General features: G+C 37.4%; 9 protein-coding genes across 9 annotated transcripts; 4 read left to right on the top strand and 5 right to left on the bottom strand.

Moving 5' to 3' along the window:
• Positions 1 to 50074: 50074 nt before the first annotated feature.
• On the bottom strand, positions 50075 to 54777 carry LOC104216490 (uncharacterized). The gene is made up of 7 exons (XM_009766544.2): positions 54592 to 54777; positions 54370 to 54478; positions 52786 to 52869; positions 52142 to 52181; positions 51387 to 51455; positions 50973 to 51082; positions 50075 to 50420 (listed from the first exon to the last, which is right to left on the bottom strand). The coding sequence occupies exons 1-7, from the start codon at positions 54713 to 54715 to the stop codon at positions 50285 to 50287; spliced, it is 672 nt and encodes a 223-aa protein (XP_009764846.1). The 5' UTR covers positions 54716 to 54777; the 3' UTR covers positions 50075 to 50284.
• A 15214-nt stretch (positions 54778 to 69991) lies between these two features.
• Positions 69992 to 72552, bottom strand: LOC138869544 (uncharacterized). The gene is made up of 6 exons (XM_070147169.1): positions 72390 to 72552; positions 71990 to 72275; positions 71548 to 71831; positions 71021 to 71388; positions 70538 to 70936; positions 69992 to 70390 (listed from the first exon to the last, which is right to left on the bottom strand). Exons 1-6 carry the CDS (start codon positions 72550 to 72552, stop codon positions 69992 to 69994), a joined length of 1899 nt encoding a protein of 632 aa, XP_070003270.1.
• A 4406-nt stretch (positions 72553 to 76958) lies between these two features.
• Positions 76959 to 87456, bottom strand: LOC104211360 (exocyst complex component EXO70A1-like). Its single transcript, XM_009760402.2, has 12 exons — positions 87024 to 87456; positions 85970 to 86065; positions 84239 to 84444; positions 83032 to 83280; positions 82187 to 82325; positions 81908 to 82120; positions 80554 to 80759; positions 79005 to 79202; positions 78826 to 78925; positions 78005 to 78114; positions 77770 to 77916; positions 76959 to 77510 (listed from the first exon to the last, which is right to left on the bottom strand). Exons 1-12 carry the CDS (start codon positions 87210 to 87212, stop codon positions 77393 to 77395), a joined length of 1971 nt encoding a protein of 656 aa, XP_009758704.1. The 5' UTR covers positions 87213 to 87456; the 3' UTR covers positions 76959 to 77392.
• Positions 87457 to 90659: 3203 nt separating this feature from the next.
• On the bottom strand, positions 90660 to 91112 carry LOC138869543 (uncharacterized mitochondrial protein AtMg00240-like). The gene has a single exon (XM_070147168.1). The coding sequence runs from the start codon at positions 91110 to 91112 to the stop codon at positions 90660 to 90662; it is 453 nt and encodes a 150-aa protein (XP_070003269.1).
• Positions 91113 to 103616: 12504 nt separating this feature from the next.
• LOC104211359 (nudix hydrolase 26, chloroplastic) lies at positions 103617 to 110910 on the top strand. Its single transcript, XM_009760401.2, has 7 exons — positions 103617 to 103924; positions 104018 to 104068; positions 106890 to 106982; positions 107191 to 107285; positions 108478 to 108592; positions 108687 to 108787; positions 110494 to 110910. The coding sequence occupies exons 1-6, from the start codon at positions 103673 to 103675 to the stop codon at positions 108750 to 108752; spliced, it is 672 nt and encodes a 223-aa protein (XP_009758703.1). The 5' UTR covers positions 103617 to 103672; the 3' UTR covers positions 108753 to 108787; positions 110494 to 110910.
• Positions 110911 to 112301: 1391 nt separating this feature from the next.
• Positions 112302 to 115685, top strand: LOC104211358 (inositol oxygenase 2-like). The gene is made up of 11 exons (XM_009760400.2): positions 112302 to 112489; positions 112916 to 113051; positions 113150 to 113231; positions 113326 to 113530; positions 114309 to 114368; positions 114472 to 114524; positions 114618 to 114740; positions 114830 to 114899; positions 115157 to 115235; positions 115359 to 115440; positions 115540 to 115685. Exons 1-11 carry the CDS (start codon positions 112459 to 112461, stop codon positions 115564 to 115566), a joined length of 948 nt encoding a protein of 315 aa, XP_009758702.1. The 5' UTR covers positions 112302 to 112458; the 3' UTR covers positions 115567 to 115685.
• A 1043-nt stretch (positions 115686 to 116728) lies between these two features.
• LOC104211357 (uncharacterized) lies at positions 116729 to 118985 on the bottom strand. Its single transcript, XM_009760399.2, has one exon. The coding sequence runs from the start codon at positions 118920 to 118922 to the stop codon at positions 117420 to 117422; it is 1503 nt and encodes a 500-aa protein (XP_009758701.1). The 5' UTR covers positions 118923 to 118985; the 3' UTR covers positions 116729 to 117419.
• Positions 118986 to 125002: 6017 nt separating this feature from the next.
• Positions 125003 to 131173, top strand: LOC104211356 (uricase-2 isozyme 1). The gene is made up of 8 exons (XM_009760398.2): positions 125003 to 125396; positions 125800 to 125892; positions 126254 to 126329; positions 128195 to 128304; positions 128871 to 128962; positions 129103 to 129276; positions 129426 to 129519; positions 130777 to 131173. Exons 1-8 carry the CDS (start codon positions 125196 to 125198, stop codon positions 130858 to 130860), a joined length of 924 nt encoding a protein of 307 aa, XP_009758700.1. The 5' UTR covers positions 125003 to 125195; the 3' UTR covers positions 130861 to 131173.
• Positions 131174 to 136749: 5576 nt separating this feature from the next.
• LOC104234842 (uncharacterized) lies at positions 136750 to 140492 on the top strand. Its single transcript, XM_009788478.2, has 4 exons — positions 136750 to 137397; positions 137734 to 137990; positions 138941 to 139386; positions 140086 to 140492. The coding sequence occupies exons 1-4, from the start codon at positions 137282 to 137284 to the stop codon at positions 140353 to 140355; spliced, it is 1089 nt and encodes a 362-aa protein (XP_009786780.1). The 5' UTR covers positions 136750 to 137281; the 3' UTR covers positions 140356 to 140492.
• Positions 140493 to 144179: the final 3687 nt, after the last annotated feature.

Here is a 144179-nt window from a genome sequence, read left to right as displayed (position 1 = left end):
TTTTTAATGAAAATTTAAAAAGTTTGAAAATTTAAGAATTGATTAATGTTTGGCTTTGTTGATACCGCATCCGTATTTTGGTTTCAGAGCCCGGTACAGGTCCAATATAATATTTATAACTTGTATGTAAAATTTGGTGAGAAACGGAATTGATTTGACATGATTCGGACGTCCGGTTGAGAAAATAAAAGTTTTAAAATTTTCTTGAAAATTTCATTCGATTTGGTGTTCAATTCGTAGTTCTAGGTATTATTTTGGTGATTTGATCACGTGGGCAAGTTCGTATGATATTTTTAGACTTGTGTGCATAATTGGTTTGGGGCCCTGAGGGCTCGGGTGAGTTTCAGATAGGCTACGGAGAGAAATGAACTTAGAAATCATAGCTGGTGTGTATCAGACCTACAGATCTCGCATTTGCGAAGTTGGTCTAGGGGAAGGGTTCTTTGCATTTGCAAAGAAAGGGGTCGCATTTGCGATCCTCCAGTTCCGCATTTGCGAAGGTAGTAGAAATGTGACAGGTTCGCATTTGCGATACTTTTCTCGCATTTGCGAAGCCCAGATCGCAAATGCGACATCTGCAGCTGGGTAAATATAACTTAGATGAGATTTTTCTCCCATTCTTTAAATTTTCAAAACCTAAAACCTTGAGGCAATTTTCCAAAGAACTTTTCTTCCCCAAATCATTGGTAAGTGATTCTAAACTAGTTTCTTTTAAACTTTCACTACACTTTACAAGATTTCAACCTACAATATGAGGTTTTCATGGTGGAATTGGGGATTTTTGGGTAGAAACTAGAGATTTCATAAATTGGGGATTTAGACCTCAAATTGAGGTCGGATTCCAAAACCAATTATATAACTAGGCTCGGGGGTGAATAGGTAATCGAGTTTTGGTCTAAATTTTCGATTTGGACCAAGCGGGTCCGGATGTTGACCTTTTGTAGACTTTTTTGATAATGGCCTAAGTTAAATCCTTTATGATCGTGGGTAGTTCCTAAGGCTTAGTTTGAATCGTTTGGCTGGTAATATGCTAGATTCTATTGGTTCGGAGGCTCGTTTTAGAGGAAAAGCTGTGATTGAGCTTTGAGTTTAGCCGTTGGAGCGAGGTAAGTATCGTGGTTAAACTTGGCTTGAGAGATTAGGTCTTATTTTCCTATTTGCTACCTGTTTGTATGTTGGATACAGCGTATAGGTGAGGTGACAAGTACTTATGCGTTGTTGTTGAGTCATAGCATGCGAGTGGGTCTTATTCTTGTATTTGTTGCGTTCCTTGATCATATTATCCATGCTTAGACTAGTGAATCGTTATGTTGATCATTCTTATCATCTTTACGGGTTTTGGTATTGATGGAGTATTGACTCAAAGTTGAGGTTGGCATTATGGAACCAAATGTTGAAGTAAGATTTGTTCTTGTTATTTCTATATCTCTGTTGTTATTGTAAGATTTGTTCTTGTTATTTCTATCTCTCTGTTGTTATTGTTCATTGTTTTGGTGAGGGAGAGTATTAATGCACGAAGGGTGATGCCGTGCCATATTTTGTGAGTGTTATTACAAGAAGGATGATGTCATGCCATATTGTGAGAGTAAAAGCATGAAGGGTAATGTCGTACCATGTTACGAGAGAGCTAATACACAAAGGGTGATGTCGTTCAGTTTCTGTTGATTTATATGGTGAGGTTGAGAGTAAAAGCACAAAGGGTGATGTCAGTTAATCAAGTGCTTATTACTAATGTGATCCTTTATCTTGTGATCCCCTCAGTATGTGCCCCTCCCAATATTACTTGTCTTGTTTCTTTTATTGCTGTTATTGGTATATAGATTGTTATACTGCACAAGTTTAGTTGTAGTTATGTTGTCTTAGCCTCATCACTACTTCACCGAGGCTAGACTCGACACTTACCAATACATGGGGTCGATTGCACTCATGCTACACTCTGCACTTTCTATGCAAATTTTGATACTGGCTCGAGCTAATTGTGAGGTTAGCTGCTGGATCCATCCTCTAGGATACCCAGGGTAGATCTGCCGGCGTCCACAGATCCTAGAGTCCCCTTCTAGACATTTCATGTTACTGTTTCTTTCATTTTGAAAATAGTTGTATTTCTTTCAGATAATTACTTGTAGTGAAATCTTAGAAGTTCGTGAATTGTGACTCCTGATCCGGGTATTAGAATATATATTGAGACTGTTATGAATTTATGCTTTCATTTTAACTCGTTATAGCTTATGTTTAGTTAATTATTGGAATGTATAAGAATTGGCTTAATGAATCTCTAACATTGGCTTGCCTAGCAAGTGAAATATTAGGCACCATCACGGTCTCGACAGTAGAAATTCCGAGTCGTGACAAGTTGGTATCAGAGCACTAGGTTGCCTAGGTCTCACAATTCACGAGCGAGTTTAGTAGAGTCTGGGGGATCGGTACGGAGACGTCTGTACTTATTTCCCAGAGGCTACAGAGTTTAGGAACAATGTCACTTATATTCTTCTCTGTCGTGCGATTTTGTTCTCTCATTGGTATTGAACTCTTCTACTCTTATTCTCTCGCAGATGACAAGAACATGTACCGTATTCTCAACTGAGCAGCAGCCAGAGCCCCCAACGGTATCTCCTATGAGGGGCAGAGGTCGAGGCCGAGGCCGTGACAAAGGTCAAGGCAGGGGCAGGGCTCAGCCCAAGTCCCGAGTAGAAGTACCAGCGGCGAAGCCTCAGGTGGGAGTTTGATGAGGAGACTCCAGCCCAAACTCTTCCAGCAGGACCAGCTTAGGTCCCTGAGGGATTCATCGCCACCCCAATGCTTCAGGATGTTTTGGTCCATTTGGTGGGCCTTATGGAGAGTGTAGCCCACGCTGTCATTTTTCCCATGGCACAAGCCGTTTCTTAGGCTGGAAGAGGAGCACATACTCCTGTTACTCACACTCTGGAGCAGGTGGCTCCCTAGTATTAGACTCTAGCAGCTCAGCCAGCTGGAGTAGTTCAGCCAGTTGTTGCGGCACAGGACGGTGATGATCATGCTATGACTCCCGAGGGTCTACTGAGATTGGACAAGTTCACCAAGCTCTTCCTAGTTCACTATAGTGGTGCACCTTCTAAGGAGCCCTAGGATTATCTTAATTGCTGCCATAAGGTGCTGCGGAACATGGGGATTGTGGAGACCAATGGGGTCGATTTTGCTGTGTTTCATATGACTTGTTCCGCCAAGAGATGGTGGAATTACTTTATATTGACCAGACCATCCAGGTCGCCTGCTTTTACTTAGGACTAGTTCTCTCAGATATTTCATGAGAAGTTCCTTCCTATCACCCTTGTCGTGACCCATTGTCTCGCGAAAGCGGGATTCGATGTCGTAACAACTCTTTTTTTTAAATGAGAAGGTATTAAAAGAGAAGAGTCGCCACCTAACAATTTTATGGTGTGTTAGGGCACCTATTTGTGAATAACTCGGTTTGACTAGTCTATGCCTCCAAAGATCGGGTAGGGGCTCAAATTACCTCAAAGAGAAGGTGTTAGGCACTTAAGATTATGTGGATTACAATTAAGCTAGGTGATCAAATAAACAAAAGGAATCTAGAAGTGAAAGAACTTTATTACAACATGATTAATAAAATCTTAGTACGAATATAGGGGTACAACTATTTAGATCTAATAGCAGCGTATAAAGATAAGGGGGTCCTAAGTTTTTTAGCCTAAAGGATCACCTCGTGCAACATAAATAATACTTCGCTATTCCTTTGAGGTAGGGATTTATTCATATTATTCAGTGGGCATAGACTATCATCTCCTGCAACCAGATTACTATGTTAAAGTTGTTTACCTAAAAGCACTCTAGTTCAATTCTAAGTCGTGCTCTATGTGTGCACTACCCGTCCCATACTTATGGCCCAAGAGGTATTGAAACTCTATTTGGGTGGTTCTAGACCTTACTTAGGCTGCTCAGAAATGTCAAAACTAGGCGAAATACAAAACATACTGGACTTCAAATATGAGCAGTTAAGGGCTCAAGTTTCCTCCACACTTAAGCAACAAATGCACGCAAGACAAGTTTTCATGTTAGGCAATTCAGAATTAAGAACCTTAAGTCCTATAGACATTATTCTATGTGACAACGCATCAAAGCACACAAGCAGTTTCAGAGGCCAGGCGATGCTTAGACAGGATTATACACGCTGATTATTGAGAATACAGGTTTCTAGTTATTAAACATGTTGTGTCTAGGTGACTTGCGCAATAAGGAGTAATGAAGACCATTGGGAGGAGCCCAGAATTACTCATGCTTTTTAACAGTGGCCTAAGTGAACAATAGATAATATTTAGAGGTGCAACATTAATAATTATTTAAGGCGAATAGTGGTATCCTATAGACATGAACTATAACGATTAGCACTTGGAATCGATTTTATTGTTATACTTAGTCCTATAGACATGATTTCTAGTGAATAGTATGATACACTAGCAAATGAAGTGATCAAAATCCTATAGGCATGATCTTTAGTGATCAGTGTGACATAGTAGCAAATGAAGTTGTCAAAATCCTATAGGTATGTTTCTAGTGATCAATACGATATAGTAGCAGATGAAGTGATCAAAATCCTATAGGCATGATTTGGAGCAAAGTGAAAGAAAGTTCATGGACATTTGTTCCTATAGGCAGGTTTTCTAATAACACGTAGCAGTAATAATAATTGCGGCATTTGAATTCATGTTTGCTAGTAGACACTTTGTGTGTGTGCGCGCGCGGTTCTCCTAATGACATGATTTCTACAGTGCACACAAAGACTGAATGGCATATATAGCAAGTAAACCATTGAGTCCTACAGGCATGTTGTCTACCCTTTCTATGCAGACAATAAGTATACGTATTTCCCGTTTTACTAACACCTCATTGTTCATTACAAAATTATTACAGTACAAATAATTACAGTAGAGCCACAGCAGGCCCAAAAGAAATACCCAACACTGTCTCGACCTTCAGCAATTCTTATGCAGCATACCCAGACTTCCAACAAGGAGCCACATTCGTAAACACAACCCAGAATCCATAGAATAGATCAAAGCCAAATCACACAACCATCTTGTCAAGCATTGAATCACTTACCAACCAGCTTAGATATTCAGCATATAATAGGAGGAAAGGGTTGAGTGGGATAGTTCAAGTTTCAGGGAGTGACTAAAGACCCAAATCCTAGTATGTTAGAGTTCACAAGGGTCTCAAATGGACCCCGAGTAGTGCTCACACTAGGGAGGTTAGTAGTAATAGCCTTAGTAGCCTTGGCTTTCAGCCGATTAAGAATGAGAAGTTCAGGATAACATAGGTAACAAATGAGGGAGAATGGACAATGGTCGAGGGACAGAAGTTGGGGGGGGGGGTACACTTATAACCTAAAGTAGACATAGCCAAGTTGAGCATACAGAGCTAATCAAGCAGGTCATAGGACTTAGAAGCAGGTTTAGCGGGATTCCAACACTTAGCAAAGTAACACATAGACAACCACATATGGGAAGGATTAGGGAAGAACAAGTTTGCAAGATTTGACAGAAATTATCATGCACAGATACACAATACTAAACAAGTTGAAACCTAAGAAGACCAAATTATGCTAAGTGTACATCCTAGTGTCATAAAACAGACATGTTGGCTCTCATTAGGAAGCAAGACTGCATTGAGATATTATAGGGAGCACACATTATGACAAACCAAGTAATCACTGAAGGAACAGGGAATTAGTTGAGCCAAAGACATACTGAGGGACATATTAGCAGGGAAACAAGATCATAGTTGATAGAAAAGGTCTTATCACATATTAGAACACATTATATATGCAAGACAAATATTACAGAGATTTAGAATAGAGTGGAAAAGTAAGCTCATGTCAAATAGCACATGTAGGCATTCTAGCATTGACACAGTAGACTAATTAACTAAAGAAGGTCCAGATTATGCCAGAGATTTACCCTAATATCATGAAGCAATTCAAACAAATTGAGATGGTTGTTCTAAACCTCAAACAATCACTAAAAGGTATGAGATCGAGTGAGCATGCTGAGTGATAAAATAGCAGAGAAACAAGGGTGCAACTTTCATTACGAAGATTCAGGGCAAAGTAAATAAGCCTATTTATGAAAATTCAGGCACCAATACATTAGTTAAACGAGCTTAGAAGGGTCAGATTATCCTAGTTACAGTTAGACAATCTCAGAACTACTAGCATTAGGAGGAGTTAAATGCTAAAGAGATTTAAACAAGTGTAAAGTTAAAAGAGTCGTGCATAAAGTAACCCAAAAACACATTAAGCCATGGATTTGAGAAGTGAGAAATACATGCAAATCAGAAACACATAAGGATGAAATTGCAAAAGTCAAGTGGCTTACCAGTTAAAGGCACAACAATAAAGAACAAAAGACCCACAAGAACCCAGAACATTAATGCGTCAAAGTTCCCAAGAACTTCAAAAGAACCCCGGGCAATGCTCGCACCAAGAGAAAGTTCAAATAGTAGACCCTTAGTGTCCTTGGCTTTCAGCCGGCCAAAACAAAGTACAGAACAAGATAATGAAGGAACAATAGAACAAAGCTTCAAATGTTAGTGAGATTATATCGATTCAAGTTTGTCTTAAAGGGGAAAGGGGATGGGTTTATATAGTGACAGAAATCGAAATGGTAAACAAGGAAAATTGTAAAATCAAACATAAATAAAAAAGTATTAATATGAAAAATCAATAAAAATCATATTAGGGAAAAAAATAGGTAAACCCTAGTTGACAGAAATCGAAGATTGACCGGAAATCTTGGCTAATCGGACCCATATAGCCATGGTCATGATATATATGGACTCAATATTGTCCAGATTCAAGCGGTTGAGGCCGGATTCTGAGAGATAGCACTTTCCATGTTTAGGCAAGTACTAGGTGATACCATAGATCTATATAAAATAACAAAACAACAAACAAAAGTCAAGGAAATCATGGAAAGAATCCATGGTTGAGACGGATTTGGAGAGATTTGAGAGGGCGACTAGGGTTTTTATAGAGAGGAAAAGAGAGGATACAGAGGCGATGTCTCAGGGGAAACGAGGTTAGGATTTCTGGGTTTGGGTTAATTAAAAGAGGAGAATGAACAAGGGTCATTGATCTTGAGAGATCAACGGCCAGGATTAAAAAATGAATGGGGTGGGTCAATTAGAACGGGTACCGACCGGGTTTTAGGTTAAGGGGTTGTTTGGTTTGGGATGAGGTTATTGGGCTAAGGTACTGGGCCAATTTGGTTTAAAAAATCACTCAAAATTGGGCCAGCCTTTTAAACACATACTCCATCCGTTTCAATTTATGTGAATCTATTTCCTTTTTGGTCTGTACCAAAAAGAATGACCCCTTTCCTTATTTGGAAATAATTTACCTTTATGCAATGATTTATAGCCACACAAAATATATGTGCATCATTTTACACCACAAGTTCAAAAGTCTTCTCTCTTTTCTTAAACTTCGTGCCCAGTCAAATGGATTCACATAAATTGAAACGGAGGGAGTATAATTTAGCAAAATAATTTATAAAAATAATTAGTAAATGAGTAAAAAATATTTTTATGCACTAAAATGATTAAAAATAATGATTTAGCATTATAAAAATATAAAATGATATTTTTGACACAAATAGTATAAATAAGGAGCATTTGTATATGAATATAGGCTATTATTGTAAAATAAGATAAATAGCTTTAAAATGCTAATGTAATTATATGAAATGAAGTAAAACATTTGAAACATATATTATAGGTGCAAATAATAATATTAGGTAACTAAGTCATCACAAAATAATTTGAAGGAGTAATTAATAATTATTCAAGTAATTTAAATGTAGGAAAATTAATTTAAAAGTTTTAAAAATTATAAAAAATGCTTGTATAGATTTGTAAACTAAATAATGGTGCAAAACTAATGTTTTGAAAGTATATATATTTGTTGAGAAAATATAAGAGCAAAATTGGGTGTCAACAGCTGCCCCTCTTTACACGGGAATGATAAAAGAGTTATCGGGTAAAGAAACTGATGACCAATTTTGGCCGAATTAAGTGAGGAATGATGTGATTTTAAAAAATGGGGTTCGAAACTTGGTTCCTGAGTTTCCTACATATCCCTGGTATTACGAAAATCAGGTCGTATGTAGTTCTAGATCCAACGGTGAATGAAACTGATAGAGTTGTTTAAGAATAATCGTATGTTTCGGAAAGGTTCTTTTGGGTAGGATAGTATCGGATAAATTTATGCGGAGTCATGAATGTGAATTTGAAGTGTTGCGGATATATCACTGAACAAATATCTGAACGATCGTAAATGAAAGGCGGGGATTGATGGTGGTTGGTTACGTTTGACACAATTGAAGGATGTGAACGTTATGAATGGAATCCGGAGCGAAGATTTCTCCCCGTTTGAAAAACGGTTACTTCTTGGATCACCTACAAAACTTAAAAAATGATGTACAAATATATATGGATTATTGCGATAATTTAAACATGATGCAAATTCCCTTTGGACCATGCAGGTTGTCTTTCGACAGTGAGGATGATGTCCTTAGACCATGATGTCCTGGACCATGAATTATGTGATAAGTGATTTGCAAGCCATGAAATGATGTCCTCGGGCCATGAGGATGGTGCCTCAGTACTATGATGCCTTTGAATAATGATGTTCACTTTGAGAGATCCTCAGGCCATGGAATGGTGTCTTCCGGCTATGAGGATGATGTCTTCGGACTATGACGCCTTTGAAAAAAATGACGACGTTTCAGACCATGAAATGCAAAGATGTGATACTCGGTCATATGCAAAATGAAACAAGATAAAGCTTAGTCTTGTGTAAGACTAGGGCAGTGCTTAGCCCCAGGCGAATAGAGGATAGTGCTAAGTCTTAGATAGCGTAATAGAGATTGTATTTAATCCTGAGGAAAAGGAAGTGCCTAGCCTTATGCAACTAGGGAGGTAGTGCTCAGCCTCATGCAGGAATAGGAGACAATGCTTAGTCTCGATGCAAGAAAAGGCAGTGCTTAGTCTTATGCAATTAGGGAGGCAGTGCTTAGCCTCATGCAAGAAGAGGAGACAGTGCTTAGTCTCGATGCAAGGAAAGACAATGCTTAGCCTTATACAATTAGGGAGGCAGTGCTTAGCCTCATGCAAAAAGAGGAGACAGTGCTTAGTCTCATGCAGGGAAAGGCAGTGCTTAGCCTTATGCAATTAGAGAGGCAATGTTTAGCCTCATGTAAGGAAGAGATAATGCTTAGTCTCATGCAGGGAAAGGCAGTGCTTAGCCTTATATAATTAGTATGGCAATGCTTAGCCTCATGTAAAGAAGAGACAATGCTTAGTCTCATGCAGGGAAAGACAGTGCTTAGCCTTATGCAATTAGGGAGGCAATGCTTAGCCTCATGCAAGGAGGAGACAATGCTTAGTCTCATGCAAGGAAAGGTTGTGCTTAGCCTTATGCAATTGGGGAGGCAATGCTTAGCCTCATGCAAGAAAACGATGAGTGATAGTGAGAAAGTAAAGTATTTCTTAGCCGGAGACATTTGTGCTAGATAATTTGTTGTCTTGAAGGCAGTGACTTGATGTATCTGTGGATATCATTGTCTTATTGTGCCTGCATCCAAGAAAAAATTGTGAGTTATGTGGGGAAGGTTGGTCCGCACTTTCGTTTTCTTGCTCTATCTTTGCTTTTGCTTTGAGATCCTATTTGCGTTACCCTAGGTAACATATGGCTATCATAGAAATAAGTTTTCAAAAAATATACATGCATTTGATAAAATAGAGTTATTTGAAACGTAGTAGTATGCGATATCAAGTAATTTAGATGAACCAGTGACTATAACATATTTTAGAGACATTGCAACCTCCTTGCCTTAGATTTTTTAGGGTTTCTCTCAAAATTCTGCCCTAGTTTAAATGCCATACTTCTGATATTACTTTGGCTAATTTGCATATGACGAAGTTGGCTGAACTTGCTTTAGAATTTTAAGGGTCCTCCTCAAAATTTTGCCTTATTTCTGATCATGGAAAAATAAAGATTTTATTAAGATGTGACTGAACCCACAGGGCTGCCTATGTATCTCCTCTTAAACGGAAATCATGTCAAGCGTAGTTCAGTTACATCAAATAAAGAAATGTAAGCAATCCTAAACATAGTATCTCTTGGCTGCGTCTGAGTTGATAGGTTTTGGCCAAATCTTCCCATCCATTTCTGCAAGTATAAGTGCTCCTCCTATTAGTACTTGGTGAACCATGTAGGGACCTTGCCAATTGGGTGAAAACTTCCCCTTGGCTTCATCCTGATGTGGGAAGATCCGCTTTAGCACCAAGTGCCTCGGTGTGAATTTCCTTGGCCTGACCTTTTTGTTGAAAGCTCTTGCCATTCTGTTCTGGTGGAGTTGACCATGACATACTGAATTTATTCTCTTTTCATCAATGAGGGCCAGTTATTCATAGTGGCTTTGTACCCACTCTGCATCGTTGAGCTCAGCTTCTTGTATGATTCTTAGAGAAGGGATTTCTACTTCGGCAGGGATGATCGCTTAAGTACCATAGACCAATAAGTAGGGAGTTGCCCCAGTTGATGTGCGAACTATGGTACAATATCCAAGAAAAGCAAATGGCAGTTTCTCATGCCATTGTTTGTAATTATCTACCATTTTCCTCAATATCTTCTTGATGTTCTTGTTAGCGGCTTCTACAGCTCCATTCATTTATGGCATGTATGTTGTAGAATTCTTATGCTCGATCTTGAAAGTTTCACTCATAGCCTTCATCAGATCATTGTTAAGGTTAGCGGCGTTGTCGGTGATGATTGACTCTGGTACTCCGAATCGAAAAACAAAGCAATCCCGAACAAAATCTGCAACAACCTTCTTAGTTACAGCTTTGTAAGATGCGACTTCAACCCATTTTGTGAAATAGTCTATGGCCATTAGAATGAATCTATGCCCATTTGAAGAAGCGGGTTTGATCGGACCGATGACATCCATGCCCCAAGCGAAGAAAGGCCAGGGTGCGCTTGTTGCATTGAGTTTATTAGGTGGCACTCATATAATATCAGCATGTATCTGGCATTGGTGACACTTCTGGACGTATTTGATGCAGTCTCTTTCCATAGTCATCCAGAAATATCCTGCTCTTAGTATTTTCTTGGCTAAGACAAAGCCATTCATGTGTGGTCCACAAGTTTCGGCATGTATTTCTTTGAGTAATCTGGATGCCTCCTTGGTATCAACACACTGTAGTAACCCCAGGTCAGGAGTCCTTCTATACAAAATTCCTCCACTTTGAAAGAAATGATTGGCTAACCTTCGGAGTGTGCATTTTTTAGTATGAGTTGCATGCTCTGGATAGTCTCCCTTTGCCAAGTATTCTTTGATGTCATGGAACCACAGATTTCCGTCACTTTCTTCTTCAACATGAGCATAATAAGCCAGTTGTTTATGGCCAATGTATCTGCAAACTCATTCTAAATCCTTAGAACATGTTTGAATTCTATCTTTATGAACCTCTTGATCAGCTCTTGCACACAGTACAGATATGGTAATATCTTGGTGTTGTTGTAGCCCATTCTCCTAAAACCTTATGTACCAAAAGATCAAAATCTCCAATCACCAGCAATTCCTGAACATTCATGTCAATGGCCAACCTGAGTCCCAATATGCAAGCCTCATATTCTACCATATTGTTGGTACATGGATACTTGATTTTTGTGGATACCGGATAGTGTTAGCCGGTTTCTGATACTAAGACAGCTCCAACACCCACTCATTTGAAGTTTGCAGCTCTATCAAAGAACACCATCCAACCATCATATGCTTTAGTGATGTCTTCTCCCACAAATGATACCTCCTCGTCGGGAAAATACGTTTTCAATGGTTCGTATTCTCCGTCTACAGGATTTTCTGCCAAATGATCCGCCAATGCTTGCCCTTTGATTGCCTTCTGAGTTACATAGATGATGTCGAACTCACTCAGAAATATCTGCCATTTTTCTAACTTTCCGATAGGCATGGGTTTCTAAAAGATGTATTTCAGCGGGCCCATCCTTGATATGAGATATGTGGTGTAGGCACAGAAATAATGCCTTAGTTTTTTAGCAATCCACGTCAAAGCGCAATAGGTGCGCTCTAGCAAAGAGTACCGAGCTTCGTAAGGCATGAATTTCTTACTCAAGTAGTATATTGCCCGCTCCTTTCTCCCAGTCTCATCATGTTGTCCCGGAACGCAATCAAGAGCCCCATCTAGTACGGACGAATAAGCAACAAAGGTCTCCCTGGTTCCAGTGGGACCAGAACAGGCGGTTTAGATAAATACTCTTTGATTTTGTCAAAGGATTTCTGGCATTCTTCAGTCGAACTTGTCGCAACATCTTTTTTCATCATTTTGAAAATCAGCTCACAGATCACGGTTGATTGTGCTATGAAACGGCTGATGTTGTTGAGACGTCCTAAAAAGCTCATCACATCTTTCTTATTTTTTAGAGGTAGCAAGTCCTGGATAGCTTTAACCTTTGATGGGTCCAATTCATCCCTCGGCGGCTGACGATGAATCCTAGCAATTTTCCAGCGGGCACTCTGAAGGCACCCTTTGTAGGGTTCAATTTTAGATTGTACTTTCGAAGCTAATCAAAGAATTTCCTCAAATATGCTATATGATATGTGCTTCTTCTATACTTGATGATGATGTCATCCACGTACACCTCTATTTCCTTGTGTATCATATCGTGAAAAATGGTTGTCATGGCTCTCATGTAAGTGGCTCCAGCATTCTTCAAACCGAACTACATCATTTTGTAGCAGTACATTCCCCGTGGTGTGATAAAAGTTGTCTTTTTAGCATCCTCTTCATCCATCCAGATCTGATGATACCCCTCGAAGCAATCCACAAAAGCTCTTTGGGACTTACCCTATTTAAGTCTCAGTAATCAACACACACTCTGACTTTTCCATCTTTCTTCAAAAACGGAACAATGTTGGCCAACCAAGTCGGATATTCAACCACTTTGAGAACCTTGGCTTTGATTTGCTTAGTGACTTCCTCTTTTATTTTCAAACTCATATCTGGCTTGAACTTTCTGAGCTTCTATTTTACCGGTGGACACATGGGATCGGTAGGTAGCTTTTGAGCCACTATGGATATGCTAGACTGGTCATATCATCGTAGGATCATGCAAACATGTCCACATACTTCTTCAGGAATTAGATGTACTCTTCCTTATCTGATGGTGATAGGTGAATGCTTATACGGGTTTCCTTGACTGTTTTGGAATCCCCTAAGTTAACCATCTCGGTCTCGTCCAAATTAGACTTAGGCTTGTTTTCAAAATTTTCCACGTCTCTAACAATTTCCTCAGGTATTATATCATCTTCCAGATCTTCTGAATCACTACCTTATGTTGCGTTGTCTCATTTTATGTCACAATCATAGGTTTATCGAGACAAGTAATAATAATGTTGTAGAGAGAAAATGTAAAAGATAATAATAAATACTAAAAATAGCAATGCATTAAATAAATCTTGAAAACATCAAACAAGTACGGCTCGATGACTCGAGCAATTATTTCAAAACAAAATACTGAAAATGTCTTAGATGCTCAAAAATTGCCTTTAAAACAAATTATGCTAATTATCAGGCTACCCAGGAACTCGACGGGCCCGGGATGGTGCAGCAGTCCAGTTCTTGAGAACAACTTCTTTCTCCACGATCTGAATGGTAAGGTCTTCCTCCTCCTCAACTATCACACTGCAGTCCATGTCTTCATCATCTAGAAATAGCTTCTTTGTGCCAGCTAGAGCCTCATCTTCTTCAGACCCCCACATCATGTCAGCTTGATGAAATATCTAGTGCAAATGCGTTACTGGTTGTTCCAGCAGATAATAAGGACCACGCCATGGCGGTGACCAATCCTGGTAGTCTTTCCAAGTTTATTCATACCCATGCCCAAAAGTTGTACCATGACTCTTCAGCTGTACCGGTTTGGTGATCCCTTGCCAGGCTCATACCTTGTCCATAGTAATATGCTTTCTATATTGTTGCTCCACCATTTGTCCTTTTCAATTGCGTTGACACGCTCAAAGCGATGGTATGTTTCTCCACCCACTTCCTCATATTCTCAATGATTAGAACAGTCTGATTGGTATAGATAAGATTACTCTCCTCTCCATAGATGATCACTTTCTGATGAATCTATTAAAACTTCACAACATGATGCAAAGTAGAAGCTATGGCCCCAGCGGTATGTATACAGGGTCGTCCCAATAGTAGATTGTAGGTAGCGGATATATCCAGCACTTGAAACTCAACATTGAACCAAGTTGGACCCATCTGTAAGCTGAGGTTGATTTCTCTGATTGTGGTCCTTTGAGATCGGTCAAACGCCTTCATATTTATACTTCTTGCTCGTATCTCGTGCAGGCCTTTACTCAACCCCTTTAGAGTAGTTAGCGGACATATGTTGATACTTGAACCCCTATCTATCAGGACCCTGGCAATGAATTTATCCTCAAATTGCACTATGATATGTAGTGCCCTATTATGACTAAGTCCTTCGGTGGCAGCTCGTCTTCATGAAAAGTGATTTTGTGGCTTTCCAATACCTTCCCGACCATGATGTTAGTGGGTACATAAGCTTCACACAGCACTTTAATTAAGGCATTCCTGTGTGTCTCGGAGTTTTGCAGCAGTGATAAAATGGATATCTGAGTAGGAATTTTGTTCAAATGGTCAACCATAGAGTATTCTCTTGCTTGCACTTTTCTCCAAAGGTCGTCAGGCCAGTTTCAATGATAGACGGCTTAGATGCAACTTCCTTTCTTGTTCCTCCCAAATGCTTGGGTGTATAAACCCTACCAGTTCTAGTCATGCCCTGTGATGCACCTATTTCTTCCATTTTCGTTTTTCCTTTCCTTCTTGCTTCCGCAACATAATCGCATGGTATATCATCAGACTTATAAGATGGCGTAGGTGCTGCAATCACGGTGAAGGGTGTGGTTACCTCAACTTCAAATGGCGCTGGTGTGACTACTTCAACTTCAATCGGTGCTTGGGTTTGTACTACAATGGATAAGAGGGTGAATGGAGATGTTTTAGGATCATCCCTCTCCCGGATGAGTCCAATTGACCCTTCCAGATCCCATTCTTCATTGGTCTCTATCACATTTACTCACTCACATCTCTGATCCGGGAGAGGATTGTTATGAACATTGTGTGCAACCTCCTTTGCCTGTATGACCTTAGTGTCGATTAATGTCTGGATCTTGTCCTTCAGAGTGCGACATTCATCAATGGTATGGCCCTTCATGTCTGAGTGATAGGCACATGTCTTGTTTGAGTTAATCCATTGAAAAGAGTTTTCCATAGCAACAGCAGGAATTGGAGTGATGTAACCGGCAACCTTTAGCCTCTCGTATAGATGGTCTATGGGTTTAGAGATCTGAGTATATTGTCTGGGTGGTCTGCGATCGAAATTTGGTCTTGATTTTTGATAATTTTGGCGGGCTGGTGGTGGTGAGTGGTAATATGTGGTTGGGTGTTATAAGTGTGGTAGGTGACAGCAGGTCGTTGGTATCTAAGGGGTTACTGCTGGTATGTAGGTGGAGGTGTTTGGTATGTGAGAGGAGACTTTGGACCTTGGCTACCATTACTGTACTCACTTCTTTCTTCTTTGAGATACCTCCTAACTGTAAAACTCTATTTGTGGCCTGGAGTGCTTCGAAATTTGTCACCATTCCGCTCTTGATCCTTTCTTCTATTCTTTATCCCAATTTGATGATGTAAGAGAATTTATAGTTTTCAACAACCATCAGCCTCTCGTAGTATTGCGGGTCTTGAGCTTTGACAAAGAACTTATTCATATGTTCTTCTTCAAGTGTCATTCTTACTTTCGCAGCTTCAGACCTCCATCGAGTAGCATACTCGTGGAAGGTTTCGTTTGGTTTTTCTTGAGATTTTGAATGTAGAAAATGTTTGGTGCATTTTCTATGTTGAGACTGAATTGATCCATGAGATCTGATGCAATGCTCACCCAATTAACCCACTTCTTTGGGTTCTGACTTATGTACCAAGACAAAGCATCTCCAGTGAGGCTCCTTATGAACAGCTTCATACGAATTCGTTCATATTTGCCAACCCCTACAAGTTTGTCACAGTATGTTCTTAGATGCACTTTCAGATCACTAGTTCCGTCAAACATTTTAAACTTGGGAGGTTTGTAACCCTCCGGCAGTTCTATATCTGGTTGAATGCACAAGTCCTCATAATTCAAACCCTCAATACCCTTGCCACCTTCGACACTCTAAACTGTTCCAGTGAGCTTCTTGAGTTCTTTCACCATGTTGCTGATGAGCAATTCCTTCTCGGTGGATTCTGGTATATATAAGGTTTGTTATGGGGTGTGGGGTAAAGTTTCCACATATATGGGATTACTTTGGTAGACTCCAGGAATCTGGGCATAATGGTGGTTATTGGTTGAGTTTTGGGGATCAAGAATAGGTTGTGGTACATTCTGAGGAGTGTGGTAAGTGGTGGTTTGTGGGTATTGAGTTAGATGGTGAGAGTGTTGTTGAGGAGTAAGTACCGGTATAGGGTAATGGTTCTGAGGAGGTGTGGTGTATTGATGTGGTGTGAGAGGGTTTGGTGGCGGATTTTGATTCTGCGTGTTTTAGGGAGGTGTCGAGTTTTGGACGTTTTGTTGGTTGATATCGGGGACGTTTAGGGTGAGGGAAAGGTTTTCCAAGTTCCGGACATGCTCAAGTTCTCCTTGTACCTTCAGTATTTTCTGTTCCAGGCATAGGACCAATTCATTCTGTGTTGGAGTGCTCCAACCATCCGAAGTTTCAACATTTTTGGCATTGTCTTTTCTGATACCACTTAAATCGTCCATCTTCTCTTTCCCTTTGCTTCTGCCTTTAGGATCACTTGGGAAAGAGAAGGTGGAGGACATTTGGATCTAGTGTGATATGTGGATGATGCCAGTATGCACGAACCAACCTTGGGGAATGGAAATAATCAAAAGAAAGAAAAATAAAGGGTAACCAAGTCAGTAAGGGATATTGAAAGAATGCTTGCAATATTGAACATGCTTTGTAGAATCATGTAATAAATTCACGTCCAAATTTGGGAGACCTCTTTGTGCCCGAGGTAGGCCTAAGCGACACATAGGCTCGGAGAAAATTGATGCCAATAATTGCGTCATTTCATTAATGTGAAAATGAATCAAATCCTTACTAAATCAACAATAATAAGAAAGTTACTAATGGCATTTTCCTTATTACAATCGAAATCTAAACTAAGCTAGCAAGCAGTAAAACAACATTTTCCTAAACTACTTGGTCCTAGAATGACCTTCCCCGTGCTTGGCTCTCTTGACTCCATCGATCATATTCCCAGTTCGCACATATCCAGCAATAAGTAAGACTTTGCTAGGTGTCCTCCTTCATCACCATCCGTGTTTTGACAGTCTGAGATCCTCTTTCTCATTTTTCCTTCAAGTTCCATCAACCCTTGCTCCAGATATTCCAATCTCTCTGTTGATTTAGTGGTGATTTCCCTCCACTCGTTGATCGCTTCCATATCCACTTTGTGTTGTTCCAGATGCCTAGCTTCAGACTTGAAAACCCTCTTGTGTAACCTCGTGTACTTGACCTGTGCTTCAGCAGCGTCATCTATGATCCCATTTTTCAAATTAATTCTCAGCTTGACGTCTCCTACTATATCATCCACTAGACATGATGGGTAGAAGTACACATGACCGGCATGATATCTGTCTGGCTCAATAATATCCTTTTCCACAATGACCTTCTGATTCCACATATGTTGTGCCTCGAACTTGAATGGAACAACATCCCCTTTAAAATCTGCTTTGTACTGGACCATGTTGGAAACCCGATGTACAACCTATTTTCTTCCCGCTTGTCTCATTACCCTTACAGGAGCATAAGGATAGATTCCCCTCAACCCGATCAGTACTAGATGATTAGTCTCTCTTGACTTGACGATGAACTCACTGCTAGGAAACCATTCAAACATCCAATGTACCTGCTCGTCCATCATATTGCTGAAGAAACACACCCAACTCACAGCATTTCCGGGCTGTATAAACCTGTCTAGGATAAACATCATTCTATTTGGGTGATGGTAAGCTATGTAGTCATTCAATAGTCGACGCAGAGGCTCTTGGCGATATTTTCCTCTTTGGAAATGTTCTAATAACCAAACTTGTAGTAGAAGATTGAAATCCTCGAAGTGCTTGAACCCCTACTCGCACCGATCTATAACATGGTACATTTCAGCCAAGATCATGGGGACGATAGTATAGGTTTGTCCCTCAATGTGTTCCATTAGAGTCCTGGCGGCCATGGCTAGATGAGTGTGGATCCTTCCCCCTTTTATCGAAAATATCAGCAACCCCAAGAAGTAGACAATGGACACATAAACTCGACGGTGCGTCCAACCTAAGGAAGTAATAGCAAGTTCATCATGATGAAGGTGATATGACTTTCTGTACCCATAACTCTCATAAAGGAATTCAAATGGGATGTATGAATTCTTCAAACAAAGTAGCTCATCATTCTTTTTACACCCAGTATTTTTAGAAAATCGCGAGGGGTGCGATTCTCGGGCACTAATAACCCTGGACTATCCCATGGCAGCTTAGCAAAATCTCCTATTTCCTCTAAGAGAGGAGTCATTTCTATGTCACCAAAGCGGAAATGGCCCTCTTCTCATCCCAAAACATAGTAGTAGCCTCAATCAATGCTCTATTCAGTCAGATGTCTAATAAGGATGGCAAATTACCAAGGACCCTTCTCATATGATTCTTGTCGCTAGGCGCGAGATTTTTCCACCAATCAAGCAGTAGAGGTGGGATGTTTTGGAGCATGTCGAACCTGGGGACTTCGTGCTTCATTTTCCGCAAACAAATAGAGTTAGCCCTCTACCCCTCCATTCGACTATTTACATACTAATGATCAACATATTGGCATATTTTCTCCAAGTAATGCACATAACGTGACGGTGTCCATTGGGATTGTGGAAATCCCATCGGACTTTGAACAAGGCTTATCTTAGTGGGATATTACGTTAACAATGTTCTAACCCGTACTAGGTTTAACATGATGCATGTACATTTGATATTGGAATAAGGTTTCTAGACTGGTACTCTCAAGTGGACAACTTGAGAGGAAAAGGCACGGGACCATCGACTGCACCGCTGATCGACTAGTCTACCGCAAATAAGCCTTTCTGATTTAAAGGGTAATTCTGGAAGAGTGTGGACACTCATCAAGCGCCGCTATATTAATAATTGGCACGAGTGGAGTATGATGTGGAGCATACTTTTACGTAGAGATAATAGCACATTGCCAAGTATTTGCATGATAGATATATAAAAAGCGGTAAATATAGTATTAATGTAAAACATGAAAAACATAAAAGAAGGACAAAGGAAGAAGTTAGTTCGTGGAATATACGCGAAAAATGTAATAAGCATGTATGGGAGTAGGGAAGGGAGAGGCATGATACAACAGTCTTTAAGCAAAATGAAGAGCAATCATAGTAGATAATGGTGAACGGGGAAGGGATGTGCATGCCATAACAAATAAAGGTAGATGGGAAAGGGGTGTGAATGTTATAACAGATTTAAACAAATAAAAGGTAAGAGGGAAAAAATGTGCACGTAATAACATATTTAGACTAATAAGGGTGGATGGGGAAAAGGGTGTGCGTGTAATAGCAAAATTTAATAAATAAATATGAAAAGGGATAAGCATTTTATAACAAAGAAAATAATCCACATAAGACAAGTTCATCATGGTAAGAGCTTAAAAATAAAATCCCCAGCAGAGTCGACATGCTGTCACGCCCCAATTTCTCACGAAAGCGGGATTCAACGTCATGACACCTCTTTTAAATGAGGAGGTATTAAAAGAGAAGAGTCTCCACCTAACGATTTTATGGTGTGTTAGGGCACCTATTTGTGAATAACTTAGTTTGACTAGTCTATGTCACCAAAGATCAGGTAAGGGCTCAAATTACCTCAAAGAGAAGGTGTTAGGCACTCTTCGAGGTCCACAATTGTGGGTCCCAGCCGAACTTAAGATTATGTGGATTATAATTAAGCTAGGTTATCAAAAAAATAAAGGGCATTTAGAAGTCAAAGAACTTTATTAAAACATGATTAATACAAATCTTAGTACGAATATAGGGGTACAACTATTTAGATCTAATAACAGTGTATAAAGAAAAGGGGGTCCTATATTTTTTAGCCTAAAGGATCACCCTGTGCAACATAAATAATACTTCGCAACTCCCTTGAGGTAGGGAGTTACTCATATTATTCAGCGGGCACAGACTATCATCTCCTGGTACCCGATTACTATGTTAAAGTTGTTTGCCTAAAAGTGCTCTAATTCAATTCTAAGTTGTGCTCTATGCGTGCGCTACCTGTCCCATACCTATGGCCCAAGAGATATTGGACCTCTATTTGGGACCTTACTTAGGCTGCTTAGAAATGTCAAAACTAGGTGACATAAAAAACACATTGGACTTCAAATATGAGCAATTAAGGGCTCAAGTTTCCTCCACACTTAAGCAACAAATGCACGCAAGACAAGTTTTCATGTTAGGCAATTCAGAATTAAGAACATTAAGTCATCTAGACATGATTTCTATATGACAGGGCATCAAAGCACACAAGCAGTTTCAGAGGCCAGGCGTTGCTCATAGACAGGATTATACACGCTGATTATTGAGATTACAGGTTTCGAGTTATTAAACTTGTTGTGTGTAGGTGACTTGCGCGGTAAGGAGTAATGAAAACCATTGGGAGGAGCCCAGAATTACTCATGCTTTTTGACAGTGGCCTAAGTGAACAATAGATAATGTTGAGAGGTGCAGCATTAACAATTATTAAGGTGAATAGTGGTATCCTATAGACAGGAACTATAATGATTAGCACTTGGAATCAATTTTATTGTTATACTTAGTCCTATAGGCATGATTTCTAGTGAATAGTGTTATACAATAGCAAATGAAGTGATAAAGATCATATAGGCATGATCTCTACTGATCAAAAACCCTATAGGCATGATTTCTAGTGATCAGTGCGATATAGTAGCAAATGATGTGATCAAAATCCTATAAGCATGATTTGGAGTGAATTGAAAGAAAGTTCATGGACATTTGTTCCAATAGGCAGGTTTTCTACTAACACGTAGCAGTAAGAAAAATTGCAGCATTTGATTCATTTTTGCTAGTAGACTCGGTATGTGTGTGTGCGTGCTTCTCCTAATGACATGATTTCTACAGTGCACACAGAGATTGAATGGCATATATAGCAAGTAAACCATTGAGTCCTATTGGCATGTTGTCTACCCTTTTAATGCCAACAATAAGTATACTCGTTTCCCATTTTACTAACACCCCATTGTCCATTACAAAATTATTACATGCCTAATAATAAAGTAATTACAAACGCAGTACAAATAATGACAGCAGGCCCAAAAGAAATACCCAGCACTGTCTAGGCCTTCAACAATTCTTATGCAGCATATCCAGACTTCCAACAAAGAGTCACATTCGTCAACACAACCCAGAATCCATAGAAGAGCTCAAAGCCAATTCACACAACCATCTTGCCAAGCATTGAATCACTTACCAACCAGTTTAGATATTTAGCAGATAATAGGAGGAAAGGGTTCAGTGGGATAGTTCAAGATTCAAGGAGTGACTAAAGATCCAAATCCTAGTGTGTCAGAGTTCACAAGGGTGTCAAATGGACCCCGAGTAGTGCTCACACTAGGGAGGTCAGTAGTGATAACCTTAGTAGCCTTGACTTTCAGCCGGCTAAAAATGGGAAGTTCAGGATAGCATAGGTAACAAATGAGGGAGGATGGACAATGGTTGACGGACAGAAGTTGGGGGATACACTTATAACCTAAAGTAGACATAGCCAAGTTGAGCATACAGAGCAGCTAATCAAGCAGGTCACATGACTTAGAAGCAGGTTCAGCGGGATTCCAACACTTAGTAAAGTAACACATAGACAACCACATATGGGAAGGATTAGGGGAGAACAAGTTTGCAAGATTTGACAAAAGTTATCATGCACATATACTCAATACTAAACAAGTTGAAACCTAAGAAGTCCAAATTATGCTAAGTGTACATCATAGTGTCATATAAAACAGACATGTTAACTCTCATCAGGAAGTAAGAATGCATTGAGACATGATAGGGAACACACATTGTGACAAACCAAGTAATCACTGAAGGAACAGGTAATTAGGTGAGCCAAAGACATACTTAGGGACATATTAGCAAGGAATCAAGATCATAGTTGATACAAAATGCCTTATCATATATTAGAACACATTATATATGCAAGACAAATATTATAGAGATTCAGAACAGAGTTGAATAGTAAGCTCGTGTAGCACATGTAGGTATTCTAGCATTGACACAGCAGACTAATCAACTAAAGAAGGTTTAGATTATGCCAGAGATTCACCCTAATATCATGAAGCAATTCAAACAAATTGAGATAATTGTTCTAAACCTTAAACACTCACTAAAGGGTATGAGATCGAGTGAGCATGTTGAGTGTTAAAATAGCAGAGAAACAAGTGTGAAGCATTTATTACAAAGATTCAGGACAAAGCAAATAAGCCTATTTATGAACATTTAGGCACCCATACATTAGTTAAACAAGCTTAGGATGGTCAGATTATCCCATTTAGACTTAGACAATCTCAGAACTAGCAGCATTAGGAGGAGTTAAATGCTAAAGAGACATAAAACAAGTGTAAAGCTGAAAGAGACGTGCATAAAGTAACCAGAAACACATTAAGCCATGGATTTCAGAAGTGAGAAACACATGCAAATCAGAAACACATAAGGATGAAATTGCAAAAGTCAGGTGGCTTACCAGTTAAATGGACAACAATAAAGAACAAAAGATCCACAAGAACCCAGAACCTCAATGTGACAAAGTTCCCAAGAGCTTCAAAAGAACCCCGGGCAATGCTCGCACCAAGAGAAAGTTCAAACAATAGACCCTTAGTGGCCTTGGCTTTCAACCGGCCAAAATAAAGTACAGAATAAGATAATGAAGGAACAACAGTACAAAGCTTCAAATTTTAGTGAGATTATATCTATTCAAGTCTGTCTCAAAGGAGAATGGGGAGGTGATTATATAGTAACAGAAATCGAAGAGGTAAACAAGGAAAACTTTAAAATCAAACATAAATAAGTAAGTATTAACATGCAGAATCAATAAAAAAATTAGATTAGGGAAAGAATCGGACCCATATAGCCATGGTCATGATGTATATGGACTAAATATTGTCCAAATTCAAGCGGTTGAAGTGAAATGGTCGGATTCTTATAAAATAACGAAATAACACATAAAAGGCAAGGAAATCATGGAAAGAATTCATGGTTGAGACGGATTTGGAAAGATTTAAGAGTGCGGCTAGGGTTTCTGTGGAGAGGAGGATAGAGGATACAAAGGCGGTGTCTCAGGGGAAACGAGATTAGGGTTTCTGGTTTGGGGTTAATAACAAGAGGAGAATGAATGAGGGTCGTTGATCTTGAGAGATCGACGACCAAGATTAAAAAATGAATGGGGCAGGTCAATTAGAACGGGTACCGATCGGGTTTTAGGTTAAGGGGTTGTTTTGCTTGGGCTAAGGTACTAGGCCACTTTGGTCCGAAAAATCACTCAAAATTGGGCCAGCTTTTTAAACACATATAATTTAGCAACATAATTTATAAAAATAACTATTAAATGAGTAAAAAATATTTTTATGCACTAAATTGATTAAAAATAATGATTTAGCATTATAAACTATAAAATGCTATTTCTGACACAAATAGTATAAATAAGGAGCATTTGTATATGAATATAGGCTATTATTACAAAATCAGATAAATAGCTTAAAAATGCTAATGTAATTATATGAAATGAAGTAAAATATTTGAAACATATATTATAGGTGCAAATAATAATTTTAGGTAACTAATTCATCACAAAATAATTTGAAGGAGTAATTAATAATTATTCAAGTAATTTAAATGCAGGAAAATCAATTTAAAAGTTCTAAAACAATTATAGAAAATGCTTGTATAGATTTGTAAACTAAATAATGATGCAAAACTGATGTTTTGAAAGTATATATATTTTTTGAGAAAATATGAGGGCAAAATTGGGTACCAACAACCCTGAGATAGGACTATCGCAGGCAGTTCGAGCATCTCCAGCAGGGCAGTATGATCGTCACTCAGTATGAGACCCGTTTTGTAAATTTGGCCCGTCATGCTATTCTTCTGCTTCCCACCGAGAGAGAGAGAGAGAGAGAGAGAGAGAGAGAGAGAGAGAGGGTGAGGAGGTTTATTGAGGTACTTGCAGATCGGGTTCAATCCTACACCACTAGAGAGTGGCAAGAGCGGTCGATGCAGCTTTTACCCGAGAAGGTCGGGATCGAATCCATAGGGAGCTAATACAATGTTTGGAGTTGGATTCCTATCTAATATAGCAGTGTGTAGTGCTTTTGATTACACTCCCAATCATTCTTGTTTGTTTGTTACTTTTAATTGTATACTAATGATGCACGAAATTAAGCTAAGTTGATATGTTTGTAGGGTTTTCTAAATGGGTAAAGAGGCACCAGGGAAGTGACTTACTTCTAGGTGAGTATCTAACGGGATCTAGAACTTAGGAAAATAATGTTATAGTTGGGATCGTGATATAGCCAATGCACAAAGCTACTCACTTTACACCTCTCAGTAGTAAAAGTGACTTTGTCCTAATTGGCTTTCTCAAGCCCAATTGGGTATTCAATTTGTTCAAGCAATGTTGGCTCAAGTCGGGTATTACTATCTCTAGGTTTAACCAATTAATTGGGGCTATCAATCTCTTGTATACACCTCAATTCCTTGTTGGCCTGAATTTCCCAGACTTAGTCTCTCTTTCTCAAGAAGAGCTTAAGTCAAAAAGGCACAAATTAGTGTTTGCAGCCACTAATTCAACATAAAAAGCATAAATCAGGCCAAATAACAATCACCCATAAACATCTAAGCCCTAAAATAAAAGACCCATTAAATACCCACACTAGGGTTGAGCCACAACCCTAGATAATGGGTTTAGATACTCATAATTGAAGAAGAAATCGTAGATTGAAATGAAGAATAATTCATAAATTGTAATTACAAGATAAAAAACTAAGTTTAATTGCTAAACTAGCTACAAAATTACTCAAAACAGGTAAAAGTCGTCGTTCATGTGCTCACTATTGATAAGATGACCTAAAAATCTGAAAAAGTAGTATTTATACACAGCCAAATTTTTCGGACAAAAATGCCCCTGATGGAGGTATCGTTGCAGTGGCGAGGTTACCGTGACCTCGGAAAATCAACCGCGGCCCGCGATCTTCAGCTTTAGCTCAGACTCCAGGCTCTCTGAATCTCTTCTTCGCGAACCGCAGTAAAAGGACCGTTGTCGTGGTAGGGGTACCGCTGTGGCATAAAATCACCGCGGACTGTGGTTACTTGCAATTCCTCAAATTGTATCTCTCTGAACCTTGCCACCGTAGACCGCAATAAAAGGATCACAGTCGCGATGGGTCTTCTGCGGCCGTGGTGGATTTTTCGTTGTAGCACAGCTTTGACTTGGCTTTGAACTTGTGCATGTTTCACTCCTTTTTGAGCTGGTTATGACATCCTTATCTCCTTTTGACAAACACTCTAAACAAGCACAATAAGTTAGCTTTTGGAAATACTTATACACATTTTAGTCCAAAACTCAAGCAAAAAGGAGCATAAAATAGACTAGAATCCCTAATTATCACTTGTTCAGCCTATCAGATTGCAGATGGCTAAGGAGACTATGAGTGAGATTTCTTTTCAGATGGCTGCCAATGTTGCCAGGCGAGTCGAGATGATTCTACCTTAGGGGAGTGGTCAAGGGTCTATCAAGAGGCCGCATCACTCCGTGGATGCAGTGGAGCCTCATCTAGAGGTCGGGGTACTTTCGGTAGAGGCCATCCTCCCAGGCCATTTCATTCAGCATTCCAAGCATCCCGTGGTGCTTCAGGTGGTCATGGCCCTCATATGCATTATTCTGATCAGCTAGCCTACAGTGCACACAAGCTCGTATTAGTGTACCTCTACTCCAGATTTTTAAGGATGGTTACTCCAGTCGAAATGGTAAGTTTCAGGGTCAGCAGTCACAAAAGTCGAGATCCTGTTATACTTGTGGTGATCCGAGGCACATTTCTAGAATTTGCCCTCATGCATCGAGCAGTACTCAGCATCAGGGTTCTCGTGAAATGGTCCCGGCACCGGTTGCTTCACCGCCCCCTCAGCCAGCCAGAGGTAGGGGTCAGGTAGCCAGAGGTGGTGGTTAGGCCATTAGAGGTGGAGGTCAGGCTCCTAGAGGTGGAGGCCAGCCAGCTAGGGCACGTCCTAGAGATGCAGTCCAGAGTGGTGGGGCTCAGCCCCGATGTTATGCTTTTCTAGCCAGGCCTGAGGTTGAGTCTTCTAACGTCGTCATCACAGGTACGGTTTGAGTTTGCAGTAGAGATGCTTCAGTTATATTTGATCCGGGTTCTACTTATTCGTATGTGTCCTCCTATTTTACTTCATATTTGGTTGTGCCCCGTGATTCCTTGAGTGCCCCCGTGTATGTGTCCACATCTGTGGGGGATGCTATTGTAGTAAACCATGTTTATCATTTGTGTGTGGTTACCATTGGGAGTCTTGAGGCTATTGTGAACCTTCTGCTTATTGATATGGTATATTTTGATGTTATATTGGGTATGGATTGGTTGTCACCTTACCACGCTATATTGGATTGTCATGCCAAGACGGTAACCTTAGCCTTGCCGTGGTTGCCTCGATTAGAGTGGAGAGGGACTCCTGATCATTCTACTAGTAGGATTATCTTTTATATGAAGGCTTGGTGTATGGTCGAGAAGGGGTGCCTAGCTTATTTGGCTTATGTCCGCGATTCTAGTGCGGAGGTTTCGTCCATGGATTCTCTACCAGTTGTCCGAGAGTTTCCAGAGATATTTCCTATAGACCTGTCGCGGATACCACCCGACATGGATATTGACTTCTGTATTGACTTGGTTCCGGGAACTCAGCCCATTTCTATTCCGCCATACCGTATGGCCCCGTCAGAGTTGAAAGAATTGAAAGAACAGTTGCAAGATAGTATGATGTATAAAGTATATTAAAATGAGTAGTATTTTCAGGTAATTTGAGATAATTCTTAATTATGTGGGTAATTAATTAATTATCGGATAGCGGGATATTACCTAATTAATTGATTGAATTATTAGATAATACTAAAGAACCCCCCCCCCCCAAACATGGCAATAGGCTACTATTAATGCATATGACTAAGTAGTCACATAATCTTAGGTGAGAAATATAATGTGTAGTACCAAGACACTTCATTTCTAATTATTTTACTACACAAAAAGGATCCAAAAACATTAGCCTTGCATTTGCAGATGTGAGCTTCATTCAAATGTAAGCTTCTTGCTTTACCTTAACAACGAAAATTCCTTAGAAAAGTCTTACAAAATTTCTAAAAGTTGGAGTACAATCTGTAGCTTCTCACTTCTCAATTGAGAACAATTTCTACAAGCATATTCAAGGTGAGGTTGATGCAATAATCAATCATGATTGTCTCTTCGACAATTTCACGACAATAACATTGGTTTTTCTCCGTATTTGAGCAAATTGGAGATTACTTCGTATTAAATTAAGATATGTTAAGGCTATCCCTTCTTTCTTTTTGGCATGATCCAAATTATACAGAAGAAACGAGCAAACGCGCAATTTTCATAAACGACTCTATTCGTAGAAATACTCGGGGTCTCTGTGTTCTTAATTCCCCATGTGACATATTATTATATCTTTTGTTCATAGGTCTCAGAATAATACGCAGTTGATAAACTTTATCCGAAAGGAATATTGAGATTTTTAACATATTTTCATGTATTTTATTTATTTATACATGTACATTGACCCATGACCCGACGGCGTTATATACGCGTATTTATATGTGTATATTTATGTATATGGGATATGGGAAAAAGGTTATGGCGTTATATACGAACCACCACCTGATCAGTTGGTATATGTTGATGATGTTGCCCACAGTGGCCGAGACGATATGATGGGATGCCCTCAGAGGCTTGATAATATTATGTACACCTATACCTTTGCATGACACGACATTTATATGCACGTGCATGACATTATAAATGTTTCAGAATTTACAAAGTTATTCAGATTGACAGATGGATTTCTTTATTCCATATTTCATATATGTCTTTATGTACTGATTTTCATGCCTTACATATTCAGTACATATTTCGTACTGACACCCTATTTCACGGGGCCTGCATTCATGCCCGCAGGTGCAGGTAGGCAAGCTGACGGTCCCCCTTCTTATGATCCTTGATCAGCGAGAATTGGCGTGCTCCACTTGATCCAGAGCTGCTTTTGATTTTGGTACGATATGCTTGTGTGTATGTGTGTGTATATATATATGGGTATGTGATCGAGGCCAACCCTGCACTACTATTGAGTAGTGATAGAGGGTCGAAAGAGCTTTTACCCGATTAAGGTCGGGATTGATTTCCACAGGGAGCTAGAAGTTGGAGTGGAGTTTCTATCTAATTGAGAGTTATGTATATGTTCCAAATTACACTTCTAAACATTTTTTGGTTTTTGTTTTACTTCTAATGTTATCAAACTACAATGCTAAATTAAACTAGAATAAGCTAAGAGTAAACTATTGTGAGTTGTTCAAATGGTTAAAAGGCACTAGGGTAGTCACTTTCGCCTAGGTGGTCAATTGACAAATACTTGACTCTAAGGCATGATTAACATATTTGGGGAGTATGATATAACCATTTCACGATTTTACCCACTCTACACCTCTCGGTGGTTCGAGTGATTTTGCCTGAATTGACTTTCTCAAGGCTAATTGGGTATGCAAATTTGCAAAAGCAATCAAGGTTCAAGTCGGGTATTACTATCTCTAGGTTTAACCCTTTAATTGGGGTTATCAATCTCTTGAGTACGCCCCAATTCCTTGTTGGACCAATTTCAAAGACTTAGGCTCTCTTTCTCAAGAAGAGTCAAAGTCAACTAAACACAAACTAGTATTTGCAACCACCAATTCAGCAATTAAACATGAAATTAGTCCAAATAGCAAACACCCATAGTCAATCTAGCCCTAAAATACAAGACCCATCAATTACCCACACTAGGGTTGAGCCACAACCCTAGCTTATGGGTCTAGATACTCATAATTAGAGAAGAAAATAAAGAAATAGATGAAGAAAAACTCATATTAATTAATTGCTAAGATAAACTAGAAGATTCAACGTTGAAATGAAGCTAAAATTACTCAAAATAGCTAAAATATTCGAAGTCACGAGCACAGCCCAGTACCAAAACTATATGATAACCTAAAAATGGGAAAAGAAGTTATTTATATTAAGCTGAAATATCTGGACAAAAATACCCCTACGGGGCTATGCGGACCGCACAAAATCACGTGCGGCCGCACTAAGGCTCTTGACTTAAAATTCAGCTCTCTGAACTCGGGCAATGCGGACCACACAAAATCGAGTGCAGCCGCGGTGGCTTCTAGTGCGGTTCGCATGAAATGGAGCGCAGACCGTATTGGGCTTCAAACACCAAACTGGCACTTCTCTGATTCTTGGCTCTCCGGACCGCACTAAATCGAATGCGGCCGTAGTGACTCCAATGCAGACCGCATTAAATCTCATGCAGCCGAATTGCCTGTTGGCCTGGAAATCAACCTCTCTAAACCTCACTTGTGCGGACCGCACAGAATAGTGTGCGGTCGCCTTGGGCCTGTTTTGCCTTAGCTTTGTCTTGTCTTGGTACTTGTGCAAGTTTCACTCTTTTTTGAGCTGATCTTTGACATCTTGTTACTTTGTTGATCAAACCTGCAATCAAGCACAACTTGTGAGCCTTTTTGTACTATTTTGTACAAATTTCTAATCAAAACATAAGCAAGAAGGAGTGTAAAATGTACCAAAATCCCTAGTTATCAACTCCCCCAAACATAAGCTTTTGCTTGTCCTCAAGCAAACAAAATAAGACTCGCCCCTTAAGGAAAATTCCAAGAAAATTCAGATGTTCTAAAGTCCCTTCATCTAGCATCAATTGGGACTAATAATTGCCCTCAATACAAATGAATCATTAACAACATTTACTCTTTTAAACACCATGGATTAAGTGCGACACAAGAGCATCAAGAGTTGACTTAACACATCAAAGAATTCTTTCTATTACTTTGGTCATTGTGGAACCCAAACTCACACATCCTCAACTCTCCCTAAGCAAACCTCACCTTTAGAATAGTAGCACTTAGAACGAGGTTATTGGAAAATCACTCATCTCTCTCAAGGAAAAGTCACGAGCTCGGCTCTAAGTATCATATGCTTGCCCCTTATGTGATTCACCACTAATGTAAGTTTCATTCAACTCAAGATCATATAGGGTTTTCGTGGAGACATAGTGAAGGCTTTTGGTTTTAGGGTAGGTAATGTTTGGTCTAAGTAGGTTCCATCTTCCCTTAAGCACTTCTTTTGTTTCATTTTGGCTCAAATTCATTTGACTTTTTGAGTCTTTTCACTTCTTTCTAAGGGGTTAGAGAGACACACTGTCACTCTTTCTTGTACATTTCAAATCTTTTCTCCTTTCTCAACTCTCCACACTTTCATTCTTTTCTTTTCTTGAATCCCTTTTTTATTCAATTCTACTTCGAGCTTTTTGTCTTTTGCTTTTCTTTCTTTTTCATTACCTTTCCTTTTCTTTATTTTGTACTTTTTTACCACTTTGTTGCCATCGTCGTCTCTCCCCCCAAACTTATATTTTTGTCATGTGCTAAAGGAAAGATCGGGTGCCAAGAGAGGGCTTGTATCATGGTCCTTTGAAGGAAAATGGTTTAAGGCTCAAAAGGGTTGACTAGGGATCTTATCATTGGTAGGTTATGGAAGTGTTCAAGTTTTCATTTGGATCAAGGAGAGTCTATAATCATGTCTCAAGTCAAAATTCACTTAGGATTTCGCCTCAACAAACATTAAGGCAAAGTTCTAGACCAATGGCTCAGGACTTGGACTTGCAATGTAATTTCTCACCACACAAGCTATGGGAGTGCTAAAGACACAGAGTCGGGGGCCCAAAAAGACCTTAGATAAGATTTGAGCTCACAATTGTCCCAAAAAACCACTTGATGATTATCGGTCAACACAAGAGTCTCAAGGTCACGACTTTCACCATCCTAAATACAATAATTTGTTTTTGACCATAAGATCAAAGGAAAATGTATGTGCTAGGCCCAAGTGAAATTTTGCTTGAGGTACCCTTACCACTAACTACTAAAAAGCAAAAAGAAAAACGGACTCAAACCCATAAGAAGGTTGTCACTCCATCCACCATTGGGAAGAGCCACCCAGTTCATACAAACTCCACCTTTGGAAAGAACCGTGGCATTAAGAAAACCAAAGGCTTATTGCAAACGTTCAGAATAAGAATGTATGAACATAAATAAGAAACTAAGAAAGAAAAATTGCGGAAAGTAAAATGAATATATACAAGAGGGGATTTAATCGAATATACAATAGATGGGATGAATATGTACAATGTAACATAACTTTATATACAGACCTAAAGTAAAATAAAAGTACGATAAATGTAACGAAATGTTAAATTATATACTAACCAAAGATGAAAAAATAAAGAAAGCATAAAAATTGTCAAATATATACAATAATCCAAATCCATAAAAGTAGGGCCTACCCCCTCAAATGAAAGCTGGCATTGTCCCCAATGCCAACTAAACCAAATAAGCACCAAAAAGAAAATGGGAAAAGGATACAGAGACTCCCTATGGCCCGTCTATCTACATGGGCTCCTGAGTGGTCTCTGGGTCCTCAATATGCTCGGGAACCTCAGATCGGTTCCTTATAGCCTGCTTCTTTATTGCTGGGACCTGGACCTGGACGAGCTCCTAGGTTGCATTATGTGGCTGACTGGAGGAGGTCTCCGGTGGGTCTGCCAACTGGATGACTGCATCATCTGCTCGGGGAATCATCCTCTTCCTCTTGGGAGGCCTCTAGGATTGCTCTGGCTGGGAATGAGTTGCTGGTACCGGGTCTTGTAGCAATAAGTCCACAGGTAGATGATCTGCCTTCATCTTGTCAACCTTAACCCTCAGCTTCTTTACGGACTCCATGGAAGCCTGTGTCTTTCTCACCTTCTTAGCCTCCTTCGCAAGCTCCTTGAAAGCTCTCCCATGAGACTCTACAGCATCTGTAAGAACCTTCTGTGTGTCAAGGATTTTCTTCTGGTTGTCCAGAATATCCTTGAGGGCATCCTCGATAGACTGCGAGACCTGCGGAGGCGGAGGTGCCGACTGAACTTCCACTATAGTAGTGAGGATAGACAACTTGGATGAAGCTGTCTGAATCCAGTTGTTGATGCTGAGAAGAGCCTAGCTTAGTCGGTGTGCAGTCACTGGGTAGGCTCGGGAAGAGGGTATCTCGAGATCTATTGTAGAGGATGGACCAGGAGGAATGTTTGCGGAGGTGGAGGCAGGCTGAGTAGAAGCCACTACCACAACTGGCTCTTCAGACTGGCCAGTTGGAGCAGTAGTTGTTCCCTTGATGTTCTTGCTCTTTGGGTTGTCATCACCCTGCATACTATACCATGAGAACGGGGCCTTCGCTTTTACCTTTATATCAAATGGCCTCTTTTCAACTTTGAGGTCCCTGAAGTACATGGTCAAGAAGCTGGGGAAGGGGTAGTTTCTGTCACCCTCACTAACTACCTATGTAATTACCCGAGACATTACCTTCCCGACATTAATTGGGTACCCCACCATGATCGATGCCACCAAAATGCCTGATGATAAGGGAGGGAGTTGTCATGAGTAGTGGGGTCCAATCTACTGCACACAAATGTTTCCCACCCTTGGCTTCGAAATTTAGACTTCTTCTCAAAATTTTCACTCCCGCATTTAGCCAGTCGGGGGTGGTACCTGGGATTACCAGATACTGTGCCAACCAAGGACGGACCTCCTCACCCAATTCCATCTTTTCCATATACAGTTCCTCATCCTCCTCATCAAAGCCGAGGTAATCATTTATTATTTTCTCGTCAAAAAGCACCTTCAAATTTCGCACCTTGGTAACTTTTGTGCCCTTTTTGATGTGGGAAACATTAGTATAGAATTCCTTGACCAGGTGCTCATTTGCATCCTCACAGTTGTTCAAGAAATACTCCTAGCCAACTCTCTCCCTAAACTGCCTTCTCACATTGGGATTGTGAGGTAATAAGTCTCTATCAACAAAGATCCTCTCCGGGATCAACTTCCTCACTTGTCACCATTCCCTAAATTTGTGATAAGCTACCTCGCTCACAAACCGGTCTTGCCACACCTCCGGGTTTCTAGTTCATTCTACCTTACCAACCTGGGGCTCACCCCCTTCTCCTACTGCACCCTCTCTGGATAATGAAATTGTGGGAGAGGTGGAGTATTCATCCCCACAGCCTTCAGCTGAACCCTCAGACGACCCAGAAGATATATTTACTGACGTTTGGGCAGTGGGGGAAGTGGGAGGAGTGTCTCTTAGTCTGTTTCTCTCCAGCCAGTCAAGGATGTACTCTAGGATTGAGTCTGAATATATCTCCCGGGAGGGCTCATACTCACTCCCAGACATGTCAATGGCCCTATCAGCAGCTTTAATCATCTTCCTCATGTTTTTAATGTTTTGCTGGGCTTGAGCAGTCAATCTTACCATTTTCTGTTTCCCTCCCCGAGAGGATTCACCTCGACTAGCTTGTTTAAAACCCTTGCCTCTTTGTTTCACCATTATCTGCAAACATCATCCATTAGCTTGTTAGTATCAGTAAAAACAATTAAAATCAGAGTTGCAGAAAAGAAAAAATTGCAGACAGTTGCAGAGGTGACACAAAGCGGACCGCACAAAATAGAGTGCGGCCACACAGAGGCCAATGCGGACCACACGAAATGGCAATGTAGTCTGCACAGATGTGGGGTTCAGACTACCCACTCTCTTTATCCAGGCAATGCGGACCGCACAAAATCGAGTGCGGCCGCGGTGACTCCAATGCAGATCGCACAAAATGTAACGCGGCCGCAGTCCCTGAAGATTAGATTACAGACACTCATCAATGCGGTCCGCACAAAATGCCATTGTGGACCGCAGTAAAGCACCGCAGACCGCACAGAAACGATTGTGGTCCGCACTGAGTACCGAGAAGCAACACTAACTTAGGGTTCAATGTATTTTGATTTTAAGTCCAATTTTACGCATAATAAAGCTCCCTAAGTGTTTTTCCAATGATTTTAACTACCTAATTCTACTTTAATCAAGAAGTCAACTACCCTAACCTAACCAATTGAAGAAAATACGGGAAGAACAAAATAATAGACAAGAAAAAAAAGTAAAGGAGAATAACAAATTAAAGCAATTAAAAAAAAGATAAGTTACCATATGTGAGATTTAGTGATGATTAATGATTCCTAGCAGCTAGTTAGGAGCAAAAGGGATGATGAATAGTGTTTTTAGGTGTTCTGAGAGTAAAGAGATCGAAAAGTGTAACAGGAGGGCCTCAGGCCCTATTTATAGAAAAGGACCTGGGGCCCAGCTTACCAACCCAGTGCGTACCGCACAAAATGGACTGTGGTCCGCACCACACAGCATGTTTCAAGTTTGAGAAGGTAACCTACTGCGGTCACACAAAATGTAATGCGGTCGTGGTGACAAACTTCAGAGAGTTGGACATGTCACCCTTCATCAGTGCGGTCCGCACTAAATGTAGTGCATCCGAATTGAAAACTTCAGAGACCGGAATACTTTTTCCACTATGTCCTGCACTGCATCAATACAATCCTGTAGCATCTCACAACCAGTTAGTCAAAAATAAATCCTATACTACCATGAAAATCAAAGAAAAAACAAGAAGAAAAACACATGGGTTGCCTCCCAAGAAGCGCCTGATTTAACGTCACGGCACGATGCAGGTTACCATCAAATCATTTGAGATGAAGAAGTGTCACCACGTGGTTGTCATCAATTTTTCCCAAGTAGTGCTTGACCCTATGCCCATTCACTCTAAAAACTTCCCCATTTTTGTTCTTTAAATCAAGAGCACCAAACGGGGTCACACACACCACTTCAAAAGGTCCACTCCAGTTTGATTTAAGCTTTTCCGGAAACAGACGTAACTGAGAGTTGAACAAGAGAACCAAATCACCAACTTTGAACTCCTTGCTACGAGCATATTTATCATGGAGGTACTTCATCTTGTCCTTGTACAAGGACGAACTGGAGTAGGCATGGAATCGGAATTCATCAAGTTCATTAAGCTGCTCTACATAAAGATTTGTTGCAACATCCCATTCAAGATTTAGCTTCCTCAAATCCCATATGGCCTTGTGCTCTAATTCAACCGGTAGATGGAAAGCTTTCCCAAACACCAACCGATACGGAGACATACCAATCGGAGTCTTGTAAGCATTCCTATAAGCCCATAGATAGCCATCCAACTTCTTTGACCAATCGGTCCTATTTGCAGTGACCATCTTTGACAATATGCTTTTTGATTTCCCTGTTGGAGACTTCAACTTGACCACTTGCTTGAGGATGATAGGGAGTAGAAACTTTGTGATTGACACCATACCTTGAAAGCAAAGTGTCAAAAGCTTTATTGCAAAAATGATACCCCCTATCACTTATGATTGCACGAGGAGTACCAAACCTTGTAAAGATGCTCTTCTTGAGAAATGCAACAACACTCCGGTCCTCATTGTTGGGTAAAGCCACAGCTTCAACCCGCTTTGAAATATAGTCCACCACCACAAGAATGTATGTGTTCCCACATGAGCTAACAAACGGGCCCATAAAATCAATGCCCCATACATCAAAAAAATCAACCTCAAGAATGGTATTGAGAGGCATCTCATCTTTCTTCGAAATTCCACCCGCTCTTTGACATTCATCACACCTCTACACTAGTTCGCTTGCATCTTTGTACAAATTTGGCCAATAAAACCCACAACTAAGAACTTTGGAAGCCGTCCTTGCCTTGCCATGATGGTCACCATAGGGAGAGGAATGACAAGCCTTCAAGATACTCACTTGCTCTTCCTTCGGGAACACCTTCGGATCACACCATCCGTGCAAATCCTGAACAAGTATGCCTCATCCCAATAGAAATCCAAACTATCCCGCTTGAGCTTCTTCCTTTGGTTAGAAGAGAGCTCACACGGGATTATACCAGTCACAAGGAAATTAGCAACATCGGCAAACCATGGCATCTCATTCATTGACATCGAGAGGAGTTGTTCGTCGGTTGATGAATCATTGATCTCTAGGCCATCACGAGGCCTGCCCTCCTCCTCCAAGCGGGATAAGTGGTCCGCCACTTGGTTTTCACTACCCTTCCGATCCACTATCTCCAAATCAAACTCTTTAAGTAATAAGACTCATCGCATCAGTCTAGCTTTGGAATCATTCTTCGTCATCAAGTACCGAAGTGTGGCATGGTCGGTATGGATTATAACCTTGGCACCCATGAGATATGGCCAAAATTTCTCCATTGCAAACACAACAGCCGAAAGTTCTTTCTCGGTAACCGTGTAGTTTACTTGAGCATCATTCATTATCTTGCTCGCATAGTACACCGGATGAAACATTTTGTTCACTCTTTGACCCAAAACCGCCCCAACCACAACATCGCTCGCATCACACATGAGCTCAAAGGGCAAGCTCCAATTAGGTGTGGTAATGATAGGAGTGGTGGTCAACTTATGCTTGAGAAGTTCAAAGGCTTGCATACATTTTTCATCAAACATGAACTTGGCATCTTTTTCCAACAACTTGCACAAGGGATTCACTACCTTCGAAAAGGCTTTGATAAATCTCCGATAGAACCCTGCATGCCCAAGAAAACTTCGAACTCCCTTGACAGATGTAGGGGGAGCCTTGAAATCACATTAATTTTTGCTTTGTCTACCTCAATACCATGCTTCGAAATTTTATTCCCAAGAACTATGCCCTCTTCCACCATAAAGTGGCATTTCTCCCAATTGAGAACAAGATTGGTTTCTTTACAACGGGCCAAAACTCTATCAAGATTCTTTAAGCATTCATCAAATGAGTCTCCCACAACACTAAAGTCGTCCATGAACACCTCCAAAATATCTTCCACCATATCAGTGAAAATGGCCATCATACACCGTTAAAATGTAGCCGGTGCATTACACAACCCAAAAGGTATCCTCAAAAAGGCAAAGGTTCCATATGGACAAGTGAATGTGGTCTTCTCCTAATCTTCCGGAGCAATCAAGATTTGGTTGTACCCAGAATACTCATCCAAGAAACAATAGAAGGCACGCCCAGCAAGTCGGTCTAACATCTGATCAAGAAAAGGCAAAGGGAAGTGATCCTTACGGGTCACTTTATTCAACTTGCGGTAATCCATGCATACCCTCCAACCGGTGACGGTTCTGGTAGGAATCAACTCATTTTGTGAATTTGCAACCACGGTCATGCCACCCTTCTTCGGTACACATTGCACCGATGAAGTCTAAGAGCTATCAGAGATGGGGTACACAACCCCGGCATCCAACCACTTGATCACCTCCTTTTTTACAACTTCTTGCATTTCCTCGTTCAACCTCCTTTGATGCTCCAAGAAGGGCTTTGCATCATCTTCTAGAATAATCTTGTGCATACAGAATGTGGGGCTTATCCCTCGAATATCAGCTAAGGTCCATCTAATTGCCTTTTTCCACTTTTGAAGTACCGCCAATGTGGCATCAACCTGCATGTTAGTAACGCAAGAAGAAAGAATAACTGGCAAAGTAGAATTTGAGCCTAAGAACGCATACCTGAGGTGTGGAGGCAGTGGTTTCAACTCCAACACCGGAGGCTCCTCAATTAAAGGTTTAGTTGGTGGAGTTTTTCTATTCTCGAGGTCCAAAGATAATTTCCTAGGCTCATAAGAGTAAGAGCCCATTCCATGTAAAGCATTCACGCACTCCATTTGGCCCTCATCATCATTGACATCAAGATTCAACAATACGGACTCCAAAGGGTCCTCCACATTGATCATTGCACTGGTGTCATCAACTATCACTGCTATGACAAGGTCCACAAAAGAGCACACCTCGGTACTGTTAGGCTGCTTCATTGATTTGCAAACACGAAAGACCACTTTTTCATCACCCACCCGGAAGGTGAGTTCCCCTGTTTCCACATCAACTAAGGCCTTCCATGTAACAAGGAAAGGTCTCCCCAAAATGATAGACACTTCATAATCCACCTCACAATCCAAGATCACAAAGTCAGCTGGCAAGATAAATTTGTCCACCCGGACAAGCACATCATCAATAATACCCAATGGTCTCTTCATCGTTCTATCTGCCATTTGTAATCTCATGGAAGTCGGCCTAGGTTGCCCAATACTCAAAGTATTGAAAATGGAATAGGACATCAAATTGATACTAGCCCCCAAATCACATAGAGCTCTAGCAAACTCTGCACTTCTAATGGTGCAAGGAATGGTGAAAGCACCGGGATCTTCAAGCTTCGGGGTCATTGAATGCACTATTGCACTAACTTGGTAAGTCATCTTTATAGTTTCACAATCCATAGACCGCTTCTTGGTTACCAAGTTCTTCATGAATTTAGCATAGCTCGGTATTTGTTCAAGAGCCTCCACTAAAGGCACATTGATGGATAAGCACTTCATCATGTCAATGAACTTTTTGAACTGATTCTCATTTTTCAACTTCGCAAGCCTTTGAGGATAAGGTGGAGCTGGCCTTGGCAAATGAGCCTTGGCTTTAGGCACAACCAGCTCTAGCATGTCTATTATGTTTTCCCTAGATGGGTTCACATCATTTTGGGTTTCCACCTCGACATCTTGAATATCAATCCTCACTTCTTCATTCACATTTTCAACCACCAAAGGAACTTCATCTTCTTGCAACTCAACATCATCATCCACAATTTGCTTTTGTTTGGAGGCATGCACATCACCGCCTCTCCCACTTCTTGTTGTTACCACCATAACATGATTGTTCCCACCCTTCGGGTTCACTACCGTATCACTTAGTAGAGCACCCTTAGGGTGGGTATTTAAAGCTTGTGAGATTTGGCCTAACTTCACCTCCAAGTTTCTGATAGAGGTATTGTGGGAAGTCAACTGAGCATTTGAGTCCGCATTCTTCTTCATCATCTGTTCGAACATCATTTTGATTCTACCCATATCATTGCTAGAAGAACTAGGACCTTGAGATGGAAATGGGGGTGGATTGTTCAGTTGTTGGTACATTGGGAACCTTTGGAAGCCTTGGCCCCAGTTTCCTTGGTTTCCATTGTTCTATCCACCTTGATTGTTATTACCACCCCAATTGTTGTTATTACCATTCCAATTTCCTTGGTTGTTTTGATTGTTGTTCTGATTGCCCCAGTTGTTGTTTTGGTTGTTGTTCCCCCAGTTACCATTGCCTTGTTGTTGATTGCCCCAATTACCTTGGGGTCTTCATTGTTGTTGGTTGGAAGAATTGCCTATTTGGCCTTGAAAATTATTCACGTATTGCACCTCTTCACTTTGTTCATCATAACCATTATTTTGAAATCCACCACAATCATTGTCAAATTGCTCCAAATTCCCTTGGTTCTGTTGACCTCTTTGTCTTTATTTGTTGATAAGCATGTTAACACCTCCATGGCATTCACTTGGCGAGGATTTTGAACTTGTTGCAACTGTGCATTTGCTAGTTGGTTCATTGTAGTTGTCAACTCAGCTATAGCCTGCCCATAATCATGTAATTCCTTGTGCAAATGAATAACCGTGGGGTCACCCTGGGGCACATTGGCTCTACTTTTCCAAGCGGAAGAAGTGTCAGCCATATTGTCAAGAATGTCCCAAGCCTCATCATACGACGGCTTCATGAAGTTGCCCCCAGCAAGTTGGTTCACTATGCATTGGTTTGTGGTGTTAATACCCCGGTAGAAAGTCTGTTGGATCATCGCCTCGGTCATATTGTTGGGGCATTCCTTAACCATTGTTCTATAACGCTCCCAAATCTCATGCAAAGGTTCCGTGGGCTCTTGCTTAAACGCCAAGATCTCATATCTCAATGTAGCCATATGCCCTGGTGAGAAAAATTTTGCAATGAACTTGTCTTCTAACTTATCCCAAGTAGTGATGGAATAGTTGGGAAGTCGCTCGAGCCAATCCAATGCCTTCCCTCTAAGTGAGAATGGGAAGAGTCTTAACCGGAGAGCATCCTCGGACACATTAGTTTGCTTGCTCCCCCAACATGTATCCACGAACCCCTTGAGATGTTTGTAAGCATTTTGATTTGCAGCGCCCGTAAAATACCCACATTGCTCTAATAAGGTCAACATCACATTGGTTATTTGAAAATTGCCCGCCCGGATTCGGGGTGAGACAATAGCACTTGCATAGCCTTGGTTCGGAAGCACTCTAGGAGCCACTCTTGGAGGAGGAGGGTCTGGAATATTGTTATTAACATTAGAATTAGTCTGGCAGCCTCTACGTTGTCCTTGAGGTACAAGAGGAACCTCATCATCTCCGATATCATCTACCTCCTCCCCCGCAATCACATTTCCAAGAGGGTCATTGGCGCTGTTCGCTGCCATTTGGTACCTGAATTGTGACACAAACAAATTAGTAACAAGGAAGGAAAGAAGAATAATACAAAAAACTATTTAGATAGATAGCCAAAACCGTTAGTTCCCCGGCAACGGCGCCAAAAAGTGATCGAGGCCAACCTTGCACTACTATTGATTAGTGAGAGAGGGCCGAAGGAGCTTTTACCCGATTAAGGTCGGGATCGATTTCCACAGGGAGCTAGAAGTTGGAGTGGAGTTTCTATCTAATTGAGAGTTGTGAATGTGTTCCAAATTACACTTCTAGACATTTTTGGATTTTTTTTTATTTCTAATGTTATCAAACTACAATGCTAAATTAAACTAGAATAAGCTAAGAGTAAACTATTGCAAGTTGTTCAAATGGTTAAAAGGCACTAGGGTAGTGACTTTCGCCTAGGTGGTCAATTGACGGATACTTGAGTCTAAGGCATGATTAACATATTTGGGGAGTATGATATAACCATTGCATGATTTTACCCACTCTACACCTCTCGGTGGTTCGAGTGATTTTGCCCGAATTGACTTTCTCAAGACCAATTGGGTATACAAATTTGCACAAGCAATCAAGGTTCAAGTCGGGTATTACTATCTCTAGGTTTAACCCTTTAATTGGGGCTATCAATCTCTTGAGTACGCCCTAATTCCTTGTTGGACCAATTTCAGAGACTTAGGCTCTCTTTCTCAAGAAGAGTCAAAGTCAACTAAACACAAACTAGTGTTTGCAACTACCAATTCAGCAATTAAACATGAAATTAGCCCAAATAGCAAATACTCATAGTCAATCTAGCCCTAAAACACAAGACTCATCAATTACCCACACTAGGGTTGAGCCACAACCCTAGCTTATGGGTCTAGCTACTCATAATTAGAGAAGAAAACAAAAAAATAGATGAAGAAAAACTCATATTAATTAATTGTTAAGATAAACTAGAAGATTCAGTATTGAAATGAAGCTAAAATTACTCAAAATAACTAAAATATTTGAAGTCACGAGCACAGCCCAGTACCAAAACTATATGATAACCTAAAAATGGGAAAAGAAGCTATTTATACTAAGCTAAAAAATCTGGACAAAAATACCCCTGCGAGGCTAGTGCGGACCGCACAAAATCACGTGCAGCCGCACTAAGGCTCTTGACTTAAAATTCAGCTCTCTAAACTCGGGCAATGCAGACCACACAAAATTGAGTGCGGCCGCGGTGGCTTCTAGTGCGGTCCGCATGAAATGGAACACGGACCGCATTGGGCTTCAAACTCCAAACTGGCATTTCTCTGATTCTTGGCTCTGCGGACCATACTAAATCGAGTGCGACCGCAGTGATTCCAATGCGGACCACATTAAATCTCTTGCGGTCGCATTGCCTGTTCGCCTGGAAATCAACCTCTCTGAACCTCACTTGTGCGGACCGCACAGAATGGTGTGCAGCCGCATTGGGCCTGTTTTGCCTGAGCTTTGTCTTGTCTTGGTACTTGTGCAAGTTTTTCCTTTTTGAGCTGATCTTTGACATCTTGTCACTTTGTTGATCAAACCTGTAATCAAGCACAACTTGTGAGCCTTTTGGGACTATTTTGTACAAATTTCTAATCAAAACATAAGCAAGAAGGAGTGTAAAATGTATCAAAATCCCTAGTTATCAGTATGATGTGGCTCAGTCTCGTCTTTGTACAGTTGTATTTCTATTAGAGGTTTGTAGACAGTTATGTACAGTTGGATAGTATGTGGCCTTGTCGGCTTTCAGTTTTGGGTATATAGTTGTCCATCGCGGCCTTGTCGGCTCGCCGATTGTAATCCGCACGTACATGTATATATGTCTTTTGGATAGGTTTTCCTCGTGCATGTTACTCTCGTAATTCAGTAGATATTATTCATGTTTATATCATAGTCGCATGCTTAAGGGTGTTCGACAAGTAGGACTCAATCACACGTCGCGGCCCATCGGCCTGGGTCATGATAAAAGATGGGTCGATGAGGTGTGCATAGACTATCGGCATTTGAACAAAGTCACTATCAAGAACAAGTATCCATTGCCGAGGATTAATGACTTATTTGATCAGCTTCAGGGTGCCAAGGTTCTTTTAAAGATCGATTTAAGGTTTGGCTACCAACAGTTGAGGATTAGGGCATCTGATGTCCCTAAGACAGCTTTTCGGACTCGATATGGGCATTACGAGTTTCTAGTGATGTCATTTTGCTTTATAAATGCCCCAATAGCATTTATGGATCTGATAAATCGGGTGTTCAAGCCTTATCTAGATTCCTTTGTGATTTTGTTCATTGATGATATCTTGATCTACTCCCGTAGCCGAGATGAGCACGAGCAGCATCTTCGGATCGTACTTCAGACTCTGAGAGACAGCCAGTTATATGCTAAGTTTTTAAAGTGTGAGTTTTGGTTGGATTTCGTTGCCTTCTTAGGGCATATTGTATTAGCATTGGGTATTCAAGTGGATCCTAAAAAGATTTAGGCAGCTCAGAACTAGCCTAGACCTACTTCAGCCACATAGATCCGTAGTTTCTTGGGATTGGCGGGTTATTACCATCGATTTGTGGAGGGGTTCTCATATATAGCAACCTCGTTGACCAGGTTGACCTAGAAGGGTGCCCCGTTCAGATGGTCAGACGAGTGTGAGTCGAACTTTCATAAGCTTAAGTCTGCTTTGACTATGGCGTCGGTGTTGGTGTTGGTGTTGCCCACAGATTCAGGATCTTATACGATATATTGTGATGCATCTCGTATTTGATTGGACGCAGTATTGATGAAGGGTGGCAAGGTAATCGCATATGATTCGCAGCAGTTGAAGGTTCACGAGAAGAATTACCTTGTTCATGACCTATAGTTGGCAGCCATTGTTCATGCACTGAAGATTTGGAGGCACTATCTTTACGGTGTGCCATGTGAGGTATTCACGGATCATCGGAGCTTGTAGTATTTATTCAAGCAGAAGGAGCTCAATTTGAGGCAGATAAGGTGGTTGGAGCTATTTAAGGACTATGATATCACCATCCTGTATCATCCCGGGAAGGAAAATGTGGTGGTCGATGCTTTAAGTAGGAAGTCAGCTAGTATGGGTAGCCTTGCGTACATTCCAGTTGGTGAAAGACCGCTTGCATTAGATGTTCAGGCCTTGGCCAATCAGTTTGTGAGGTTGGATGTTTTTGAGCCCAGCCATGTGCTAGCTTGTACAGTCGCTCGGTCTTCTTTGTTTGAGCGTATAAGAGATAGGCAGTATGATGATCCTTATTTGCTTGTCCTCAGGGACACAGTGCGGCACGGTGGTACCAAGCAGGTTACCGTTGGAGATGATGGAGTTTTGAGGAAGCAGGGTCGTGTTTGTGTGCCTAATATGGACGGACTTCATGAGTTGATTCTTGAGGAGGCCCACAGTTCCCGATATTCTATCTATCTGGGCGCCGCTAAGATGTATCAGGACTTGCGGCAGCATTATTGGTGGAGGATAATTAATAAAGATATAGTTTCATATGTGTCTCGGTCTAAATTTTCAGCAGGTAAAGTGTGAGCATCAGAGACCCGGTGGTTTACTTCAGAAGTTGGAGATTCCTGAGTGGAAGTGGGAGCATATCACTATTGATTTCGTTGTTGGACTCCCACGGACTTAGAAGAAGTTCGATGCAGTTTGGGTCATTATGGGCAGACTGACCAAGTCAGCGCATTTCATTCCTGTGGCAGTTACTTATTCTTTAGAGCGGTGGCAGAGATTTATATCCGCAAAATCATCCATCTTCACGGTGTGCCCGTGTTTATCATCTCTGATCGAGGTATGCCATTCACCTCGCACTTCTTGAGGGTAGTACAGTGTGAGTTGGAAATGCCGGTTGAGCTGAGCACAGCATTTCATCCTCAGACGGACGGGCAGTCCTAGCGCACTATTCAGATATTAGAAGATATGCTTCAGGCTTGTGTTATAGACTTCAGAGGTTCGTGGGACCAGTTCTTGCCGCTAGCGGAGTTTGCCTACAATAACAATTATCAGTTGAGCATTCGGATGGCTCCCTACATTATATGGTAGGGGGTGCCGATCGCTAGTCGGATGGTTTGAGCTGGGGAAGGCTCGGTTGTTGGGTACAGAGTTAGTACAGGATGCTTTGGATAAGGTAAAGATTATTCAGGATCGACTTCACACAGCTCAGTCTAGGCAGAAGAGTTATGCCGACCGTAAGATTCGTGATGTTGCATTCATGGTCGAAGAGAGAGTATTTCTCCGAGTATCACCCATGAAGGGTGTAATGAGGTTCAAAAATAAGGGTAAGTTGAGCCCTAGGTATATCGGACCTTTTGAGATTCTTGAGCGAGTCGGAGAGGTGGCCTACATGCTCGCGTTGCCACCTGGTTTATCAGCAGTTCATCCGGTGTTCCATATGTCCATGCTCTGGAAGTATCACGATGATCCATCCCACGTGTTAGACTTCAGCACTATCCAGTTGGATAAGGATTTAACCTACGAGGAGGAGTCGGTAGCTATTCTAGCCCGACAGGTTCGTCAGTTGAGATCAAAGAGTTATCCTTCAGTTCGAGTGCAGTAGAGAGGTCAGCCCGTTGAGGCAGCTACCTGGGAGTTTGAGTCGGACATGAGGAGTAGATATCCCCACCTTTTCACCAATCCAGGTACTTTTCTATGCATGTTCAAGGACGAATGATTATTTTAGATGTGGAGAATATGATGACCTGAAAGGCCATCATATGTATTAGAACCAAATTCTATATTTTGAGGCCTTTAGAACCTCATTTTAGCCTTCCTCGATCTGCATTCCAGTCCGAATATTGACCCGGAAGGCTTATATGCTAAACATTAATAAAAATAAGAATTTTTGCCTTAAAAGTTAATTTTAGTTGACTTCAGTCAACGTTTTGAGTAAACAGACCCGGACCCGTATTTTGACGATCCCGGTGGGTCCATATTGAAATATGGGACCTGGGTGTATGCCCAGAATCGAATTCGGAGGTCTCTAGCTCGAGTTATAAATTTTTGTTGAAAATTAAAAAGTCTGAAAATTTAATGGTTTTTAAGAATTGATTAATATTTGTCTTTATTGATACTGGGTCCGTATTTTGGTTTCGGATCCCGGTACATGTCCAATATAATATTTATGACTTGTCTATGAAATTTGGTGAGAAACGAAATTGGTTTGATGTGATTCGGACATCTAGTTGAGAAAACAGAATTTTAAAGCTTTCTTAAAAAATTCATTCGATTTGGTGTTCAATTCGTAGTTCTAGGTATTATTTTGGCGATTTGATCGCACGAGCAAGTTTGTATAATGTTTTTAGACTTGTGTGCATATTTGGTTTGGGGACCCGAGGGCTCAGGTGAGTTTTGAATAGGCTACGGTGTGAAATGAACTTAGAAATCATAGATGGTGTGCACCAGACCTGCAGATCTCGCATCTGGCTCGCAAATGCGAGCCCCGCCTTTGCGAAGAAACCTTCGCATTTGTGAAGTTGGTTTGGGAGAAGGGTCTTCGCATTTGCGAAGAAAGGGGTCACATTTTCGATCCTCCAATTTCGCATTGGCGAACATAATGTTCGTATTTGCGAAGGCAGCAGAAATGTGACAGGTTCGCATTTGCGGGCTTCCCATTTGGGAATCCCATGTCGCAAATGCGACATCTGTAGCTGGGTAAATATGACTTAGTCGGGATTTTTTTCCCATTCTTCAAATTTTCAAAACCTAAAACCTTAGAGGCGATTTTTCAAAGAACTTTTCTTCCCCAAATAAATGGTAAGACTCTAAACTAGTTTCTTTCACTACACTTTACAAGATTTCAACCTAAAATCTACGGTTTTCATAGTGGAATTGGGGATTTTTGGGTAGAAACTAGAGATTTGATAAATTGGGGATTTAGATCTCAAATTGAGGTCGGATTCCAAAACCAATTATATAACCAGGCTCGGGGGTGAATAGGTAATCGGGTTTTAGTCCGAATTTTCTGGGTCCGGATGTTGACCTTTGTAGACTTTTTCAATAATGGCCTAAGTTAAATTCTTTATGATCGTGGGTAGTTCCTAAGGCTTAATTTGAATCGTTTGTTTGGTAATATGCTAGATTCTATCGGTTCGGAGGCTCATTTGAGAGGAAAAGCTGTGGTTGAGCTTTGAGTTTGTCCGTTGGAGCGAGGTAAGTATCGTGGTTAATCTTGGCTTGAGGGATTAGGTCTTATTTGCCTATTTGCTACGTGTTTGTATGTTGGATACAACGTATAGGTGAGGCGACGAGTACCTATGCATTGTTGTCGAGTCATAGCATGTGAGTGGGTCTTATTCTTGTATTTGTTGCTTTCCTTGATCATATTATCCATGCTTAAACTAGTGAATCGTTATGTTGATCATTTTTATCATGTTTATGGATTTTGGTATTGATGGAGTATATCCTCAAAGTTGAGGTTGGCATTGTAGAACCAAATGTTGAAGTAAGATTTGTTCTTGTTATCTCTATCTCTCTATCGTTATTGTTCATTGTTTTGGTGAGGGAGAGTGTTAATGCACGAAGGGTGATCTCGTGCCACGTTTTGTGAGTGTTAATGCATGAAAGATGATGTCGTGCCATATTCTGAGAGTAAAAGCACGAAGGGTGATGTTGTGCCATGTTACGAAAGAGCTAATGCACGAAGGCTGATGCCGTGTCGTTTCTGTGATGAGGTTGAGAGTAAAAGCACGAAGGGTGATACTTGTCTCTATCTGTTCAAATTACATCGGTTAATCAAGTGTTTATTACTACTGTGATCCTTTATCTTGTGATCTCCTCAGCATGTCCCCCTCCCAATATTACTTGTCTTGTTTCTTTTATTGTTGTTATTGGTATATAGATTTTTATACTGCACAGGTTTAGTTGTAAGTGGCTTGTCTTAACCTCGTCACTACTTCGTTGAGGTTAGACTCGACACTTACAGTACATGGGGTCGGTTGTATTGATATTGCACTCTGCATTTCCTGTGCAGATTTTGGTACTGACCTGAGTTGATCATGAGGTTAGCTGCTGGATCCATCCTTTAGGAAACCCAAGGTAGATCTGCCGATGTCAGCAGATCCTGGAGTCCCCTTCTAGACATTTTATTTTACTGTTTTCATTTCGAAAACAGTTGTATTTCTTTCAGATAATTACTTGTAGTGTAATCTTAGAAGTTCGTGAATTATGACTCCAAATCCGAGTAGTAGAATATATACTGAGGCTGTTATGAATTTCTGCACTTTTTTAACTCGTTATAGCTTATTTGCAGTTAATTATTTAGATGTATAAGAATTGGCTTAATGAATCTCTAACGTTGGCTTGCCTAGCAAGTGAAATGTTAGGTGCCATCACGATCCCGACGGTGGAAATTTCAGGTCGTGACAAAACCTCCGCTAACTAAGCAGGCGCTCTAACCAACTCCGCTAATCTCTTATTGCTCTCTATTTTAATTCAAAACAATTAATCTCTTATTTCATGGCTTTGCTATAAAATTCAAATATAACTACGAATGATCAATCTGCTGAAAATATAGCTACGAATGATAAATACATTGTAAATATTTGATATGTCGCGTAATTTTTCCTTATTTTTACTATTGTTTTATCTGCTTTCAATAAGAATTGTTGGGAAAGTCTAACAGCAAGAACAATCTAAAATAATAATTACTCTTTTAACACTCCTTCCGTTTAAGTATTAATATAAATATACGAATTAGCAAAGAAAAAAATAACAATGTCACAAACTAATTTTGTCTAATTAGATCTTCTTCTTTTTTTAACATAAAAGTACGATACTTATATTACTTAAAACACTCCCTCCGTTTCAATTTATGTGAACCCATTTGACTGGGCACGAAATTTAAGAAAAGAGAGAAGAGTTTTGATCTTATGGTGTAAAATGAGGCACATATATTTTGTGTGGCTATAAAACATTCTGTAAAGGTAAATTGTTTCCAAATAAGGAAATGGGTCATTCTTTTTGGCACAGACTAAAAAAAAAATAGGTTCACATAAATTGAAACGGAGAGAATATTACAATAAGAGGACATAGTATTTAGGGCATTAATTAGATCTTTAATATTACTGCTTTTATGTAAGAACTGACTAGTAAGATTTTGAAAATTCAAATATATTGATGGCCCCTAAAGCGTAGTATTATTTTTCGGCCAAATAACACGGGCTAGCCAGTTTTCAGACTGGTCATTCAAAAATAAGCAGTATTTACCAAGTCATTGAAAAATAGCCATTATTTTGCTGCAACAGAGACCGGTCCAGCATAATATACTGGAGTTCGGTGCACATGTATATGAACTTCCAGCATATTATGCTGGAACTCCAACCCCCGGAAAGTTCCAGCATAATATACTGGAGATTCGAGCACCTGTGTATGAACTTCCAGCATATTATATTGGACCGGTATGCTTTGCTGGAACTCTAGTATATTATGCTAGAGTTCTAGTATCCTTATGCTGGAACTCCATTATATTATGCTGGAGTTCCAGTATACTTATGCTGGAACTCCAGTATAATATACTGGAGTATTTTCCGGATTTTGAACAGTATTTTCGTTCAGATTTATTTTTACATGAAAAGTGACTAAATTTCGATTACTTTTGAAAGTGTGGCTATTTTTGAATGATCACTTGTAAATCTGACTTTTTTTGAATTTCTCCCTTATTTTTCGCCTACATATCTTATCTTGACATGGTTGGGCTCCTTTTCAATTCGGAGTAAGGAAAATAAGATTATGGAAAAACATTACCGACAAATTTAACACATGAAATTAGTAAAAATAGCACGGGCTAGCCAGTTTTCGGACTAGTCATTCAAAAATAGTCAGCATTTGTCAAGTCATTGAAAAATAGCCACTAATTTGCTGCAATAAAGACTGGTCCAGCATAATATACTGGAGTTTGGTGCATCTGTATATGAACTTCCAGCATATTATGCTGGAGATTCGAGCACCTGTGTATGAACTTTCAGCTTATTATATTGGACCGGTATACTTTGTTGGAACTCCAGTATATTATGCTGGAACTCCATTATAATATGTTGGAATTCCAGTATACTTATGCTAGAACTTCAGTATAATATACTAGAGTATTTTCCGGATTTTGAACAGTGTTTTCATTCAGATTTATCTTTACATAAAAAGTGGCTAAATTTCGATTACTTTTGAAAGTGTGACTATTTTTGAATGATCACTTGTAAATCTAGCTATTTTTGAATTTCTCCCGTGAAATTAAGATCAACTCATGATCTTAAAAGGGAAAAAAGAGAAAGGAATAAAGAAAGAAATCAGGAAAAAGAAGAAAAAAAATATAGAGCAAATCGCAAAAAGGAGAATATCTACATCAGAAGCACATCACAAGAGGTTTTCAAAATAATACAAACAATTGTGGTTCAACCTAAATAGCAACAGAGCCCAAACGGATCACATATTCTCAAGAAAACATATATATAATGTTACATAATTATAAAAGCTGCAGCTAGGCAAAACTAATTGAGATCATTAAAACAGTTAACAGCAATTTACATGGTGGGATCTTTTCCAAACCCCATTAGAGCATGAGTTAAAAACATCGAAGCTCTGCGAGATGTCTCCAACATACGCCCAACGAGTGGTACCTTCACTGTCTCCCTATCACGTAAAGGTTTCTTATCCCAGCTGCAAACGTTGTACATAAACATTAACAATAGGGAACAACTATATAAGTAACATTATATAGAACATGTTTGGCAGGACAAGTGAGGGTTGCTCAGTTGGTTAAATGCTCTAACTTTAGCCAATTGGTCAGTCACATTGTAGCAATGGGGGAGCCACAACTTAGCAAGCCTCGCTCATTTTGGTAAAATTCTAGAAAATAGAAAGCCGAGCTATAACTAAAAGAGAGATTAGCCGAGCCTGCATATCTAGGCCAACTAAGATGAATTCGTGCCACTTTGTTGATTAAGTATGAGTAATGCATCTTATTTTAGGATTCAGTTTATCAACCAAGTGGAATTGCAGGGAACTTGATCATGCTTAAACAATTTCACTTATTAATAAGTAAAACATAGTTTTACAAATTGTATTTCACATCCATAAATACTGACAAAATAATGTTATGCTCTCGCGGCAAGGAAACAAAAGAATGTGCTCAACAACATCCTTATTGAACTGTAAATTCAGAGACGTCTTGTGAAGTTCAAGTACAAGGGGTGTGAAATATATACATACCAATCTTCATGGCGAACAACCTTTCCTCCTTCCGTGTACAACTTGATCAGTGATATCATATGAATGTCTTTCCCCAAGAATTTGTAATATTGTTTGCTGTCAATTAATATCTGAAGCCACCAACCATAATGTCAGAGTCCTAATGCAGAGGAATCAACAAAGACGAAAGTTGGACTCAATAGGACTCAACAACAACAACAAAGCAAACCCAGTGTAATCCAACAAGTGGGATATAGGGAGAGCAATGTGTACGCAGACCTTACCCCTACCTAGTGAAGTTAGAGAGGTTGTTTCCGATTGACCATCGGCTCAAGAAAAGGTGAAAAAAGGAAGCAGTAACAACAAACAATAATAACAACATGAAAATAAGATAACTGAAGCAATTGAAACAGCATGTAGTAGTAGAGATCTAACCTCAGTATTTCCTGGAGAAATTTCTTTCTCTGTGATGCTGTATTCCACGATTCTAGATTCACTGAAGACCTGAAATGTACAAAAGTAACAGTTTGAATTATTCATATACAACAATTGCAAGCCCTTCAGAGAGAAATCATAATATGATGATCAATTAATTAATTCAAAGAACTATTGACTGTAAACTAAAGTAGTTACAGTCACTCAGTGAAGATGTTCGTTTTGCTTGGATAGAAGATAAGTGAACAGGCTCAGGAGCCGGACCTGACAAAATTCGGGGAAAACATGGAATTGACCAAAAAATGAAGGCCATGACAGTAGGTTATCATAGAACGGATCCAACAAACTTAACTAGTAGTGCTGCAAGGTTTTCCACAACATTTTCAGCACTTGACAGTAAACTTATCGCTATGTTGTAGCAATGTGGATAATGCACATTAATGGCAACACGGACAGGAGTAAGCAATTTTCATGTTTCTTGAATACCACCTAGTAAGCACATGTCTCAATATGCGGGGAATCCTCAAAATATTAATAATGTATTTTTTTTCTTTGAGAAATGAGTTTCAAGAACAATATTGCCATCTTTTAGAAGCAAAAACAGATTGTTAAAACTGCATCAGGCAATTGATTTCCTAAAATAGTTCTCTTGTAATCCTTATTGTTTTTCTTTCCACCAAGAAGTGTATCAATGTAGCATAAACAGGAGGTTAATATGAAATAGGACAGAGAGAAAAAAGTGAAATTAGTTAGACCTTGTTAAGCGAATAAAATGACGACTTTATCTGCTTTACCCTGCAATCGACAGTAAAATTCATAATCAGACTTACTAATAAAGAGATATTTGAAAAGTGGTTTAGAGATGGAAATGAAATTAAAAGGATCAAGCTAGTTACTAGATGCATGAAAGGCAGACAACAGAAAGAATGTGTTGAAGACCAATTTAGGATCCACTTCTTTAAGGCTATATATCATCATTAAACATGGAAAAAAGCGGGATATAATCTTATTCAGGTACTAAATCCCACTTATTCAAAGGATAAATCTACTTTTGATTATGATTTTCCTTGTAAACTTGTACATCTGCATAAAAGGGCAGGACTCAAGTTACTTCTGATTCTGAAAGACATGAATGCTTGATTTACAAAATTACTAATCACTAGGTGTGAATATTGAACTATGACCAAGATTGCTTGTCAAGTTGCAACTTTGAGGAGAATACATAGTCTCCCGTTATCTCCTTTACCGCGTAAAATGATTATAAAGGGAAAAATTCTGCTACTTTAACTACGTTGACAATGTTTAATTCTTGCTCTTATACACCATGAATTAAAGTCACTGGTCTAAATGGACACATTTTTCTACTAGTAAACAAGGCAACTAAGATAGTCAAGCATACCCGTGTGCACGCATAAGGGGATCTTCAAACGTTGCATTTGGAGCATATATCTCAAAGTCTTGCCTTGTGGCACGTGACGCATATCTGAATCCAGAAAGTGAGCATTGTGATTAATTAAAATGATTCATTAGCATAGGAGAACATAATTAATAACTCTCTTAAAGAAAGACGGTATGAATGATATATCCCCTTATGAAATAGATAAACCAGAATATGGTTGAAGTTGAACATCGAGCCACAAGACAAAATGGTGCTCCTATAAGGAAAGGATCTAACAAGCAACTCTTATACTCTGTGTTTCCAACATGAGAAGTTCATTAAAAAGGTGTATGACATCAAAAGGAAACACAAATCTACCAAGAAAAAGTATCCCCTAATGTAGGGATGACAATTGGGACGGGCAGGGTAGGGGAACAAGTAAATAGGGTGGGGCAGGCGGGTCAAAATCTTAGTTGGTCAAAGCTTGCCCTGCCCCACCCGCCCCAATTGCCATCCCTACGTCTTATGAAGGCAGAAATAGATTTGGATTCAGAATTTGCAATTCTCATTTCACGAATATATGAAATGTCATCACAAGCTGGACAAGTTGCTTATAAAGAAACCATCCAAATTATGCATCCATCATATTAACAGAATTACGGAAGACATCAATATTGTGCATAATTAGTGGTAACATGGTGCCCAAAACCTGCTGAGATAAGGCTTTTCTGCACCTAAAAACTTAGTATTGCTGCCCATATGCTACAAGTTGTGCCAGACCAGGTCTTTTTAACCATCAACATTGCCCAAAAAAAGAAGAGAAATAAAATAGTTGAAAAAGGAAAAATTTAGCAGTTGATACTACGACAATAACTACGCCTCTATTCTAAACAAGTGGAGTCGGCTATATGAATTCTCATCTATGTCACTCCACTTAAGCATGTCTCAGCCCAATATTATAAAATTGAGGATCCTCAGTGCTAGAAGTTCTCAAGATTCTAGCAAACGTCTTAACTTATATATAAAACATTGACAGTGTTTGAATTAGCTTTTAAACTGGTCAAATAAGCTTTTAAGCTCTTTTTAGTTTTTTCCAGTGTTTGGCAAAACTATATAAAGTGATTAAAATAAGTTTAGAAGTGCTTAAAATAAGCCAAAAGTAATTAAGATGGGACAACCCAACTTATTACTTTTTAGCTTAAAAGTTATTTCTGCGAAAAAAGTCACTTTTTTTAAGCCAAGCGAAACGGGCTCTAAAGACTTGTAGCAAACATTGAACCTAAAGTACATGTGCTAACATGACTAAAACTTAATCCCAACATTTGCGAAAATCCATTACAAAACAATGAAGGGGTTAAGTGCTCAAATTCTTCTAAGCCTAAAGGGGTTCAGGTGATAATCACCAAATACATTGGCTTTATACCCAGGACCCAAAATATAAAAATAAAAACTGATGTGGAAATATAGAGTAAAACATAAGGAGAGCAATTTCAAACTTTTTTTGGTATAACCACAAGACCATATAGTACAACTTCAGAAAAACTCAGTCCAGCATGATCATAAATGAAAACCCAAAATTAAACATTGAAATGGAATCAGACATACAAATTGAGAAGATGGGGAAGTATATAGTCAGAAGCACGCTTTGAGGAATTATAATCACCAGCCGCCGCTTCCTTGCAGTACCCTTTTCTCTGCTGATCATCCTTCATATCTTGGCAATTACCAAAAACAGTTCCAACACAAAATAAGAAACACACACATATTAACAGCCATATATAACAAAAGGAGTACTATAGGACAAGGGAGTAATATATATATATATACCTTTGGAGTTACTATTATTTTCCATAGGGAGTTGGAATATATTAATGTTCTTGTTGACAAAAGAAAAGTAATCGGTGTATGGTGTAGGTCGAGAAAGAGAGGGTGATGTTAAAGAGCGAAGCATGCAGAAGAAAAAATACAGAGAGAAGATGAAGGGAAAAAGAGCAAGAAAATGATGGGAGGGAATGGAACTATCAAAGTCGTATTTGGGACATGAGAGGTTAGTTAGTGTTTTACGTGGAGCTACAACGTCCATTTGTGGACATGACATGGAGTCGTCTCATTTGCTTCTCGTGTTTTTGTTTGACTGCTCTTAATTTCAGAGTCAAGCCAATTAATTCAGGAAGGGACCAAAATGACTTAAAGAACCAAAAATATATAGAAAAAAATATGATAACCAATTATATATAACATCTTTTAAAAATACGTTATACCTTAACGGCCGTTTGCCCAGTTAAGTATAGCGTCCTTTTAAAAGACGCTATATTTAAACTAAATAAAACGGGAAAGTATAGCGCTCTAGTGTCTTAATAAAGGACGCTATACATATATAAAGGTTGTCTTTTTCCCCTTCCCCACAGGATCAACAGAATCGGCCCCTCCTATGATTGTTCCCCCTCCCCCCTCCAAATTGAATAACTGTATATGGTAAAATATATTTATATTAAATGATCGCATGAGAAGCTCGAGTGGATCCCACCGGTCCCATAAAAAGTGTAGATTCTCGGTCCCGCGTCGTAGCTAAGGCGTTATCTCGGAGTGGATTGCTTGTTTCGGCTCCAAATCACCAAATTTTTCATTTTTCACAAATTTTAAATTAAGGTATTCCGAATTAGTTTTTGTTAAAACTCGTATAAAAAAACGCATATTAGTTATTTTTTATGTGCTCTATGGTATTTTGTGAATGTTTTGTGATTTAACTAATTTGTTGTTTTTTATCCGGATTATAGTATTAATGTGCTAAAAAATAGTAAAATAGAGAAATTGTTATTAGTTGTTAAAAAAATATTAATTAGTTACTTTTTACTGTGGTATATGTATTTTCGTGATTGTTTTGTGATTAAATTTATTTGTTATTTTTATCCGATTTAGATTATTTATTTGCTAAAAGACTAGTAAACTAGATAAATTGTTACTTTAATTCCCGGTAATGGTATCTTGTGGTCTAATGTAATGCTCGTATTTGTAATATAGTGCCCTTTTAGCGTAGTAAAACGTAGTGCCCTTTAGCGTAGTATCCTTGTAGTTATAGAAATAATCATTTAAATACTCTTATACCCAAAAATACGTCAAAAAGTTGATAGTTCAAATACAAACTATCTCCAATTATAGTCAACAATCGTAAGAAAATAACATGAGGAAACGACAATATTTGTCAAACTAAGTATTGTTATATGAATATTTAATAATTAAATCGTGTATAGTTATAAGAAAATAATTATTTAATTTTTTTATAGTGAAAAATAAGTGAGTAACAAACAAACGTATAAAATAAAAAACTAACATATAAAATAATAAACTAACATATACAATAATAAACTAATATATAAAATAACAGACCTGTTGAGTGATAAATCGGGGAAATTTTCTCATCATGAACATAAGAATTCAGGATACATTAGTGCTACTGGGCCTCAAATATTGTGTCCGGAACCAAAATGTAAATATTTAATAATTAAATCTTGTATAGTTATGAAAATTAATTATTTAACTTTATTATAGTCAAAAATAGGTGAATAACAAATAAACATATAAAATAATAAAACTAACATATAAAATAATAAAGGCGAAATACATAAATTACCCATTGACATTACACTCAAATCCTTGTTACACACTTCTCCTCCACATGTATTCTTTTACACACTCAACTTTTGTAGAGTGTGTCTAAGACACACCACTTTGCCCACGTGATCAGTGCGTATCTTTACCATCAAATGAAGCGCGTGAACGGAGAATTTTTGTATCAGATGTCAATTTTTTAGGTTTTTTAAAATTTTTAAATTGGGTCATCTTCTTCCTTGTTTAAAAAATTACCAAATCTACCATGGATGCTTCTTGACACTTAATTAGACTCACTTCTCTCCACCCGAACTACTCTTCTCAAATAGATCTACTAAGATTTTTCATATCTCTTCTTGTTGATCATTAGTCTTTAGTTTCGAAGATTTTTTTGTTAAGAAATTACAATAAGAATTCAACAATTAAACTCTTTGTAGCTCCACCAACCATTAAAGCTTGGGTTAAGTGTATGTACAGAAAACTTTTTTCTTTTCTAGAAAAGCTTAGTTTGAGCTTTGTCATAGCTAAGTTAAATTTTTCGAAAGGGTGAATTTTTCGAAAATATCTCCAGCCATTAAAGCTTACCTAAAGCTTTTGCAAATAAGCATATTCTTTAAATTTGTTAATGGATAAATTTACAAATAATTAAATTGTAAAATTCTTAATTTTCTTCGCTAAAAAATGCATATTCCTCTTTATTATTACGACCTTGCTGCTTTAGTTGTGGAAATCAAAAGAGCAAGAAATTGAAAGCATGGTGATGGCAGTTATGATGGACAGGATGAAGAAGATATAGATATAATTGTAATTTTATGTGCTATCTTTTTATTATTAGTCAGTGACACGTGTTACGACTTTATTGGCGCGTGACAATACTTTGAAAATCTGGTGAAGAAAAAAGTGGTGTGTCTTAGACAAACTCAAAAAAGGTTGGGTGTGTAAAAGGTTGTCCGTGGTGGAGAGGTGTGTAACAGGAATTTGGATGCAAGGCCAATGGGTAAACTATGTATTTGCCAATAATAAAACTAACATATTAAAGTAACATATAAAATATAAAATTATAATATTGAAAATGTATCAACCTAATTAACAATATAATAAAAATATCGAATAATATTTAATATTAAAGGTATTGCAATATATTTAAGCAATGAAAAATAATAATGTAATTAATTTTGTTCAATTTACAGTAGTCGTCATGGAGGTTCCGCCTTTGCATCCCGGACCTGCCTCACTAGAGCTATTATTGCTACAGGGCGAGCATAGGTCTTTCTACAAATGGGAGGGGCAGTTATTGGCCCGGACTTTCCGTGCTAGAAGAGTAGAAAATAGTGTGACTTTCTTAAGACCCGCCATCTCCATCCCCGTATAGTCAGACGCCTGCAGGATACGGGTTACTATAAAATTATTGAAATCGGCCTATTGCAGCTAGATTGGTCGTTGATTACGGCTTTGATAGAGCGGTGGCGACCAGAGATGCACACATTCCATTTGCCCATAGGCGAGGCCACTATCACGCTGCAGGACGTGGAGGTTCTGTATGGGTTGCCGGTTGATGGACTTCCTATTGCTTTGTCGCATGCCATGAGAGAGTATACAGGAGATCAGTACCTGGAGAGGTTGCAGCGGCTCACCGGTTTCTGGCCAGCGGATAAGGGTGTATTGGTTGGGGCTAGTCGTCTGCAGTTGACGCCCGTCCGGCTGCATCTAGAGGCGATGCATGCTGACATTATGGATGATACACCGGATCTTCATATTAACCAGTACACGAGGTTGTTGTTCCTGCTTATGTTTGGAGGGGTATTGTTCCCGAACACTTCGGAAAATCTAGTCAGCTTGAGATTTCTTCATCGTCTTGAGCGGCTAGATGATTTATATGATTACAACTGGGGTGTTGTTGTTCTTGATTACTTGTACAAGCAGATGTGTCGGGTGAGCATGGGCACCCAGTGAGACGTTGCAGGATTTTTGCTGTTGCTGCAGGTGAAAACATAGTCAAATACTCTCTTCATTATAACATACATCATAAAAATATACCTTAAATTTTACGTCCAAATTATATATTAGGTTGGGGCCTAGGAGCAGTTCCTACAGTTGCAGCCACCTCTGCCATAGCTCAGGATGCACCACCTCAACCGTTTCTCCCTTTAGCTAGGAGATGGGTTGATAGGCAAGGATACGGACGGGAGTACGAGGCTCGACATAATCTCCCCTATTGCAGGAATTTGTTGGATTTGTTGGAGGCCGCGCAGGTAATTCTATACTTAAGTTTACTTAGCCTGGATTTATATGTGTTGTGTATACTCACGGTTCCTGTTTTTACATAATAGTTCATTTGAAGGCCATACAGCGATGAGCTAATAGCTGGTTTGCCCGATTATTGCTCGACCGGACGACTTATGTGGAGCGCTTCCATCCCGTTGATGTGTCTCGATATTGTCGAGCATCATACCACCGAGCAAGTCCTTCTCCAGTTTGGTCGACCGCAGCTTGTACCTCCACCGCCCGTTTGGCTTAGAATACATTACCAACGGGATGATCGTTCGAGGGTTGACCAGGCATATGAGGCATGGCTAGAGTTGCAAATAGAGATTTGAGACCAGCAGCGTGACCTGATTCCGCCACCTCCTCCACCCAAGCGTATGGATGGTAAGCATAAGTATATCGGTTGGTACCCAGCATTACCTGACTTTTTGTCGGGAATCCCGTTCATTACGCTGGCGTTCGGTTCGTTCCATATGCTGGGAGGAATAAGACGCTGGTATGTTATTTGGTATACTTAGTTATAACGTTAACTTTAACGTTCCGTAATTACTGTTTTGCATGTTGTGCAGGCTATTGCCTACATTTGTTCTACCAGTTGAGACTACAGATGGAGCAGCATACCAGCGAAGGAGCGACCGCTTTGCACGAGTATGGCCGGCAGGTTACAGATTTGGCTGTCCGGACATTGCAGCGAGCCTAAGATGATGAGTGCTTAGGACACGAGGCTGATTATATGGCGCCAGAGCAGTACCATCGTGGGCTAGAAGTGCAGCCTGAACGTGGTTGACGTGGCAGGCATGCCCAAAGAGGTAGGGGTGTCCCACAATGTCATGGGGGTCGGCGAGGAGGTGGTCCCCAGCAAGGGGCGTTGAGGCACCTGTTGAGGATGTTGGAGTTGATCAGCCGGGTGACCACCCTGAGCCACACCATGCTCCTAGTGATATGCCGTCATTTAGCCTGGGGCTTACTCCAGGGACTTCGTAGGTGACCCTGTCAGCTCCATTACTGATCGCGGGCACGACCATTACCTCACATGACTGGGATGCATATTTTCCTGACCCTCCAGAGGCATCGACGGTTGCTGATGATTGTTCGGTACGAGATGTGGATAGTGAGTGCCAACTGAGTTATGGATCATCACTGGGGGATGTTGAGGATCTTTCACGGGATTTGGTTAGTCTGTATTACTATTATTTATATTTGTATTTAACTCATTGATTAGTCATAAAATATCTAAAGCGTAATTTTTTTTGAAGCCATCATCCTCGCCCGTCACGGCGGCCAATTTGTGCGACACTGACATGCTTGAGACGGTGATTTTATTAAGGAACTCGCTGAGACCATGGTAAGACATTTTAATTTCTTTTTGTAGCTACCACGTACATTACTAATATATATCTCATATACTAAAATATCTTATTATTCTTTAGGTTATTGTTGGACTAACGGCCCCTTCTACTGAGCCTATCAGCCTTACTAACGATCATGATGCAGCACATCCTTCGATAAAAAGGCGACGCGATGAGGATGATCCTGAAAGTCTATCCGGGCGGGATGGGATGCGTCTCAGGCCAACGGCTGCTTTAAAGCATAAAGGTTGTGGGACACATTGATTTTTATTTTATTTTATGTACATATGACATTCAGTAAATAACAGCAACTTTATTTATGGTTTATATTATATGCGCATTATGTTTTTATTTCTCTGTTTCTTTGTTATTTTAATACTATAACATATCAAAACAAACATAGCAACTTAACATAATTAAAATTCGGTACAACTAATGAAAATACATGATACGAAAAACATAAAGATAAAATACTACACTCAACACATACATGTGTTTGTTTAGTCACTATCGCTCATTATTCTCTGCTTTAACCACTTAAATTGCTATTCCAACCTATTTTTTTCTTCTTCCGCCTCTTTTAGTTTCTCGTTCATAGCCGCAAGTTGTCGTTGCATCTGAAAGGTCTGGAGTTCGTATTCACCAGTCATATTTCAAACATATTGCAAACAATGTTTGTAGTATTCCTGATAAATGGGTTCATCATGCTATTCTTCAAATCTACATTGATTTTCGTCCTACAAATGGGGATTATAACACACCACTATTAATTAACATGTTATATAAAAATATTAACAAATATTTTTTACAAAACAATAACTTACAGGTTGTTGACATATCCAACGTCTGTGCTCCACATTACCATTTGACCAACATGGCTTCAAAATCGCAAGTTTGCCACAATAACAAACACGTACGTCATTGCGTCCAGACATTTTTTAATGTAAGATAAATGCAAAATTAATGAAAAGTTTTTTCTACTTATTGCAAATAATAACTAAATGCGCTAGGCTTTTATAGGCAAGAAAAAAATACATAACGTGGTATTTCACCGCACTATGCTTCGCGTGACAATGATCCTTTAGGGTACAATACAGCTTTTCCAGAACGGCAGCTTTTTCAGGTTGACAAGACAATACACATAACGTGGTATTTAATCGCGCTAATGGCGAATGACAATTGTTTTTTTTCTTGGGGTGTATGTTAATTTATTGTACTGAAGTATTAATGCTAAATATCAATAAAACTTAATACCAATAGAAACATAACTTTATTTCATACATTCTGTAAGATTAACATGTACATACACTCAAATTACTGGAAAAAATACTATGGGTATCCTTGATAATTGGGCACATTGGATGAACTTCCACCGGGAGCTGAATAACCATCACTACCCAAACCAGCTGAAGGACATTTACAACGGTCTTGTCCTATTTGCGAGCATATGCCACATTTACGCGCATAAACGGCATCACTAACATCCATTTGATTTCGTATACGTGTTCTTTTTTTCACTTGTAGCTTATGCAAATACTCCTTGTTACACACCATTTTAAATAATTCTGGTGGCCAATAATGCTCAGCACCCACTAGCTGCAACTGTCCACTATAGGTGTTTAAGTATGCAGTAATATTATATTCCTTATCAATGTAGCTGGTTGTCGCGAAACCTGTATGATGAGCACTTCATGGCATGTGAGCACGACATGTTTTAGATGGACCATTTCCCACAAGAACACAACCTTCTGGCTTCATTTACGGTATGTGTATTATTTACCCAATTTTGATGGATAGTAGTGCGAACTTCAAAAATATTTTGCTCGTTGCAATACTTTAAATATGAATGCCAATGTGCTCGCCTCCTGTATTTATCAAATCTTTTCATTGGTATTGGCATAAATTCAACACCTCTCTCCATTAATGAAGATTCACCTCTAGCCCTTTCAACAAACTTCTCAACCATCTGTTTGAATAACATCGGAACCATGGCAGTAAAAGGCAATCCACGTATAGACTTCAATAACCCGTTGAAAGACTCTAACATATTTGTAATCAGAATTCCCTATCGTCCGCCACCATCCGCATGCAATGTCCACTTGTCACGCTCATGTCTCATTAACCAACGATAGGCTCCTTCATCTTCCTGCTTGATCGATTCCATGCGTCTCCTGAATTTACACTCTTGGTGATCAGTTGCAGCCATCCACATTAAATCATGCAAGTCCTTATAGGGATATGCCTTCTGAAAATTGGCCTTCAAGTGCTTCACACGGTAACGGTAGTATGCATACGGTTCCTGCCATGCAAGCAAATACTGTACATAACTTAAAATACTACCATGTTGATCAGATATTAGACAAATACTTGAACGTTGTCTGACAACGTGCTCCTTCAAGTGGTTCAAAAATAGCGTACACGTCTCTTGGTTTTCATTGGCATAAAATAGAAAAAGCTAAGGGAAATATACCTCCATTACCATCTACTACAACGGCGATCACCAACTTAATATCATACTTTCCATAGACATGGGTGCTGTCTGTGGATATTACCGGCCGGCAATGCACAAAACCATCAATTGTCGGTTTGAAGGCCCAGAACACATATATGAATATATGTTCTGGTATTCCAAGACTCTGCTCAAGCTTCCATTCAACAACAGTCATGGGGTTAAAGTATTGCAACGCGGCCATGAACCTGGGTAGAGATGCAAATGACTTATCCCAGTTACCATAAACAATTTCAAACACACATTTGTGCCCGAGAAATGCCATTCTTTTGGTAATGGTACACCCATATTCCTGGTGGACAGATGTAATATACTTTTTGATCTTGTACCTTATGAAGGCTTCAATGTGTGGAATCAATACAAGAGAAACCAAGTTAACATCCAAGTTAAAGTGATTCCCACTGAATGTGTCCATTTCATAATTGTGGGTGCCAATGTATTTACCCACAACCCACATATTTGTTTTTTTCTTCCTCGCACGCAGTATCCAATTACAACCCGTAAACCATATACGGTAAATAACCTTGTATACATCTGTAGATGACTCTATACCATCATCTCACGGCACTCTTTTACGCTGTACATTTTCATCGCCCTGCTTAGGTGCGCTTTATCAGGAAAAAAAAGCATGCCCTTTGACAGCATCGTTGGTCTAGATTCATCCCACATTATTGTCCAAATTTCGTCAATATCCCTTGTGAGGGCATCCGCATCCGGCATACTTGGAAAATGATCAAGGTAGGGAATCTCCCTTGAATGAAACGGCACGTGGGACTCGTACACTCTTGGTCTAACGGGAGGTGGAGCATGCTCCCTCGTCAAATCAGGTTCAGTATTATCTTCCTCCTCATCATCACCCTCGTCAGGGAAGGGTGTGTCATCTCCAGACTTATCAGCATTGTTGTCATAATCACTATTCTCTTCCTGACTCTGCGCATATACTAGATCCCAATTAAATATGTCGTCTTCGAGCAATTGAGTAAGGACAGGACCATCGAGTTGCTCGTTTTCACTATACAACCAAAGAAATGAGTTACTCAAATTGGTCCAAACATTACATATAACTTTATATATTCACTTACAAATCATAATCTGTTGATATTCCATTGTGCACATTATCTTGTTGATGCTAACTTCCGGATGGACCACCATGATCTAACATACCAAAATTAGGCATATTCCAACTGGCCGTTGGTTCATAATTTGTAAAATTGATATCTGGTTGGTACCCCCTATGAAATATATGAGTGTTAATACAAATTCAATACACAGAAATATCCATCGTAATACAAAGGAAAATTGAATTTTACCGCTCGGCTTGTGAATTATGTAAACTAGGGGAGAAATTATTTCTTCGCTCCTCATTCGCCCGTGAAAATAAGTTTAGATCCAGCCAAACTCTTTCAGTCCGAACCTGTTCGGCTAAAACTGCTCCAAAATAAACACCCGATGATTGAGGGATATCCCTACTTTGCGCAACTTCATTATTGTGAATGTCTTCAGCCTTGACATACATTTCCAACAGCTTTATCATAATAAATTTCCGGTATTAATCCGGAGTCCTTCTAAAATCTCTTAGAGTTTCATTGTCTTCGATGTTAAACTCAGCATAACAAGCAACCCCTTGCGGAGTAACAAAATACGGATATTTTTTAGTTACTTTAATATTCATCGAACGTTTGCTCACACTCAATTTTTTTTACATAACAACGATATCAATATATCGTACTCCATTGTAAGCGGCAACTTAACATGACACTGTGGAAATAAACTATAGCTTACTAAGTTATTCGCCACCACAACCTCAACCCCCTTCCCACAAATATAATGAAACCCTAATTCTTCGTTCTTCAGACATTATGACAAAATGCAAAACAACTTAATGAAGAAAAATTTTACAAGACTTGAGAATATTTTTTGAATGGATTTTTACAAAATCCTTTACGTCTTTAAATAAGGCAAAAAACAGTCTAGGGGTTCAATTATTTGAGGTATAGCATCTTAGCTTAATGCGTTATACCCAGTTGAATTTATTATTATGTAAGTTAAGCCCAGAAAAATAATTTTTGGGCCCATATAATATATATATATATATATAGTCTTAATAAATAACGATATATGTATAGCGTCTTTAAAAGGACGTTATACTTAATTGGACAAACGGCCGTTAAGGTATAGCGTCCTTTTAAAAGACGTTAAATAAATTGGTCACCATATTTTTTTTCTACACATTTCAGTTCTTTGAGTCCAAAAGAATCATATTTTGTTTCCGGACTCATTAATTCAGTGGTGTCCTTTTCCCTTAAATCTCAACTACTTTAAACCAAGACACTTTCGGATTTAGGTTCGGGATTTTTACATACCTATACACTATTTCAAACCTTATTACGAAAAATGTCCATGTTTTGGTATTTACTCGACCTAAACACATTTTAGTTACAAAATATATACAATCCACCTGAAAAGGCTCCCAAATTCATTATTTGTGTCTTCCATCAAGGGATTTAGTTACACCATTTTTCTTTTTTTTTTCTCCTCTGCTCTTTCCTTATTTTTCTTCCGCCTTAATATACGGTAATCATTGATCTCTAAGCTATTTTCGTTCCAAACACGTAGGGGCATTCAAGAAAATAGAAAAATCAAAGCAAATCAAATTGACGAAAAACTTGATATATCTTTTGATTTGATGTTCATTTTTAAAAAATTAATAATGCTGGGATACCTCAAAGACCTCGATTGGTTAATTTACCTTAGAGATTATAGAAAATAGCCTTTAATGAGAAAAATAAATAGCCTTTATAGAACAAAAATCAATAAGTCATATTGAAGTTACTGAGTCCATAACCTTTTAGCTACATCCACCTCTATGTATTTGTTTAATTTCAAAAAGATTTTAATACACCTCTTAAGAATGACGTGGGATAGCCTTAATTTAAAAGTATTTGTTTAAACTAGCCTTTATCTCTTTTCTAATTATCTCTTTTCTATGATCTCGAGATTTTTCTAGCTATTTCCTATTAGGCACACTCAATACTTACAGTATACACTTATTTACAACTAATCTATAACTTATCTACAACTTTCATATATTATTTCTACACAGTAAAATACAACTACGATATCATACAACTTAAATATAATTTTTATACAAAATTTATACAATATGTCTTTTGTATCTAATTTATACATAGTAAAAATTAATTTTATACAACTAATTATATTATTGTCACGGCCCAATTAAGGATCGAGACCGGCGCTTAGGAGCAAGTGCTCCCAAGTAAGCCTTATCAGTATTTTATAGAAAATCAGACAGAGTTTTCCCTATTTTTGGACTATCCCAAAAAATATTTCATGTCTCAAATCAGCAACCAAACACCCTAATAGCAATTCAAACAATCGACAACTTATTAATTAACCAAAATAGTCTTCACCATTACTAATCAACCCACTAACAACCAGAAATACTAATTTATCTCCGACTTTGATAATAAAGAACGATACTCGACATAAGACTAATAGAAAAATAATACTCATGACACTAAAAGAATGACTATGGAGCGACTCTAAGAATTCAAAGAAAAGACCATAACAATTGATAAAAATCTTTGCCCACGCGAACAAGTGCGAGGCTCACCAAGAATTCTCAACCTGTGCGCTCCAACTAACGAAATCCTTGCCTGCATCAACTATTGTCTCTGTAAAAAAAATTAGCGGGGAATGAGTCGCTAGCTCAGTGAGTAATAACACTTAACCACAACCGCTTTTATTGGGGACAAGTGAGAAAACATGCTAGTATATCAAACAAAAAATAACATAAAAATGCCCTTTCAGAAACAATAAATAATTTTCAGTCTCGTCATGCTTTTCTTGTAGTATAATACAATTAACAGTTCGGTAATAAGCTCGGTAACCACTGTCTAATATCAATATTCACATTTGGGAGGTTTCAATGAACGGATCATGTAATCGGTATAACTGTGGACTTCTTCGCATGAAGTCAAATATAACGGTAGTCCCTACTCGAGGTAAATCGGTAATGGTATGCTACTTCTACCTTCCCACTAGCGAGGGCTATAACGGTAATCTGTAATTACAAGGTGCACCAGGTCTAACGAACCCGCCGTTAGCTACGGGATCCTTCAATGTCTACTCCCATTTATACTTGTCTCTGTAATCCGTATGTACTCATAGAAAATATTTTTAAACAATATAGGGTATTTCAGTTCTTATCAAATCATATAATTTCTTTTCGATAACATTAAATTCAGGTAACGGTAAAACAGATCTAGTGACAACAAAAATATTTAAAACAACGTAATCTTCTCAAATAACTATTTCGGTATCATATCGCGTAAAAGACTTGTCCCACATGCAAATTAAAATAATCGGTAACATATCCATGTTAAAAATCATGTGTAAATCATGCAATTTATGAAAACACAAATTGCGGTAAGATTACTACTCACAGTACTCGTGTCGAAATACCAAATGTTTCACCTCGAGCAATTCGTACAAATTCCTCCAATCAATCTATAATTACATAATATCAATCTCATGTTAATTTCCTTGTTTGGGCTAGTTCATAGCTAATTTAGAATACCCGGCCTTCGAGGTTTCATATTTGACTCTTAATTCACCGAATTATATTTACCCACCTATGAGTAATTACTAATCTATCAAGTCCAACATATTCATATATTTTATTAATCCAATTTCATAAAGTTCTATTGATTCTTTAGGAAGAAAATTCTCAAGTGTGAATGAACTAGTGTAATTTCTATTTCTCTGTAGAATCTCCCAATCATGAGAATCAAAATTAAAATCTACCAGAAAGAGAAGCTCAAGCTATACCCGTAAGACACAATTCGTGCTTAAGATTCCTCAACAGATTGCCAGAGATTAACAAAAATTTATACATATCATTCCTTGTTTCACTAACTTTTGCCAATCTCCTTATTTAACTCTAACCATTAAAATATATTCTCAAATTTGTGGAATAAGTACCTGAAGATTTGAACAAATAATGGATGGAAGTGGCTTCTTTTGCGGTACCAAGCTTTTTTCCCAACTCACCTTCTGTATTTGTTTTTTATTTTTCGCTTTAATTTTGGCCCGTTCCTTTTTTTTTTGCTTCTGTTTGGTTTTACGCAGCAAAATTAATTTTTGTTGCAAGAGAAAGGGACTTCGGCCCTTTCTTCCTTTTTTGTTTCTGTTAGCTAGCGTAGGGCTTGCCCTATTTAATCTTATTTGTAATTTTTTTTGGTAAATTACGTAATTACCCTCTTTCTTTTAATGAGTATTACATTCTCCCCACCTTATGAAATTCGGTCTCCGAATTTAGCTCAGGTACGTACCTGTAGACTGAAATAAATGAGGATACTTGACTTGCATAACATCTTCTATTTCGCATGTAGCTTCTTCAACAGTATGATTTCTCCATAAGACTTTAACGAGCACAATTTTTTTTTACCGTAGCTTTCTTACTTGCCTATCAACAATAGCCATCGGCTCCTCCTCGTAGGACAACTTCTCATCTAGCGGTATAGTCGGTGCTTCAATCACCTGAGATGAGTCTGATATACATTTTCTTAGCATTGAGACAAGAAACACTCGGTGAATAAAGGATAACTCAGGAGGAAGTGCCAAACGATAAGCCACCGCTCTCACTCGGTCTAGTATCTCATACGGTCCTATAAACCTGGGGCTCATCTTGCCTCTTTTCCCAAACCGCATTACACCTTTCATAGGGGAGACTCGTAGGAACACTTTGTCTCCAATTGTGAACACTAAATCTCTTCTTCTCTTATCAGCATAAGACTTTTGTCTGCTTTGAGCTGCAAGCAATCTCTGTCTGATCAACTGAACCTTGTCCATAGCTTCTTGTACTAGGTCGGGTCCCAATAAGTTAGTCTCACCAGTTTCAAACCATCCGATAGGAGAACGACACCTTCTATCATAAAATGCTTCGTACGATGCCATTTGAATACTGGACTAGAAGTTATTGTTGTAAGCAAATTCAGCTAATGGTAGATAAGTGTCCCAACTACCTCCAAACTCAAGAATGCAAGCTCTCAACATATCCTCCAAGATCTGAATAATACGTTCAGACTGCCCGTCTGTTTGTGGATGAAATGCAGTACTAAGATCTACTTGTGTACCCAATGCTTCTTGAAAAGATTTTCAAAAGTGTGAAGTGAAATGTGATCCTCTAACAGATATGATGGATACTGGAACTCCGTGAAGTCGAACAATTTCGTTCATAAATATTTGTGCATACCTGAGTCCACCATATGTAGTCTTCACCAGCAAAAAGTGTGCTGATTTCATCAGTCGATCTACAATCACCCATAGCGAGTCATAACCTCTAAGGGTTCGTGGTAGCCTGGTGACAAAATCCATAGTAATTCTTTCCCATTTCCACTCTAGAATCTCAATTTGTTGTAGTAGTCTTGCGGGTCGCTGATGCTCGGCCTTGACCTGCTGACAAGTTAAACAACTAGAAACAAAGTTAGCAACATCTTTCTTCATATCTTTCCACCAATAAAATTGCTTCAGGTTATGGTACATTTTTGTGGATCCAGGATGTATAGTGTATTTAGTGTTGTGAGCTTCTTTAAGAATAGCATGTCTCAACCCATCTACGTCTGCTACACATAACCTATCACCCATTCGAAGAACACCATCACTTTCAACAATCATATCCTTACTTTTACCAGTTAAGGCCTCATCTTTATATTTGCATAATCGTTCATCCTTATATCGGGTGGCCTTAATGCGCTCAACTAATGAAGACTTAGCCTGAGCACAAGCCAACAATGCCTCTGAATTTCCGACACTAAATCTGATACCTGTATCTTCTAGTCTCTGAATATCTCTGGCCAAAAGTCTCTTTGCAGGGGCTATATGTGCCAAACTCCTCATAGATTTTCTACTCAATGCATCAGCCACCATATTGGCTTTTCCAGGATGATACAAAAATAGAACAATCATAGTCTTTGAGTAGTTCCATCCAACGACGCTGCCGAAGATTTAGATCTCTCTGCTGAAAGATATACTTCAGACTTTTATGGTCAGTATAAATCTCACAAGTTTCACCGTATAGATAATGTCTCCAAATTTGTAGAGCAAATACCACTACAACCATCTCCAAATCATGTGTAGGATAGTTTTTCTCGTGATTTTTCAATTGTATCGAAGCATAAGCAATAACACGACCATTTTGCATGAGAACACATCCTAATCCCACCCTCGAGGCGTCACAGAATACTGTAAATCCTCCAGAACCTGATGGTTAGGCTAATATTGGTGTAGTGGTCAAACATGTTTTGAGTTTTTAAAAGCTCTGCTTACATTCCTCCATCCACTGAAACTTTGCATTTTTCTGCATTAGCTTGGTCAGCGGCGCTGCTTTTCTGGAGAAATCCTGCATAAAACGCCTGTAATAGCCTGCTAAGCCTAAAAAGTTGTGAATCTATGTAGGAGAAGTAGTTCTGGGTCATTTCTGCACAACTTCAGTCTTCTTAGGATCTACCATAATTCCATCTTTGGATACAACATGCCCCAAAAATGCTACCGAGTCTAGCCAGAATTCACACTTCGAGAACTTAGCATAAAGCCGATGTTCTCGCAATGTCTGCAACACAGTCCTGAGATGATTCTCGTGTTCTCTTTGGCTACGAGAATATATCATGATATCATCAATAAATACTATTACAAATCTATCCAGAAACGGCTTGAACACCCTATTCATTAAATCCATGAATGTCGTTGGAGCATTAGTCAGTCCGAAAGGCATCACAAGAAACTCATAGTGTCCGTATCGAGCCCTGAAAGCAGTCTTGAAAATATCTTTATCTTTGATTCTAAGTTGATGATAACCAGAATGAAGATCAATCTTTGAAAAGTGGGAAGCTCATTGTAACTGATCAAACATGTCATCTATATGAGGCAAAGGATATTTATTACGTATTGTTATCTTGTTCAACTGCCTGTAGTTAATGCACATTCTCAGGGATCCGTCTTTCTTCTTTACGAACAGTACTGGTGCACCCCATGGTGATACACTAGGTCTAATAAAACCCTTATCTAACAAATCTTGTAACTGTTGCTTTAGCTCCCTCAACTCTGCTGGTGCCATTCGATATGGGGGTATCGATATGGGTTGTGTGTCAGGTAGCAAATCAATACCAAAGTCTATTTCTCGTATTGAAGGCAATCCTGGTAAATCCTCAGGAAATACATCAGAAACTTCTCTCCCTACTGGTACATTTTCTATACTAACTGTTTCCTTTCTTGTATCATTTAGAATAGCTAAGAGACCCAAGCAACCTTTCTTCAGAAGTCGTTGAGCCTTCAAAAAAGATACAATTTTGCAAGTCTCTGGAACCTGACTCCCTCTTAGAATAAAACTGGGTTCATTTGGTATCTCAAACTTAACTATCTATGCATGACAATCGACTATAGCATAGCAACAATATAACCAATCCATTCTCATCAGCATGTCAAAGTTAATCATATCAAGTACAATAAGGTCAGCTAGAGTATCTCTACCCTCAACCCGAATCTGACAAGCACGATACACGTATTTAGCTAATAGAGACTCTCTAACAGGAGTAGCAACTAGAAAAGAATCATTCAATAGACCGGGTTGTCTACTAAATCTCAAAGCAAAGTACGAGGACACATAGGAGTGGGTAGATCTCGGATCAATCAACGCAAGTGCATCAAATGAACAGACAGAAAGAATACATGTAACCACTGCATTTGAGGCCTGAGCATCCTGTCTAGTAAATGCAAAAACTCTCGCCTGACCTCTACCAGCATTGCCTTGTCCTTGATTCATAGTAGCACGGTCTCCAGCACCTTGACCTCTATTTCCTGTACCTGTAGCACCTGAAGTATTACGAGTAGTCTGAGTCGGTGCAGCTGACTAACTAGAAGTTTGGTTGAAATTTCTCGGAGGCTGAGGGCAATCCCTCAAGTGATGTCCCAATTGGCCATAACGAAAGCACTCTCCAGTTAGAACATGACATTGGCCCAAATATGATCTACCACAAGTCTGGCAGACTGGAGTAGTGGCATATATCTGCCCAGAATTACGATGTCCAGAAGATGATGGTCCCCTATTACCTTGTCTGTAATGTGGTCTGTATGTGGACTGTGAAGACATGTGTGTCCCTGTCTGAGAACCCTGTTGTTGTTGTTGTCCTTGATTTCCTGCTCTTCTATTTTCACTAAAACCACCACTGAAAGCCCCTCCCGTCTTGGCCTTCTTACGTAAATCATTAGCTGCACACTCCTCACGTCCCTTGTTTTCAATCTTTCTAGCAAGTCGACTACATCATAGTAGGATAAAGTCTTCATCTGTGGAGCTACTGCAGTGTATAGACAATCAACCAATCCATCAACAAACCTCTGAATTCGAGCTTCTTCGGTAGGCACTAAGTGAGGAGCATATATAGCCTACTTACAGAAATTAGTGTTATATGTTGACAAATCCATATCTGGAGTCTGAACCAATCTCTCAAAGTCTCTAGCATATTGTTGCATCAGACTGTCTGGAAGAAAATGATTCTTGAACAACTTAGTGAACTCGTCCCATGTCAGTGGTGCTGCTCCTGCTGGCCTTCCTAGCAATACTGTTTCATACCATGTGTTGGCCATATCCTCTAGTTTGTATGTTGCGAGCTCCACGCCTCTCTCACTAGAACATCCAAGAGCACGTAATGCCTTGAGTGTCCCATCCAAGAAACTTTGAGGATCTGCTGAATTATCAGAACCTGTGAATTTTGGTGATTTCAATTTCAGGAACTCGTGTAGGGACACTTCCTTATTCTCGAAAGGCTGAGTCTGTGTAGGTGCTTATGTCTGTAAAGTAGCCTGAGGAGCTGAACTTCCGCCCTGAGTAGGCATCAATGCCTCTAACATATTCAATAACCTTGCCACTGCATCTGCAGGTAAGGCAACAGTAGGTACAACGGTTGGCACTGGTGGTGGAGCGTTCTGAACTCCATGCTCTTGTACTTGATTTGGCATAACAGCTTGGGTTTGACCCATGTTCCCAACTTGAGGTTGAGGGGCAGTCTGTCTTCTAGTTTGATGAACCCCAACTTGACCCCCCCCTCCTCCCGGGTAGCACCACGTCCAGTAGATGAGGGTGTGTGTGTCCTAACCATCTGCAAAAGAAATATTCCAAAGTCAATCTCAAGTTATCTCAATGCACGATCAAAGAATGAAAGAAGGCAAAACATTCCTAGATATTCAGTAGCCTCAAGATCATAAGTATGGGCGCCTACATACCCATGAACAAGACTCTACTAAACATTGCTCTATGTCTCGGGACTTAAAGCCTAAGCTCTGATACCAACTTTATCACGACCCAATTAAGGATCGAGACCGGCGCTTAGGAGCAAGTGCTCGCAAGTAAGCCTCATCAGTATTTTACAGAAAATCGGACAGAGTTTCCCCTATTTTTGGACTATCCCAAAAAACAATTCTGTCTCAAATCAACAACCAAACACCCTAATAGCAATTCAAACAATCGACAACTTATTAATTAACCAAAATAGTCTTCACCATTACTAATCAACCCACTAACAACCAGAAATACTAATTTATCTCCGACTTTGATAATAAAGAACGATACTCGACATAAGACTAATAGCAAAATAATACTCATGACACTAAAAGAATGACTATGGAGCGACTCTAAGAATTCAAAGAAAAGACCATAACAATTGATAAAAATCTTTGCCCACGCGAACAAGTGCGAGGCTCACCAAGAATTCTCAACATGTGCGCTCTAATTAACGAAATCCCCGCATGCGTCAACTTTTGTCTCTATAAAAAAAATTAGCGGGGAATGAGTCGCTAGCTCAGTGAGTAATAACACTTAACCACAACTGTTTTTATTGGGGACAAGTGAGAAAACATGCTAGTATATCAAACAAAAAATAACATAAAAATGCCCTTTCAGAAACAATAACTAATTTTCAGTCTCGTCATGCTTTTCTTGTAGTATAATACAATTAACAGTTCGGTAATAAGCTCGGTAACCACTGTCTAATATCAATATTCATATTTGGGAGGTTTCAATAAATGAATCATGTAATCGGTATAACTGTGGACTTCTACACAAGAAGTCAAATATAACAGTAGTCCCTACTCGAGGAAAATCGGTAATGGTATGTTAGTTCTACCTTCCCACTAGCGAGGGTTATAACGGTAATCTGTAATTACAAGGTGCACCAGGTCTAACGAACCCGCCGTTATCTACGGGATCCTTCAATGTCTACTCCCATTTATACTTGTCTCTGTAATCCGTATATACTCATAGAAAATATTTTAAAACAATATAAGGCATTTCAGTTCTTATCAAATCATATAATTTCTTTTCGATAACAGTAAATTCAGGTAACGGTAAAACAGATCTAGTGACAACGAAAATATTTAAAACAACGGTAATCTTCTCAAATAACTATTTCGGTATGATATCGAGTAAAAGACTTGTCCCACATGCAACTTAAAATAATCGGTAACATATTCATGTTAAAAATCATGTGTAAATCATGCAAGTTATGAAAATACAAATTGCGGTAAGATTACTACTCACAGTACTCGTGCCGAAATATCAAATGGTTCACCTCGAGCAATTCGTACAAATTCCTCCAATCAATCTATAATTACATAATATCAATTTTATGTTAATCTCCTTATTTAGGCTAGTTCATAGCTAATTTAGAATACCCGACCCTCGAGGTTTCATATTTGACTCTTAATTCGCCGAATTATATTTACCCACCTATGAGTAATTACTAATCTATCAAGTCCAACATATTCATATATTTTATTAATCCAATTCATAAAGTTCTATTGATTCTTTAGGAAGAAAATTCTCAAGTGTGAATGAACTAGTGTAATTTCTATTTCTCTGTAGAATCTCCCAATCATGAGAATCAAAATTAAAATCTACCAGAAAGAGAAGCTCAAGCTATACCCGTAAGACACAATTCGTGCTTAAGATTCCTCAACAGATTGCCAAAGATTAACAAAAATTTATACATATCTTTCCTGGTTTCACTGACTTTTGCCAATCTCCTTATTTAACTCTAACCATTAAAATATATTCTCAAATTTATGGAATAAGTTCCTGAAGATTTGAACAAATAATGGATGGAAATGGCTTCTTTTACGGTATCAAGCTTTTTTCCCAACTCACCTTCTGTATTTGTTTTTGATTTTTCGCTTTAATTCTGACTCGTTCCTTTCTTCTTCTTTTTTGCTTCTGTTTGGTTTTACGCAGCAGAATTGATTTTTGTTGCAAGAGAGAGGGGCTTCGGCCCTTTCTTCCTTTTTCGTTTCTGTTAGCTAGCGTAGGGCTTGCCCTATTTAATCTTATTTGTATTTTTTGGTAAATTACGTAATTACCCTCTTTCTTTTAATGAGTATTACAATTATACAACTTATCTACAACTTTCATACATTATTTCTACCCAGTTATATACAACTTAAATATAATTTTTATATAACATTTATACAATATTGTTCAACTTTCATATAATATTTAAATAAAATATATATATATATATATAACTACAGCAGAATATAATTTTTCTACAACTTTACTGCAATTTCGTAAGTATAATGTATGTCATGTCGTCGTCTTCTTCTTCTTCTTCTTTCAATCTGAAATTCAGCCAAAATCAAGTCTAGTCTTTACCAAAATACCCTCAAAATTGAGATATAAACTCCAAATAATATTCTCAATTGTTTGCAACAACACCCAATCCAAACAAATAATGGTTTTTGAAAATCCAAATTCGAATTCAAAGCTTCAAAGCTTTTTAATGGTTGTCAATGGTGGAATTGCTGCTCTCTTTTTCTTTGCTTTACATTACTGGAATTAGGGATTGGGAGATAGAGAGAGACGTTGAGAGAATTCTCAATTGTTTGCAACAATACCCAATTCAAACAGATAATATTTTTCGAAAACCCAAATTCGAATTCAAAGCTTTTTAATGGCTGTCAATGGTGGAATTGTTGCTCTCTTTTCCTTTGCTCTATATTACTGGAATTAGGGATTGAGAGAGAGAGAGAGAGAGAGAGAGAGAGAGAGAGAGAGAGAGAGAGAGAGGGGAAGAGAGAATAAGGATGGGAAATAATTGATTCCTAATATAAAGGGATACTCATTTAATTCCTAAAGTGTATATAATTGGTAAATTTGTATATAGAATATAATTAAATTGAAACTTGAATGGGGAGAATAATAAAATTCCAATAGCGTATAGGTATGTAAAAATCCCTTTAGGTTCTCTTACTTATACTTCTTCCGTCACAATTTGTTTGAATCTTTATCATGTTGATTAATGTTCGATGTAAATTTGAACATAAGTTCTTAAAGTTTTTAAAAATAAAATTTATACATTTAAAATTTACATAAAAAATATTATAAGTCATAATAGTTAATAATTTAAAATATTTAAAAACTATTTACAAAAAATATGGTCAAATAAAATTTGTTTGCTTCTTCAAATAATAATAATAATTTTATTTTTTATGAAACAGAGAAAGTATTTATGGAGTACTAAATTCGCCTGTCTCAAAGACCCACTAAATGACGAAATTAACATTTCTTATAGAAGGAATTATTTTTTTTCCAAAGCTGAACTTGAAATATCTTACAGTACTAAGAATGTAGGAACCGTTAATATCGTACCGCTCTTAATTTGATGATGGTTTGGCCCTTTCGTGTTAAAGTCTTGTCCACCTTCTAGTATAGTCGGATCTTTCTATAATATCATCCCTATATAATCATCATTCACTATAAAAGTCGAGTTTTTTCGGAACCGAATATTATATTATGATATAATATATGTCCTCTATAACAACACTTTACTATAACAGCAAAAAAATTTCGTAACAAACAAGATTGTTAAAGAGAAGTTTGACTATACTTAGATATTTGAACAATTCCTCATTTGGCGATGAAATACTAGTAACTACACCCGCTTATCTTAGTAATGTACAGTTTCTTGAGTGAAATGTTACCCAAAAGGAAAATTGTTAAAAAAACAGTAATGTACGATTTGTTAGGTGAAATGTACAGAAAAGATGTACAATTTGTTAAAAGAAATCATATACTCTTGAATTACTTATGATTTCGACCAAATCAAATTGCCAAATAAAGCGTCCTAAAGAACAATACAAAAGCATATTTCAAGGAAATTATAAATCCCCCGCAAAGATCTTTATCTCACCACGAAACATTTTTAGGTTATGTTTGACAGGCGTTTAAATTTCAAGGATTTAAGTTAACATTTGACTTAAATTCAAGTAATAAATTTAAATATGATCATTTTGCGCCGCTATCCAGGGGGCAGGGGTGTAGCCTACTGTCCATAACTTTCGACACAAAATATAAATACATAGTATTGAAAGACCTACTAAAATCTCGACAAATCTCATAATTGAACCATAGTTTAAATGAATTTAATGCTGAAATTGTAAAAGTTGTTAAATATTGGATTAGGAGAACCCAGTTAGCATTATTACTTCAATCGTAGAATAGCTGTCACAATTCCCCAAAAAAAACGCAAAAAGCCTATATGAACGAATAAAGACAAATTTTTCTGTACAAAATGTTACATGTCAAACACTTGTACCACTAGAGAAAATTAAAAGAAAACACTACATTTTACAGTTCTCATATCATATGTACTCTTGTCACTTTTATTTCCTGAAACTTTTCTTGCAACCTGCAGATACTACACCACAGAAGTAGTAAACAAAGAACCAGATGGCCGCCATCAACTCGGCGAAAGAACTCAATCAGGTAACAACTACGTTGCGAATCAGCATAAGATAGTGTCGAATGAAGCTAGCTTATTTAGTCTGAGGTTCATCGTTTTGGCTCATTCAACGTCTTACCCTCGAAAAATTCACCAAGCATACGTTCAAGATCTTCAGCCGAGTACCTGATATACTTTTGGGGATTCTTACCATTCTCAACCATTGGCCTATTGCAAAAAAAAATACATTCAATCAACACAATAAGAATAATTGCTACTCGCAAAAGAAGTAATGCTTACATACAAAAAAAATTACCAGCCAAACTGACTAAACATAAAGTTTGAGGCAACGAATTTTGGATGCTAATGATCACACAGTCGAAATGTATCAATTGATCAACAATCCTCTTGTGATTCCATATCAAGTATTTTCCAAAAACCATCATGCCAAAAATAAATACAAACGAAATTGGTTAAGATATCATACCCAAATCGTTTGATGAAAGATCTGTATGCAGGCAGTAAGACTTCAGCAACTGCAAGCCTCAATGATTCTCGTAACTCGGTGTCTGGGACTGTCCATTGACTTTGTCTTTGATGAAGCTCCTCGAATTGAATATTGAAAGTCTTCAACCTGTAAACAATGACCAAATGCTTAACGGACTGGAACGAAGATTATTTATTTGATCATGAAGTTAGCCTCGGCTACAGAAATGAAGGACCTTTCTTTTACAAGCGCTCTTGAAACTCCACTGCTATTTTGTCCGTCTACACCCATAGAGTTACTGCCCCCAGATGATGTTAGCCCTTGAATCGAGAGGCATTGCAGAATCTACTTCAAAATAAAAACAAGTTATTGACTATGTTTAGTTTATGCAAGAACAATCTTTTCAGATAAGTTCACTCAATCCTAGAATCCTGGAAGAAGAACGCAAATCAAAATAACCAGGATAATTGCACGAAAAATCAAAGAAGAAAATACCAAAAAATGATGATGATGACAACGATGCATAAAGGAAAAGCGATCGGTTAGTTTATTGTGCAACTTTTCAACAATCACATAGTTTATACCACATGGAAGTGCCAAAGATTTCGTGTTCTAGTGTTTTGGTGTTTTGCCAATATGCTTCTATCTATTTGAGAGGCATTACTTGTAATATTTAGTAGTGTTCCCTTTGTAGGAGACATATTTTCGGAAACATGAAAAAAAAAAAAGAACAAATAGTAAATACCACCATAGAAAATTACATAAAAACATAAAGTAATTCAAGTGACCGTAATTAGACATCACAAATGGAGCAGCAAATAAGAGAAAATTAATGAAGATAATACCCACACATACCATCATGTCAAAAGTTAATCACTTAAGGTATTATCACTAACTTAACTTCAACTTTGAATAGCATTAATAAATGTTGCGGATCAGAGAGTAAGCTCAGATTTTAATATTTTGTTGCTTCTTCTCTGTCTCTTTTTTTTTTTTCCTTTTTTCCTTTCTTTCAGAAAAGAAATAATGCAGAGGGAGAGGCAAGAAAATCAATACCTTTGCCCAAGCAATTCTTTTGTACTGATTTGCATGTTGCTGTACAACTCTCCGGTGTCTTTGAACCCAATCATCACCTAATAAATCCTTGGCTTCAGACCTAGAAGGAAACAAATTATAAGCACCAATTTCCAAGAAATTATACTAATACTGAGGCAGTCACCGAGCATGTAACGAACCTGCGAACAGATCTGACCATGTAGTGAATATTGTTCATAAGGAACAAGTTAGTAAGAGCTGGATCCTTATACTGCTTAGATTTCCCATCCAAATTGGTTTGAAGAGCTTGCATTATGCGCATTGTGACGGAAGCTAGTTGAGAATTTGAATCTCCATTTTCAAACTCTTGGAACAGTTGTTTCAACGTTGATTGATAGCTGAACAGAAAGAGTCACACAACTTGTCAGGTTTGGTTATATTTAGCTTCAAACAGAAGTATATTTAAATGTTTAAGCAGAGAAGAGGTGTAATAGATGAGGACAAGAACTCCGCAGTTACACATCTAACAAACATTTTAACAAGTAAAAGCTCATTTATCTCCCTTCGTATCAGATAGTTATAAAGCACGAAGCATTGTAGCCGCTAAAACTAAATAGAAGCACAAATAGCCACTCTACCCACAGAAACCATTGTAAATAATACACAAGTAATGTTTGATTCTTGCACTCTCGAAAAATGGCGGATCCCTTTCACACTATTCTTGCTGGTAACTCAACCAGTTGGGAAAATCATATGTAAATTATATCATCTTTTGGTGTATTATTTTTTATAACCTTATTGCCTCACCCTGCATCCCCTTTATGGTTTCTTCCTTATATTTTTTGCAATCACTGCCGGAAACTTCCTACCTAGAGCATTTTTTAATTCCAAAGAAGGAAAAATCAAACTCTCTTTTGGATCTTAAATGTGATATGTTCTTTATTAGCAAACATACAGCGGTTGCTGTTGCTCCATAGCACCCACATCACAGGCATTGCTCCATAGCACCCACATCACAGGCATTCACAGCATTTAGAACAATAGTCCATACCCTCTGGTTTCCTTTTCTCACAACATTACGTCCACTAGCATGCTCCTTACCTCTGAGGCATCAGCCAACTCACATCAAGCCAAAAGCTTGATTCCAACAACTGCTTTACAATCTTGTGATGCAGCAATGTGCGAGTTCCTTAATATTTTATGGTCAATTTTGCATGTAAATTCACAAAGCTAAAAGACTCTTCCACTCAACCCTAGTGCTCTGCTTTTGTGACTAGTGTTTTATAAATATCTAAATGCCTCAGGACCGAAGCTCGTTATTCATACACCTCACTTCTAGATCGATAGATCTGCAACTTGTCTTTCTAATGCATTTATTCGTGAAACCATCAACATCCATGAAACTTTAAATCGAGCATCTTGTACATCCACTCCTTCCGCGGAAAAAACAATCACGAGAACCACAGAATGCAAGACATGGTAGTTTGAACTAGTTTCACACAATTCTCCCAGTTGCAGAAAACTTCTTATTTTAGCGTTCCTGATAGAAAATGACGACTCCTTCAGAAAAACAAACTTATTCAAGTTCTTTTTTCCCAAAGAAGTCCCGTTCCGGCACATTAAAGAGATAAGCTGGATAAAGCACACTACAAGTTGTTCCACTAGCTAGTGAAGAAACATGGTATAGTAGTATCAAGAAGCTTCTAATTATATGAATATAAGAAACATCATTTAGTTGAGACAACTTACTCAAACAGGAACTTCACATAATTAATCACATAGCTCGTCAAGGGATGGACAGTTCCATCTGATACGGCGGTTTTGGTTGCATCTTTCTCGACAGCTTCTTCAAAATCACGAAAGGTTTCTTGGGCTGTCTGAGCAAGTCGCTTTGACAAACCAAAGGCAGATTCCCTGATTTCGTTGCAAGATTTACCTCTAAAAAGTGATTCAATCTGCAGAAAATCCACAATATTCATGTGTATTAAACCAGAAGGCTGATAAAAGATTACAAAGTTGACAAAGATGAAAAAAGATACACCTAAAACATTGTGGGATGCATTAGAAAGATATAGGATGCAACCAGAGAAATGCAGCAGACCTCGAAGAGAGGCCTTTTTTTTATAAAAAAATTCCCTCCCAAATTAGGAGGATCTATAGTGTTTCCACATTTCTCCTCCAGGGTGACTCGAACCCAGGACCTAATGGTCGTGGGTGGAGGTGCGTTACCAACTGAGCAAGCCTCACTTGTCCTAAGAGAGGCCTGTTTAAGCCAAAATAAGTCAAACGGCATTCAGCACAAATATATACACACATACTGGATCAAACTGTTCCTTTTAATTGTTATATATGGATCAAACTGTTGTAAGCAACATACAATCATAATTCAGTCTTACTATTTGTTGTCACTTTTTTTTCCTTTTTTTTTTAATAAAAAAGTTATTACATAAGGGCAGGGGAAGGGGAAATGGGGAAGGGGATAAAAAGGTGGGGAATCGAACCCTCACCACCAGGCACCAGGTGAAAATTCAGGTAGCCAACCAACTGAGCTACTACGATTCCGTGTGCTTACTTCACTTACACCATACTTCTCTAGTAGGACTGATATTCCATTTGTTATTGTCATATCATCACCATGTTTTCAGACCATGCAAAATTTCATTTGGGGCCATATCCATTTAATAGTCAGTAGTCTTTCAGCAATAGACTGGCATAACTTGAGAATATTATATCTTCCGGATGGTAGGCAGCTTTTAAGCCTACAAGTATAAGGTAAGATGGAACAACCGTATAGAAGCCCGTACTACTTTATCAAAGAACCAGGAGCATGCTTTGGCTTAATTATCAATCATGTGAGTCAAGTAATATATTAACATCCTCAATTAAAGAGCGTTATCTGTAGCAAATATCTATTAACAACTTGCTTAAACTATACAAGGTAACAATTAAACCACTGTCACTTGTCACCACGTTAAAGACATTGATACCTGATTGAGGACTTCAGCAACAAAGGTTTAATGAAAATTTTAGACTATATTTTACACTTGACTTTTTCCACTTTGCCACAATCTAATAAATCAAAGCTTGTCGCTAATGTTCATACCTCTGAATGAAGTTCCCGCATTATTTCATACATATCTAGAAGCACAAACAACTTCTCAGGTGATCTTTTGCTTTTGGCAATTGCATCACCAAAACTAAGCAGCACAGCAACACTCCCAGTAGTAACTTCAGCAAAACATTGATCTTTGAGGTGCTCAAATCCTTCAAACATTTGATCACAAACTTTTCGCTCCGCAGCAAATAACAATTTGACCTGTTATCATAAGATAGTCAAATGCCAATTTTTTCCAACTTACTGAGGTTGTTAGAGAAAACTTACAGCAATCCGCATAAAATGAATCCAGTTCCCAATTTTAAATTCCAGAACTTCCCATTGCATCTTCTGGACATCATCTTTGCTAAGTTTTTCCACTCCCAACTTGCGAAGACTTTCTTCCAGAACAGGAGAACGGGTATCCCTGTGGCAGCAATTTATAAATTGAAAGAATGAGAAAAGAAGGCAACAGAGGAACTAAGGAAGCATTGCTTTAACAGAAAATTGATGCGACATGTATATAAGAATCTTCATAATACTACAATGAAGTTCAACAACAAAAACACAAGAAACTTTTTATACAGACAGCAATAGCAAAAGGAAGCACCATGTCCACTCCATAACAAGACTTAATTCAAGGTAATGATACTTATACCTCACCCTTTATTATTTCCAACTCAATCTTCCAATCTCAGGTCAATCACAATATAAGAACATCGGCAGAAACAAAATGCTTCCCGTCAACACAGAGAAGGGCATATTCTACCAATCCAACGACGATATCCCATTATATGACTCCATTAAAGAGACTACAAACCTGCATCTCCCCCCCCCCCAACAAAGCAAAAAAGAATCATGTCATTCCTTGACAAGGGATCCAACTTGTGCATTGAAACTAGGTTCATGAGTAGGGCTGTATCTCTTAAACAGTAACATTGATTTCAAGAATCACAACCAAAGCAATTATTTTGTTCTTTTTCTTTGTTTCTTCAAATTTCTCAAGGTTTACCAGCAAACCTTATTCTGGCTTAATAAAGAAAGGATTCAGCTTTTTCACAGCAGTAGGTGGATTTAACATAAAATTGTGATTGCTCAACATCACATATAACGGTTAAATAACAGATATTTACCTGTATATTTTTACCAGCTGTTGTTGATGACCAGCTTGAACCATCTGTTGGACTAGATCATGCAGTAGCGGCAGGATCCTTGGAGGGATAAGAGTTGGTGGTGTATAGACGGTATTATCTGTTCCGTTATTATGCTCAGCATGACTACTTGACAAATGGTTCTTACCGTTAGAGTCTCCTGGTGATCCAGATGATGGTCGCATTGAATTTGGAAGGCATTCAAAAAGACGTTCTGGTTCAACAGGTTTGCTGAAAAAGCAGAACTCAGATTTAGTCAAAGCTCAATTGAAATGCAAAACAATGGCACAGCAAGTAATGAATAACAGACACGGACGAATATAAAGCCCCCCCCCCCCAAACCCACGGTCCACATTTCACCACTGCTCAGTTTGCAATAGTTTGCTGAAAAAGCAGAACTCAGATTTAGTCAAAGCTCAACTGATAAGCAAAACAATAGCATGGCAAGTAATGAAATAACAGCATACACACGGACAAATATAAAGCCCCTCAAATTTCACCACTGCACAGCGAGCAGCGGAGTATAATGCAAAACTATTGCAAAGCAAGTGATAACAACATGGCCAAGACAAATGTAAAGCCGCCCACACTTCTGGTAGAACTTACTATGATACACAACACAACTTACCCTACTTTTAGGGAGAACACAGCCTATGACCTTGAGGTCTTTGGGCCTTAACTTTTACCACTAGAACAGAACTTCATTGGTGAAACATATTCAGTGTATATCCATTGACCAGAGTGAAGATCAAAAACATAAGCCCAAAAATAGATTGTGAAATGGACAGTTACATCTTTATGAGAAGACTAGTAAGAAAATGCTTGAGTCTCAAACCCAAAAATGTTATTAGTCCACAATAACAGCCCACATAAAGGCTAACTTGAAGAGTAACTGAATACTTAGTTTCCATATATTTTTACAGCTACAATTTACATGAAAGTTAAGAAGTAAACTATAATCATTATGACCATTGATAGTCGAATATTGAAAAATCGATAACCCCCCAAATAAGGAATGAATGGAGAGAACAAAGAAAAGGAATAAATGGAAGAATAGGAGAAGGTGTCGAGACAAAATTATGAAATATATACTCTTTCCGTTTGGATGAGAAAGAATAATACTTTGAATGGTTTACTTTCTATAAAAAGAATAATAATGATACTTTGAATGTGAAGAATGCCAACAAACCTGTAAGAAGACAACAGCTGCTTAAACTCCTCTTCAAGCTTTGAAATAGCCTTAGCAAGTAAGCTATTTGCGTTGTTGAGCACTCCATCACTACTCTTGAAGCTTTTGTTGTTGTTGAAGAAGCGAATGTTGTTTCTCAGTTGTTCAATTGCTTCAAGGTAACTTTCTAGGTCCTCGTGTGGACCTTTAAGTATTTTCGCCTCCGCCTACATGTGATGGAACCATGAGTTGAGCAGCTCCAAGTTGAAAAAAAATATTTCAAAAGTAACTCAATTTTGCATCAGACAAGAAAGAGAGGACTACATTTTGACGGTGGATCTTTCTTTTTCTCCTTATTTCCTTTTTAACCTCCAGAGAAGATTGCGTTTACCCTACATCTCTAACACAAAGAAAACCCCACAATCTGAAACCACATTCCAGTGAAACTCATTTGACTCTGGAAAAAGCTGTAGTGTTTACAGTTTACTAGTCAAAGGTAGCAATACCACCCATGATTCCCTCTTTCATTGCTGTCCGTAGAGATTCCAATTCCATAATGTCGAGTGCAATTACTAAAAACTGCTAATCGTCGTTGAAAAGATAGGATGAGGCAGGGTTCTCATATGCCCAAATTATAATGCTAGCGGTGAAACGAAATTCCTATGGATTGAATAGCAAATGTTGGCGTCATGATTACCTTTTTTATGGTGACAATAATTCCTTTGATCCAAATGTATCGAGTAACTATATTTTCTATTCCAAGAATTACAGGCAACAAGAATTAATGACTAATTCATACAAGTGTCCTTGAGAATAAACCCTCCAAAACATTAAAGTGAGGTGCACGGCAAGAAGGCGAGGGTGATGGGGTGCCCCTTTTGGTTGGTAGGGGGGAAAATGTGAAAGTGCTCATTTTAGGCCTTCATGAAGGAGAACAATACGTCTAAATCCTTTATTTCAAACCATGTGACCACTGTACCTCGGGGATTTCTTGGTCATCATTCATCAAAAAATAAAAAAGAATTGATCTAAATAGCCACTCACTCAAGACCTTAAACTAAAAATAGCATGTGGATGTATAATATATGTTTAATCCATATAAAATGTGTATAACCGTGTATAATTTGTGCATAATCTATGTATATCAGCGAAGAAAAATAAACAATGAATCCGGCCGGCTATTTGTGTCAAGATCCAAAAATTAAAAGCAATACTACTACATTGGCAGTAGAAGTGAATCACAAAGTTTGGACAAATTCCATCGAACAAATGACTGCAACTATCCGGCGAAATATTCTACAGAAGGCAACTTTTTATTAGTAAAAATCCTAAACTCGTTTTCTGTTCTTTTGCTAACATCTTTTACTAGTCAAAGCCAAAGTCAATTGGGGTGTACTGTAAATAAACTCAGCCTCAAACTACTCTCTTTTTTTGTTCTGGGATACATATGGATAATTCCTGCTGGTGAAATTTGAAATTTATTGTAAAATTAGGCACTATCCATATCATCTCCATATAAAATGACAATTAGTAATCATATTGATGAGCATCTGAAAGATTAGTTACTTTTACAAACCATTTTCCACACTGCAAGTGAACCATTAATCGTGAAATCCAAAAATATTCATCAGAACTCTAGCAACAAAGCACCAAAACTTTGCTACTAAATGCATGTCATGATTAGCAGAAACAAAACAAAAAATCCACCAGAATTGGACAAACCATTGAGACAAATCAGAAGTTAAAGCAAACCTGACGAGAAAGATCAAATTGGGACAGTATAACATCCGCAGCCTTCAAAGTTTTATCAATGTTCACATGAGCCTTCCGGATAGCATGAGTCCTAATCTACAGAGAGCAGATTGACTACCAATCAATAAATGGCAAAAACTGAATATGACCAAAAATGCTATTGCAACAAATTACCAAGTCTTGACCAAAATTAGATCAGTTGTCAGAATTCAATCAGCTCAGCTTGCCAAAAATGCCAATCTTGAAATGAAACATAAGCCAAAATCTCATCTTTTTCAACATTCAGATCCTTTCAAGCAAAAATAACCTTGGTTCCCAGCAAGTAGCACCCCCAAAAAAAGGAAAAAAAACAACAAAACCAACACAATAGAAAATGATACTTTGTTTTACATATTCAAAATTAGAGAGTTGTAAGAATTTCATTCAGCCCAGTTAGCTCAAAATGGAATCTAGAAATGAAACACGGCCCAAAATCTCATATTTTTCCACATTCAGATCCTTTCAAGCAAAAATCACTTTAGTTCCCAAGCAAGTAGCACCCCCAAAAAAAGGAAAAAAAACAACAAAACCAACACAATAGAAAATGATACTTTGTTTTACATATTCAAAATTAGAGAGGTGTAAGAATTTCATTCAGCCCAGTTAGCTCAAAATGGAATCTAGAAATGAAACACGGCCCAAAATCTCATATTTTTCCACATTCAGATCCTTTCAAGCAAAAATCACTTTAGTTCCCAAGCAAATACCCCCCACCCCACCCCCACCCAAATCCAAACTCACACATCACACCTTACTTTAGTTCCAAATTTGAATTAAATAGTTAGTTTCCATGTCTTTTTTGTTTCCCTTTTTCTCTACTAGTAACGACAGCTAGTAGTTGGTGGTTGGCACCAAATATATTTGGTAGCAAAACTAGATCCAAATTTCAAGAACATGGGATCTTCAATTTGAAACAATCAAAAAGATTAAAACTCTAGCAACTATTTTCTTGATCAAACACAAAAGAAGACAACCATAGGTATAAAAATCAAAGAAACAAACTTTAAGGGGTTACCTGGGTTGGACGCATAGCAGTTTCAAGAGCAGAAAGACGATGGTCAAAAGAACCCAAAATAGAAACCATGTTGTCTGTAATGGACTGACTCTTGTGTACTGCTTCTCTCATCTTTGCTGCTCTTTCACTTAACATATCAATACCCACTACTGCTATTCCTCCCCCACCTGTGTTTCTTGGCATACCCATCCTTTTTTTCCTCTCTTTTGGTGTGAAGACTTGTTCAACTTTTTCGCAAGAAGAAGAAAGAATAGGCAAAGAAATTGAGGGGAAATGAAAAGGGTTGTGTAAGGAAAGGAATGAAAGTAATAAATGAATAATAATAGGGAGAAGAAAAAAAGGATTAATGGTAGTTGACAATGGTGGACAAATGTATTGCCTGTGACAGGGTGTGTCTTGGTTGGGAAATGGATCCTCTATTCTTCTTTGTGTTGTCAAAATGATGGTCAACTTTGAAATCTATGTTACTTATATGGGATCTTTTTCTCTTGAAAGGGAATTACAATGGCACTTATGTATATTGAAGTGTTAGAAAATTATACTAGTTAGTATTTTTACCTATTACACTATGTTACAACTTTATTTTCTAGATTAATCAATTACTCCATATATTTATAGGCAGTTATCTATTCTGTAAATTATTTAAATCAAATAATATAAAAAGATTATGTTATTAATATGCTTTTCCTAAGCCGAGAATCTATTGGAAATAATTTTTCTACCTTTATAAGATTAAGGTAAGGTTATTTATACTAAGTTTGTTATTGTTGTTGTTATATGTTATCAATGTATATTATAAGTTAAATTGAAAGAATAAGGAGTTTTATTTGTGCCTTTTTTTGGGTATTTATTCATGGCTCCATAGTCAAGTTGGAGTTGATCAAAAACTCCAAATATCAAAAAAATGCATCTTTTAGTTACTAATTGAATTACTTTTTTATCTGCTGCTACTTGAATTATTTTAAACATAAATTTTACTGCCACAACATAAATATTCGATGAGTTCTTTTATGTTGTATTTAAGTATTTTCGTTTGTTTGTTAAATGATAGCACGTCTCAACTTACATGAAATTCATGATAAACGTGTGTAATATAAATGAAGTTAATTGCTATACAAAAATTGATAGGTGATGAATTTTATTGAAGCATTTACTTTTAAAAGGTCTTTTTCACGTATAAAACCTTATTATTGTCACCTAATAAATATATTCGTTCCTTTTTTTCACCTGATACATGATTTTTTAAATCTATTAGATTTTAGTTCGACTTTTTTCGGGAAAAATTCATATACAATCTTTGGTCAGAAACTCTATTATTTTAACTAAATCTTTGAAGCTTCGTAATTTTTAAGCGAATAGGAGATTGTCACTAGTGAAAAGCGATTGGGAGGTCTAGTGAGTGCTTTAACTCGGGTTGCGGACCCGTCTTGGTCTAGGCCTCCACATTGGCTCTAAAAATGCAATATAGGTGCAGATGTCTTCCTTACTTCGGGCTGCAGTGAAGCATGGACTATGTGCATAATTCAGCAGGTCAGGTTGTAGCTGCAACTTGTTCATTTTTTCGAGTTGTATCAATGTTAGGCATATGCTGAAATTATGGGTTCACATTTTGCTCTCATCTAGTTGATTTAACATTTTAGTGTCCCAAGTATAGTTGCATGTGATGCCCAGGAAACTGTGCTTTCTTGTAACTCCTCAACTGAAAATTTTACAGAGTTTGGAGTACTTTTAGAGGTTTGTCGTTTCTTGATAAGGAGAAATCCTAATATTTCTTTGGTTTGGGTCAAGAGGCAAGCAAATCTAGTTGTCCATTGCTTGGCAAGAATCTAAGAGGTCGTTTGGTAGAGTGTGTTAGAGAAAATAATGCATGCATTAAAACTTTGTGTATTAGTAATGCATTGTTTGGTACACTTTTTCACCCTATGTATAACTAATACAAGCATTAGTTATATACTCTATTTGGTATTATCCTATGTATAGCTAATGCATAGAAAACCATGGCATTAGCTATACAAAGGCTATTAATGCATGCATTATCATGGTTAAAGACAAAATTATCCTTAAAGTCCCTTAAGTTAAAGAATATGGAGGGCATTTTTGTAAACAATTAAATTTCTTAAAAATTATGTAATGCAATTTAATTTTTAATACACCACACCAAACAATGCATAAGAAATAATCTATGTATAACTAATGCTTGCATTATTAACCCATGCATTACTAATGCACTTTATTTAGCATTACTCTTTCCTATTGGGAGTATTCTCCTAGTCTTATTATAAATTTATTGGTTGTTGATTCAGCCCAATAAAAATCTTTGTTTGAGTTAAAAAAAAATGGGCCAACATATTCCGTGAAGTGAAATATTCTTCTATATTAAAGCACAAATTAGAAAAGGGATTCAATTTATAGGAGTAGCATCTATTGAGTGCAAAGAATTGTTATGCCTTTAATGTATTTCAATATGTTATAGCTGGTTATCAATCTTATTCCTTATGTCACTAATTCTCACTTAGTATGGATAGTTAACTGAAGTTAGTAATCGAAGAAACTTTAAAAATACACCCTCCAGTTCCTATAATAGTACCTAGAGAATGTACGGAGGAAACTTTAAGAAAACTAAAAAGTGAAATGTGTTTTTTATAGTTGGTTTATATATGTTCCACTTTATAATTTTACATACTTATTTGGAATATGCATTTAAATGTTTCAAACAATTTGCTTTTATTAACTTCCACTTTCAATTTTGAGGTGATGCACAATCTGCCTTCTCAAATTGATGTATATATATCAATTGTTGAATTCTATTAACAGAATTAAAGTTTATAGCATAGTGATAAAAGTGTTCAAAATATATTTTAGATCATGAGTTTGATTTTCAAATATTTTAGCATCATTTGTCTCATATCCTGTCTTCATCGCTGCCAACTACCAAGTCAGTTAATTCTAAATATGAAAGGGGTACCATTTCCTAATTCCAAAGGTAAAGAAAATTTCATAATTACTAGTCAAATAAATGTTCAAGAACTCAAGCTCATTTCGTACATTCATTTCAGTTCTTCCAATCTATTTTGTGGGGAAAAATTGAACTTAGGTATCCTTCTTGAACTGATTTAGGTTCACAATGTGAACTTTAGAAGAACATATATATAGAAAGAAGATCTAGATAGAATGCATGGATGAAGAAGAAAAGAAGAGAGAATCAGATAATCTTGAGAGGAGAAATAGTGTGTGTTACTCTCATACTTTCTTTTATGTACAGTTCGGTCCCTAACTTTCATATAGTACAGCTTTAGTCTTCAACACTCCCCCTCAAGCTAGGATTTAGTGAAAATGTTCATAACTCCTAGCTTGAATGTAAGATATTTATGTTTGCGCCTTGTTTAATCCCTTAGTTAGAATGTCTGCAGGTTGTACTCTTGTAGAAAGATATTGATATGAAACAAGGCCTTGAACTATTTATTTTTTTCTTATAAAATGGCAATCTATTTCTATATGTTTTGTCCTTTCATGGTACACTAGATTGGTTGCAATATGTATTGCAGATTTGCTGTCACTGTAAATTACAACCAATAACTTAAGCTTTTAACTCTTCTATGAGTCCTAGTATCCAAACTAGTTCTGCAACAGTTGATTTCATACTTCTATATTCTGCTTCAATAGAACTTCTGGATATATAGTAGTTTGCTTCTTCGACCTCCATGAGACTATAGAATCACCTAATTTGATAAGATACCATGTCACTAATTTTCTTGAATGAGCACAAGCTGCCCCATCTGCATCATAATATGCAGTTATTTCTTCTGATTTACTACTTGACAGTAAGATACCTTTTCCTGGTTCCCTCTTTACATATTTGACAATCCTTATAGCAGCCTCCATGTGTGATTTCTTTGGTTGGTGTAAGTATTGACTTAGTGTTTGAGCATTATATGAAATGTCAGGTCTGGACATAGTTAAATATAGTAGTTTTCGAATCAATCTCTGGTAGGCATTTTGATCAGTAGAAGGATTAGTAGTTGTGTTAGTTCTTGTTTTTGCTAGATGATCATCATATTCTTTGGTGGTCAATTTAATATTGACGTCCATAGGTGAAGATGTTGGTTTAGCAGCACTTAATCATAACTCAGAAATAAGCTCCAAAATGTACTTTCTTTGATGCATTAGTATACTTTGAGTTGTTCTAGCAAACTCAATACCTGGGAAGAACTTCAATTCATCTAGATCCTTCATTTTAAATGCTTGTGCAAGTATGTCCTTTGTGTCATGAATCAGAGTTAGAGTATCTCTAGTGATGAGCATATCATCAACATACACTAATACTAGAACTACACCTTGCTGAGTATGTTTCAAGTAGAGACTGTGATCATGTTGGCTTTGTTTGAACTCCAGTTTCAGCAGTGCTTCAGACGGTTTTGCATTCCACTGTCTGGGAGCCTGCTTTAATCCATAAAGGGATTTAAGGAGTCTACATACTGATTTATTCTCCCCCTGAGTCCTAAATCCATGTGGCAATTCCATATATATATATATATATATATATATATATATATATATATATATATATCATTAAGATCACCTTGTAGAAATACATTATATACATCCATTTGGTAAATGAATTATTTCTTCTGTGCAGTAAGAGTTAAGATTGTTCTAACTGTCTTCATCTTTACAACTGGAGAAAATGTTTCATGATAATCTATCCCCTCTTGTTGACTATATCCTTGGGTAACTAGTCGTGCCTTGAATCTTTAAATTTCTCTTGTAAACTTGTATTTTACTTTATAGATCCACTTATACCCTATAGGTATTTTGCCAGTTGGTAGTGAAGTAATCTCCCATGTATGATTTTTCTGTAATCTTCAATCTCATCTTTCATAGTATCCACCCATCTTGGATCGTTTAAGGCTTTTGAGTAGTTCTTTGGTTCTGTAACAATTAAAATTTTGGCAATGTAAGCTTGATGATGTGGATTTAGTTTGTCATAGGTTATGTAGTTGGATATGGCGTATGGAGTGTCTTTGTGAATGTTAAGTGATACAAAATCTTTCATCCATATAAGTGGTTGTCTTTCTCTTTGATTGACCTGTGATTCTACAGGATTTTGGGGAGTTGCTCTACTTGATCAACTTGAGTGTGGATTTGTTTGGGATCTTCATGAGGTGCAAGAACTGGTGATGGAGGTGTATCGATTGTATGAGCTTCTAGCTCTACAATTTGCTCAACATTTTGTGTAGTGATTTCCAGTTCTTTAGTTTGATGACTGTTAGGGACAACAACATTTAAGTGTTGTATGTCTTTTGTGGTATGGAGCTCTATGTAAATATATGGTTGATTTTGCGTAGTGTCAATGAAAATGGACTGATTTTGTAGTTTGTTTGTGCTGATAAGAAATGGGAAAACGATCTCTTTGAATATTACATCTCCATTGACAAAGAACTCATTTTTCTCATTATCATATAATATATATCCTTTCTGATTTTCTGCATATCCCATATGCACTGCAACTCTTGTTCTAGACATTATTTTGTCAGTTTCTTGCACATGTTTAGCATAGCATATGTATCTTATGACTCTCAAGTGTTGAATGGATGGTTTTCTTCTGTACAATTTCTCAAATGGAGACATGTGCTGTAATATTGAGCTAGGCATTCTATTTATGCTATGAACCGCTGCATAAACATTCCCCAGAATCTACTTGGTATGGAGCCTTGAAATTCGATGGCTCTAATGATTTCCAAAACGTGTCTATGCATTCTTTCTGCAACCCTATTATCTTGTATGGGTATAAACACATGTTTTTTTTATGAATGATTCCAAGTTTGCTGAAAAAATCATTACATACAGAGTTGACAAACTCTGAACCATTATCTCTTCTGTTGACTTTCGTAGCTTTATCAAATTATATTTTACTAAGCTAAACAAATTGTTGGATGAGAACACACACGTCAAACTTTAAGGCAAACAGATAAAGCCAAGTCATTCTTGAAAGATCATCTACCATAGTCAAGAAGTATCTATATCCATCAAAGGTAAGAAACTTGTAGGGTCCCCATACATCCATATGAATTAATTCAAAATAGTTGGTAGTTCTAATATTGTTGGTAGGAAATGAAGACCAGTCTGGTTTGCACATAGACAAACTTTGCAATTAGCTAACCTATCAGCTATAACTTCTTGAGAAACATGTAGGATTTTCTTCATTACAGAAATAGAAACATGTCCTATAGCCTATTTGGCCAAGCTTCTTTTTGGCAAAAAGTGCTTTTTTTGGCCAAAAGCACTTTTGACCAAAAATTGAAGTGTTTGGCCAAGCTTTTGAAAAGAAAAAAAGTGCTTTTAAGGAGAAGCAGAAGTAGTTTTGGAGAAGCAGAAAAAAGTAGCTTCTCTCCAAAAGCACTTTTGAGAAGCACTTTTGAGAAAAATACACTTAGAAGCAGTTTTTTAAAGCTTAGCCAAACACTAATTGCTGCTCAGATGTGCTTTTCAAACTAATTAGCCAAATACAAAATGCTTCTTACCAAAAGTACTTTTGAAAAAAAGCACTTCTCAAAATAAGCTGATTTTTGCAGCTTGGCCAAACGGGCTACTAGTCGACTATGCCATAGTTGCATATCAGCTTCTTTATTGTTGATTCTGCAGTCTGGATCTTGAACTGTTAAACTTGCAATTTTATTGCCTTCCTTTGCATTAGTCACAAACAGATATAGTCTATCTTTTTTTCTACCAACTCCTTTCACCTTCCCACTTAAGAGATCCTGAAAAATACAAAATTCAGGGAAGAAAGCAACCATCCAGTTTAGCTCTTTAGTTAGTTTTGACACAGATACAAGATTATACTTAAACTATGGTAGATGAAATACATTTGTGATATTGTCCTTGTTAAATAGATTACTTGTTCCCACATATGTGACTAGAGACATCACCATTAGGTAGAAACACCTTTTTAGGTATTTCAGACCTGATAAAGTATCATTATTTAAATAGCTCAAACTTGACACCATATAGTTAGTTGCACCTGTGTCAATGATCTATTCCTGAAGGCTATTGGTAGCAATACAATCATTATGCTTACTTGTTGTATGAGATGAGTAGGTTGAAGTTGCTTCTTCTTTGTTAATCATTTGAAGGAGTTGATTGTATTGTTCTTTGGGAACAAAGTAGGAACAATATTGGCATTCTATCCATTGAAAGAGTCTGACTTGTGCCGCACATCAGAGTAGTCTACTCTTGGTTTGGTTGGTTGAAAGCTGGCTTTTGTAAACTCACTGTAGCCACCACTCTGATTGGTCTGAGAAGTGCAACTATCCATCTGCACATTATAAGCAGTTGGTTGCCCAAACTTCCCTTTTTTGAAGTTAGGAGGGTATCCTACCACCCTATAACATGTTTCTTTAGTATGTCCCTTGAGTTTGCGCACTTCACATTCTAAATTGTAGTTCTTATTGAACTTGTAATTTTGATTACCACGACCATTTCTGGTGAACATAGCAACCTCATAGTTTCCTGGCATAACTGCAGGATTAGCACCTAGAATACAGTCACATTCTTGACCGATTTTTGGCTTGCATCACATACAACCATAGGGTAGGCTTGGTTTACAGAAGGCATAGTGCTCATGACCAGGATTTGGCTTCTAGCCTAGGCATATGAATCATTAAGCCCCATTAAAAACTGAAACAACTTCAGCTTCTGCAGATGCAGTCTAATATTTAGATTTTTCACAGTTACAACTAGGGGAAATAACTAATGCCTCAAATTCTTCCCATAGATCTTTCAGTATTGAAAAATAACTAGACATAGAAGCAGTTCTTTGAGTTAAAGTAGCAATTTCTTTATGAACATTGAAGGTTCTTGAACCATCAATTTTGTTAAAGTAGCATACATAATGCCTTATAGAAGTCCTTTTGCTACTGAGCTCATTATCCAAGAAAGGACTATGGCATTAACCCTTTTCCTAGTGGTTCCCCAAAGCTTCAGGAAAATCCTCTTTTTTACAATGAACCATCAACAAGTCCTAGTTTTTTTCTTCCTAACAAAGAAAGCCTCATTAATCGAAACCAAATAGAGTAGTTTTCGACACCTGTAAGTTGAAATGTGATAATATGAATACCACTAACATCTGATGGATGAAAAAATAGAGGATGACTGTAGTCGATTCCAAGAGAAGCTTGACTGCTTCCTCCACCAAACACATGACGAGCACAAAATACAACACAAAATTAATGTTCGCTAGCCAAAGATAGTATAGTTTAATGATCGTCTCCACCAGGATTGGATTTAAATAATGCTCAAGTAATTTCTAGCTTCACATTATTCAGGATGATCAAAACTTGATTTGTAATGGTTATAAACTACGATTAACTACTAAAGTAAAGCAATTGACAATTGACTTCAACAAACTAGAGATTAGCAAGGTCGGTTTCTTATCAATGTGAGGAACAAGGGTTTCGATGTGATAGGTGCAAGGTTTAATTTTTGGATATAATATTATTATATTTCACTCTTAGAATTCTATCGATTCTCACGAATTCAATAGGCGATTAGCTTATGCTTCCGATTCAGACTCCTTTCTCGATTAAATCTAAATCTTTCAAATAAACTAATGTGAAGTGCGGTGAAACTTGCAAGAATCTATTGGTAAGAATGGTCTAAGAGAAACTTCTCTCGAATATTTCTCAATCTTAATTTAAGTGGTAGATCACAAAGCTCTTTCGATTACTTAAAAAGTACCAAAATAAATTAAGGCATGCGTTGCAACAATATTCAATGTTATGCTCCTCTTTCGATTAAACACGATAATGAATAAAATTACAATCAGATTTAATGCTCTTCCAGTAAATTCAAGCAATTAAGCAGTAATCAAATCCATAAACAATAACCAAGTCACCAAATTATGTCAAATTCTAAGGTAAATTACTCCATAATTATGGAGGAAATCATCACAAAAATAGTTAAAGAATAAGAAAGCATCAATCTAACGTTACCCATATTGAATTGATGGAAAGATGATGAAATCTCGTGTCTTGTAGCCTCCAATGCTCTCTCAAAGCTTCCAAGGTCAAAAAGTCCCTTCAAAAATATCTTTTTGATATATTTATATCCCGTAGGAGTGGGCCGGATGAAACTATCCTTTCCAAGCCGAAGTAGGAGAAATACTCAGAAAAAATTACACAGGCACGCTGCGCTTGCGCCGCCCCATGTGGGGCATTAGTGGTGAAGTTCAATGAGCAAGTTCTGACGGGCAACAGGAAAATTACACTGTCGCGTTGTACTGGGCGACGCACCATGCGTTGCACTAATGAATATTTTCATAATTCTTGAAAATTTCTCAACTGTCGTTTCCTCTTGTTGCGACGCGCAATGCGTCACTGTAACATTGCATCTACTGTCTTGCTTCTTTCTCGCTAGAATTCCACTCTAAACTAAGAATAAAGGTGAGGTATATTAATTATCATTTCTTTTGGTGGATCATTACTGAACATCCAAATATTTTCACAATTTAACATATTGGTGCCCTTCTTTGATGTTAGATTATGAAGTCTGCTTGTCACAAAATTAGGCACGTTGGCAGGCACTGTGTGATATGGCAATTCCATGCTTCAAATATTTTTCTTCTATTTTTCACATGTATACTCGGTTCTTGATCCCTGAATTCGAATTCAGTTTAATTTCTTGGGCTTTTACTCAGACTTCAAAGCTCCAACTTATTTAATTTAGCTCCCAATTATACTCTTACTCAAAATTTTCCTGCAAAACATAAAATCGTGTAATAAGTGCAAATCACTGTCATTTAAGCTCAAACACAAGTAATATACAGTAACTATAGTGTAAACTATGATTAAAACACGTGATTCTAGCCTACCATCAATACATCAACATTTGTAGTGTCTTCTTGGCCTCCATTGATACTCATCCTCGTTTCTTTGATTTGAACGAACTTTCTTTTCAAGAAATTTTGTGCGAAATTGAATCAATCTTCAAGCTCTATAGTTTGACCTGCTCTGATACCATGAACTAATTTAGGTTCACAATGTAAACTTTAGAAGAACAGAGATACATAAAAAGGTCGAGATAGAATGCAGGGATAAAGAAGAAAGGAAGAGAGAATAAGATGTTCTTGAGAAGAGACATAGTGTGTATTATTCTCATACTCTCTTACTTACAAAAGATGCTGATCATACGCATATATTGTTATGCGGCGCCTTCCTGATATTCTTTGGAAGGGCAACGTAAGGTTAATCAACCGATGTCAGTGCGGTTGTTGTTCGCCAATGAGGTCCCCTCCGCACGCTAGACTAGATTGTCAGTGTTGTGCGGGAAAACCAATGTCACGAGCAATTGCGGAAACTGAGAGAGAATTGAGTTTTGAATGATGATAATGATTTTATTGATGAATGAAAGCTGATTACAAAATATGCGGTGTCGAGGGGGAGAGACACCAGTATAGAAAATTGATTGCTTGAAAATGTTTGATTGATTTATCCCCCCTAATAATGCTTTAAAAAAAATCAAAGTTACATGACTTACCCTAATAAAGTTGTAGAAGCACACTGAATGAAAATAATGTAAACTAGCATATAATTACAATGAAAAGCACTTTGTTTATTACAATGAGAAACAAGTCTGATGGCAACAACTTTGTCTTGCGGGTCAGGGTCTGCGCGTGCGGTGCTGTTGGCGCGTGCGACACTTGTTGTGTTTGCCTGAGACTGCACGCTGGTGCTTGGCATCGGGGTCTATGCACGAGGCGCTGCTGGAATAGGCCTACAGTTGGGCGCTGGTGAGGCATCAAGATCTGTGCGCGCAACATTGTCAGTGCGCGCGACGTTGTTGTCATTAGCCAGCCGATGGGCGCTGGCGAGAGGCATCGGTGGGGCGATAGAGGCACATGCATGCTTGTCACTTGGCGCAACCAAGACCACGGGGTCGACCATGGCGCTAGGCATTATGAGGCTTGCTAGGCCGCCATGGGGCGCGACCAAGGGGTCATAGGGCGTGTCTAGAAAGCAGCCCATGACATTCCCCCCACCTGAGTTGGCGCCGTCCTCGGAGCCTTATGATGATGATGGTGGTGGTGGTTATTGGATGGGAGGTCTGCGCCCCTCTATTCTTTGAGCTTGCTATTATAGCGATGCAATGATTTCATGCGACTGACATGGAAGACTGGATGGATCTTCCACCAGGAAGGAGTTTTTACCTGGTATATGGACTTCCCAATGCGTTTTTCAATGGGTAGGGGCCCGATATATTTTTGTTGCAGGCGAGGGTCATGGGTCCTCTCTGCAAACAAGTATCGCTTTGGGATGCATAACATTACTTTGTCCCCTGCTTGATGTTGGGCAAAACAAAAATTTTGTTCGGTGAATCTTTTTGCCCGCTCTTAGGCTCTGACGAGATAGCTCCGCACTATCCCCATAGTGCGCTCCCATTCGCTCGAGAAGTTGGCAGCTTGAGGAGATTTCAGCATGGTTGATGCATTTACCGTTTGCGGGAAAGCAGTTGTTGTCCGGTAATAATTTCAAAAGGGCTTTTGTTTGTATGATGGCTCATTTGAGAATTGAAACACAGTTGAGCAGCATCCAAGAGCTTCACCCAATGCTTCTGTGATCTGGTTGCAAAGTTGCGGAGATATTCCTCCAGCATGTCCTCGAACTGGTCTGTCTGGCCATCCGATTGTGGATGGATGTCTGAGTTGTGACTCAATGTTGACCCAAAGCACCTTTAGAGATGGGTCCAAAAGTTGCTAGTAAAGTGTGAGTCACGCCTACTAACAATGTCTTTGGGCAGGTCTCAATGTTTGACAATATGCGAGAAGAAGAGTCGAGTTGTATCTTCTGCTGAGATGTTTTGCGGGGCTGCTATAAAGGTTGCATAGTTTGAAAACTGATCTATGACAACCAAGATGGATGCAAGATTACCGACTTGGGGCAATCCCGTGATGAATCTGAGGGAAACACTTTCCCATGGTCTCTGTGGGACATGTAATGGCTGCAAGGGTCCCGTCTGTGATGAGTGATCTGACTTGTCCTTGTGGCATAGCTGACAAGTCTTCACACGCTGAGAAGCGTTACTAGTCTTTTGAGGCCGATGACATGATGGCTGATTGTTGCTGCGAAGGGTAGCCGGAACCAGGGGTTTATGTCTATTGACTACCTTCTCCAACTGCATGGCCGAGATGTTTCCAGTGGCCGTCTTTATGGGAATGCATGGTATGGTGCAGGGCTTGGCCCCATTTTCTCCCAACATCAGGAGCATGTTGGCATATGGTACCGGTATGGTGTTGGTTTGCCTCATGAACTCCAAACCCACTATGATGTCGAAGTCATCTATGATTGCTATGCGCAGGTCGATGCTTCCTTTGTATGGGCCAAGTTTCACTGGGATATTTGTAGTCGTTCCACCCAATGTCTAGGGTGGTGAGTTGATGGCCTTGACGCAGCCTTTGCTCTTTTGCACAACTAGACCTAGGCGCTCTACCTGAGTTGAAGCCAAGTAGTTGTGGGTAACACCCGTGTCTATCAATGCGTGAATGGGATTGCCGTTCACTTTCAATTCGACGAACATTAGGGTCTTCGCTTGCTTAGGAGGCCCCTCGTCCATCTTTTCCTTCCCTTTCTTGGTGATTGGCCCTGAGATTTTCTTAGGAGGACATGCACTGGTCCCGGCTAAGGCATGTAGGATAGAGCCAACAATTGCATTGAAGGCGCCTACCTGGTCTGATTCTAATGTGTCTGATGCATCTGACTCATCCTCGAGAGTTTGATTAGCATTGATCTTGATGTTTGGGCATTCATTGTTTTAATGTGCCGCGCCGCAATGACGGCATTTTGAGGGAGGCTTTCTCCCCTGATTGTTGTTAATGGATGCAACATTGTTGCTGCTGGATGGGGAAGTCTTAGTCTTTGATGCACTCCGATCTCCCCCACTTTTGCTTAGGCCACCATTGCTAGGATGGTTTCCGTTGAATCCCCCTCGGACAAGCAGCTGGATCCTATCATTATGAGTTCCCAAGTGATAATCGCCAAGGCATTCTGCAGCTTGAAGGGCCTTAGGCAGGGTGTCTACCCGTTGTCTCTGTAGTTCCATACGGGCATGAGGTTTCAAACCTTCTATGAATGCAAAGAGCTTGTCTTTGTCCCCCATGTCGTGTATGTTTAGCATGAGTGTGGAGAATTCGCGCACGTACTCCCGCACTGACCTGTTGTGACGGAGCTCCCGTAGTTTTCTCCTTGCATTGTATTCCACATTTTCGGGGAATAACTGCAGGCGAATGGCTGCCTTCAATTCCTCCCATGTCTGGAGAGTATCTTCACTGGCATTGATGGCTTCGTATTTGACCCGCCACCAAAGTTTGGCATCACCCTAAAGATACATGGCATCAGTTGCTACCTTTTTGGATTCTTCCAAATGGCCCACGACATCGAAGTATTGTTCGATGTCGAAGATGAAGTTTTCCACTTCTTTAGCATCCCGGGATCCGTCGTATGGCTTTGGCTCCGGTACCTTAAGTTTTTGTGGAATGGGGGTGAGGATTGTTGCACCCCTAATGTGGTTGTCGCCTCCTCGAAGTAGGCTCTATAAGGCAGCATTGACAACATTGAGCTGCCTGTCAAGTCGTCTATGGTTTGCTGCATGACAGTTAGTCTATTGGCCTCTTGTTCCCGATGATCTAAATCATCGGCACGCTCATGTTGGAGGTCCTCAAATTTGCCATGAATGTTAGCAGTTTCGATGGATGCCGTTTGTCGGTCATCCTCAGAGTCACGACTGATATTTGCAATGTCATTTTCTGTCTGCCGCATTTGGCAGTCCAGGTCGTCCAACCTTTGTACTAGGTTGTTGTTTTGATCAGGCACCGTATCCACGATGGGTCGTAATCGATCAACCGTCTTTTCTAGGGATGCTAGACGCTCCCCATGATTCACCATGGTCAGAAATGGTGATGATGGCAAATGTGTTCCCTCGTCCGATGTTGAGCCTAGGCTTTGATACCAACTGTTACGCGGCGCCTTCGTGATGTTCTTTGGAAGGGAAATGTAAGGCTAAGCAACCGATGTCAGTGCGGTTGCTGTCCGCCAATGAGGTCCCCTCCGCACGCTAGACTAGATTATTAGTGTCGTGCGGGAAAACCAATGTCACGAGCAATTGCGGAAGCTGAGAGAGAATTGAGTTTTGAATGATGATGATGATTTTATTGATGAATGAAAGCTGATTACAAAAGATGCGGTGTCGAGGGGGAGAGACACCCGTACAGAAAATTGATTGCTTGATCCCCCCTAATAATGCTTAAAAAAATAAACCAAACTTAAATGACTTGCCCTAATAAAGCTGTATAAGCACACTGAATGAAAATAATGTAAACTAGCCTATAATTACAATGAAAATGACTTAGTTTATTACAATGTAGAAACAAGTCCGATGGCAGCACCTTTATCTTGCGGATCAGGGTCTGCGCGCGCGGTGCTGTTGGCGCGCGCAACACTTGTTGTGTTTGCCTGAGGCTGGGCGTTGGTGCTTGGCATCAGGGTCTGTGCGCGAGGCGCTGCTGGAATGGGCCTGCAGCTGGGTGCTGACGAGGCATCAAGATCTGCACACGCGTTATTGTCAGTGCGCGCGACGTTGTTGTCATTAGCCAGCCGATGGGCGCTGGCGAGAGGCATCGGTGGGGCGACAGCGGCGCATACGCATTTGTCACTTGGGGCAGCCAAGACCACGGGGCCGACCATGGCGCTAGGCATTGTCAGGCTTGCTAGGCCGCCATGGGGCGCGGCCAAGGGGTCATGGGGTGTGTCTGAAAAGCAACACATGACAATATATACGAGTAATTATCCTATAGAGTGACTTTTCTCTAACTGACTTAGGATAGGTAAATAACTAACTTCTTAATTTCTGTTACAAGTTCTTTTATGTACAATTCAGTCCCTAACTTCCATATAGTTTTGGTATTTCATTTCCAAATCAATGGATAAATTATAATATCATTTCTCAAAATAAGGAGTAAAAAATATGAGAAAAGGTTCAAATGTACTCCTAACATGTACTATAGAATACATACAGAGACACTTAAAGTTGACACGATCTTTCATTTAGACACCTGAACTTAAGAGAGTTCCTATTGAGCACGTACGTTACATGAACTTTGTTCCAATTAAACACTTCTTGCTGAGTTGGCACGTAAAATGAGTTTCACCCAATATGGGCGCGTGAAAAGCCCCAAAAACAGATTTTTTTTGTTTTTTTATTTCCTTCTTCTTCTTTATTTCCTCCACCGTTGCCTCCTCCACTTTTCGTCATCTTCTCCGACTCATTTTCCTCTTATTCTTTCGAATCCCATACTAGATTCAAATTCAACCGAAAACGAAAAGGTGAGTATTTTTGATTGGAAGAAAACGAAAAGGATAAAGTGAAGAAGAAGAAGCCTAACCCTGCCGCCAGAACTGAAATGAAGAAGTAGAAGCAGAGAACTGAGACTAAAATGAAGAAGAAGAATAAGAAAAAGAAGAAGCAGAGATGGGTCGCTGGGTTGGAGACCCATTGATTAAACCCTAAACACCATTAATGAGGTCTTTAAAAAACTTGAAGGTTTAAAATGAGTTACTTGATTTGATGAAAGTTTGGAAAATTAATATTGGGGTTGTCTTCGGGTCGTCATGGGAAATATTTAGCTGAAGTTATAACAAATTTGGAGGAGCTTCTCTTAAAAATTTGGATTAAAATCGTGCTTGGAACAAGAACACACATGAAAAAAATGAAGAACACCAAGACCACTGATTTCCAGAACACCAATTCTCAATTTTTTTAAATGTTTTCTTTATTGGTTGAGTGTAAATTAAGCTTTTCTTTTCTTTTTTAGAATGTTATTTTTATTTTGTTTATTAAATAGATTTAACATAGTTTTTTCTTTTTTTTACTCAAAATAATATATGTCATTTTTTTATTCGTCATTCGCCACGTCATCAGCGAGTGCATTGCACAAACTTTGTAAGTTTGGCTGATTGTCAAATAAGTGCTCAATTGGAATAAGTTTCAGATAGTAAAAGTGTTCAATAGGAACTCTCTTAAGTTCAGGTGTCTAAACGAAAGATTGTGCCAACTTTAAGTGTCTCTGTATTTATTCAGCCTTTATCTTTTGTCTTGTAGGAGCTCGTATCATTATCTTTCGTCTCAAATATACCCCTCCCATTGTTTGACACGGTGAAAGCCACATAGAGGTACTTTTGGACCTATTTTAATTGTTCAGTCATATAATTGAAACTTTTCAATTGTTAAACGACAACTTCCATTAATTATAAAATATATATACACTAATTTAATAGTTAGAGATAAATTTAGTCTTTATTTATCAATATGACTCCACAACACAAGTGTAAGAGTAAAGATGGACAAATGATAGAGACATAGATACATGAAATTAACTCTGCGAAGCTATCATAAATAAAACGGTAAATGGAAGGCAAATAAAAGACAAATCAAATACTTTAAGTATAAATTAGAATGTTTTTGCAAAAATAAATTAAATTCACAACAACAACAAAAATGAAGAAGTTTGATCACGTGCAACTCACGTGCAATTGACACAGTCCAATGAGGTGAAGAACCTGCACCAATTGCGAACCCATAAACAGGGAGCGTTTGGTTTATGTTAAATGGCTTTATGTCGATCCTTCGCCTGTAATCTTCCACTTTCTCGTCTTCCATTGCAGCTCAATACCTCAATTCCTTCCCCATACTGCCCTCCAAAATCCCATCAAATTACCACTTTGCCACTCCGCTTTAGCCGTTGCAAAACAGCTTCTTTTGCTTCAGTACCATTACAGTCGCAATCATCAATGGAGAACCCACCTGAAGGTTACAGAAGAAACGTGGGCATTTGTTTAATAAACCCTTCTAATAAAAAGGTCTCTCTTTTTTATTTACATTTATTTTATCGAGTAATAGATATGTGTTTTTTATTTGTTTTCTTATTTTATGTTTTGATCTGAATATTGCAGATTTTTGCTGCTTCGAGGCTAGATATACCTAGTGCTTGGCAAATGCCGCAGGTAAATTGTGTAGTTCTCATTTGGGTTTGCTTCATTTTTTCGTTTTAATTGTTATACTTCCTAGGTTTCAATTTATGTGACTTAATTTGTCTCGTCACAGAATTTAAGAAAAATAAAGTTTTTAAAACATCGGAAAAGGTCCAAAAATATTCTTAAGCTGTTCGAAATAGCTCAAAAATATCCTCCGTTTATTTTTTGTGCCAAAAATATCCCTGCCGTCAATATTTTGGCCCAAAAATGCCCCTAAACTATTAATTTTGCCATTGAAGCTGACATGACAGTCCAAGTGGGTTAGAAATGCTTACATGGTCGTCCACCTAAGCAATCCATATGTGAAAATTATTTTTTCGGAATTTTGTTTCCAGAATTTTTTAATAAAATACAAAATCAACATTTATTCTGAAAAAAGTAAAAAAAATCGAAAAAAAAATTTATTTCGGAATTTTTTAATTAAAATACAAAATCAACACTTATTCCGAAAAAAGTAAAAAAAATTACGAAAAAATTATTCTTGATTGGGGTTTATGATTTGATTAAAAAACTCTATTGTTCTCTTTTGTGAATTTATGATTATAGATATCGAGAATTCATATAACCGCCCCCAACTTGTTTAGGATTAAGAAACCGACGTCTTTGTTGTTGTACAAATAAAGTTTTAATTTTTTTTCTTGTAAACGTTGTGTGTTAATATTTTTTTGGAGCTAAAGAATGGGGTTGAAATTATACAGGGATAATGTTCCAAGACATAACTACGCTATTACTGGATTCAAAAGCATTCAAAGACATAACTCTGAAATTCATAAAAGAGAACAATGGAGTTTTTTTAATCAAATCATAAACCCCAATCAAGAATAATTTTTTCATAAATTTTTTTACTTTTTTCGGAATATGTGTTGATTTTGTATTTTAATTAAAAAAATTCCGAAATAAATATTTTTTCCGAAATTTTTGACTTTTTTCAGAATAAATGTTGATATTATATTTTATTAAAAAATTCTGGAAAAATAAAATTTTCGAAAACATAATTTTCACATATGGATTGCTTAGGTGGACGACCATGTAAGCAATTCTAACCGAGTTGGACTGCCATGTCAGTTTTAATGTCAAAACTAACGGTTGAGGGACATTTTTGGGCGAAAAGGCAGAGATATTTTTGGCACCAAAAACAAACGGAGGATATTTTTGAGCTATTTCGAATAGTTCAAGGATATTTTTGGACCTTTTCCGTTAAAACTTATAGTCTTAAAGGCAGAAGCTTTGTGGAGTCATAACATTTGGATAGCTATAAAAGTTTCTCGTGGAATGGGTAAAATGAAAAGTTTAAATTTAAATTGTTTCCAAATATAGAAATGTGTTATTCTTTTTGAAACTGATTAATAATGAAAGCGTGTCACATAAATTGAAACGGAGGTAGTATCATATTCTTTTTTTTAGGGTGGGTGGGCGGTGGGTGTGGGCAAGGTTAGACATTTATAGTACTAAAATTTAGGGTAATGCATCAAACTTACTTTCATGATGAAATGATTTAAGTATTCATCTAACTGGCTAGGAACATGTTTCTATGAGCGATATTTATTTGCTTAACTGGATTTGGGTATATGAGAGCGAGAAAATGAATTCATGTATCCTCGCAAAACCTTAGCTATTGCTTAACTGTTAAGTCCTAGTACTTATAAGGGAGAAGAATCGTTCTTTCTCTATTACAGTGTTCAATGCAACACTGAGCTACAAAAGTTTTGCTTAACGACAATGCAATTGGACAGACTATAATACTGACTACTCTCTTGTTGTCTCGTAATTAGTTTACCTAAAATTTTGGATATTATCAATGATCTATGGGGATTATGAAATTGTTAAGGCCTGTTGTGAGTTTAAAACGTTATATCACCCATATGGTTCCAGCTTGTGGCTAAAATAAATGAACAATTGTGAAGTTAATAGAAGAGATTATGAATACGAGGTTCCAATAAACATGAATCCTTTAGACTTGGCAATAAAAGTGCAAATGCGATCTAAAATATCTAGTGTCATATATATCTATCCGTAGAATAACTAAATTACAGGCTAAGAAATGGTTGTGTAGAAAACTGTGTTGAGTTCCACAGCTAAAAATCATGTTTGGCCAAATGCTACTTGTTGGCAGTTTTTGCTTTTCTCAATTTCTAAATGTGATTCTAATTTAGCACACATGTTCCCGCGTGGATCATGATAGAAAATAGCGTGGTCTCCTGAATCAGTATAAATCTGTTGAGGAGCAAGAGAAGAGATCGTACTAATCGGGCTTGATGCCTTTGTCGCAAAAGGCCTTTTGTTATGTCTCTTTTCTTCATTTGAATCAAGTCTGTTTAAAATGGAAGTGACCTTAAAGAACTACCCAATTATAGTTTCAGAATTATTAACAATTCGGCTATAAAGACTAGAAAGATCATTAACCCTCTTTCTAATCAGAAACAACAAATTTCTATTGCAATGTCCAATTCTTTGTAATAAAATGCCATTGACATGTCTTCAGAATATGGTTTTGTTCCGTATGAGTGTGAAATGTTTGTCTATACTCGTAAGATCTCAACGTTCAATTATATGGAGCCTTTCAAATTTGCATTCCTACTAAACTTCGTATGCATTTTCCCTTCTCTTTTGACAATTTTGCAAATTCTCTTAAGATGTTAGCCTTTTAAGATTTCAAAACTTTGTGTTTTCTTTACTGTAAAGAAAAGAGAATGAAAGAAATCTTAAAAGTTAGGGAATCGTGTGTTTTACCGAGATGTTGGTCTTTTGTAATAAATAGGAAAAATGACACATATATGGTTGTTTGAATCAGGGTGGAGTTGATGAAAGTGAAGATCCAAGAAATGCTGCCATCAGGGAATTAAGAGAGGAAACTGGGGTTACTTCAGCAGAAATCGTTGCTGAGGTATGAAAAGTAGATTCTACTCTCATCTCTTAAAGTTTCTTTTATGTTTTATTTTGCTGGTCCTTCAATTCAAGGAAGGAGAAGGACAACAGGAACAAGTCTTAGTCAGTTCGATGAATAGCTGTGGTTATTTGATACTTGGCTTGTTATGCAATCTCATATCTCGAGTAGTGTTAGGCTGGTTAATGACGTTCTAAATCCTATGTAGGCTCCACACTGGTTGACGTATGATTTCCCACCAGACGTTAGGGAAAAGCTAAGGCATCAATGGGGATCTGACTGGAAAGGTCAAGCACAAAAGTGGTAGGTACATCTAAATCAGCAACTTTGCACTTAGATACATAAAATATACCATTGCTTTAGCAATATCCAACAACAACAACAACGACCCAGTAAAATCCCACTAGTGGGGTCTGGGGAGGGTAGTGTGTACGCAGAGCTTACCCCTACCCCGAGGGAGTAGAGAGGCGGTTTCCGAAAGACCCTCGGCTCAAGAAAACGAAAAATATAAAATATGGAGTATCGTTTTTCCTAAACAAATCACTCATGTTTGTTAAGCCGTAACAAGGGTCATGTACCAACTCAGTAGTCATCTAAACCTTGTCCAAATTAAAATTAGACTGCCTATTACGTTCCAGGAGGAGCTGCTATTTATATCTATTGTGTTATTTTCCTGTGCACAGACAAAATTTTGATTTTTTCCATGGAATTTACTTATTCAAGCCAAGAATAGACTATCTTAGTTCCTGACTGTCAGGAGCCAGCCTCGAAGTTGTTATTATGTGCCGTTCTTCCTGTTCTTTATAGCCTTTTCCCTCCAGTTCTATCCTTTCTCCTTTGCAGCGAGGCTCATCCACTGAACTTCTAAAGCTTTGAGAATTGAATTTTTCTTAAAAAATAGAGCAAAGCAGCTCAAGAATTATGGGGACTTCTAAAACCTCTGGATTATCAAAAGCTTGGCCTATGCAGGCGTACGCCTTAAGATTGAGTTGAACAGAAGCTCCAACTCTTTCTTTTTAAATAATAAAGGAGGTATTCAAACCAGCTTGCGCACTTCGACTAGTTCACTGCATACCTGCTACCTCCACTGGCACAGGTCCCGGGTAACCCTATCTGCTAAGGCTTACGAAAAAAAGCAGAGGCTCCAACTTAAGATTCTCTATATTTTCCAGAGGGAGATCTTTATAGAGATTATTTTTTCTGTTTGGCCAGATACTGACAGTTATTAGCAAGACAAGGAAAAAAAATCAAGTCTTATTGCAGAATATATATGAGACACGATCAAACTATAAAGCGGCAGTGGGTGTGCATGCTGTCATTTTGGTGTGTGTATACATTTTACACATCTGTTGTCTAGATGTTAATGAGTGTTACTCTGCTAGATCAGTTTTCAGTATCATGAAACTCTATTTCGTGTTCCTTGATAAACAATCATATAGATCTCAGTTGATTCCTGATTATTAACGACACTGAAATACAACGTTGAAAATTCTAGGTTCCTATTTAAGTTCACTGGAAAGGATGAAGAAATCAACCTTCTGGGCGATGGGACAGAGAAGGCTGAGTTTGGAGAATGGTCATGGATGTCACCGGAGCAAGTTGTTGAATTTGTAAGTGGACCTTTTGACCATTGAAGTTTCTCCTAAAACAAATTAAGGCTCTAACTCCTATTATTTTGACTTTTATCCAAAATCTTCTCTACAGGCAGTGGATTTCAAGAAGCCTGTTTACAAGGAAGTTTTATCTGTTTTTTCTCAATATTTCCTGTAGGGAAACTGACCATTCCTGAAGGGTAAAGATAAGAGGTATGTTTATCTAAAACCCATTAGATATGCACTGTTTTGCTACCACTCTCTAATCAAACTTATATATTGTGTTTGGTATGAAGATAGATGTTTTCCATGGAAAATGATTTTCAAGAAAATAAGTAGTTTTCTTATTCATTTTCCCGTGTTTGGTTGGTGACTCGGAAATATTTTTTTTAGTGTTTGGTATGTGATTAGAAAATATTATCCATTGTTTTGTTGTAAGGAGAAAAATATTTTTCCTAAGTATTAGAAAAATAGCTCCTCTCACCACCCCCTTCCCCGCCCAAGCCTGATATAGCTAAATATGCATTGCATGTTCACCAGATGACTTTAGTCATTCGTGCCTATAGATGAGAGATGAAAGAACTGAAACAAAATAGATAAGCATGAACTAAATAGCCTCACGGTCTCTAAACCAGAGCCAACCATTACTATTCACCAAGCCTTAAAACAACAAAGTAGAAAGGCAGAAAAATTGATGTACAATAAGATGGAAATATTATTGCAGGTCGCAAATTAAACAAGAACACAACCTTCCATATGGTAAAAGTAGCATGTAGTGGGAATTATCACAATATATACAATAATACAAGTTCATGAGTGTCTATTCATGCCACCCACAAGGTGTACCGTGCTGCACATAGTCTTCCAAAACCAACATTCTGTAAACCATTCTCCTTTCCTATATTGTATAAAGTGCTTAGGGTAATAAAGCGTTTAGAATAATATCAGTAATCCAAATGGATAAATAGATTTTTGCTGGAGACTGAGAAGGAAAAAATAGACAACCAATCTGGTTACAGCAGATCAAACAAAAGAACAAAATGAAAAACTAAAATATTATTGTCACCCCCATCAAGCAGTGTTCTTCTAACCGGCACAACCATTTTCACTTGGTCCATGAGAAATTAGTATAATCACGTAGTCAAACATTTGATGTATTTTAGTGTTGTTGCTTAAATTCTTCTAAACACAACTTGCTGAATTCTGTTTCTTTTGCCATAGGCTCCTTAGCTAACATTTCATTCTACAACAATAATCAAAAGCTATGGCTAAGAACTCTTCCTCAAAACCTTCGATTGCAATAATTTCATTGTGCAACCTTGTAACATATGGTCGACTATCAACTAGTATTTTATTTAATGTTGCTGCCACTTCTCGAGCTTTATTTATATGTTACTGACCTCATCATGCACATTAGAAGAACGGCTTCGTTTATGTATTGCCTTAACTAGAGAAGTTTCATTTGAACTTGATGGCACATCTTTTTCATTGGATGGTCTTTCAATGTTATTAACGTTACTTTTCTCCGAGCTACAATCTAAGTGTTTATCATTAAACGACTTAGCACAATTGGCCTTAGCTCAATTGTTCCCCCAAACAGTAGACATTTCTTCAAACATTTCAATCTTTTTGTTGATGAACTTCTCATGAGTAAGATTGGCCTATAATACAATGACAAAAATAATAATAGTATTAGCCGAAATTGAATTCAAGTAACGAAGATAAGATAGAAATGAATAGAACAAAGTCTGTTGTTCTCATTTTACTTGAATATGGAGCGCAAAGACTCTAGAACTATTAGTAATCATCTTCAAGTTATCTTCTAATCTAAGATTTAACTCATTTTTTTTGTTTAGTAAAGTTTGAATTGTATTGCGTGTGCTTCTAACCGTTTTAAGATATATTTTCTTGATGGTTAGGTGAACCTTCATCTCCAAGTTGTTCCTTTGTGGCATCTGAAGCATGCTTGAACGAGATGACCTTAAAGACATTAGTTGATTTATTCCTTGCTTCACCTCATCAGCTAGGATCTCCAATATCAAATATTGCATACGTTTTGTTCCCATTTGTTTACTGTTACAGTATGCCCCTATGTTTACTGTTTATCATAAGCGTTTTAAATATAGGAACGGTTTACAAGATGTTGCATTTTGGAAGAATATGTGCAAACATCGTACTTCTTGTGAATGTAAAATGTGATTTAACATTTTTAGTTGGATATTAGTTGGTTTTGTAAACTTGTAAAACGTAAAATCACACAGATAGAATGCTTGGGTTTACAGACAACCCAACTTTGCTCTTTTGAATTTGTTTAATGTGATTTAACATTTTTAGCACCTGAGCCTTAGGTAAATAAAATTATCATTCTGGATCTTGAATTCAAAGTCTAAATGATACAGAATTAAATTTACTTGTGGCATTAGCTTCTTTTTTCCCCCTGTTTTCAAATAATGGAATACTAATATACATACCTGTAAATAAAAGTCTGTTACTTTAATTTTGTTTGGCTGAATACAGTAGATGACCTCTTAAACTTGTCCAGAATTTTCATTTAGATATCTCAATTAAGCTTTGACGTATTTAAGTTTGATATAAGCTTTCTGTAATATTTGGTAATACACCCTGAAAGCCACATGTCTAGTACGTGCATATATTAACATTTCACTGTAGGCTTAATTCCCACGTTTTTTATTATTGGTCAAAGGTTGATCACTTTTTCACGAAAAGTTTTGAGCTTTTTCTCGTAATAATTTTTTTAAAAAGAAAGGCATCATGATGCACAAGTATCTCATATTCACACCGTCCGGAAAAGCGCTGCATTCCTAGGAGTATTATATAGACAGTTTATTCTAATGTAGGCATTAGTGGCTGCGTTCACAGCTCAAACCCGTAACTTATATCACACATAGACAACTTTAATATTGCTCTAAAGTTCTTTTATTTTTCTCATAATATTAAGTAGGCAGTAATAGACACACTTTTAGCTTAACATTAGGTAATAAGTCAGACTTTCCTTATTTAGAAATTAGTTACCTTTAGAATTTCTACTTTACGCTTAATGAATTGATTTTACAGACATACAATTTATTTATGATTTTTTAATTATAAATTTTAAAAATTTTCTTTTATTTCTTAAACTCCATATTAAGTGAAACACTGCCACATAAACTGGAGGGAGTACAATATTTGAGTTCTCATCAAAAGTTATCCGATGAGTATACAATTTTTTAAAACGTATGATCTAACATGCTCAAACAAATTTGATCATACTTTGATATGTTTAAATATTTCTTAATAATATCCGTGCCCCACGCGAATACTTATCCTAATGTTCAGTTAATGAGCATTTGTAGGATTAGATAAATAATTTGGAAACATTTTTTTTATAGATAAGATAGAATCAGCATTAACTTCGGAATGTAATCCAGATAGAATTAACTTACCCATGTTTTCAAACAAAATAGAACAATACATTAAACCTTAGCCAATTTTTTTGGCAACAATCAGGATAAGTAATTAATTTAATACAGACTCCCACAGTTATTGCACTTCCATTAATTTTAGGAGGTGAAGATTTACTTCTTCTTTTTTGTTTTAAACAGTTGGAAAATATTTAATGGTAAAAACAGAAACTTACGTTGGCAATGACTCAATAATATATATCTTTATTTTTTTATCCACGCAAAGCTGACTCACTTTTCTTTGTACGTTTTTTAGTTCAGGACTCGTCTCCAAGTGTTTTTTTATTACTAGAAAAGGGCTTTCTTTTTTCCCTATAGAAACCAATTTTTTTCTCAAAGTTCTCATAAACAAGCAAAAGTCAATTCACAGCTTATTATTTATCTTTTGTTTATTTGCTTTGTGTTTTCTTTCTCAACTCAAGCATGACTTTCCTCGTTGCCCAAACTGAGCATGGTATTATATTTTCTTTTTCTTTTCTCTCTTTATGTATTAATTTAATTTTTTGAATTGTTTATCGAGTCATTGTCTTTGTGATTTGACCTTCTCAATGTCAGTTACTACTTTATTACGTAATTGTATTGGACGTGTTCTTTTTTTTTTTTTTGGTTTCTCATCGCGATAAATTCAAATTTGCGCCTGAAAATTTCACTTTATGATATGTCGTAAACTACTTGTGTTTCCGAAAGTGAATTCATAAATTTTCAGAATTTTTTATTTTCCGTGATATATAAGCACGATTTTATTATTTTTTCCATTACAAGAAATTAATTTTATGACTTTTTGATGCAATACACTAAAAGTTGAATTATTATCCGAGAAATTTAACTCTCTCTCTCTCCCTCTCTCTCTCTTTTTGGTTCTTGATCTTGCTCTAATTAGGAGCAGAAATTGAGAACAAGAAGGTAACTACTGATGCTGAGGAATTGTTTCTTGATGGTGGATTTGTTGTGCCAAAAAATGTTTCAAACGATGGATTTGTTGTTCCTGGCAACAATGCATTTGGCAACTCATTCAGGTAATAATGTTTTCCAAATCAACAAATTAAAATTTATGTATACAACTATTAAAATATATATCTGTATTTATTCTAATATTAAAAAAAAATCGATGCAGGGATTATAGTGCAGAAACTGATCGGAAAAAGATCGTGGAGGAACTCTATCGACAGAGCCACATTAACCAAACATATGATTTTGTAAGCATCCAAAAAATACAAAAATAAAATAATATTCTTGAACAACTTTTGTTTCATGCATATATAATTTTTAATTTTTATGGAATTAAAACAGGTGAAAAAGATGAGGGAAGAGTATGGAAAGTTGGATAAAGTTGAGATGAGCATTTGGGAAAGTTGTGAACTTTTAAATGAAGTTGTGGATGATAGTGATCCTGATTTGGATGAACCCCAAATTCAGCATTTGTTGCAAACTGCTGAAGCTATTAGGAAAGACTATCCTAATGAAGATTGGTTGCATTTGACTGCCCTTATTCATGGTTTGTGCCTCTTTTCTATACCCTAAATAAAAAAAGGATTTTAATTTTAATAATAATGCTTATCGTCTAGTGGTATCAGTGGGGATGATACGTTCCAGTTCAATTCCCACCACTCCCTTCCCCCTCCCCCTCCCCCTCCCCCTCCCCACTACGATTCAGTGTAAAATTGCTGTCATTTAATTAGAAAGTCACGGATTCGAGCTCTGAAACTAATTTCTTGCAGAAATGCAGGATAAAGTTGCGTATAATAGACCCTTATGGTCCGGCCCTTCCCAGTGTTATCAAAGGCGCGCTTAAGCCCCGAAACGAGGCTCAAAACATGTTGAGCATTTCGCGTCGCTTAACGGGCGCTTCGGTGTTGTCATCAAGACTCTAAGGCATACTTTTCCTTGCTAACGAGCATAATTCGGAAGACGCGACATTAAACAGTTGATATTTCACTTTATTGTAAATTTTCTTTAATTTCTTTGTCTATATATTTGGTATTCATGCTTATAGATATTAGTCTTGGACTACACATACATATTTATAGTTTTTCTCCATTTGCGTCTTTCTTCATTAAAGCCCATGCTTTATTTGCGCTTAAAGCCCCCAACAGACCTCAGAGTTTTTTGTGCTTTTCGCCTTTGATAACACTGGCCCTTCCCCGGAACATAGCCGGAGCTTAGTGTACCGAGCTGTCCTTTTCCCATCGTATCCAAAAAAAAAATTAAAAATATTTAATTTAAGCAAATTAATGTGCATTTTATGCTGACATTATCTTGCCAAAATATTGTAGATCTTGGCAAAGTTCTTCTGCTTCCTAGCTTTGGAGGGCTTCCTCAGTGGGCTGTTGTTGGTAAGATTATTACAGCACATACTCAAAAATATATATTACTTTATATTTTTCACATTTATTTCTCAAGTATGTATTTAATTTATTAACCAATTTATTCTAATAGGTGACACATTCCCCCTTGGTTGTGCTTTTGATGAATCAAATGTGCTTTATGAGGTCTTTTTCTTTTCTATTTTTTTTCCTGAGTCTTTATTTATTTATTTATTTATTTATTTATTTATTCTCACTGCTCAATTGCCAAATCTGCAGCAATTTAAGGGAAATCCTGATTACAACAATCCATCTTACAACACAAAAAATGGAGTTTATTCTGTAGGATGTGGGCTTGATAATGTGGTTATGTCTTGGGGACATGATGACTACATGTATTTGGTATGCATTTTTATTTTCCAGAAAAAATTAGTTAGACTTAATTAAATTAATGAAGAATCATGTGTGATTTACATATGTTTAATTATTAGGTTGCTAAGGAAAACAAAACTACTCTGCCATCTGCTGCATTGTTCATCATCCGATACCATTCCTTTTATCGTAAGTATTTATAAATAACTTTTTTACCTATTCGTTCTTGAAAAATGTTATGTAACAGCTTTTCTACCTTCACAAAGTAGGGGTAAGGTCTGTGCACACACTACCCTCCCCAGATCGAAAACAACCTCTCTATCTTCACAAGGTAGGATAGGTCTGTGTACACACTACTCTCCCCAGAGCTCACTTGTGGATTACACTAGGTCTGCTGTTGTTGTCGTCGTGGTCTTTATTACTAATCATGAGTTTTTATTATGTAGCTCTGCACAGGGCAGGGGCATATAAACACTTGATGAATGAGGAGGATCATGAAAATCTGAAATGGCTTCATATTTTCAAGTAAGTTTTTGTTTTTCCAATTGATATAATTTGTAGTTCTACTTGCTTCAGTTTTTTATTTTCTTGGTTTATTAACTGTTGAGAATGATGTTTGACTGAATGTTTTATAATGGTATTTGACAGCAAATATGATCTTTATAGCAAGAGCAGAGTTTTGATTGATGTGGAGAAAGTGAAACCTTACTACATTTCCCTCATTGAGAAGGTAAATTTTTTCGACTATATAAATTCTCATTGATCATATCGTTGCATATAATCCGATCTTTCTAATTTATTGATACTTGAAAAAACATTTTGATTGCAGTATTTCCCGGCAAAGCTGAAGTGGTGAAATCCTCAAATCTGGGCAGCTGTTGAAAAGCTTTTTGTGGATACAACAAATGAGTTCTAGGAATTGGCTTTGGGATTTTATTTGGTGCATTTTTTTCTTTTTTCTTTTTTCTTTTTCTTGGGGTGGGGGGAGGGGTGGGGGAGTGTGAGAGTCATCACAAACTATGTTCCTTAAGTTTGTCATAAATGAAAGTTTATTTGTTGAAAATATATGTCTTCTCTAATTTATAGCTTAGTCTTCTAATTATTCTTCTGTGTGACACAAACTAAATCTCCTCTCTGGAAAAGTGTTTGTGGAAGTCTAAATTGCTCGAACTCTTCACTTTTAGTGTCGCACCCCTATCAACAGGACGTGGGTGTAGGTGTGGGATCGGTATCGCATCTGGTCAACAATATTTGGGTACTTTGACCAAAAACGATGGAGAAATTCGGGACAAATACAATCGTCGTTTGAAATCAAGATAAAAGCTAGGTTGAAATTGAAGAAAATGGAATATCTTGTATATAAAAATTACTACGTCAATCCTTTTCCTTTTTTATCCACGTTCTCCTCTCGATCAATATTTTTTCCTTCTTGAAATACCTTGTAAGTTTTTCACATAACTTCTCATAATTTAGACATATTTTATAACTCTACTTTTAGATATATAAATTATTTTTAGCCGAATCCTCGCACTCATATCTGTACCCCGACTCTTAAAATTTAAATTATGAAGGATCCTACCTCTAGATCTGCACCAATATCAGACGCCCGCACCTGCGTCCGATCAACTTAGGTGGAATGAGACAGTTCCTAAAATACTAAGGGGTCGTTTGGTAGGGTGTATAAGAATAGTGCGGAATAATGTGTATTAGTAATGCAAGCATTAGTTATGCAAATATTATTTCTTATCTATTGTTTGGTGTGGTGTATTAAAATTATAATGCATTGCATAATTTTAAAAAAAATAGTTGCTTACAAAAATGCCCTCCATATTCTCTAGCTTTAAGGGACTTTAAGGACAATTTTGTCTTTAACCATGCTAATGCATGCATTAAAGCCTTGGTATTAGTTTGATATTGGCTGCTCATTCTCTGTTCAAACTCGTCGTAAAAGCTTCTTTTTTTTTATATCAGTAAACTCATTGTAAGGAGTTATAAACTAAATGAACAAGTTGCTGATGTAGTGAATGAAGCAAACTGGAAGATATAAGCATCAAGTTACTACAGTTGGGACTGGCTTTGGACCAAAAGTTAAGTTATAATTTGTACAATGTTGAGGTTTCTTTGCTTACCTCCTTCCATCGTTGATACTCCCAATCCATGGGTGTTGGATGTGATTAAGCTTCCCCTTTTGTTATCTCCTTCCATTTCGACAACTTACAGAAATTAGTTGGTAACATGTCTTTCCTCTCATACTACTCCAAACCAAAAACCCACAGCATAACAATGTCAATATAGCTCTAAGCTTTAAAATAGGCATTTGTTGTTGATATTCATCACAAAGAACATAACTGGATTACCAACACAATTCTGGTTTTAGCGAAGAAATGCATACTTATCTAACAGGAACTCCATTTAAGATCATATAAGAGTGTCGATAAGGCCATCCTGTTAATTGATTCTCAGGATAATTCCAATGCATTGTCCCTTTTTAGAACCTTTTTCACTCCAATATTGGGTTCATCAACTTTCAAATCTTTTTCAGATCTCCATCTGTTAAGGAAAAAATTGTTCTTCAATTTACACATAGGAATGCAGACAGCAAATCCACCAGAACTAATAATCATTGAATTAACAGTGACCAAATATGCCGTAAATCATTGCAGTGAAATGTACAATCTCCTCTTATCATTCCAAAAGACAGCATAAAAATTATAGTCTTTGATCAATAATGTGTTTGATATGGTCACTAACGATCCCTGCTACAACCTCTGGGGAAAACCTACCCATCATATCATCCCTTGCCCGCCTACCTTTGGCCTTAGCTTCCTCATGATTTCTAATAACGTGCCTCATTAGCATTTGAAGCTTAGCAACACAAGGTTCAGCCCATAAATGCCCTTTAAACGGTCCTTCAGTAACTTCACTCATTCTATCCACAGGCAACGGATAACTATTCTCTTCTGTCATGAATTCCGTTGGCCCTGACCAATTTGTAGCAATCACTGGCAATTCCATTGCCATTGCCTCCACAATAGGCCTACCCCAACCTTCACCTCTAGACGGCAGAACAAACCCATTAGCAGCCTTATATAGCCTAGGCATATCAACCTGAGCTATGTGTTCATCGATCACATATACTCGAGCCCAACCATCTCTTGGTTCTTCCAAATCCGAGTCCTCCACATATTCAACAATCTTGTTTCCAAAATCTCTATCAGAATGATACGGATTCGTTAACAGATGCAAAGCTACATCATCACCTCCAGAAAACTCTCTTAAGTAAGACCTCAACAAAACATCCCATCCTTTCCTATATTCCCACTTGAAAATACTCAAGAAAACAAACTGTTTCCCCATATTTGATCCATTTAAAGATGACCCCATCACTAAATTCCCTATTGACCCAAGTTCTAGTGGCTCATACTTTAGTGGATCAAAAAACTCAAGATCAACAGGCTGAACAATCTTAACAATCTTCAATGGATCTACCCCACTTTGAGTAAAACTCTTCACATGAAAATCAGTAGGAACCCAAACAAAATCCAAAAGATTGCACCTTTTCACATGTTCAGCATTTACCCTATCAGTTTCAAACATAGTCCTACCAATTACAGCCTTAAAATGACCATTATAACCTATTGGTGGGCATGGAATTGTATCAAATAGTGGAGGGTACCAAGCACCAGGTTCACTATGACAAACAACAACAGTCTCATTTAACCTACATTCTGTTTGGTGAAGCTCAATAGCTAAATTCCTCATTTCTAAAGGTAAACCCTCCCAAAATTCAAGATTTTCAAGATCCCCATGTTGTTCAATTTTCAAGCTAAAGATTGAATCTTTTTTCAGTGAGTGCTCACTTAAAGCTAAAATGTAAGACCAAGCTTCTGAACTGTACCCACCCCCTGAAAGAAATGGAGCCATCCATAGGACACAATATGGGGTTGTGTGAATTGGGTTTTTTGAGGTGTTTAAGGTTGTTGGGCGAAGTAAAGTTAGGAGTTTTTTAAGGAAATAGGTATGTGGTGAGATGCTTAATCTGAGTATTAGTTTTTTGTGGTAATGTGTTTTGGAAATACTGAATGAAATTGCTAAAAGGAGTACCAAGATTGATAATAGATAAAGGGGTTTGAGTTTTATGGTGAAGGGAAGAGCCCGGCCAGTTGGCGGTGGCGGGCGGTGGCCGGAATCTGGTATTTCGGCTGAATCCATAATCAGAACCAAGGATTTTCTTATTTGGATCTTAATTTAGTTTGAAGATTACAGAGACTTCAAGTTAAAGATATCATGCGCGAAATACTAATATAACATCCGTTTTAGGTACCTTAATTAACAAAGATGGTTGTTAGCTATTGTACTGTACCATATTGCTATTTTAAATATAATATTTATTTTGATTGTTACTTAAATTTTATTGTATCGTATCGTATCGTTAAATCCATAGTTACGTAGCGATGAAATGTGCCACTTTATATAACGACCAATTTGATGTGGTCACGTCGTTACTTTTTCCTTTTCTCTCAATCTCACCCTCATTATTATTAAATAACTTTATTTTATCATTTACCTTGTCTTTTTATATACTGTATCATAATTTTTCTTTATAATATTACAAGTTTATTCATCATATTACTGGTGTGTGATATCATGAAATGACGGCAAAACAACACAACCCATCCAAATATTGTATTAATCAAACGATACCGTACAATACACAATACGATACGATACATTATGAAACGACATGTAACAATCATCCAAACAAGCTGTAAAGGAAAAGTAAATGAAAATATTAAAATAAATCACGTAGATTAATCTTTGAGCTAAACTTTAATCTTGAATTCTATTAGCAAATCATTTTCAAACGATTAATAATAAGATAGTGGCGTTATGTGCGGTGGTATATTTTAGGAGTAATTGATAACAAAATCACCTTGTCCGTGTTCCTAACTTTGCTTCCATAGTACTTTCAAAAAGAGAGGTTCGTAGAAATTTTACAATTCAGAGAAGATGCAAATATACTTGACTCTAAAGTAGACTAATTTTTTAAATATATATGTTATACATTTATTTATAAATATTAACAAAAGAATTTATTTCGTTGATTACTTAATCTTTTTTCTAAAATATTACCCTTAAGTGAGTAGCAAATTCCATGAGTATTAAATAGTTGAACTCATTCTTGTTAATCATTAAACATTTTAGTATTATGTTGTCCCTAAGAGATGGACAATCAAGAGTGGATCAAGGTGGCAGTGAGTTGTGGCAGTGCGCTTCTAGGTAGATGATAAACTAAGAAGTTCCATGATAATGCACAAAATTAAATAATGGAGGTTAGAAAATTGATCCAATGAATAATTGAAAGTCTGATTTTCTCCTTCGAAAATAATGAATTTACTCTTGAGAAGTAAACCAGGATAATTAATTTGGGATGAAGGGAATATATACTTATTTTATTCACCTAACTAGTAAATTGACCGCGCTTCGCGCGATTGTTAAAAACACCAATGAATTGAAAAATATTTTTCTTTTAAAAATTATTAAGTAAAAACTTCAGTAGTATTTATAAAGAAAATTAAACTATTTTCACGTTTATTGTATAAGAAAATGTCTATAATTAAGTAAATGGTACAAAACGTTTTCATTATCACAGAACCATGTATTGTTCATCATTATGTATTGTTTTGTCTGTATTGTTAATATGATTTTGATAAAATTCAGTGCAACAACGTAATGCCAAGGCCACTTCAATCTTGTTGTTTTTCTAATATGTCAAAATTCAGCTTTGATGATCTTCTTGTTTTTTGATATTTTAACAACACAACTTACAGTTGAATATAGTTTCATTAATTGTATTGCAAATACTTCACATCTAATTAAAAGTTTCTACCTTGATTTTTCTTTAAAAAAAAAAATATATCACATCCTCCTTTGTTTATATCAATACATGTCAAGAAGTTGTTTCAAACAAAAGTAACATTTTGTAGAAGTACAGTAATTCAATCGAGGTATGTCTTCCGTAGAATATCTAGTGGAACATCCCACATTGAAGTTGTTAATTTAAGAGAAACAGAAAACTTGAGGGGGCTTAGCAAGAGATGATATAACTACATTTTCGTGTTTTTTTCTCTGATCTTATCAGTTTATCTTTAGATATGTCATTTGAAAAATAAAGCATGACAGATATAAAAAAGGCAAAACATTTCGGTAATGTTGCACCAAAAAAATAAATTAATTTAATGTTAAACTAATTTGAGTGGCAAGGAAGAAATTAATATTTACATAAAAATAAAGGCACAACGATATGGCCTAGGGAGATTAACCACCGGAGAGAAAGGAAATTTACCCAAAAAAACACAAAAATCAAAATATTAGACAATAACACACTAAAATGAAAAGGAAGCGTCATTACGACATTACCCTTCACGGCCCTTTCTTCTTACTTTTTGTTTGAAAATAAGGAGTAGTATACAAATAGTTTCATTCACATGAATCTGCATTTAAAAGCATAAAAGGACACAGAAGTCATGTCAGGAAAAGAAATAAGAAAACTTCCAGAAAATAAATAAAATAAAAGGGTTACTTGTCCGATATAGGACAAAAGAAGGAAAAAATAAAGAAGATTATGTCCTTGTTTTTCTAGTTGAGTTCTTCAAAGAACAAAAGAGTAGAAAGGTCATTTATTACTGCTAGATGTTTTCTTATAATAAAAAATAATACTATCATACAAGATAGGCAGAAGATGAAGATTTTTAGAGAGAGCAATTAAAGGTGAAGTGGTGGAATGAAAGCGGTGAGACAGGGTCAATACCAACAAAAATGTGTGATTCTTGCAATTGTTAGTCTTTTGTCAAAACAAAAATAACAAACTAAAAGAAACAAACGTTAATTCTTTACATAATTGCACTGTTCAGAATACTAAAATTCTAGTATTATAAAAGTCACTATTAAACAAAGAAACGTCACTCAGAATTCCAAAAGTCTCATCACATTGCCCTCTTTTTGATTATCCTGAATATTAAAACTTCACTGCATATATTTTCAACTTTAAAAAGAGATGGTATTTGGGTACAGAGGATATAAGGGAAGGAAAGTGATTATGGGAAGAAATATAAGCAGTTAATTGTGAGATTTTAGAAAAAGAGATAATAAATTAAGAAGAACTAATGGCAATTAAAAAAGAATTGTGGTGTTGAAACGATAGGAAGCATTTATAAGTAATAATCGATACAATAAAACAAAAGCAATTACTGAGAGTAATAATTGGTACAATAAAATAGCAGTTACTGATAATAGGGGGAAATTCAAAAATAGCCAGATTTACAACTGGTCGTTCAAAAATAGCTCAGTTTTAAAGTAATCGAAATTTAGCCACTTTTCATGTAAAGATAAATTTGAGCAAAAATACTTTTTAAAATCCGAAAAATACGCCAGTATATTATACTGGAACTCCAGCATAATATACTGGAGTTCCAGCAAGTATAATTGTCCAGTATAATATACTGGAGTTTGGAGCACCAATGCTTTAGTCTCCAGTATATTATACTGGAGTCAGCAAAGTATACCGGTCCAGCATAATATGCTGGAGTTCATACACAAGTGCACCAAACTCCAGAATATTATGCTGGACCGGTCTCTGTTGCAGCAAAATAGTGGCTATTTTTTATTAACTTCGTAATTGCTGGCTATTTTTGAATGACCAGTCCGAAAACTGGCTATACCGTGCTATTTTTACCTGATAATAAGGTGCATAACTTCTTCTTTTGGGGCCAGAAAAGGTGCCATAAATCCTTTTTTTTTTTGGAAATTTTACCACCTATAGAATAGGTTAGTACCCTATTTATATTAAATAAATACCATTTTAAAATATTACATCCTATAAATACCTTTTATAGTTTATAGCAAAAAATTTAAATATAGTTCCATCCTACAATTAAGACACCATATATGCTACAAAATATTTTTCTCTCATTTTTTATATTTTCTCTCACCTAATTAGCGTATATCTCCTCTGACCAGCTTTTTTCTCTCTTCTTCTATACACTTTACCCTCTTCTCCCACCCTAAATCTCTATTTCTCCGCCATTGTCACCTCTACTCTCTTCTCCCACATACCCACGTTACTCAAATTCTTTGTCCTCTCTGTATTTTCACAACATAATCAATCTTTATTATTATTTGGCATACAAAAACAGATCTATAAAACAACAAATTTCAGCAAGAAAAACGGAAGAAATATAGAGATAGAGAAAGTAGAGGAGAAAGAGATCTAACCGTCCATCTCAACGATAGGGTTTTCAACCTTGATTTTGTCGAAAGCCATGTTTACAGATGAAAGAGGTGAAACTGTATTCACATGTATTCAACAACATTCATTTATATATTTTAGATGTATTAAAAAGTTGTGATTATTCTCTTGTATTCAGTTTTAATCAGTTGTAATTAACTATTTTATTCAGCAGTAGTTAGTTGTATTCAAGTGTTTTATACAACTGTATTCAGTTGTAGTTAGTTATATTCAATTATTTTATTCAGCAGAAGTTAGTTGTATTTTGTTGCATTCAAGAGTTTTATTCAGCTGTATTCAATTGTATTTTGTTGTATTCAATAGAAAAAAAGGAGAAGAGAATTGAGAAGTTCGATCAGATGTGTTGCTCTGGTTTTTCCTTCTTTTCACGTTTTGGAGTTGCTTTCTTTGAGCAAAATACAAATTAGTGTGTACTTGTTTTAGTTCTTTGAGTTAAATTAGGAGACTATCATGAGATTTGATTTTCTTTCGTTTTTAACAAGTTTAAGTTCCCAGAATTTGCGCAAAAAAGTTATTGTATTTCACTGAAATTTTGCTTGAATACAGTTAAATACAGCTGAAATTTCGCTTGAATAACACTTAGCTGGATTTCCCGTTTTTATGCCTATTTTTTTTCTTGTATTAATGAATACAACCGTTTAAATACATGAAATACATTGTATAAAAACATAAAAAATATCTATAGAGCGTAATATAGCAAAAGATATCTATAAATGGCTAATTAGGACTAAAAGATGGTGCTTTGTGAAAAATTCTCTTTTTTTTTTGGGTCCGAAAATGTGCCAATTAAGGAATAAAAAAATTAAAAATAGAGGAAATGATTAAATGATTTATGGCCAAAAAAATATGACGCATCACCATGTCTGTTCTAAGATTTATAAATATATTGATATAGATTGTGGAGTCACTACTTATAAATAAATAATGCAATGAAAAATGATTGTACCTGCTTGTTACATTCTCCAAATTATGTTATTGTTAAAACCAACAGGGCTACGTATGTTTACATGAAACAACAAACTAAAATGATTGTAATTAAAAAAATTGTCGTTTCAGAATGATAATATAAGGCGTTTATCATAAAAGGAAGACAAAAAGGAAAAAAAATAGGAGTAATAAAAAGGGAAGTACCACTGTAAAAGAAAAGAAAACAGTAACTGCGGAGGAGTGGCCAGCGCTGAATACACCACAAAGGAAGAGCAAAAGGTAATGGAGGTCAAAACATCCAAAATTTGTTCGAGCATGTCACTGACATGACCAAAGTTATTTATAACATACAAACAATGGGAGGTTATGGACTTGAACCCCAAATGAAGAGATGTGAGTAATAAATGTAGACTATTAAAAATCGGATAAATGAAGAAATAGGAAGGAAAAAGCCAAAAATATGAGAAAAAGGATAAAGAGGATTCCTACACTATAGAGATGCCACATCATCTCCCTTATGTCCCTCTTATATATATAGAAAGAGAAAGAGAGAGAGATTTACTACTAGTAAAGATTGAATAATCATACAAATAATATATCAAATTTAAAACCTCAATTTTTTAAGAATTCTATAATTATAAAAATATTATTGTATATTGACAAGAGGGTGTGAATATCGAGGAGTAGGGTCGAAGGTTAGTAGTTAGTTGTATTTTTTTTCATACTAGTTATATATAGCATTATTCTTGTACTTCCTTATTTATAGTTTGCATTTACTTCCTATTATTTCTTTCGCTTCACTTATTCTACTGTTTGCTGCAATTGTTTTCTTTCCCGTTATTTCTTTAGCCGAAAATTTATTGAAAATAGTCTCTCTACATTTACAAGATATGAGTAAGATATATGTACACACCCCTCCTCAGATTCTACTTTATAGGATTACATTATATTTATTGTTGCTATTACTAAAATTACAAATTTTGAGTTTTTCTTTTATAATGTCCAGTTAAATTACTGTCATATAAATTGAATCAAAGGGGTATTTATTTCTAAACTTACAATGGTCCAGTGTTCCACTAGAAAAAACGCCCATGGTATAGTTTGTGGGGCCGGAAAGCAATGTGGTTTCATGTGCGACGATAGATACGATAGTCGATAATAATACATTAATACGTATACGCATACATACAGCGCACAGAGCCGTGAGTAGGAAGCTGAGCATTTTTGTCAAACAAATCGATCGATCGAAAATGGCGGAATTGAGTGGACTGAAACTGGAGCAGAGGCATGGAAAATCCAGAGTGAGAGTAGCTAGGGTTTGGAAAAGTCACAATGGGAAGCATCACTTTACTGAATGGAGTGTTAACATTAGCCTCCTCTCCGATTGTTTACCTGCCTATGTCGCCGGTGATAACTCCGATATCGTCGCCACCGATACAATGAAGAACACTGTAAGTCTCCTTTTTTTTTGTTTGAGTAACAGCTGATTTATATGCATGTACTTAGAATTTTGTTAGATCACGTATACCTGATGCTCAATTTCATCATCTGCGAACTTAAATAGTACTACTGATTATTTTTAGTGTTAATAACTTGATATAAAATTGACGGGTTTTGCTATTTTTAATAGTTTTCTAAGAGATCTGACCTATGAACGAGACATTGGATTGATATAATTGTTTAAGCTAATTGTCTGATCACGAGTTTTTGTCACTTTTCTTCTCTGCATTAGGTCAAAATCAGCTTTTACATTTTGGAAACTAAATCTGATTATATTGTGTTGTTATATCCTAGAATCTGAATTTTCCTTTATGTCATTTGGTTCTAAGTTCCGATTATTGGACGGTGAAACAGGTGTATGCCAAAGCTAAGGAATGTTCAGAGCAACTCTCAGCTGAAGATTTTGCCATTATACTTGCAAAGCACTTCACCTCCTTTTATCAGCAGGTACCATTTGTCTATTGTCATGTAATGATGTCAGTTATCTGCCATGACTACTTGGTTATTCTAGCCACTGAATTTAGTAATTGTGGGAAGGGTACTATGTTTTGTAAACTTTTTCTATACGTGTAGAGAATGTTCCAAAAGACTTCTCATTTTTCTTACAGATCAACCTTATGTCATGTCCACTCATCTGGCAATTGCTCTGTAGAGAAGATAAGCAATTGCTTAGTTGTTGCCTTTTGTTGTATGCAGACTTTGGGATGTTTTGTGCTTTGCTTGTGACATTGTTTAATATAATTATAGGACTGAACCACTCACCTTACATAGATCTTCTTAAGTTATTTTTCCTGTTCTGTTCTTGTAGGTCACTGCTGCAATTGTCAATATAGTTGAAAAGCCATGGGAACGCGTTAGCATAAAGGGCCAACAACATGAACACGGTAAACCTTTGATTTGGAACGGAAAGTGTTACTTACTTACCCAGTGAACTCCCCCCCTCCCCTTCCCCCTTTTAGAAGTTAAAATGAAGATCTAAGTTACCCTGTGCTGCTAATTCTCAGAAATTGTAGGGAATATTCCTCTGGATTCCTTCTCTGCCATGTGACTGGATTCATCCTTTTCTTGACTGTGTTTCATCTCCTTAGAGTGCATGCAGAGTCATTTTAATTTTCTTAAACAGCACATGAGCAATTTGGAATTCCAGTCTGATTTGTGGCGTATGATAAGATATTTTGTTAGTGATGTCCACTATATATTTTTTTCATATGTTATCATCTCTATCAAAAAACTTGCCAGCATCAAATACATCTGAGCTTCACTGAACTATATGATATCAAATTTGATAAGACTAGATCAAGTTCAAAGTCAAGTCTGAGACAATCTTGCATCCAAATAATGAGCCTAATCTAACAACAACAACAACAACAACCCAGTATAATCCCACAAGTGGGGTGTGGGGAGGGCAGTGTGTACGCAGACCTTACCCCACCCTGGAGTTGAAAGACTGTTTCCGATAGACCCTCGGCACAAGAAGATGAAATGCGACAATAGAATTCAGAAAGATAGTACCAGTGAGCTAAGAATCAAAAAGTATACCTGGAAAAGCAATATCAATAATCACTGCAGTGACAAGGTCCTAGAAAATAGTATGAGCACAACATGTACCACTAGCATACTAAAACACGAGACAGACCGACTAGACTTACACACAGAACGGAGTAGAAAAATGCTCAACTCCTACTAACCTTCAACCCTAATGCTCTCCCTCTATATCTTCCTATCAAGGGCCGGAGCTGGAGTTGCGCCATGTCCTGTCTGATTACGTCTCCCCAATGAGCCTGATCTAACAGTCTAATATAGTCATCCTTGTTTGGCAGCATCATGAATTTTCCTAGATCAGTATTTGCTCACAACAACAAGAACCCAGTAAAATCCTACTAGTGGGGTCTGGGGAAGGTAGTGTGTACGCAGACCTTACCCCAACCCCGAAGGAGTAGAGTAGATCAATATTTGCTCGCCTTTGGTTCAAATTAGAATGTGCTCAATATGATGTTATTCCTTTCTAATTTGTCAGAAGTAGACTTCTTTCGGTTAATTTCTATCAAAAGAGAGTAAGGAAAAAATAATAAATGGACAGAATTGTCGTGAAATGATGAACTAATCATTTTGGGCAACTAATCTGACAAAATTAGCAGGTTCATATTGGACTGAGAATGGAGCTTATCTGACCAATTTTTCTTTCGTGAAATGCTTCCAAGCGCTATTCCATGGTTGAGGCTACTTTCTTGAAAAAACTGTTCAAATTCCTTTAAGCTGATCATATCAATTTTTAGCTATAAAAGGCCTTAAAGTTGGTCCTGTATCATGTATTATGTGGAGCTATAATTTTCCCTGTACATAGTGCAAAAACCTGAGCTGCAGTTTGTGGACCCCTCACTTCTTGATTATATTGACTAGGAAAATGATTTAATCAAGGAGTTGACTTTTCACTGGATGAGATCCCTTGGAAAAGGGATTTGGAACCTCAAAAAGGGGCCTCATTGTATGAAGCAGTCATTGGTAATCCACTTTTAATGTGTCTAGAAGATTCTAGTGGATTGTATGGGTAAGCATCTAGCTTGGGATGCCTAAGTGCCTTAAGCCATGATGTCACTTTTGTTTGATATCTCTCGCTGCACCTCCTAGCTTTGTTTCCATTTATACGATCTGATTTCTATCTGATGAAGTGAACCACTGAGATTAATAAAAAAAAAAAATTGTTTTCCCTACGATTAATTCTGCTGCTCTATGTTTCTATCTTCCTTAGGTTTTAAGCTTGGCTCTGAAAAACACACTACCGAAGTAATGGTCGATAAATCGGGAACATTGCGCATGACATCTGGTATCGAGGGATTATCAGTTCTAAAGACAACTAAGGTAATCTCAGTTACACATCTGCCTTTATTTCTCCTTGCTTATCTGCTTCTAAATACCTCAAAAAAGAAGAAAGAATAAGATTCTGCAGTTAACTAAAAGCTTTTTACAGTAGTCCTACTAAGATACACAACCCTCCTCTAAGAAAGAAAGAGATATGTTAGTCTCCTTGGGAGTAGTTTCTTAGTTTGTTTTTTCTTTTTGACTCCCCCCACCTCGCGGTGGTAGTGAAGTTGAGGGGCTATGGATCAGGGCCAAGGCAACAAGGGTAGTACTCTCATAAATGACGATGAAATAGCCGATTTACAGTTTGAGATGGTTTACATGTGCGTCAGACAAGATCTATCTGGCCCTGCAGAAGTCCTTACTCTTTCTTACTCCAAAATTAGAGCCTTAGCACCTACTATAATTCTTCCTATGGGAATTAGGAACAAATTCTTTCTCTTTACACGAGATTAAGAGTTTGAAGTACACCTAAATTGGTACGCCACCCTAAACAATTGGCTTCCAAAATTTCATTCATGATAAGTGCATTATCCATTTTCATAACAAATAGCTTATTGAAACAGTCAGGTTTTGAAGGATTCATTAGGGACAAGTACACTATGTTGCCTGAAACACAGGAAAGAATGATGGCTACAGAGGTCACTGCATCTTGGAGGTAAATTATCCATCTTTTTTTTTAAAGAGATGACGTGTTAAACTTTTCTCTTTCTGACATGAATGAGATTTTAGTCTTGCCCTTGTTAGTTGTTCATCGTTTTGTTGATCGTGTTGTGAACCTGAAATTGGTTCATGTAGGTACTCTTTTGAATCTCTCTCAAGTCTTCCCTTGAAGCCTCTGTATTTCACAGAGAGATACATGGATGTGAAGGAGGTCCTGCTTAACACATTCTTCGGCCCATCTAAGGGAGGAGTATACAGCCCTTCTGTTCAAGCCACACTTTATGAAATGGCAAAGGCTGTTCTTGGAAGGTCTTTCTCTCGAATTCAACTCATAAGATGCTTTCCTAGCAGGCTAGCACACATACAAGAGAAATGAAACCTCTAAGACGCTCTATTTGCATCTTCAGGTTTCATAATTGCTAGGCATCCTTATGCTTTTGTTGGCATTATTCTTTCAGGTTTCCCGACATTTCATTCATTCAGTTGAAGATGCCAAATCTCCATTTTCTGCCAGTCAATTTGTCAAGCAAAGATAATCCAGTAATTGTTAAGGTAAGTTTCTCTTCCCTCATTCGCTGGATTGCTGTGTGCTTAATGCAGTGAATTTGACAGCCAAGTTATTTTCTAACCCTGTACGGTGAAATTTATCAGGCAAGATCTTTTTCAAAACTGAACCGGTTTCCATGAGAAAAAATGGGTCAATTATTTAAACCTCCTCTCTAGCTTAGCAAAACCAAATAAACCTTAGTTTGGGAAAATACTTTAAGCTTCCCCTCTGTAGCAACAGAAGCGGACATTGTCAAGTTTGAGAATAATTCGACCAAAATGGCGCCATTCACGTGTGTTGATTCTTTAAGCAGTTTTGAATGATATATACAGTCTACATATAAATCTAAAAGGAAAGAAAATTTGCCAAAGGGAAGAAAAGAAAGATAAGAAGATCAATGGAGAAACTGAGCTGTTTTAGGAGAGGGCAAGACAGACTGGGTTAGAAGTGGGTGGGAAGGGACTAAGAGTCAGGGGAAGGCAAAGCTGATGGGGAAAATGAGTAGAGGAGTTATGGCTGGGCTTAGGAAGGGGAGCGATCATTGTAAGAGAATTGGTGGAGCTGGGATAGAAGATTCTGAGTGATAAGATCCAATTTTATTAATGTTAAACAGAAATTCAAAGTAGATATTGAAAAACATCAAAGTTGATGCTTAGTAGAATGCACAAAAGCTAGAGTAGCCTACACTGGCTAAGAAGAAACTTCAACAACACGTGGATGTTCTCTTTACCTGCTTTGGATAAATACTACTGTGACTTTTTCGAAGCATTGAAAACATGTTATTACTGGAGGGGCGGCCTGCACGGATTGCCCTGGCAGAAGGAAGAGAGCGGTGGTTTGCAACATCGTCAAAGGGATGGGGCAGGCGGTGGGGGTTGGGAATTAACGGCTATAGGGTAACTTGTGATTCCCACACGTTCCTCATCTGAGTATAACCAATCCACATTCTCAATTTAATAATAACTTACTGCATCATGCAAAATTGTGGTGATATAGTATCATAATGTATTGGAAAAGTTTGAAAAAAGAGAAGCTAAAGCGGTGGGTACAGTTTGATCCGCATAAATGATTCTCGAGTTACATATCTTTAATCATGTATTATACAGTTGATTCAGAATTTCAAGTTTTATTGCTGCACTGCATTCATTCAGTCATAAAGTTATGCCATTATAAGTTGATATTCTTGGGAACTATATACCTCTGATCATGTTCTTTTGAGCCTGAATCAATGGCTAATATTTAATCCGTTGGTGACCTTTCAGTTTGATAATGATGTTTATTTGCCGACGGATGAACCGCATGGAACAATTCAGGCGACTCTTAATCGTATTCGGTCAAAGATGTGAAATACTGCTGATCAAAAGTGCCCATGATGCTCATTTCTTACATTTAAAGTTGTTACACCTCAAAGCTACTTAAGGGAACCTGGAAAGAAGCAACAATGTTACATGGTTCTGATTCTTCTAATCTGCTGTACACATGTAAAATATGGGTGTGTAATTTTCTGAATCTTCGTGTAAAATAAATAAGTGATAATTGTTTCTCAAGTTGTTGGACTTCATGATTTATCCTTATGATGTAATTGGTAATTTGGCTAAAAGAAAAGCCTCCCCACCTGGATATAGATAACTATTTAATATAATTCGACCTCTTGTTTAAGTTGTGTTTGTCATGCACTTAATTATGATTATGTAACATTACTTTGCTCTAAAAAGATGGTACCGGGGAGAAGTATTTTATACTTAAACGATTCAGCGTATTAGGGTTATTTACCAAAATGATTCAAATTGTGTCGATGCAATGTTTTATTATGATTTTTTAATTATTTTTTCACCTTAAGTACTTTACAAGGTAGGGAATTAAACCTTTACGGATAAGGTGAAAATTTAGGTAGTCAATTGAGCTACTAAGATTCTTGTTTTTATTTTTTATTTTTTTTAATATTACATACCAACTAATCTACTAAGATTTCTCTTTTTTTTTCTTTCTAATTTTCTTTTGTTACATTGGGCATATGGGAAGGGGAAATTAGGAGGGAATTATGAGGTGGGAAATTAGAAAACAATAAATCCAAGGTTTAATTTATTAAGTTATTCCTATTAAATGCTTTTTGAAAATTGAGTAGTACTAAAAAGAATTTACTATTTAATAGTATAGTTGAAAATAATTAACAAATTTAGTCTTAAATTTCTGAAGCGATAATATTTTTGAGCTAAAGCGACACTTAAAGTGGGAAGGGAAGTATTTTTTAATCATATAACATGGAAAAAAATATAACCTGTTATATTACTTTTTGTATAGTTTAAAATATTTAAAACATTGAATCTTATTCAATTAAATTTCGAACAATAGTCAAATGATTTTCACCAGAAGCGAATATGACAACTAATTTGAGTTAGAGAGCTTAAAAAAAAAGAAGAGTGGCACTCACATATAATAAAAAGTCAGCATCTTACGTGTCATCTGTGTCAGCGTGATTGAGAAACACATTCTCAGTCGAAAGTATTCATATGAGTGCGGAACCATACTATTGTTAATTTTTACTAAATAGACTAAAATAAGTGTAAAAAAAAAAAAGTTACCAAAGTATATATAACGCCACTAATAGTGGCGCTACATAGTAACGTTAACTGTACCGTTACTGTGTAGCGCCACTATTAGTGGCGTTATACTGAGAAACTTACATAGCGCCATTAATAGTGGCGCTATATGTCTTTTATCCTGACCCCACCAATAATGTCCGGGTTCAATAATTTAAATGTGTATAACGCCACTTTTTGTGGCGCTATATACAAAAAAAAAAACCCGGCTAGCCATTTTCTATATAAACATCTTATAATCGCTCCAACATCATCCGGGTAAATTTATTTTTTAACTCTTCTTGCTTTCTATTGTTGTTAAATTCTCCAGCATTTTTTCATTATGTCTGAAGAACGTAGAATAAGAGTATCATTATATTGGGGGGTGAGGTTGTGATGGAGAATAACTCTGTGGGCTATAGTTTACCTGCTAAGTGTAATGTTAAATTGCCACTTTCAATTGAGTACGAAACATTGATATCGTTGTTATGCAAAAAAATGAGTGTGAGAAAACGTTCAGTGATACTCAAAGTAACCGGAAGATATCCGTATTCCGTTACGCCGCAAGGGGTTGCTTTTTACTCAGAGTTTAACATCGACGATGATGACACTTTGAGTGATTTCTTGAGGACTCCCGATGAATGCCGGGAATTTCTTGTAATCACAATGTTGGAGATGTACGTGAAGGTCGAAGACGTTCCCAAAAATGAGGTTGTGCGTAGTAGAGATAACCCCCAGTCATCGGGTGGTTATTCTGGATCAGTTTTTGCTGGACATGTTCCATATGAAAGAATTTTTCTTGATTTAAATTTATCACCGTCGGCGAATGAGCAGCGAGAAGAGAGGTAAACTACAATTTTCATTTGTGTTAATATGTATATTTTTGCGGATTGAATAAATTTTAACGCTCATTTATTTAATAGGGGGTACCGGCCGGATATGAATTTTACAAGTGAACCATCCGGTAGTCATCACCTAACTGAAAACGTCCATCATGGAATGTCATCACATTACAACTTGTAAGTGAAAAACTACAACCATATATAAAGCATTTATTAATTTAGCAACTTATATTTTTGTTGAAATGTGCAGTGAAAACGAGCAAGTTGAACTACCCGTACTCACTCAATTGCCCGAAAACGACGTATTACATCAGGATCTGGCAGATGAACAGAGTGAGGAAGAGAACAGCGATTACGATAACAATGCCGATGAATTGGGAGATGAGACACCATTTGCTCGTGAGGATGGTGATGAAGAGGACGAGGAGGAAGAACCGGATTTGAAGAGAGCCCCTCATAGACGAAAAGTGAACGAGTCTGAAGTGCCGTTTCATTCAAGTGAGATTCCTTATATTGATATCTTGCCAGCCGTGCCGGATGTGGAAGCTCTCACACGGGATTTTGATGAAATCCGTACAGCAATGTGGGATGAGTCTAGACCAACGGTGCTTGCAAAGGGGATGCTTTTTCCTGATAAAGCACGCGTAAGCAGAGCTTGTAAAATGCACAATGTTAAACAGTGTCGTGAAATGCAAGTATCAGAGTCAAGTCCGACGGTATACAAGGCTATTTGCCGCAGGTGGTTTTGGCCATGTAATTGGATGTTGCGTGCGTTGAAGAAGAAAACAGGTATGACGACTATAGTCCTGCATGATCACAGGGTCGTGGACATAACTCTGCATCTGCTGCCCCATACGATATACGGTATGCAATCCAATCGCCTGCACAAAAGTTTTTAATATAAACTACGTATTTGACTAGAAATTACTATTAAAGTAATTGATAATAACAGAAAACATACCAGAGCCTCATGTCTCCCGGCGTATGAGACGTATCGACCATCTACCTGATGAACTGGGTTCCCGATAAAAAGTCGGGAAACAGTGCGGTACCATGCCATATAAACTTCGATAGGAAAGTGTTGCGGAGCTGGGGTCAAGTCCCCTCGGCTGTCCCAAATACCCAACTGCGCTGTCAGCCAAATGTGTCGTCCACTCTCATCCTATCATCCCTCTCATAATGTAAAGGGTCCCATGCAGGCTGAGTCGGTATAGACTGCGGAAATCCAAACTGACGAAATACTCGCTCTGAGGCATGATGCTCAACAATATCGAGGCACGTGAGAGGGACGGAAGCCCTCCAAATATGGCGACCGTGCGTGCAATACGCTGGCAGGGTACCTATCAGCTCTTCGCTGTACGGCGTCCAGATGAACTATCAAATAATAACACAAACTGTTAGTTTGCGCAACACCTAGTTAAAAATAAATTGGTAAGTTTAGTTAGATATTCACCTGTGCATCCTCCAGAAAATCCAACACATCCCTACAGAACGGGAGATTATGATGGTCATGATACTCTCGTGCAAGTCTACGACGCAATACCCACCTACAAGCTAGAGGGAGATCAGGAATATGTACATTATCCGGTAGCTGTGGTAGAGGTGGCCGAAGTTGCAGAAATCGCTCCCACACCCAAACCTAAAACAGAAAGTTGACGTAAAGATTAACTCTAACTAGGTAGAATTGGAACTAAACGACAAATTATTTGAAAAAGTTGTCACCTGTAGAAGTGGCAAAAAGCCACAAACGTCTCTCTGTGTGCCCATGGATGCCCGACACATCTGCCTGTACAAAAAAGATAGGACAACACCACCCCAGCTGTAGCTGAGTGTATCATCAAAGTCCGCAATATGATGCAGAAAACGAAGGCTCACTAGGTTTCCCGAAGTGTTCGGGAACAAGACCCCCCTAAATAGAAGGAGCAACAACAGCCTCGTATATTGCTCCACATCCACCTCCGCTGAGTCGTCGGTGATAGTATCGTGGATCTGCACCAAGTGGTCTCTAATAGGGACCAACTGCATACGACTACTCCCAATTGCTACATCTGGGTCCTCGGACCTGAAGCCCGTGAGCCTGTGCAGCAACTCCATATATGCAGCCCGGTTAAAAAATCTCATGTTCCCAGGCAGTAAAACTGGCAAGCCATCGGTGGACAGGCCATATAAAATCTCGACGTCCTGGAGTGTGATGGTGGCTTCGCCGATGGGCAGATGGAAAGTGTGCGTCTCCAGTCGCCACCGCTCAATCAACGCCGTGATCAAAGCATAGTCGAGCTGTATCTGCCCAATGCTAATGATCCTATATAATCCCATTTCCTCCAAGTGATGGACCACACGGGGATGTAGAACGCGGGGAGGAGTCAAAAAATCCCACAATAAATCCACTCTCCTCCCCCGAAAAGTCTGCGTAAGCAACTCTCCCCCCATATATGCTCGGATCTATGCTGGGGCTGTAGGGGTAGTAGCTCCGACGTCCAAGGGCCGGGATGTATAGGTGCATCTATGTCGTCAACTGAAAATTCACAATTTTTAATAACTATCATTAAAATTTATGTGTGTTTTTTATAATTTAAATTCATATTTTTTAACAACTTAATTGTATAAAATTATATATAAACTTATGGGTTTCGTGCCCAGTGGTACAAAACTATCATTAATAATCTTATGTTTTTTTAATAATTTAAATTCATATTTTTTAATAACTTAATTGTAAATATATTCATATTTAAATATATATATATATAATTTTTATAATTATGGGTTTCGTGCTAGATTTTCTAAAACTCAGTGGTACCAACTATCATTAATAATTTTATGTTTTTTAAATAATTTTTATTCATATTTATTTAATAACTAAATTGTAAAATATATATATATATATATATATATATATATTTATAATTATGGGTTTCGTGCTAGATTTTCTGTGGCCCAGTGGCACCATAATTAGATATATATGGGTTTCGTGCTAGAATATAATATAATTAAACAATTACTACACAATACTATGCTACAAGGCTCTACATTTTACTACGCTAAAGGGGTCTACGTTTTACTACGCTAAAAAGGTCTACGTTTTACTACGCTAATAAAGTATACATTTTACTACGCTAAAAAATAATCTAAACTAAACGGCATAAAAACACATAAATATACATGAGGATATTAACAAACACATTTTTAGACTAATTTACATATTTTTATACAACACTAAAATTAAATTCGGATAAAATTTAACATGCTAGTTTCGGAAAAAATAAACACAAACCGAAATAGAACACATACAAATCAAGTAATATGCATTGTTATAAAAGTTACAACTTAAAATAAATCGAAATACCTCGATTTAGAATTTTTGAAATGTAGATAGATCGAAATTTTGACTCCGGAAGAATGAATCCACTAAAACACGAAGCTCTACTCGACAGTGGGACCTCAAATATTAAACTTTTATGTGACGGGGGACCCAATTTTTTTTTTTTTTTTTAAAATTAGGCCAGATCGGTGGTGTGTGTGTGTGTGTGGGGGGACCAGAAGTGAAAAGAGGTGGAAGACGGAGATGGAACGAAGAAGAAGAAGATGGGGGATTTGTATTAAGGGGTATATCGCCAATATTAATGGCGCTATGTCTTCAGATAAAAGACATATAGCGCCACTATTAATGGCGCTATGTAAGTTTCTCAGTATAACGCCACTAATAGTGGCGCTATACAGTAACGGTTCAGTTAACGTTATATATACTTTGGTAACTTTTTTTTTTTTACACTTATTTTAGTCTATTTAGTAAAAATTAACAATATAATGGTTCCGCACTCGTATTCATATTGGTCTGTCTGAATCTAGTCCTGGAACAAAGCAAAGAGAGGAGAGAAACAAAGAACTCTTTAAATTCTTCATCTACCTTGTCAGTTTTATATTACTACAATATAAAAGAGGAATGGAGAATTGACAACAATTTCTCCTTTTCCTCTTCCTTTCCCTTCCTCCAAGCTAGCATTAAAAAATTAAAAAGAATTCTGTTTGGCATTAATTCTTCTTCAAAGTAATAAGAGGAAAGCCAGGAATCTTCCTCTTCATTTTCTTGTTCTACAACTCGGGTTTTAGACTTTCTGCATTTCTTGACCTTCTAGATACCTTTAATTTTTGTTTCCCCACTTTTATTTCACACCCAATTTTTCTTTTATATAAGAGGATATTTGATGTTCTGTTCTCCCTACAAAATTAAATTGCAAATTATTCAGTAATACAATTTGGGCACAGCTTTGTTTTGTATTAAGGGCAATTGGGTCTACTATTTCTTGATTTTATTTAATAAAGTTGTGATTTTTCTTTGGAATTTGGATATGAACATGGCTGAAGGGGGAGAAAGGACAAATGTGGTAGTGATTGGAGGTGGAATTGGTGGTTCCCTTGTTGCTAAAACCCTTCAAAATGAGGCTAATGTTTCATTAATTGATGAGTAAGTATTTCTATCATTCTTTATTGATTTTCCATAGCTTGTAAATCAATGTGAATTTGCAAAGGTGTTAGCTTTGTTAGTGGTTTAGTGGTTGATTCCTTGCTGGAGGTCACGAGCCGTGGAAACAGCCCTCTTGCAGTAAGGCTACGCACAAGACCCCTGTGGTCCTGCCTTTCCCCGACCCGCGCATAGCAGGAGCTTAGTGCACCGGGCTTCCCTTTAGTGGTTTAGTGGTTGATTCCTTCAAAAATTCTGGCCTTTTATCATGACTACTTATTAAGTTTATTTCTTATTAGTTGATTAGTTTAAATAAACTGAATGAATGAAATGGAACAGGAAAGAGTTTTTTGAGATCACATGGGCAAGCTTAAGGTCTATGGTTGAACCATCATTCGCTAAAAGATCAGTGATTTCTCACTCTGAATACCTTCCTCATGCGAAAATCATTACATCAGCTGCAGTTGACATCACAGAAACTGATGTATTGACCAGCCAAGGCAGCCGAGTTCCGTATGACTATCTTGTTGTTGCCACTGGTCATACACAAAGGGGTGCTTCGACGAAAACTGAGAAGATCAGTCAATATCAAGCAGGTATTGGTTCAATCTCATCCAACGTGATTACTTTTTGTGTTCTCTTTCATCGAACTCAAAAGCTTCTGTGTAACTAGTTTTATCTTAAGACACTAACCTTAAGGAGAAGAGGGTCTTGGAGCAACGGTCAAGTTGTCTCCGCGTGATCCATAGGTGATAGGTTCGAGCCGTGTAATCGGCCACTGATGCTTGCATTAAGGTAGGCTACCTACATCACACCTCCTTAGGTTGTAGCCTGTCCTAGGACCCTGCGTGAATGCGGGGTGCTTTGTGCACCGTGCTGCTCTTATACTAACCTTAAGGAGTTCGAGGGTTTTCTGATAGGTTGTTGAAGACTCAACTGGTGATGCATTGCCATCACTTCACCAACGAGTTGTCTTGCTTACCATATCATAGTTTTGAACATGCACAATTCCCTTATTTTAGTTTGACATTTTATCTATATTATAGATGTGCATTTTATCTTCAAGTTGTTAGCAGATTTGCATAACTTCAAAAACCATATAATAGTAGAGAACTTTGAGAAGGGGGCTAAGGTATACGGGAAATAAAGGAACAAAGAGAAAAGTGAATCACAATTTTTGTTTTTCTGTTTGGGAGCCTATCAGCCTACAGAGGCTAAATGAAATTCTTAGCTCCGTTGTGTTAGCACGGCTGGCTGGATGTTATATTACTTTTAGTGTACCACTTTCTTTTTAAAGTAAAGTATACGACTTGTATACTTGACTTAAATCCACAACACTAAAGTATTACCTTATCAAGAAAAGAAAATAAAGAGAATGATAGTGCTCCGGAAAGGAGGATGACTACTTACCTACAAACGGCTGAATTATCACGGAAGAATTGAGTAATACAAATCAAGCTTTCCATTGTTCAGTAGACCCGGCTGAAACTGCACATGTTTCATGGTATATGTAACTTGTGCTTAACTCTTATTTCTTGGTTTACAGAGTATGAAAAAATAAAGGCTGCTGACTCCATATTAATAGTTGGAGGAGGGCCAACAGGTGTGGAGCTGGCTGCTGAAATTGCTGCTGATTTTCCTGCCAAGAAGGTGACGCTGGTGCACAGGGGATCAAGATTGTTAGAATTTGTTGGAGAAAGCGCCAGCAAAAAGGCACTGAATTGGCTTACTTTAAAGAAAGTTGAAGTCATCTTGGGGCAATCTGTTGATGTAAACTCTGCATCAGATGGTGTTTACAAAACATCGGGTGGAGAAACTATAGTTGCTGATTGCCATTTTATTTGCATCGGAACACCATTTGGTTCAGCATGGCTAAAAGAAACTATCTTGAAGGATAGTTTGGACAGTCGTGGAAGGCTAATGGTTGATTCAAATTTGAGGATCAAGGGTCACACCAATATCTTTGCTATTGGGGACATCACTGATATTCCGGTAAGTCGATCAAACCTTCTTTAACGTCTGTAAACCTTGGTTTCATCCCAGTAAAGCTTTAGATGTTAGCACCCCTTTCCCATGATAAATATGAAAAAGTATAATTCATCAACTATTCAAGAACTTCTGTCTATGCATCCTATGTTCTCTATTCCCCTTCTTCACAGTCATAGCCAAGGCCTGGCACTAGAACTTCAACGATTTACTTTTTCTGAGAATGTAGCAGTAATAAATGATGAATTACTAGTAAGCCCATTCTATTCTGAATCTCCATTTTCCCTTTATTTAGAAAAAAAGAGAAAGAAAAATGTCCACATTTGTCATCATAACACAACTTACCTATATTTGATATACGGTGTTTATAGAGCTAACAAGATGTCAAATCTATTATGGTACCTGCTAATGCTACTTAAGTACTTGAATCGCAGCTTAGGAAACATGATGGAAGTATTGCTATCTCCAATGCATTTCAGTAGTAACTTTAACTGCTTGCTAATATAGCTGCAGCTATTTGTTCATTGTTACTTTTCCTTCCTCTCCTTGTATAGAAAAGCCAATGCTAGTAACTAGACTTGGCTAATATGCACATATGCAACTGGATAACTAGTAGGCCAAAGCTCCAATAGATCGTATTAGCTCTTACGCCATAAGATGCATGTTATTTGCAAGACGTCCTTACTTTGTGATGGTGAAATTCAGGAACTTAAACAAGGATATTTGGCTCAAGAACATGCAAAAGTAGCTGCCAAGAGCATCACATTGTCAATAAAAGGAGTAGAAGATGATCACAAATTGGCTGTGTATAAGCCAGCCACTAAGGCATTGGCTATAGTTTCTCTAGGGAGAAAAGAAGCAGTGGCCCAATTTCCTTGTTTGTCAATCGCTGGACGCGTTCCAGGCATGATAAAATCTGGGGATCTCTTTGTTGGAAAGACGCGGAAGGGACTTGGTCTACAGCCTGATGTTTAGTTTTCTCCTATATCTGGAAATATGTGTGCTGTAAAAGTTAAACGGTTTGATATTTGTTTGTTTGTTAAGTTAGATGGTTCTTCTAACTCGTTTGGTTTTGGTTTTCTATCTTATACAAGAGTGTTCTTTTATTTCAATCCTGGTGCTGCAACATATTTCCCTTAGCAGTAGCTTCAAAAATTTAAATGCTACACAAAAATTCAGTAGTATTTTTGCATTTTCCGGGGTTGGCAGTAGGGGTTGTATATGGAGCGGGTTGGTTCGGTTTTTATCAAAATCAAACCAAACCAACTATATCGGTTGGATTGGTTCAGTTTTATCGAGTTTTTTATTACTTAAATATTATTTCAATCTTACTTTGTTAAATTTTTTATACATAAATATATGTTTAGTAAAAATTTAAAAAATTGAAAAACACATTATCTATTAAAATCTTATGGGAGAATTTTCTTAGTAACACATGATAGTTATTTTTTTAGTCATCTGACAATAATTTTTCATCGACGTACACTTTCAAGATTAACCGAATTTAGTAATTAAACATAAAAATCAATATGATACCTAAATAATAATAACCACTTCAAGTTCGAAAAAGATATAAAAAATTTAATAGATCTTGACATATGAATATGGAAGAACAAATATATTGACGCATTTCAGTAACACTTGATAAGAAAGTGATCATACAACCCACTATTTAAAGTTAATAAATATGGATCATTTTATATTCTAGAAAATATTATTTCCTGAGAATCCCAAATATTTCTAGACATTATTTTAAAAGAAAATTCTATATAAAAATCTTAAAAGTATATATTTATATGTCGGTTTGATTCGGGTTTTTTTATTCAATACCAAACTAAATAAAACCAAACCTAGTCGCATTTTTTAATCGGTTTAATTTGACTTTTCGGTTTGGTGCAGTTTTGATTCGATAATTACACACATAATCTTTTGAACTTCTAGGTTCTAACACGCCAGAGGAGGATGCACCTTTAAATGACATATAAGATAATGTTTGGGAGTAAATAATTAGTTTAATGTACGCTGTAAAAGGCGTTGTCTTCAGGTAGATTCTAATTTGCACTATTTAGAGTTTCTCAATCAATACTTTGAATTCTCTCAACTGCTTTGGTTTGATTTAGAGTAAATAAAGAAAAGGAACTTTTAAAGAGAGTAAGAGATTAAAAGCCAATAAAAATAATGATTTCCTAAGTAGTGATTTTCTACCATGAAATAATAAGTACTTAACAAGTAACTAAACTTTTAGACGAATAGATACATCAGTTAAAGATTGGATAACGAATTTTAACAAAGAATAAATGTATCCTTTAAATAATTAAAAACATATTTTTCAGAAAATGATTGTGCCTTTTCAACTATATATAGGATTAGGAGCACAAAATTTGAATCACTAATTAAAATAAAAACCAACAATCTACGAACATGAAGAAAGTTTATTTTAACGAATACGAGAGCATTCTTTTATAATGCAATTTAAACTTAATCTAATACAGTCACTCCTAATTGTTTTCAACTCCTAGGACATCTTCTTACCCATTATAGCTATTTTCGCTTGCATTTTGCAAATAACCACTTGATTATCACGATAATGCAAATTGGAAGGTTTGTTTTTTCAAGAATATCTTTGATCCACATGTCTTTTAATTTCTCACACATTAATCCTACCAATAAACAATATTGTAATGTACGTAGCAAAATATAATATTTCTCACATTCAAATTAGTCCCTCTTCTTCCCTACCACGCAAGCGGTGACATCACCAACTCCCCCACTACCTTAACAATAACTTTAGATCACTATAATGTTTGTTTCCTTTTTAAAACTGTCATTTTTGTTTCTTTTTCTACTGCTTTCTCCATTTCATTTTATGCATCACTATTTTCTCAATAATTAAAAAAATATATATTTTTATATAAAGGCGGTGAAGTTTATACTTTCAAATTCGGAATTCTACCACATCGCGTTTAATTTACTGTATTCAAAATCTATTTTTGTACTTATTTAGCTAGATTTTTAACATATATACACGGCTAAGCGATTCAAACCCGTAACTTCTTCATTGGCTCCGCCCCAATTTTGATATTTGAAAATAATATATCTTTTATTGTTCTGTAAGACTATAATGAAAATGCATTTTTTTTCCTAGATGAATATGATATTGAGAGTGGATCGGAGAATCAAAAATGATTCTTTGATTGTTGAGTAAGGAAGCGCAGCAGGGGAAGGGGATAGTACCGATCTTGACTCTAATACTATTCTTCTTTGAGCAGATGTCGGCATAGGCACTGCTATTTCATCTGCAGCAAGGAGTATTTCAAACAAAACTAATGTAATGGATTCCTTATAAAAGCTACTCTGTTGGCATATATTTTTAATTTTTCCTTCCTCGTACCAACTACTATATTCTCTCTCTTCTCACAGCTTCCTGGATATTCAATGCATATATTAATTAGTAGTAGTTTCTTATAACTTATGTGATGCCTTGAGAGTGTGGGTTAATTCTCTTAGACTGATTCTAAAGACTTTGGTGAGGGAAAAAGAAAAAATCACAGAATTTATGATACTATCTGTAACTATCAAATCAATACATATTACATGTATAAACTATATATTAGATTTTGAAACATCCCGTGTGTGGCTGATAATGGGAATTCAGTTCCCTCTCTCTGTTGGCCATTTCATTAAACAATTTTAATTTTTCCCAATCTCAAATGACACAATAACAGCATATTCAACTTGTTCATAGCTTAAATTCTCAGCATCCCACTGACTCAAAGCTAGTAGCATATTCTGGCTTTTCCCAAGCGCCATTCTTTTCAAACCCATATTTCCATACGCATATTCTCCATATATAATACAACAATGCATGAAATCTTTGTGTAGGAGTTGAAAAAGAAGGCAACGCCGGTCTACACAAATTAAGCTGGAGAAGAGCAACTGGTTGTTTGTCTTTTGGATTGAAATACGGGAGCCACTCGATAAGTAGCTTGTGTAGTCTTCACCTATATATGAGTATGAATAGTGTGTAAAATCCAGTCGACTGCATTCTTCCTTACAGTAACCTCTATTTGGTCGCCGTAGAAAGACACTATCAAGGTATTAGTATTTTAAATAAGGAATCACACCTTTATAATAACATAACTTAACAAGTAAAATCAACATTTTCACTAGAGAATTACATCTTTTTCATTATATTAAAAATAAATTCACACATGAAAGATAACATCTTCAATAAGGGAATTACACCAATCAAAATAAGAAGATTAAAAAAAATATCTTCAATAGATAAATTATATCCCATAAATACAGAATTAAGTAAACTACAAGTTTCCAAAAATCAAAATCATAAATCTCATATTTTTTAAACAATACTTACAAAATTTATCACAATTTAATAGTAAAGAGATTTAAATTATATTTAATAATTTAAATATAATAAAGATATTTAAAGGATAACACAAAATTTTATGATAAAATAAAAAAAGAAGAAGATAAAAATGGAATTTGATCTCAATCCAAAAATCCTCTTTGAAGGAGGGAATCGAGAGGAGCTTTCGGTTCAAGTGAATTGTCAAAAAAACCAAGTCAAAAATAATTAGGAAGCTCACTGTTAGAGGGTAATTAGGTCATTCCAAACATAACTCCAAATATACGTGGGTCCTACTTAATTTTTTCTTCCACCCGCTCAATTTGAAGGTTTTTAAAATACTCTCACTTCCCCTTAACATAGAAAAAGGAAAATATGGCCCCACTTGAATAGGTGGAACTAGGGCATTTGCATATACTTTTTGTGTCACGTT

This window comes from Nicotiana sylvestris, chromosome 5 (assembly GCF_000393655.2).
Source record: "Nicotiana sylvestris chromosome 5, ASM39365v2, whole genome shotgun sequence".
NCBI lineage: Eukaryota > Viridiplantae > Streptophyta > Magnoliopsida > Solanales > Solanaceae > Nicotiana > Nicotiana sylvestris.
The sequence above is the reverse complement of the archived record's forward strand: the minus strand, read 5'-3'. Positions and strand labels throughout refer to the sequence as shown.

Bases quoted from the DNA above. Each gene is read 5' to 3' on its own strand.
- LOC104216490 (XM_009766544.2), bottom strand. From the start codon at position 54,715: ATGCTTCGCTCTTTAACATCACCCTCTCTTTCTCGACCTACACCATAC. The intron at 52,870-54,369 runs GTATGTCTGATT...TTCTGGATTCAG, and splicing joins CTTCCCCATCTTCTCAATTT to ATATGCGTCACGTGCCACAA. The intron at 52,182-52,785 runs GTATGCTTGACT...TGTCGATTGCAG, and splicing joins CCCCTTATGCGTGCACACGG to GGTAAAGCAGATAAAGTCGT.
- LOC138869544 (XM_070147169.1), bottom strand. From the start codon at position 72,552: ATGGGTCAAACCCAAGCTGTTATGCCAAATCAAGTACAAGAGCATGGA. The intron at 71,832-71,989 runs GTCAACATATAA...ACTATGATGTAG, and splicing joins CAGACTCCAGATATGGATTT to TCGACTTGCTAGAAAGATTG. The intron at 71,389-71,547 runs GTAGATCATATT...GTAATACTTCAG, and splicing joins TCCAGTCTGCCAGACTTGTG to GTGCTACAGGTACAGGAAAT.
- LOC104211359 (XM_009760401.2), top strand. From the start codon at position 103,673: ATGGCTTTATGTCGATCCTTCGCCTGTAATCTTCCACTTTCTCGTCTT. The intron at 104,069-106,889 runs GTAAATTGTGTA...TGTTTGAATCAG, and splicing joins GTGCTTGGCAAATGCCGCAG to GGTGGAGTTGATGAAAGTGA. The intron at 107,286-108,477 runs GTAGGTACATCT...TGAAAATTCTAG, and splicing joins AAAGGTCAAGCACAAAAGTG to GTTCCTATTTAAGTTCACTG.
- LOC104211356 (XM_009760398.2), top strand. From the start codon at position 125,196: ATGGCGGAATTGAGTGGACTGAAACTGGAGCAGAGGCATGGAAAATCC. The intron at 128,305-128,870 runs GTAATCTCAGTT...TTATTGAAACAG, and splicing joins CAGTTCTAAAGACAACTAAG to TCAGGTTTTGAAGGATTCAT. The intron at 128,963-129,102 runs GTAAATTATCCA...TGGTTCATGTAG, and splicing joins GAGGTCACTGCATCTTGGAG to GTACTCTTTTGAATCTCTCT.
- LOC104211360 (XM_009760402.2), bottom strand. From the start codon at position 87,212: ATGGGTATGCCAAGAAACACAGGTGGGGGAGGAATAGCAGTAGTGGGT. The intron at 82,121-82,186 runs GTAAGTTTTCTC...TTATGATAACAG, and splicing joins TTCATTTTATGCGGATTGCT to GTCAAATTGTTATTTGCTGC. The intron at 79,203-80,553 runs GTAAGTTGTCTC...CTTTCTGTTCAG, and splicing joins TATGTGAAGTTCCTGTTTGA to CTATCAATCAACGTTGAAAC.
- LOC104211358 (XM_009760400.2), top strand. From the start codon at position 112,459: ATGACTTTCCTCGTTGCCCAAACTGAGCATG. The intron at 114,741-114,829 runs GTATGCATTTTT...TTTAATTATTAG, and splicing joins ATGATGACTACATGTATTTG to GTTGCTAAGGAAAACAAAAC. The intron at 115,441-115,539 runs GTAAATTTTTTC...TTTTGATTGCAG, and splicing joins ACATTTCCCTCATTGAGAAG to TATTTCCCGGCAAAGCTGAA.
- LOC104211357 (XM_009760399.2), bottom strand. From the start codon at position 118,922: ATGGATTCAGCCGAAATACCAGATTCCGGCCACCGCCCGCCACCGCCA.
- LOC138869543 (XM_070147168.1), bottom strand. From the start codon at position 91,112: ATGGACGTCAATATTAAATTGACCACCAAAGAATATGATGATCATCTA.
- LOC104234842 (XM_009788478.2), top strand. From the start codon at position 137,282: ATGAACATGGCTGAAGGGGGAGAAAGGACAAATGTGGTAGTGATTGGA. The intron at 137,991-138,940 runs GTATTGGTTCAA...CTTGGTTTACAG, and splicing joins GATCAGTCAATATCAAGCAG to AGTATGAAAAAATAAAGGCT. The intron at 139,387-140,085 runs GTAAGTCGATCA...GGTGAAATTCAG, and splicing joins GGGACATCACTGATATTCCG to GAACTTAAACAAGGATATTT.